This window comes from Hyaena hyaena, unplaced genomic scaffold (assembly GCF_003009895.1).
Source record: "Hyaena hyaena isolate Hyena2069 unplaced genomic scaffold, ASM300989v1 scaffold_549, whole genome shotgun sequence".
Lineage (NCBI taxonomy): Eukaryota > Metazoa > Chordata > Mammalia > Carnivora > Hyaenidae > Hyaena > Hyaena hyaena.
The window spans coordinates 531,452-655,805 of record NW_024081180.1 but is presented as its reverse complement, the minus strand read 5'-3'; the positions used below and the strand labels follow the sequence as shown (position 1 = coordinate 655,805).

The window sequence follows — 124,354 nt, the reverse complement described above, 5'->3', positions numbered from 1 at the left end:
TTTCTTTAGTTGGGGAGAGGTTTTGTGAGTTGTTTTTTTTTTTTTTTTTTTTTGGTAAGAGTTTTTGAAGTAATAAATTAGGAAAATTTCAGAGACCATATCTTCAATATAACAAGGGATTTGACAGAGTTTCTCTGGATATTTTTGTGTATAAGATTTACAGAAGCAGCTACAATTAGATGGCTGAGCCACTCTGTAAGAAATAGTGATAAAATTATCTATGTAACCTGCAGGTTCTATATTGGTGCACCAAAGTCTTTGCCCTTTATCCTTTACCATTCCTTCATCTCAATAAACTTAGATGAAGCTAAAGAAAGCATACTTATCTAAATTTAAAAAAAAAATAAGACAGTGCTGAAATAAATAACTGATGCTTTGGATATGAAGATTAAAATTATAAAACTAGAACAATAGACTGAGACCAAAATTATAAAATCAATAAGAAAAGAAATCCTAGGTCCACATGAAAGTACAAGGAACCACGCAGGAACAAGGGAGTTAATGGCTATTGGCATAGGAAAAAAATCAACTCTTCAAGGTTTTACTTGATCACAAGCTTAGGAGTGAAGGATCTGATAATGGTGCCTAAAGGAGCTAGTGAGGGAGCAGGGCTGTGGACAGCTTGCCATCCCCCGGGGATGCTGCTATTTTCACCTTAGGGTCAGGTCGTGAGAACTAGATCATGAGTCCTGAGCGTTTCCTCAGAGGTCCATAATAAAATCCCTTTAACAGTTAGTTTGGCATCTTGAAAACAGACAATTTCCTTGTATTCTCATGCCACTGTCTGCTCAAGTTCACCCTGGGCTTTACTGGGATATGTGAGGCCAGGGAATCTCAGCACATGAGGATTAAACACCAGCTACCCTCTCCAGTCCACCCCTGTCTTGAGAGAATCATTCAAGTGGCAGCTAAAGCAAGGACATGGAGGTCTCAGTTTACAAAGAATTTGGTCATATGTTGGATTCTAGGAATGGGGTTGGAGAGATGAAGTGAGGAGTAGAGGAGATTCAATTCAGACATGAAGCAACACAGATGAAAGAGGGAAAGGATCAAATGTTGGTGGGTGACTGAGGATGAGAGGGATGTGCATGGAAGAAGAGGAACCAGAAGAATGAAATTTCCGTCTGCTGTTTTTAAAGCTTAACTTCTCCTTGAAACTCAGGACATCTAGCATAGTCATGCTTTACAGTTATGTGCAACTGCCATTTTCTGACTTCCTACTTGCTGGCTACACATTTATCAAAGCCTTGAGCAGACTAATCACCAGCCCAGATTTTCACCCCTATTTCTACTGCATCTTGGATGACTGTCTCTTCTGTGCAGCTAATATGTTACAATGCCTCAAGCTCATTGTCTATATACCTCTGTATGGATACCCTGTACCATACCACATTTGGAATTCTTCCAGTTTGGGATTTATAATTTCTGAACTACCACTCTGTGTCCACAGTCTCCTAAATTTTCTGCTTCCTCAGAAAGAATATGTCCTGGTCCACAAATAATATTCTTCAATCTCATTAAGGACTATAATCCTTGGTCCTTTAATTTCTCTTAATTTCTCATCCTCCTTCTGATTTCATTCAGCTATTCAGCTCAGCTCAGCTTTGCTTTTCTCATTTGTAAATGACAGGAGTCACATTCATCTCACAAAGTTGATGTGAGGATTAAGAAATAACTGATGTAAAACACACAGCATTGCTGCTTGCTAAGGGTGGGCATTAAATGCTCATTATCAATGCTGGTCCACCTAAAACTCATGATTTATTACCTAAGAAATTCTCTTGCCATTACTGCCAATGTCCTTGCTCTTAACCCTTCTTCTGCATCTAATTAGTAAAACTCTGGCCCATGATCAGCCAGTCAGTCCTCTTCCAGTTTCATATCTGGTTGCCAAACACTACTGAAAACAAATGCCACAACCACGAGGACTGATACCACTATAAATTCATGGTTTGTCCCACCAGCTGAGCTATTAACATTACACAGTAAAACTTCCAGTCCACTTCTCTCATTCCCCACAATAATATCTTCAAACATTCACTCTGATTTTCTCCATCACACTCAGAAAATGAATTCTACTTTAGAAAGAAAATAGTGACCATCATGCAAGAACATTCTCTACCTACCATCTCTCCCTATAACACAAATGTAAATACAATTAGAGCCAGACTTACCCCTTCTCTTTCTGTGTTAGCTAAGTGGCTGTCCTGCATTTTGAATGTCAACTCTTCCATCTGTTCTTTGAATGACATCTTTCCATCTCTTTGGGAACCTTACTTAAATCAGTATCATTTCCTCTCTTCTGTAGCTTTAATGTCTATTTTTCTTTCAGTATCTCCTATCTTGTCTCTGATCCTAGTGATCACTTTATTTTTCCTTTTCTTCTTACGACCATATTGTTCCAAAGACCAAAATGTTCTAACCTCCATTTCCCCATTTCCTAAGACTATTTCCACCACTCTTTCTGTGCTGCTTCATGTCCATTAAATCCAATCTTACAAACTCATTGAATGTTAATACTCCAACATCTAAATCTCCAACCCTGGTCCACTCCAGATTCATGTAGCCAATGGATAGTTCAAGAAAAACAAACAAAGCTTCTTGATTTGGATGCCATATAACATTTCAAACCGATTACATCCTAAATTGAACTCCCCATCTTCCTTCTACCTTGAAATTTGCTTATCTTCTTTTTTTCCTATCTTGGCAAACTACCACATCCCAAACATTTTGTCAATCATAGACTGCATCCAACCTTCACATTTATCTAGTGATTGAACTGTCAATTTTTTCCATAATATCCCTCAAATCCATAATTTTGTTATTATTATCCTGTGATCACTGTTGTACACTGGCCTTCTCCATGTAGTTTTCTACAAGACATCCCTCATTGTGTCTGCCCAAAGTCACTGGTGTCATACTCATCAACCACACTGCTGTCAGGTATCCTCCCAATTGAAATATCTGCCCCAAAGCTCTCCATTGCTTTTCAAAAATTAGTAACAACCACCATTTATTAAAAACTGACTATGTAAGTAAGTAGTTAAGGGCTTCTTTGCTCAGAAGCCTCATAATGTGACAGTCTCATACTGTGAAAGACTTCCCCTCTCATGCAGCCCTGTCCAAGCACTGCCCAATAAAGCTTGCTGTGTATTACTGCTCCTCATGGGCATATTTTTTTGTTGATGAACCCCAAGTCTCTTGAACCCTAGCAATAACCATACTATACTCATTTCAGTATAAAATCCAAAGTTTATAGCAGAGCATATTAGAGAATTCATCGTCTGCTCTCTGTTTCTCCAGCCTCATTTCTTGCAAATACTTTTCTTTGTACCTGCAACATTCCAACAATAACCTATTAATTGCATTTCCTTAAATGGCCATAGTCTGTCTCATCTTTGTACTATGATAACTTCTTTGTTGGGATAATAAAAGAAGGCCCAAATATGAGTAGAAATATTTAACTCAACCAAGGTTAATAAAACGTCTGATAATTGTGTCTGCTGTATTCCTCAGACGAGGCTCAAGTCAATAATCATTCATTTATTTTTTGAATAAATATTCAATACATACTTCCTCTGTGCCTGGCATTCTTCTGGGTACTCAGAGTACATCAGTGAGTAAAATAAACATACGACAAAAAAAAAAAAAATCCCTGCACTGTGAAGCTTCATTCTGGAGGGAGATAGGGTGGCAGTTGGCAAATTTAAATATAGTGGATTTTAGATTTTAAAGTGGATTAAAGAAGATTTTAGGGAGGTAACATGTGAGTTTTGGGATTTTACTCTGAGATAAATGGGGAGCCATTTAAAGTTTTGAGTAAAGAACTACCATGATCTGACTAATATACAACAGAATCACCTGGCTTCTAGGCTGAGAATATAGATACCAAAGGAAAAGGAACAAAGGAAGCAGCTGAGAAAAAGATGGTGTCTTAGAATAGGGTGGTAGCTGCAGAGTTGGTATAGAACTGAAATTCAGATCCTGGAATTATTTTAAAAACAGAGCTACTAAATTTGCTCATAGGTTACAAGTGGGGTGTGGAGGAAATGAGGAGTTGAGGATGACTGCAATATTTTTTTGATGAGAGCAACTAAAAGGATTGAATGGCTATTGGCTGATGGGGACATTATGGGTAAGGTCTTAGCATTTATTCTCTCTCCAAGCATAACCTTTCTCCTCAATGCACTGTAAGCATTAGTGTATATCAATACTTTCCAAAAAATCTGGATACCTGGAGAAAAAAAATGATTTGAACCAAGTAATCTCATCTCAAATTCTACAATAAAATAATGACAAGTTGGATGGATCAGTGTGTTCTAGATACTCTGATAGTCCATATGGTCTAAAGCATAGTACAAATCAAATTGCATCCATAATAAATGAGTCACAAACAGGAACTGTTCAAGACTTGCAAAAATACAATATAAATACAACTGGATTTTAAGGTTTATTGTGAAAAAAAGTATTTTTCTTTACTTTGTTTTATAACCCTTCTCTCTTCTATTACCTAATTTGTCATTCTTTTCTCCTTTCTATAATCGTATCTTGTCCTGGTTTCTCTTTGGTCCATTACATTTTGAAGCATTGGTTTTTATCCTGAAGTTAAAATGTGATTTCCAGACCATATGTGGATTAAAGTTCATCCAAATCCATCCTGTTTTATTTTAATCAGCTTCCTACTAGCAAAGCAAAAAGAGCCAAACCTACTACAAAGTCTAATTGGTAACAGAAGGGTGCTGGTGACTCTCATTGAGAGTTGATGGAATGCGTACTTGACTCATGATTTGCCCAGGAAAAATACACATTGCTTTAAAAATGGAAAAATCCTAGAATGAGGACAATCAAATATTTATGTCAGCCTGAAAAAAAAAAAAGAATAATGCATATTGTAAAGCCAGAAGACTTAGGAACTCCATATTATATCTAAAAACTGACTTTAGACAAGTCGTTTAATCTCAGTCATAGTTTCCTGAGGTACAAGGCATCTTTCTGTCTGTAGTTTTTGCCTTTTCTTCCTACTTCTTTCTTCCTTTCATCTTCCTACTCTTTCTTCCTTTCATCTCTATTTTCTTTCAGTCCCTCTCCCCACCTCCCTTCACTCTCTCTTTTTCTTCCTTCCTCCTTTCCTTTCTTCCTTTCTTTTCTGCTTCCTTTCTGTCTATTCTATCTCATGCCATACAGGGTTGAGAGATATTTCAATAAAAAACATATCCAATGAAATAATGGGAAAATGGGAATAGGAATAGAAAGCCAAGAGTACAAATAAATTCAGAACTGTCACCATAAAAAGCACGGACAGAGCTGTAATAGTTGATCTGTAAGCAAATAAATGTTGAAAAGTTTCAGCTTAGGTTATTATACCTTGATTGGAATGAGATACTTGATCACTACAATCAACTGGCTAGGAATAATCACACCCCCTTGTTCCCAGTTAGCTCTAGTGTTTGCACACATGAGATGGGTTATTTCTGCTCCTATCAGGGCCTTTCTAAAATTCTCCCTATTCTATGCACTTCTAGGTAGATAAACCTCTACCTAAGGTGTTTAACCTCTCTGAAGTAAGTTTCATTGTCTTTAGACACTGAAATAAACATAAATCTGTGTATTGCTTAAAAATAATATATGTGAAAGCCTTTGTATTGATTTTCTACTGCTGTATGACAATATTGCCACAACCTTAGAGGCCTAAAACAACACAAATTTATTATCTCAAATTCTCCATGGGACAGAAGTCTGGGCATGGTTTAGCGAGATCTTCAGCTCAGAGTCTCATGAACTTGCATTCAAGGTGCTGGCCATGATGCTATTATCATTTGGAGTTCAGAGTTCTCTTCCAAGCTTATTGAGATTGTAGGAAGAAGTCTGCTCCTTGCAAGTGTAAGACTGAGGCACCGATTTATTTTGTTCAGCCCGTTGGTTGGTGACCAGAGGCCACCTGCATTTCTTTGCCATGTGGTTTCCATAGTCAAGCCACAACACAGATGTTTGCTTTCTTCCAGGCCAGGTGGAGTGAATCTGCTGACATTTGTTTTGTTTTGTTTTGGTTTTTTATCTCTTTTAAGAGTTCATTCAGGGGCCCCTGGGTGATTCAGTTGGTTAAGCATCTGACCCTCCATTTTAGTTCAGGTCACAACCTCACTGCTCATGGGATTGAGCCCCGTGATGGGCTCTGCTTGGGATTCTCTCTCTTCTTTGGCCCTCCCCCACTCACACACTCTCTCTCAAAATAAACAGACTTTAAGAAAAAGAGTTTATTCAGTTAGGTCAAGCTCGCTAAGAATAATTTCCATTTTGAGATTTATCAGTCAACAGGTTAGTGACCTAAATCATAAGAGTGAAATCCCATCATATTCACACTTAGACCCACTCATTGGATGCCAGTTATACTAGGTCATGGGTGACTGGGTGCCTCTTTGAATTCTGCCTGTTGAATGTAGCATTACATGACACCCATTCTCTGCAGATAGGACACTTAAAACAAGATTTTATCAAAAGTGCTGCCTGGTTTAATCTTTTTTGACACACTGGAATCTAAAGACTTTATTGAATAATCAGTTCAGTCTAGGTACTATTATAGTAAAGTGTTACCTCCAGGATTTCTCAAATTCAAACATTTTTGCATCCTTCATCTATCTCTATGATACACTTAAATATCTGACTCTCTTTTGTATGCTGCGCACAGTGCTGTGCACTGGGGACAATAAAATAGACGTGGCTTTAGCCTTCACAGAGCTTATCAATAGTACTGGGAGAATAAAACAAACAAACAGCCCCCCAAAAATAAGAGGGATACAATCCTTTCTAAAAATTGTTAGAGCTTTCAGTCATTGAAAGGCTTTTAGCAGGGTAGTTACATTATTCAGATAGCAATTTTAGAAGAGGGCACTGAACATTATTAAGAAATTAATGTTAGTTGAGAATGACTGGACCCATTTATGAAACTGAGTATTTGGTATTCTTTAACACACATAAACATATAACTATGTGGACTTAATGAGAACTCAAGCATCTTTCATCAGCCTACTTTAAATTCTTACAATGAAGAAGAAGAAGTCTAGTGTAATTTTGTTCAAGGCTTGAAACACTGTATTGGACCACAATCCTAGCAGGTGCCCCTAAGATGTATCTGTGGCAGTCTAGTCACTAAGACCCCTTCTCTTTAAGGGAACTTCTTGCCAGTAGATGTGATCACAACTGGAATTTTCTCCAACTGGAATGGCTCATCACTTAGAGTTAGTTTGGCTATATATAAAATAATAATAATGACTTAAATGAGATGCTTTATTTCTATGTCATGTTAAAAAAAAAAAAAAGCCTGAGGATATGTGTTCCATGGCTGGTCTTGGGCTCCATGATGCCATAAACACAGTTTGCATGGACCTCAGCTCATGCCTTCTACATCATGGTCAAGTTCCAGCTGGACTACATCACAGCCAGCTGAGAAGAAAGAGACCTGAAAAAGAAAGGGGACAAAGAACGTTTGCCAACTGCCCATTAAGAAAAGTTTTCAGAATCTGTAAAAACAAACAAACAAAAAACCTTTTGCTCCTCACTCACCGCAATTGCATGCAATATCTAGCGACAAGGAAAATTGGAAAATGAAGGCTTTTTTCCAGACAGCTTATTTCCAACTAAAATCCAGAGTTTCCATTACAAGGAAGAATAGGAAAATGGAAACTGAAGTAGGCAACCAGCAGTCTCTGCCACGTGATATATGCCAGGAAATGAATTTGAGCAGAGTAGGCAACGCCCACAACTCTAGGCCAGTTTTGTTCTAGGCCACTCAGGCTAACCCAGTCTAGACAAAAGGAGTCCTTTATGTGTGCCAGCCTCATCAACTAGAGTTCCCAGTACAGAATTTGAAGTTCGAGCCCCAGTTAGAACTAGTATAGCAGTTCTTTATAATAAAAATTAAAAAAAATAGAACAAATGAAAGTTTTGATGTAATAATCTGGACCCTATCAGATATATGTGACAGAAGCCCACATTGATGGGCTTAAGCAAAAGGGGAAGTTTTATTGTAAAAATATTCATCTAATGCTCAGAACTTAGAAAAATATCAAACAACCAAGACTGTGGAAAGACAGGTGTTGAACTAGCCTCAGGGATAAACCAGACACTGAAAGGATCTTCTATTTATAGTAATACTCTCAAGACATTCACCTCTATTATGAGGGGTTGGGGAGGTCAGCTTTATCTTCTTGGATTTCTCACTATGGTGAATATGTGGAATGTCTTCCAGCTGCTCAAAAATGCCTAACAGTTTCTGACTAGAGATGAGATAGAAAGAGATTCAATTCCTGGAAAGGGACTCTGATTGGCCCAGTTTGGGGAATATTTCCATCCGTGGACCAATCACTGTTGGTCGCCAAGTGAGCCAGGTGGATGAAGGCAGAGGAGCTGTGCATGAGGAAGGAGGAAAGCTACTGAGCAAATAAACTCAACAGTGGTCCGCTAGACTTGGAGCTGACATACTAAAGCTTTGGAAGTCCAGAACATCAGTTCTAATAGCAGAATCAGAGGCAAAAAAGAGAATAGATGGTTCTGTATATGTTTTAGAATTTTAATATTTCTTCAAGAATAATTTGAGAGTAAGATCCATTTAAGAAATTTTTCATTTCTCTGTGGAAACAAAGGATGTTCTTGATTAAGAGAAAAGATTCAATTTGTTTAGTTTTAAGGAAAGAAAACAATTTTCAGACACTTTATGTTTCTGGCCTCATATAACTGAGCTGGGCTTTTATCTGATGGATGTTGCATAACCCCGGTTAGGTCTTCCACCCAGCTGCATACGAGCAAGAGAGCTCCCTTGAGTTCCTCTCCCAGCCAACTCACAAAACACAGAGGAAGGGAATCCAACCAGTTCTGCCCTATGTCTTGGGCCAAAGACACTTTCTTGATTTTCTCTGCTTTCTCCCACTGTTTGTTGCTAGATGGTGTGCTTTCCTTGACTCAAAGAGTGCTGACATCCAGACTTCAGACTTAAACTTTGAAGTAGAAGCAAAGAAAGCAAGTAGGTCTTCCACTGGAGTTTGATCCTAGGCTACGTAGGCCCAGTTAGCCAAATCAAAAGAATCAGCATATGGTTGAGGCTAGCCCAGCCACTGGAGGTCTCCAAGGGAGTTTGCAGCCAAACCCCACATAGCAATAAAGTGTTCTTTGGTTTTGTTTTCTGTGCATGGTTTTGTTTTATTTGTGGGTATAGGTACCTGATAGCACAAAATTAAGGTGCTTGTGATTCTGTGTCCTAGTTAGCCATATCACTTTCCATAGAATGTTTTGCAGTTCACATATACATATATACACACACTCGCTTTCATATACTTTATCACAACTGAATATGTGCATATATATGTGGGGTACTGATATCTTAGTATAGTGGAGTTCTAAAATCTACTTTTAATTCCTTTTTTCCTAAGGAGCTTAGAGACCCCCCTTAGACAGTGTAAATGAGAATATATAGTATCTGCATTGCTTCAATCTAAAATCCTCTTATATTCTCTTCTATGACTGTGATAGATTTTAGCAGGCCACCTGCATTGGGATTTATGTCTTATTTAAAAGCCCTCATTACTATTTTCAGAGTAGTCTTTTTCTTTTATATCTACATGCTCAAATTTCACTATCAGTTGATTTCTATAGAGAATTGACTCCTCTGATTTGTTCTACAAAATACTTTCAGCCTGCTTTACTTCTTAACCTTGAAATGATCTCTCTCTCTCCCTACCTCTCTCTCTCTCACTCTCTCTCCCTCTCCCTCTCTCTTTCTTGGAAGGATGTTGGATGGATAGGAAAGAAGAGAGGGAGTGAGGGAAGGAGAAAGAAAAATAAAGGAAGAAAATGAAAGAAAAGCAAAAGGGGAGGAGACGAGAGGAAAGTTAGTTTTCAGAGAGCATTGGTATTATATTCCACAAACATTGGCAAGAAGTGTTATCTCTAGCTTGATCACCACTTTCGTATTGGCTAAAATATGAGTAAGATAAATGACATAAATTGAGAAAGTATCTATTTAACAGTTTCACCCACAATACCAAGAAGTTAAACATAGTTAAAATTCAGTTTCCTTCTCTTTGGTAGAGGATAGCCACAAAGGCAATAGATACACAGGTGTAGCAAAAAGAGGCTCAGAAAAGAGATTGAGGCTGCCAAAGACAAACCTCTTTCTCACTTCTTGCCTTTTCTGTGCCTTAAGAATCAGTAGAGGAGAAGCTTTGAAAGGCCTGGGGAGTGTCCCTAGGTATGTATTTATCCACTCACAACTCTGAGCTGGAGACTATTATTATCTTCATATTTCAGATGAGTTTAAACTATGTGTGCAAATTTTTTACAATACAGTATTATAAATGTATTTTTCTCTTATGAGTTTCTTAATACCATTTTCTTTTCTATAGCTTACTTTATTGTAAGAATACAGTGTATGATACATGTACCATACAGAATATGTGTTAATTGACTGTTTATGTTATTAGTAAGGCTTCCCATCAACAGTAGACTCAAGGGGCGCCTGGGTGGCTCAGTCGGTTGAGCATCCGACTTCAGCTCAGGTCATGATCTCATGGTTAGTGGGTTCAAGCCTCATGTCGGGCTCTGTGCTGACAGCCAACTCAGAGCCTGGAGCCTGTTTCAGATTCTGTATCTTCCTCGCTCTCTGACCCTCCCCTGCTCCCGCTGTTTCTCTCTCTCTCTCTCTCTCAGAAATAAATAAAAACATTAAAAACTTAAAACAGTAGACTTAGTAGTTAAGTTTCATGGGGGGGGGTCAAAACTTATCTGTGGATTATTGACTCCATGAGGGTTGGTTATTTAAGGGTGAACTGTACATATATCTACATATAGATATAGATATGGTGTGTGTAGGTATGTATTTATCCACCTACAACTCTTTGGGTTGGGAACTATTATTATCTTCATATCTCAGTTGGGAAAGCAGTAACACTGAGATGCTAAGTTTGTCCAAGTTTGTCACATAGTGTGCAGCATAGCTAAGATCTGGTCCCAGGAAATCCAAATCCAGTGTCTCTGTGCTACCTGTCCACTTCACTGTGCTACTTGTCCTAAGAGAGTGTGAGAGAAATAAGTAGAAATAGACAGAGATTGGGGTGTCTGGGTGGCTCAGTCAGTTAAGCATCTGACTTGATTTCAGCTCAGGTCATGATCTCAAGGTCGTGAGATCGAGCTCTGCATCAGGCTCTGCGCTGGGCATGGAGCCTGCTTGAGATTCTCTCTCCTTTTCTCTCTCCTTCTTCCTCTGCCTCTCCTGAAAGAAAGAAAGAAAGAAAGAAAGAAAGAAAGAAAGAAAGAAAGAAAGAAAGGAAGGAAGGAAGGAAGGAAGGAAGGAAGGAAGGAAGGAAGGAAGGAAGGAAGGAAGGAAGGAAACAGAGACTGAAAAGGAAAAATGGAAAGTTAATTAAATATGTCACAACTGACCATACATAAAGATTAAACCTCAGGCAGAAAGGTATCAACAGAGAAACACACACATGTTGCACAGAGGCAATGTGAAACTGATATATAAAGACTCAGAATGATACACATACACAAAAATAAGACATGCAAACTTTATAAAGACAGACCAATAGACAAACCAAAGTGGAAGAGGATGTACATATAAATAAACAGGACTCAAGAAGAATGGGATGTGCCAACGAAAGGATTCTGGGAACCAGAATTCATGTAGAAAGGTCTTTACCCATTGCAGGAATGGCTTTGTTGGTGTGATTTGAAGGGAACTATCCAACTTCAGAGACAGAGAAGAGGGAAACTCACATGAACCATCCCATAAGGGAAGTTAAGTCTAAGACTCAGAATATCCACTTGTTTCCATTATCTTTGGCTGTATAAAAATGACCCCAAAACTTAATGGCATGAAACAATAACCATTTTATTATGTGTCATTATTTTGTGAATCAGGAATTTGGCATACTTATCTGAGCAAGGGTTCTGTTCTTTGATTCCAGACCAATGTTCTTTTCACTTTAACCCCCTCCCTAAAAATATCATTTTCTCTTTTGAAAAAATGGCTTTAAATTAATACTGGGTACAATTTGAATTAATGCTGGGTGAAATTTGGGATCTAAACTATAGCCGCTAGTTATAAATTGTTAAGTTAACCAAAAGTTATTAAATAAAAAGAAGCATGGAGAAGTTGCATTCTTTTGGCTGCTGGGAAGGAATTATGCAGTGTATGAGCATTATGTTTGTCCTATCACTGAGTAATAACCACACAAGCACTTGCATGTATACACATAGTTATATACAGGAAATTTCACTCCAGATTTGCAACACCATCACAAAGAAGCCATTCCTCCCCCAGTGATGCAGTTAGAAAGATCAGACATCTATGTATGTCATGTTTCTTACCTTAGTTAGAGGGAAAATACTTGTTCTTTTACCATTAAGTAATATGTTAGCTGTAGGTTATTATAGATTTCCTTTTGCAAGTTAAGGGAGTATTCTTGTGTCCTTTCTTTGCTGAATATTTTATGAGGAATAGATGTAGAATTTTGTTAAGTGCTTTTTTTCTGCATTTGTTGAGACAGGTTTTTAGCTTGTACTGCAGTGAATATATTGATATAGTTTCTGTTAAGCCAGCCTTATATTCCTGGGATAAAGCCCATTTGGTTATGATGAATTATCCATTTAATGTATTGGGGGGCTCACTTTGTCAAAATTTTGTTTGGAACTCTTATAAAAATACTTATAAGGAATATTGATCAGTACTTCTTATTTGTTTACTTTATTTTGTCTCTTGGAATCCCTTTGCCTGATTTTGGAATCAATTTAATAGTATCTTCATAGAATAAGTTGGGAAGTTTTCCTTACTCATTAATTTTTGGAACAGTGTATATGTGGTATTAATGTTTCCCCCCCTTAAATATTGAGTTCACCAGCTAAGCAATCTGAGCCTAGCAATCTGTGGGAAGTTTCATAACTTTAATAGATATTAGGGTATTTTAGATTATTTATTTGTTCATTAATGAGCTTTGGTAATTAATGTCTTTCAAGAAATTTGACAATTTCCTCCCTCGTTCATGACCTGGAAACTCTCTCAAAGCATTGTGATAAGGATATCATAGTACTTACCTCATTTGTTTCTCATCTTTCAGAAATCATTCTCCTTGTAATTGTATGTGCAGTGTTTTGAAATTATTGCTTCAAATTATTTATACTATTTTTTATTTGTTCCTTATGTGTGGTTAAACTCTATCCCTGTTTCTTTACCTTGGCCAGAAGTAAAAGTCTTCCACCATTCTTTTGATTTGCCTTTACCTGGTATTTATTTTTCCATGCATGATGTCTTTTCCTATGCTTTTACGTTTAACTTATCTACTCTTTTCTATTAAATTCCAATCTAATAGATAGCATATAGTTGGGCCCTTCCATTAAAAAAAAAATCCAGTCTTACTATCTCCACATTTTAATTGGTGGATTAGACCATTTATATTAAATACAATTATTACTACTTAGGGGTTTAAATCTCTTATCTTGGTATTTGTTTCTTATTTTCCCATCTGCAATTTGATCCCTTTTTCCTGCCTTCTTTTGGATTGAGTATTATTCTTACTCTATTTTATACCTACTCCTAACTAATTACCTCCTCCTTTTTATTTAATTGTTTAGTGATTACTTTTGGGTTTACAATATACATCAACATGACAGTTTACCTTCAAATAACTACTTTAAACTCATGTATAGTCTAAGAGGCATAAAACTGTATACTTCTATTTTCCCCACCTATCCTTTGTGTTACTTTGTCATACATTTTATTTTATGAATGCTTTAAACTGCATAGCACATTGTTTTTATTTTCGCTCTAATTTTTTTAATGTTTGCTTATTTTTGAGAGAGAGAGAAAGAGTGTGTGTGTGTGTATGTGTGAGCAGGGAAGGGACAGAGAGAGAGGGAGACACTGAATCCAAAGCAGGCTCCAGGCTCCGAACTGTCAGCACAGAGTCCAATGCAGGGTCCAAACCTACAAACTGTGAGATCGTGAACTGAGCCGAAGTCGGACGCCTAACAGACTGAGCCATCCAGGTGCCCCTATTTTTAACAGTAATTATACTTAAAGAAGATTAATAAATGAGTTAAGAACAAAATATTCATCTTCCACCTACGTATTATCTCAGCTGTTTTTCATCCCTTAACTTAAATCCAAATTTCCTACTGATATAATCCTCCATCTGCCCAAAGAGGGTTTTTTGTTTTTTGTTTTTTAAATTTCTTGTTCTACATATCTGGTGGCAATGAATTCATTCAACTTTATTAATCTAAAATAAGGTTTTATTTTGCTTTTGTATTTGAAACGTTTTCACTAGCTAAAAATTCTACATTGGACATATTGTCTTTCAGTGCTTGGAAGATGGTACTCCTTTACTGTTTTCTGGCTTCCATGGTTCCAGCTGTTATTATTAGATCTGTTCCATTGTAATGTGACTTCTTCTCTGGCTGCTGCTAAGGTGTTTTTTGTTTTTTTTTTTTCTGGTTTTCTATAATTTGATTATATGATTTGACATGACTTTCTGTGTAATTTCCATTGAACTTCCTGGATCATTGGGTTTATAGTTTCATCAAATTTAGAAAATGTTTACCCATTATTTTGCTTTTCTGAACACCGTCTTTCACTCCATCCCTTTCCTCTGGGATTTCAATTACACATATATTAAAATGCTAGATATTATTCTACTAGACATTGATTCTTTGTTATTTCAATCTATTTTTACCTCCCCGTGCTTCATTATGGATAGTTTATATTGTCATGTCTTCAAGTTCACTGATCTTTTCTTCTACTGTATCTAATTGTTCTTAAATGCATTATTCAATCTGATATTATATTTTTCCCTTCTAGAAGTTCCATGTTAGCCATTTTTATACCCTCTCTATAAAAGTTTTTCACATCATCACTTCATGTTTTCTTCTACCTTCTTAACATGTGGGTTATACTTCTAGCAGTTGTTTACATGTCATTGCTAATTTCATTATCTCTGCTATTTCTAGATCAAATTTCTATTCATTGATTTTTCTAATAGTTATAGGTCACAATTTTTTACTCAATTGCAGAAAATTTTTCATTTTGATTTTGATTGGTAATGGACATTGTGGATTTTATACAGCATCAGTTGCTGTGTTATACTCCTTTAAATTGTATTAAATTTTGTTCTGGCATGTTACTTATAATACATAAGGTACAGGTAATTTACATAACAGGAACATAAGTTACATATAATCAGTTAGATCATTATGAGTTTTCTTTTAAACTTTATTATAGTGTGGCCATAGTGTAAAAACTACAATTTCAAGTGCTGGGGCATCTGGACAGCTGAGTCAGTAAAGTGTCCAAGTCTTGATTTTGGCTCAGGTCATGATCTCATGGTCATGGGATCAAGCCCTGCATGGGAGCCCACTTAAGATTCTCTCTCTCCTTCTCCCTCTGCCACTCCCCTGCCTCTCTCAAAAACAAATAAGCAAACAAACAAACAAGATTTCAAGTGCTACCTTGCTGTCTCTGAGCCTCGCAGGTCCCTACAGGCCTAGCTATGTGTTCTGCTCTCATCAGAAATGTCCTTTACCCATTGGGAAAGGCTGTGCATCTGGTTAGTTCCCCTATCATCTGGACCAGCTCCACTGTACTTGGTCCTCAACTTAACGCGTCTCATCTCATTAACAAATTTATTCGAACAAGCCAGTCACAAGATCTCATAAGAACCAAGGGACACCTCTTATAACTACAAAGCCTGCTTCCTATACACCTATTGGAGTTACTTTGCTCCAAAGAGCAGCCCCCATGTGGCCTTGCATGGAATTTGGTGTCCATTCTTGAGCTGTGCGTATACGTGGCCAATAAAACACTGCCAATCTCTTCTGTGCATTGTTGGGTACCATGTGAGTGGCAATCTTACACTATTTAGGGTGGGGAACACCTCCATCACCAACATGGTGAATAAGAGTTCATCAGAACAGTGTCCAGAGGAGCCCTCAGTCTAGGGCTAACGTAGTCCCACTTTAGTAATATTCTTGAGTGTTCTATCAGATAAGCTTTGTATTATATGATTTTCACACGTTTTTAGGTAGGAACATGGACAATTCCAAAATATGCAGGATTTCTAGGAATTCTTCTTCTTACTCCTTCATGGATCCTCAAGTAGTTTTCCTCTTACTTTTTATATGTAGATAACTGTTCAGTTAAAGACCCAAGAGATCCCCCTAAAAATCTCTGAAACTCTTTCTGTGCAGTTTTTTTTTTTCTTCTACAGTATTCTCACCAGCAAATTTCAGCCAACTCAGTCTCCTTTAGCTTTGATTTTTCACTCACCAGCTTAGCAAGACTCTTGGCCTCTGTTTGGGTTCCTATAACTACTATAGCATATAAGCTCCTAGTAAAATCATCGGGCTCATACTATTTCCTTTTCTTCTCTCAGGAGTCACAGGCCTATGCTGTTTGCTACCCGTTATCTGAAAACTTTAATTTCTTTTTTTTTTTTTTTAACTTTTCTTATGTGTCTCTTTTTTAAGTTAAGGTGATGGATGTGAGTAAAATCTGATCCATACTAGTTCATCTTGACTGGAAGAGAAAGTTCTCATCTAAAATTTTAAAGTGTATTTTTAAACAAATAATTATGTGCTCAATGGAAAAAATATTTATTTTTTAAATAGAAGTAGAAACTAATTTCCCCTTTAAAAATACTGAGAATTTACAGATGTGTGAAGGACTTTGTTTTTACAGATTTACTTTGAAACCCTAGAAACTGTTATTTTCACCAAGATATATGTTATTCCTTGGCAAGTTTCCTATTTTTTCTCAATTCTGTTTCTCAGATCTCTTGTCATCATATATCTCTAGATTAAAATAAACTCCTCCTATCTAATCTTTCTGGCTCCATTCTCAACCCCATGTCAGATCGCTTGCCCATCAGTGCAGAATACATTGTTCTCTACCACTATCTTCACCATATTATCCTGCTCAAAATTGAAAAATATTTTTCTAATGCTTACATAATTAAATCAAAACTTTCAAAATTTGAACTACTTTAGAATCTAAACCACAAAACAAATGTTATTCATTAATAGAATTATACTCTGCCTAAATTAAAAAAAAAAAGATAAAAAACCCTCTAACTTCTTTCCACTAACAATGTGAGTCACAGACTCAATGGTATTAAACTGGGATATGTTCAGCTTCCTGGGGTTTTTAAAGTTTATTTGTCAGTATTTGAATGATGCTTTAAGGATAATTCTCTTCATTTTTTGATCTAACATTTATCGAATGTTCACTATTTTCCAAGTGCTCTATACATATTTTATATACATAGATGATAGATACTACAGGGTTATATATAATGGTTAAGCACTTTACACATAATAATACATATAACAAATGTAACATTTAATTTTAATACAATCTTACAAAATAAACCCCATACCTAGTTTCATTTTACAGTTGAAATATTCAATTAGAGAGATACACAGTGATTATATCACAGATATGAGATGTGTATATGATCTTCCTGTTTCCAGAACTGGTTGTCTTAACCATGATATATAAATGGGCAATGTAGAACACAAATGATGCAGTTATTTATTTATTCATGGAATCTTGAAATAACAAATTATAGTTCATGGAGCAACTGGATGGCTCAGTCAGTTAAGCATCCGACTTCTGCTCAGGTCATAATCTCATAGTTTGTGGGTTCAAGCCCAGTATCGGGCTCTGTGCTGACAGCTCGGAGCCTGGAGCCTGCTTCAGATTCTGTCTCCCTCTCTCTGCCCCTCCCCCATTCATGCTCTGTTTCTCTCTGTCTCAATAATAAATAAACATTTAAAAAAATTAAAACAAAAACAAAAACAAATTATGGTTCAAACAAAAAAAAACTATAGAAAAGGGCTGATATATCGTGATAAAGTATAAAAGCCAGAATGACTATTTAACAGTCATGTAGACTCTTGAATGCTGACAAAAACTGAGGACTGATGGATGTGGGGGGGAGGGGGGGATGGGCATGGAGGAGGGCACTTTGGGGATGAGCACTGAGTGTTATGTAGAAACTAATTTGACAATAAACTATTTGTAAAAAAAAAATTAAAAAATTTAAAAAAATTAAAAAAAAATTAAAAAAAAAAGATCCAAAAAAAAAATAAAATAAAATGTTATAAAAACAAAAAAAAAATAACAGTCATGTAACTTTATATTCCATTGTATCTCTTATAAATCACACCACTTTTTAAACCAATTTGTTTAACTACCATCTGAATAAATACCATTAAAAAGAAAACAAAATAGGGTACCTTGGTGGCTCAGTCGGCTAAGCACCCAACTTCGGCGCAGGTCATGATCTCACGGTTTGTGGGTTCGAGCTCCACGTCGTGCTCTGTGCCGACAGTTCAGAGCTTGGAGCCTGCTTCAGATTTTATATCTCCCTCTCTCTGACCTTCCCGTGCTCATGCTGTCTCTCTCTCTCTCTCAGAAATAAATAAAACATAAAAAAATTTTTTTAAATGTAACAAAATATTTAAAGGAAAAAATTTTAGAAGCACAAAAGGAGTGAATAAATGTACTGTGTCATTCTCAGTTCATTATGGTCAATTAAAAGAAAAATTGCACATATAGGGTATAAATTAATATTCTCATTAATAAGATTTATATAATAGTATGTGTTGACTATATTCTACAGAAGTGACATGGTCTTTTCAAGCATACTTCCAAAGAGGAAAATTCCTTGATTGCCTAATTTTGCAGAAGCAAAACTTCAGTGAGTTTTTAAAAAGACAGAGAAGAAAAAAAGAGCAATTCCACAAATGTAAACTAAGAAAATTATACTCAAAACATATATCTCTCCTTAAAAAATTCTTTACAGAGAAGTCAAGTCTTAAATGTTCTTATAAAATTAAGTACAAAATAACAACAAGAAAATGAGGAGTGAACCCAAGAGATTAGAACAAAATAGTAAATGAAAACTAAGATATAGTAGAAAAGAATCAATGAAGCTACAAGTTGGAATTTTGATCTGAGTAAAAAGAAATTAATGTTAGAAGGGGAAAGAAGAAGAGCACACACCAACAGCAAGCAAAGCTGGTACAAATTGCTTTCCACAGACCAGAATGAAAATTCTGGATGAAATATTTTTTAAATGGCTCAGTACATTTCTTAGCTTGAAAGAAAGACAAGAAAACTCCAGGAGCCATAAACGTAGAAGTAAAGCAATTAATAGAGACAGTAGGTGAAGCCGATATCCTGGCCTGCAAGTATTCAACCATATATAAGCGGGTGCTGGGGTTCTAGGCAAACAGGAAGATTGAGGTATAACAAAGTATTTTCATAGTGGAGAATCTTAACACACTTCTTTCAGAAACTGGTAGTTAGTTCAAGCACAGTAACTGATAGTTAATATTAAAGAGACCATTTTTAAAGATATGAGCCACAAAATTAATAATTTAGAGAACAATTAGGGAATGCACCTTCTTTTCAAGCTCAAATGAGATATTTTCAAAGGCTGATCAGGTTCTGGACCACAAAGTATTCTCAATAAATGCCAAACTATTAATAACATATACCACATTCCATAACTACTCGGGTACAAAATGAAAAACCAATAATTGATAGCCTAAAACATAAATAAATCAAAATTACTGTAACAGATATCTGGACATATAAAATATACCCACAGTTCTAGATAAGTCATGAGTCAAAGAAATCATATTATGATATGGGGACGATATCATAAAATGGGGAGGGGAGGATGGGGAGAGAAAAAGTGTTGTGGTAAATAAGCTCTCTCTGGTATGGGAGTATGCCCGTTTGTGAGATTTCTGATTTCCATAGTGTAAATATTGCCACCATTGCTGACTTTAACCTACCAACACAACGTCACTGTACACAGTTTGGAAAAGATGGACAGAGTTGGCTCTGAGGCACTAGTACAAGCCAGCTCTAGCACACCACTAGAGAGAAGTCACAAACAAATAATATTAGGACTGGAAAATAACACACAATGCAGTAAAATTTTTAAATATTATAAGAGAATGTCTTGAAAAATTCTGCCAACATTAATGAAAATTTGGAAAAAGTAGACAATTTCTTAAAGAGCTATAATTTACCAAATAGACCCAAAAGCAAACTAGACTAGAACTAGGTCATGAAGATAGTGAATTAATAGTTTAAAACTTATCCATTAGATAAGAAAACAAAAGAAACAACTTGGCTTATCAGGCTTTATAAATGAGATTTACCAAATATTTAAAGCAGTGGTCCTTAAATTCTATCTCTCAGTACAAAATCATCAGCATCATCTTGAAACTGATCAGAAATGCAAATATTCTTTTTTTTTAATGTTTTTATTATTTATTTCTGAGAGAGAGAGAGAGAGAGACAGTGTGAGCAGGGGAGGGTCAGAGAGAGAGGGAGACACAGAATCTGAAGCAGGCTCCAGCCTTTGAGCTGTCAGCACAGAGCCTGATCCGGGGCTCAAACACACAAACTGTGAGATCATGACCTGAGCCAAAGTTAGACGCCCAACCGACTGAGTCACCCAGGCGCCCCTAGAAATGCAAATTTTCAAGTTGCACTTCATACCTACTAAATTAGAAATTCTGGGTGTGAGGTCACTGAGTCTGTATAGTGACACAGCTTGAGAGTGATTGTTTTAGGGAAAAGACCAACCTAAAGTAATACAAACTATTTCAGAGGATAGAAAAAGAAGAAATTCCTCTTTCTATCTGATATAGCCTACAGTCCAGGATCAGACATAAATACTGTAAGAAAAATTATGAACTGATGTCACAGGGGTATAAACCTTCTAGCCAAGGTATTAACAGTGGAATCCACTAACACTTTTGTGTGCTTGTCTCTGTCTGTGTGGGCCATGACTAAGTTGGGAGTATCCCAAGAAGCAAAAGATGTTTTTGTATCTGGAAATCAGTTACTATATTTGCCACATTAATAAATTAAGTATGAAAAGCCATATGATGATCTATATAGGTACAGAAAGTATTTGGGGTAAGTTTAAATACACACTCATGATAATATTTTGTTGTTATTAACCTGGTCAAAACTATCATTAAAACCTTTAAAAACCATAGTATTTTGATAAAATAATAGATCTATTTCTTTTAAATTAGGAACAAGACAAAGATACCTGCTATTACCACTTCTAATCAGCATTATATTGAAACCCCCAGTCTGTGCAGTAAAACAGAAAAGAAATAAAAAGATATCAGTCAGAAGAAAGTTCATTCTTTTTCAGTGATACTACTGTGAATACAAAAATTCAAGACACTTTAGACAAATAAAGTTTAAGATTGTTCAATATGAGATCACTGTATAAACAGGATCCTCTGCAATAACAGTAGATCTCATTTACAATAACCTTAAAAATTTTAAGTCACTTAGGAATAAATCTAACAAAATAACCAGGATATACAACTCTAAGTATTTAGTGATATAAACGCTAAATAGATGGAGAGCATAGAGTGTGAAAAGGATGACTCAATATTTTAAACATATTATTTTTCCCATAATCAGGGGTGCCAGATTTAGCAAATAAAACATAGAGAATACTTAGAAAAAAATTTTTGTACAGGTTCTCTCAAATATTGCATGGGGCATACTTAATATTAAAAAACTATTGCATGAGGTACCTGGTGTCAGTCAAGTGGCTGACTCTGGATTTAGCCTCAGGTTATGACTGCACGGTTTGTGAGATCCAGCCCCGCATCCATCTCTGCACTGACAGCACAGAACTTGCTTGAGATTCTCTCTCCCCTCTCTCCCTGCCTCTCCCCAACTCACACACATTCCTACACCATTATCCCCTTCAGTTTCAATTAATTTGCTAGAGCAGCTCACAGAACACAGGAAAACAGTTTAACTGTTTATCAATTTATTATAAAAGGACATGATAAAGAATACAGATGAACATCCAGATGTAAGAGATGCATAAGGAAAGTTATGTGGGAGAGGGCACCGGGAATCTATGCCCTCTCCAGGTACACTACTTTCCCAACACTTCCATGTGTTCAATGGCCTGGAAACTCTCTGAACCTGATACCTTTGGGACTCTTATAGAGGCTTCATCATGTAGGCATGATCATAATTTACTCAATTTCCAGCTTCTTCCCCACTTCCTGAAGGATAGGTGATGGAGCTGAAAGTTCCAGGCTTCCAATCATGTCTTGGTCTTTCTGGTGACCAGTCCCCATCCTGGAGTCCACTGAGAAGCACTTCATTACAACAAAAGACAGTGCTATCACTTAAGAAATTCCAAGGGATTTAGAAACTCTGTATCAGGAACAAGGGTCAAGCATCAAATATTAAAACAGAAGATGTTCCTAGTGTTCTTATCACTTAGGAGATTACAAGAATTTTAGGAGCTTTTTACCAAATTTACAGGTAAGATTTTGCCTTAGATCTGTATGATTAAAGAGACATTTTTAAGAAGTCTAATACAATGCAAGGGAATGTCTTCCTCAAAGATAAATCCAATCTTTTTACCCCAGAACTCAGAAACCTCAGCCCCGATTATACCTGCATTGGCCTATTCACTCCTCCCAGGTGGCAACAAGAGGAGGAAGGATAACCCCCATATCACTGTCATTGCTTTCATTTATTTTCTTCTCTTCCCATCAGGATTCAAACACTGCTTTTGATTTGTAGCAATACAAAGCAAAAATGAAGGTATTATAGTTAGAGAATGAGTCATGACAGCCATTTGACCTCAATAACCATATTCCAGGCGTGATCTGATCTTAGCCCCATTTTGTGAATAGATCCAGCATCTCAAGAGAAAAGTAGACCAGATGGAAGAATGGTATAAGGTCACTTTGGAATTCTCCTCATAGATGGCCACATCAACTAACAGGAAATTTGGAGAAAAATCATACTTACATAAAAATGTAACCATGAATAGAACTTGTATCATTTGGGATTCTTTAAGTACAAGAAACAAAAATCAACTCAGCCTAAGAAGCACAGGGGAATATATTGGAGGATTGAAGAATATGGGACATCTTTACACAGTCTTAGAGTCAGTCTTGGAAAAGTGAAGAGTAAAAGTATCTATGGGGAAATGGAAAGGAAACGTCACAGCCAGATGGGATTGATCATCTCTGACTGCTTTTCCCACCTTTCTCCACATTCCATGTGAGTGAGCTTCAAATTCCAAGGAGAGGAAAGAACCTGATTGGTGTCACATGTTGACGGGGGGGGGGGGGGACGGGGACATCTTGATTGATAGCTCCATGGTTGTATCTAATAGTGAAGGAATAGTTTTCCCAATGTAAATTCAGGGCACCATATCAAAAGAGGAAATGGATTTTTGGCAGTCATAAACAACAGATGTCCACTGCATGACCAAATAACACAAGTTTTGGGAAATGTACCAATGTAAAACAATGACATTGTGATTGTCAGTTGAAACTTGGTGCAAGACTGTGGTTATACACACACACACACACACACACACACACACACACACATAAGAGGAAAGATTTTTCTCAAGGTTACCCATTCTAGGAAGTGGTTAATACAAGGGTAGAAAATGAGTAGGACCCCTGTCTGGGAAAGGAAGGGAACTTCTTCACTCTCCAGGGCTGCAGGCATTATGCTGACCCCAAGCGTTATTTCAGAATGACAGCACCTATGGTGGCTGCTGGGAATCTGTTTGCTGTGTGAGATGCAACAGCAACAATGAAGAAAGGTAAACAACCAGTATCCATGACGGTAGTTGTAGAACCCTCCCATGTTAAGGAAGGTACCTCTGAGTGAGTGGTGGACAACTGGTGCATGGTGAAAACAAAACAAAAACAAACAAAAAAATGCCCTCTCCAACAACAAAACAAAATACTCCAGTTATTTGGACTGCATGAGGTTTCTTTGCCTAAGATCAGGATGGAGTTTCCTCAGTGGTGATCAGTAGACGGTCTGTGGCCAGCAGAGAAACTCTCGAGAGATTCAGCAGCAGCAGCATAGCATAGAAGCAAGATGAAAGGAGTGAAAGAAACTGCTTCCTGCAGAGCAAGTATATGTATCTACCCATCTAGTGAAAATCCATGTAACCATTTTTGCATAATAAGGTAACATATAAAAAGAGAAGAGAAAGGAAACACGTGCACCCATATATAAATGTGTACAGTATGTACATGTGTATATATAATAAACATAATGTATATTTCACTGTGGAAATAATTGCTACTAATAATTCCAACAGTTTTTCATTCCTTATTGATTTTGTTTAAGGTATTTTTGCTGTACAGAAGCTTTCCATTTTTATGGCATCAAATACTGTTCTTTTCCTCTATAATTTCTTCTATTTCTTTCATGCTTGGAAAGTTCTTCCCTGCAAAAGACCAATATTGTGTGTCTATAGGGTGCCTGGGTGGCTCAGTCAGTTGAGCCACTGACCCTTCATTAAAATTCAGGTCATAGGGGCGCCTGGGTGGCTTAGTCGGTTAAGCATCTGACTTTCGTTTAGGTCATGATCTCGCGGTTCGTGGGTTCGAGACCCGTGTTGGGCTCCGTGCTGACTGCCAGCTCAGAGCCTGGAGCCTATTTCGGAGTCTGTATCTCCCTCTCTCTCTGACCCTCCCCTGCTCATGCTGTCTCTCTCTCCTAGAAATAAATAAAAATATTAAAAAATAAAATAAAATAAATAATAAAATAAAATTCAGGTCATAATCCCAGGGTCATAGGATCAAGCCCTGAGTCAGGCTCTGCAGTGAGTGGGGAGCCTGCTTAACAGTCTCTCAGATTGATGATAGACAGAGAGAGAGAGAGAGAGAGAGAGATAAACAAATGAATAAATAAATCTGACATGGACAGCGTGCTATCAGGTATGTGCTAACTTGGTTTAGGCTATACATTATGTGTAGTCATTTGCTGAAATCAGGATTTCCCATCTAAAGAGTGATCAGCTAGCATTCAGTCAGAAAGGCTACTCCCCTAAGACTATGTAGGAGTGCTTCAGCTAGTTTCTGATCACCACCAGGAATTTTGCTAATTTATATATGAATGATAGACAAGGGTTTCTGTTGGTGAGATGGATTCTTATTGATTAAATTAATGGCATTTGATGTAGATACATGAGATAAAATTTTCAGACACACCTTCTGCTCTTGGTTAAGCAGTATACAAAAATCAAGGGAACCGTATATCCTGTTTACTCAGGGATGGCACCAAGACTTGACCCCTAATGAGGTGTTTTGCCTACTGATAATAATTTGATCAATGGCTGCATGTGTGGAATAATCTGGACTGAAAATTGCTGTCTTTTAACCTGATAAAGAGGTTGTAAGGAAGTAAGTAATCTTCACCCACCTCCCACCCTTGGAGACTACTATTAGCTAACACAAAGAACCAAAGAGTTATACAAAATCAAATTGGCCATAGGGCAGTTCACAGGAACCAGTTCAATACCCACCTGTATTTTCTTCTAATTTATTTCAAGATGTTATCTTTTATATCTAACTCTTGACACATCTGGAGAGTTTAATTTCAAATGCCTGTAGGAATGGAGCCATTCATATAAATTCATGAGACAAACTGGCATAAAACAGGAGGTAGAGAGAATTATGCCAAATGCAGAGCACAAGGGAGCCACGACTCTGTTCATGCCAATTGCCACCATCTGGGGTTGTGGGTCCAGTATTCCTGTATTTTCTGATTTACTGTTTCTTCACAGCTTTTTTTTAAACATTCATATTTTCTTGAAAAATTTTCTGGCTTTTAAAATACCATTTAACAAACAGTATAATTTGTGGTCCAGTTACAGTACAAGGGTAGCCAGTTTGCAATACTTACTTTATCGTATAAGAGGTGGATGTAACATATTTTTTTTCTCCAGATAGGCAATTATCCCCTAAAACTGTTGAAAACACAGCCTTCCTTATTGAGTTCTTATTCTTCCTTTATCAAACGCTATACACTCGTATACTAACAGCTGTCTATTATTTCCCACATACTTGGCTAAATTTAAGAATAACGTCCACCTCCAAAAACATTCAGATTTTGATTTAGAATTTTAACTGCAAATTGAGTCCTTTTTACTTCAAATAATTTTAAACCAATATTAATACTTAATAAAATATTTAATATTTTAATAAAAATATTTAAATTTTTATATATTTGTTTTGTCTCTAAATATCTGACTTAAGTTTTTTCTAGCTCTAAGTATTTTAAAATTTACACTTCTGGGTGTTTTAAATATGTAGCTGAATAATTGGTCATCACTTTCTGGGCTAGCAAACATTTTATGAAGAGTTTTTATTTACTGAAAGCTTGAAAGGACTCGACAGTAAAACTGTCACACTTTGACCTATTTTTTGAAGTAATTTCATGATTATTGGATGTCTTGTAATTCTAGTCATTTTTATTTCCTAAAAAATTACTTTTTTTATTAAATGTTTTTCAATAGAGCTAGTTTTACTCTTCTAGAAATTCACTTTTGATTTTTATTCAGGTAGTTCATAATACTAAGTTTTCTGTATGGAATAAATAAGACTTTTATTGATATCAACTATGTACCTCTGTTCTAAGAGCCCTGGGCAGTAAACACATTCAAGGCCCATATTTTCAAGAAACTTACATTTTCAGAAGCAAAGACAGATAATAAACCAAGAAATAAAATTTTACATTATTAAGTAATGAAATAATTCTGGTGGCATTAAGAGTATGATATGGTAGGGAGTAACAGGCTGAGGGATGTTGAGGAATTATCGACAGTGAGGAAAAAATCTGAGGAAGCAACCTTTAAGTTGAAACATCATTGACAGGAAGGAGCCAACATAGATCCAGGACGACTTGTCTTAGTCCCTGGGGGCTGCTCTAAATACCACAGATGGGTAGCTCAGAAATTTAATACTTAACAGTTCTGGAGCTGTAAGGCAACATCAGGATAAGTACCAGCATGGTTCAGTGAGAGCCCTCTTCCAAGTCTCAGACCTCTCCACAAGCAGAAGGGCTGGGGAGTCCTGTGGGGTGTCTTCTACCAGAGCACTTTCACCAGAGCACTAATCCCATTCATGAGGGTTCTCCCCTCATGACCTAATTTTCTCCTGAAGTCCCTACCTCCTAATACCGTCACCTTTGGGAATTAAAGATTTCAACTTGAATCTTGCAGGGGAACAAACAATAGCAGGATTCCATGTAGAAGGCACAGTTAGTCCAAAGTATTCAAAATTTTTCTTTATGCACAAAGATTAGTATGTTTCAGGTTACACCATGTCAATGGAATTTTTTAAATTTATTATTACAGTGTTACTTAGTAATGTTATCTTCCTCTACATTTATGGCTATTTTCTTTCTCATTCTTAATATATATCTGTAGTTTATATCGTTTGTTAAAATTTGCTTATGATTTATGTTAGATTGTGTATTTATTTTTAAATCAAACCGAACTTTTGGATTATCAATTCTTACTTTGACTTTTATATTTAGGATTTTATTCCTCTACTCTTGTATCCTTTTTAAAGATTCTGTATTATTAGTAATAGAAAATTATAAAGACTATGAAATTTTCTCTGGTAAGTTTTGCCCACATTCAGAAAAAATGCTGATACATCATATTCTTTTTATTTTTGTTTTAAGATCATCTCAAGCTAGGGGCACCTGGGTGGCTCAGTTGGTTAAGCGTCCTACTTCAGTTCAGGTCATGATCTTGCAGTTTGTGAGTTTGAGCCCCACATTGGGCTCTGTGCTGATAGCTGAGAGCCTGGAGCCTGCTTTGAATTTTGTGTCTCCCTCTCTCTCTCTGCCCCTCCCCCGCTCATGCCCTGTCTTTCTCTCTCTCTCTCTCTCTCTCTCAGAAATAATAAACTTAAAAAGACTGTCTCAAATTATAATATTGGTTTTTTTGTTGGCCCAAGATTTAGAGACAACATCAAATGGTAGGACAGAGAGCAAGCTATGTATCAGCTCTTGGAGCAAAATCTTCAATTGAGATGGAAAAGTCTGTGTTCCAAAACTTCCCCTTAGCTTTATTTGTATTCATCTGCTAGCTATAATGACTGGTGCATTTCTGAATCTGGTTTGTCCTGTTTCCAGACATAGGAAAGTTGCATCCACAGTTATCAGATGATTGCTGGCATGTAGGAAGAAGTCTAGCTTAGACTGAGGACATGAAATTGCGTGAGACCAGTATTCTCAAGCTTTCTGTTCTTAGGATCCCTTTATACTCTTAAAAATTAAAGAAGACTCAAAATTAACTGTTGTTTCTATGCGTTCATTAGAATCTAAAACTGAGATCTAAGATATTTATTGATTCATTTAAAAATAAAAACCTTCTCAAGTGTAAATGTTATGCCCAGATCGCGAGACCTCAAAGACCACCGAGGAGCCGATTCCCATGCAAGCACACGAGGGTCTTTATTCAAGCTCGAGCAGGGACTCCAACACACTCCGACGCAGCGGTGATGGTGTGGAGCCCTGAACTCAGGGTGGCAGGGCTTTTTATTGCGGTTACAGTGGGATTCAGGGGCTTTCCAGCTTGGCAGTCTCCTGATAGGTTGACTTTTAGTACATGCTGTCTTGTCAGTACCAGATTGGCTCGGCCCATCTGGTCTGACCGCAAACTGCCAACAGGAACGTCTTGGGACACAGGCGCCTCTTTTAAACTGATTGGCTGTTTTTGCTAGGGAAGTAACTAAGTGCAGGCTGCCTGAGTACTTCCTGCGGTTTTTCCTGGAACTGGGTTCGGGCCTAGTTCACCCTCAAGATGAAGGCTTTTTCTAAAATGCAGTTAGGTTTAGGTCTCACATTCCCCCCTTTTCTTGAGACTTCTGTGGACCCAATCATGGGTCCTCTAGGAGCTCGAGGTCACCAGGCCTATCCATGTTTTGGGGATGTTGGTATTGTGTTTGGAGGACCATTAATTGGATGGCTTTCAAGCGTTCTTTCATAAATGTAACCAGTCTATTAAGAATGCAAGGTCCAAAGGTTAGTAAAAGCAATAAAATCAGTAGGGGGCCTAATAAAGTAGAAATAAGGGTAGTAAGCCAAGGGGAGCTGTTAAACCATTTCTCGGACCAACTCTGGCTCAGCTCATACTCTTGTTTTCTTCCGGCCAGGGCTGGTAGTATTAAGAACTTCAAAAGTGTGGATCATCAGGTCCTGTAAGGGCTCTGGCTCTGTCTCCTTGAGGATGGTGGTTTCCACGGACTTAGGTGACAGGGTACTGTTAATAGTAATGGGAATAGTGTGGGGTTGCCTGGGGGTCGGGCGGATTGGAATTAGGGCCTCATTAGGGCCTATGGTCTCTCTTGATTCTGATTGAAAGGGGGCAAGGACCCACTTGACCATAAACAGTACTTCTGTATCATACCCTGATTTATATAGTCTTAATCTCCAGGTTAGTCCTTTGTCCCAGTCCTTAGTTCTTTTACCCTTGTCGGTGAGTGTTAATTGTAAAGGATTACATCTAGAGCCTGGCTTACAGGGGGCGGCTGAGTGTTTGCGCCGGAGGGAAATGAGAGATTGAGAGTCCTGGATCCAACTGCAAGATCCCGTGGTCTCACAGCCCCATTCCCAGCAATAATAATCTGACCAGCCTCCACACTGAGCCGCCTTATCACTAGAAATTGGAGCTAGACATACATAAAAACAGGTTCCGTGTAACTCCTGCAGGGCAGTATGGGCGAAGGAGTTTTGGGTTTGAGCACACCCAGGGACTTCTGGCCATCCTGTCCCTGGTTTAGGTAATGGGGCTTGTTCAAATAAGCTGCAAAGGTCAAATTCAAATGTAGGCCACCATGTATCTGGCAGATGGGGCTCAACCTTAGTATCTATGGCTTTATTTGAACTAGGCGTGATGACTTGCCATGTTACTTGGAGGGGTTGGTGAGGGTTTTGGTTTTGGTTAGCCCGACAAGGCAGAATACATAAGGTCACTAGTTCCAATATTAAAGGCCAGTTCATGTTTTCTGCTGTAGTTTGAACTTTAGTGGATTCCCTAGGTCCTTGACGGCCTTCCAATCTGGATTCGGAGCCAGGTAGTCGTCCTTGTCGGAAAATGGGTCAGCTGGTTTGGCGTGGGTGTAGTGGACCCAGGTAACAAGGCCCTACCTTTAGGGTTGTTGGGGTGGTCAGTAGCACAACATAAGGTCCCTTCCAGCATGATTCTAAGTTGCTCTGGTGGTGTCTCTTCACGTAGACCCAATACTGGGGTGGCACCTGTGTGGCTCCGGTGGACTTGTTTCATAGAGGGCACGCAGTTTAGGCCAAACACGTTTATGAACCCATTGAAGGCCTCTGAGGTCTTGGAGGAGACGGGCTTCTTCGAACTCCTCAGTGGCCTCATCCTGTAGGCGGAGTATGCTTTACCAAACATGATCTCAAACGGAGTCAATTCCATTTGATATGGGGAATTACGTACCCTATATAGGGCAAAGGGGAGGAGGACCACCCAGTCACCACCAGTCTCAAGGGCCAATTTGGTAAGGGTCTCTTTTAAGGTTCTATGCATCCTTTCTACCTATCCTGAACTCTGGGATCTATAAGCACAGTGTAATTTCCAATCAATCCCCAGGGTCGTGGCTAGGCTCTGACTTACCTCGGACACAAAAGCCAGTCCATTATCTGACCCTATCATCTGAGGAAATCCATACCTTGGTAGGATGTCTTCTAGCAGCTTCTTTGGCACCACCTCTGCAGTTTCATGTTGGGATATGCCTCAGTCCATCCTGAAACGGTGTCTACAAAGACTAGTAAGTACCTGTAGCCATACCTGCCAGGTTTTACCTAAGTGAAGTCAGTTTCCCAGTAAGCCCCTGGGCGTCTTCCTCTTAGATGTGTTCCAGGATTATGGGGGTCCTGGGTAGCGTTGGTCAAGCGTTGGCCTTGCATTTGCTGACGATTTGTTCAATTTTGGCGTTGACATCTTTAATTTTAATGTGTGACTGTCTAACCAGGTCTTGTAGTTTTCTCTGTCCCATGTAGGATGCTCGGTGTATTTTGACAGAACCCTTATTCCCATTTCTTCGGGGAGGATGATTTTATTATCCACGGACCTCCACCAGCCCTTAAGACACTGAATCATAGGTAGTCCTTTAATCCATTGTAGGTCCTTGAGTGAATAACGAGGAGTCTCTGGTAGGTTGGGGTCCCCAGGATCTATGAGTTTGACTGCCAGGACCAGGGTGCCTTTGAGGGCCACTTCTTTAGCGGTCCAGTCGGCCATATTGTTGCCTCTGGCTGTCTCAGTTATGTCCTTTTGATGGCCTGGACAATGGATGATAGCTAGTTTTCTTGGGAGCCATAAAGCTTTGAGGAGAGCTAGGATCTCCTTTTTATTTTTTATAGTCTTTCCCTCGGCCATGAGGAGCCTCCTTTCTTTATAAATTGCCCCATCAACTGTCTGTGTAAACATTTAGTTTTCTGCCCTGCCCCAGAATTAAAGCTTTAGTAAGGTCAATTAGCTAGCCTTCTGTGCTGAGGTCCCGGCTGGCAGGGGCTCTGCCCAAATGACTTTTTCGGTGGATACCACTGCGGCTCCGGCATACCTCAGTCCTTATTGTATGAAGCTACTGCCATCTGTGTACCAGGTGACCTCTGCATCTGGCAGCAGGACGTCCTGCAGGTCCGGACGGGTGGCATGAATATGGGCCAGGATCTCGGCAAAATCATGGAGGGGAGCCTCTAAGTCTGAGTCAAGCAGCAATGTAGCTGGGTTCAGGGCAGCCGGGGCCTGGAAAATAATTCTGGTACGGTTGAGTGGCAGAGTCTGATAATGGGTCATGTGGGCATTTCTGAGCCATCGATCAGGTGGTTGTTTTATAACTCCCTCTATTGCATGAGGGGTAGTGATGGCCAGCTCTTGCCCCATAGACAATTTATCTGCATCCTTAACCAGCAGGGCCACAGCCGCAATCATGCGGAGACATGGCGGCCAAGCGGATGCCACTGGGTCCAGTTTCTTGGAGAGGGAGGCCACATGCCGGTGCCAGGGGCCCAACGCTTTTGCTCCCTCAGGGGAGAGATGGATTTGTGCCTCCAGTTTTGTCTATAAATTACAGCCCAGAAGGGGATAGGGGCATTCTGGGATGACCATAAATGAGTGGGATACCCGACCCATGCCCAAATCCACAGTTCTTTGGGTAGTCCATGGGTAGTCCATGGATATTGCTTGACTTCAGTTGCTCCCTGGACCCATGACCTTTTGGCTGACAATGGACCCCCGGGCTGTAGGAGCACAGAATGCTGGGCCCCCATATTGACCAGGAAGTCTGGAGATTTCCCATCCATTTGTAAGGTTACTCTGGGCTCGGGGAGGGGCACCAAACCCCGTCCCCTCTAGTCACTGTCTTCCCCTATAACCAGGATGGGGGTCTTAGGTCTCGGTTTCTTGTTGGGACAATCCTTGACCTAATGCCTCTCTTCTCTGCAATAGGCATACTGATTGCGGCCCACGCGGGGTCTTTTCTCATCCCGTTTGGTTTCTTCCTTACCGTGTTCTTGGGAGGCCAGTTGCTTGAGACGGTGTCTTCGGTCGTCTGGATCTGCTGTGGCAGGCAGGAGTATCTTTGCCAGGTCCCGGTTCTGCCTCTTTTCAGCCCTAATTTGTCTATCTTCTGCACTTTCCCTGTTATTATATACCCTCTCTGCCACGACCACTAAATCTTGGAGACTCTTTTCTCTAGGTCTTTCTAATTTCTGAAGCTTGCAGCAGATATCGGGAGCTGCTTGGTTAACAAAAGCCATGGCCACTGCCGATTTACTGGATTTGGCTTCCGGATTCATGGGAATGTACTGACAAAAGGCTTCCATTATCCTTTCGAGGAAGGCTCTGGGGCTTTCCTCGGAACCCTGACTGACATTATAAACCTTGGCCATATTAGTAGGCTTGCGAGCTGCAGCCCTGAGACCTGCCAATAGAGCCTGGCGGTACCCTAGGAGGTGCTCCTTACCCTTTGCTGTGTTGTAGACCCGCTGTGCTGGGTGGGTGAGGGGGAAGTGCGCGTCAATACGTGCCTGGTCCATTGTGGGGACCCCAGTGGGGCCGGGAATCAATTTCCTGGCCTCACTCTGGATGCGTTCTCATTCCTCAGTGGTGAAGAGAACCTGCAACAATTGCTAACAATCATCCCAGGTGGGCTGATGAGTAAAAAGGACAGTTTCTAACAGATTAATAAGGGATCTAGGATTCTCAGAAAAGGGATCATGCCATGTGTGCTGCCACGCCAATGCGCAAAGTAGTCCCCCCGCGGAAGGGAAAGTAGTCCCCACACGGCGACCTCCCGGTGACCCCGTCCAACGGTGGGGCCATGAGTAGAGCGGCGAGCCGCGCCTCTTTCTCCTCCGTCTCAGGGGCGCCACGAGGGGAACCTGGAGGCTGGGTGAAGGCCCGGGCCCAGGCGGGCAGGCGGGTGGGGCTGGGGAGCGCCCGTGGCTGGGATCCCTGCGCGTGGTGAGTTGGGCCCCCGCCATTGTGAGGTGGCGGCACGGCTGCCTGCCAGGCTCGTGGCGGGGTGGGCACAGGGGGGGAGGTGGGGAGGTGTGCCGGGGCGGGGGCTGGCCTGGGGGCGCAGTCAGCTGGTGGCTCCGCTGGTAGCTGTGGCGGGACTGCTGCTGCTGCCTCGTTGACAGGGACCTGTAAGGGAGGGTTGGTATGGGGTGGAAAAGTCAACTCTTCCTCCGTTTCGCCCTGCAAAACGGGATAAAGAGGAGGAGCCGAGGGTTTAGACTCAGGTTGTCAGGAGTCAGCCTTTCAGAAGTAACTAAAACAAGGGCCGATGCAGAGGAGGGTGGCACCTAGTGAGGTAAAAAAATGTTTAAGCCATGGAGGGGGATCATCCACCAAGTCGGCCCAGACAACGATATATGGAGCCTGGTCCGGGTAGCCCATGCAGGGCCGAGAGACCTGCTGTTCTACTTGGTGCAAAGAGTCTGAAATCTTCTCCTTTTAACTTTCACAGAGAGATTGTGCGCTGGAGCTCTGATATCCTTGAGGTGAGTGAGCAACAGATCTAGGGGTTTAGATGGTGTCTGTCCCATTTCGTCAGTCTCAGTCGCCCAGTAATAAAGTCCAACAGACACAACCGACAGTCACAGGCGCACACACAGAAAGAGATAACAAAGTCCGCCACAGAAAAAAAAATGAAGCTGGGACGATAGCCTTCGGCCGATTCCCAGGAGTGACCCACCTCGTCTTCCTGGATCAATATAGACTAGGGACACTCTGTCCCCTCCGAATACAGACTAGGGGCACTCTGTCCCCTCCAAAGAAGCCCTGATCTTCAAGGTAGGTCACTACCGTGGCCCCCAGCATGTCCGCTTTGACCACCTTCGGTCGCCTAATACAGATTTGTCTCGAGACCAGAGTTACACAGATGAACACAACAGAAAGAGATTCTTACCAGCTGGTCGACCCTCTGGTTCAGGGGTCTGAGGGGTCTTGGGGATCCCAGACGAGCCCCCAAATGTTATGCCCAGATCGCGAGACCCCAAAGACCACCAAGGAGCTGATTCCGATGGAAACACATGAGGGTCTTTATTCAAGCTCGAGCAGGGACTCCAAAGCACCCCGACGCAGCGGTGATGGTATGGAGCCCCGAACTCAGGGTCGCAGGGCTTTTTATTGCGGTTGTAGTGAGATTTGGAGGCTTTCCAGCTTGGCAGTCTCCTGATAGGTTGACTTTTAGTACATACGGTCTTGTCAGTACCCGATTGGCTACGCCCATCTGGCCTGACTGCAAACTGCCAACAGGAACGTCTTGGGACACAGGCGCCTCTTTTAAACTGATTGGCTATTGCTATTGCTAGGGAAGTAACTAAGTGCAGGCTGCCTAAGTACTTTCTGCAGTTTTTCCTGGAACTGGGTTCGGGCCTAGTTCACCCTCAAGATGAAGGCTTTTTCTAAAATGCAGTCAGTTAGGTTTAGGTCTCACATAAACACAGCACATAAATATTTTCTGGGGAAAAAAAAAAAACAAGCAACCTCTATTCTCCCAGAAAAAGCTTACTTAGTGAAAAGAATGGCATTATCTTATGGTTTGCAAATCTCTTTTACCTTGGCTTAATTGTTATAGTCAAATTCTAATATTTCCTTCTATATTTAATCTGTTGCTATATCACAGATCATGTAACCTCTGGAAAACTTCACTGTACTAGGGCCCAGGGGTAGGGGTGGGGGGCGACTGAGTGAACCAGGCAGCTAGAGTCTTAGTATTATTATCAAAATAATTTTCACCTCTAAACCCTCTGAGATCTCAAGGGACCCAAGAGAATACTAGAAAACACTCTGAAAACCACTAGTTACATCAATGGTTTCCAACAAATTTTTCACTGGAACACATAATTTTCTTATGTGTGTTTTCATGGATGTCTTCAGATATTAACTAAACAAAATGAGTATTTTTATTATTTAAAAAATAAGTAATATCAAATAACTGAGTGTTGGGGCAATAATATGGGAAAGTAGAGGTGCCTGGTACTTATGAAAGTATTTTCTGCACTCCTGGGAAAGAGACAATGCATTGGGAATAATGAGCACATCCTGGCAGTCTGTTGCAACTCCTTTATCTCTGATTCAATGAAGCAAAATAGAATGGGAGTGACAGTATCATTATTACAGAGATACCCTGTATCTGTTAGTCTCTGATTTATTTCTTTTTTAAAAAATTTTTTTAAGTTTTAATGTTTTATTTATTTGAGAGAGAGAGAGAGAGAGAGAGAGAGAGACAGCGTGAGCACAGGAGGGTCAGAGAGAGAGGGAGACACAGAACCCGAAGACAGGCTCCAGGCTCTGAGCTGTCAGCACAGAGCCCGATGCAGGGCTCAAACCCACGAACCATGAGATTATGACCTGAGCCTAAGTTGGACGCTTAACCGACTGAGCCACCCAGGCGCCCCTGATTTATTTCTTTAAATCACTTGAAAGTTTGGGTATTTTAACAAATACTGGAAACCAATCACTTTCAAAACCCTTCTGACCACAATAAGAGGTGCTGTACCATATTATTCATAGAAACTCATCACTATCTTTCAGGTGGCTGGTAGAAACTGGGTGCATAGTATTGTGCACATCCAAATCTCTTTATATGCATTTGCTGATAAATAACATGTTTTTATTCATTTATATATTATTTGGAATATCAATGTGTGTGTACATATCCATTCTTTCAATATGTATTTATAGAGGGTTTCTCTAATATGTCAGGCACGATTTTTGGCAGTTAGGATACAACAGAAAACAGAAATTCCTACCCTGGAGAGATTTATGTTCTAGTGTGCAGAGACACACAATAAAGATGAATAAGCCAACTAAATCATACCTTACTTTGTGATAAGTACTAGAGGGGGAAAAAAGTAAAGGAGGAGAATAAGAAATACTGGGAATATGCGATGCCATGATTTAAAATAGGGCAAATAAGAGGGAAGCAAACCATAAGAAACTCTTAAATACAGAGAACAAACTAAGGGTTGATGGGGGTAGGGGTAGGTTAAATAGGTGATAGGCATTAAGGAGGCACTTGTTGGCATGAGCACTGGATGTTATACATAAGTGACGAATCACTGGGTTCTACTCCTGAAGCCAAGACTACACTGTATGTTAAGTAACTTGAGAATAATGAAATGAAATGAAATAGGTGGCACATAGAAGAGAGACTGAAAGGATGGTTTTTGGGAAGAGGGAGAGAGGAAGGAAACTATTATGGGGAAGAATATTCTAACAGAGAAAACAGCAACTCCAAAGTTGGAGGTTGACACCTTATGTAGGGTCTTCCTGGAACACAGAGTTGAGTGTACAGTCTGTGAGGTCAGAGAGGTAATTAAGGAAGAAACTTAGAGCCATGGTTAAGGACTTTGGTGTTTACTTTGTTTTGGAAGGCCATGGGAGACTGTACAGAGGGGTGGTATGATCTGATTTTCTTTTAATAAGTTGACTTTATTCTCAACTCTGTGTTGAGAATAGACTCAAAGGAAAGCAAAGACAAAAGCAAGAAAACCAGTCCCTGGGCCACTGCAATAATCCAAACAGGAGATGATGTAGGTTGTAGTATAAGTGATAAGTAGCCATTTTCTGAATGTGTTTTGAAGGAAAAGCCAACAGTTCATTTGCAAAGTGAATGTGGGACTTAAGAGAAAGAGCTATTAAAGACGGGTTTGGGCACAGAAAGATGGAGCCATTCACTGAAATGACTGAAGACTGTAGGTGTGGCTGAGAGACAATTTGAAGTCTGAAAGGGTATTTTAATGAGATCCCTGTTAACTCCTTTGGGGTTGTGTGCAGAAAGACACATAGATAGAATATCAATTATAATATTCATTTAGAGAACCTGTTGTAAATATATGTGTAGAGCATCAGAATTGTGAATAACTTTTTTTTAATTAAAAGTATTTATAGATCAGGAAACATACCTGTGTTCTGATCCCTGTTGTATCTTGAACAAGAAAGTCTTTAAGCAAGTCATTTAACCTTGCTGTATCTATTTCTTAATTGATAAAATAAGCATTGGATTAGGTGAACTCCTGCCTGGATTCAAATCCCAGCTGTGTCTGTAAAATGGGAATAACAATAATACCCATTACATAGTTTATTGTGAGCTAATATGTGTAAAACACTTAGAACAATGCCATGCACACCTGGCGTTGTTAATATTAGTATTTTATCTTAAAGCTGGAATCTTCAAGTATTGCTATTATTTGTTCATGGGCGGTGTAGCATAGAAAGGCAAAACTGGATGGCTAAGGTGAACATAAAGACAAAGGATTAAGGTTAAAGCTGGAGAACATATACTTCAACATTATTATGTTTACATAAGTTATAATAAAAAATATTGCTTTTGTTTACATTAGTAAGCATCATTGAGCTAGATGGCACTCTTCAAGAATTGGTTATGTATTGATATATATGAATAAAAACCTTGAAAAATAATGATTTCAGAAAAATAATAGAAAATGTACATATTTTTATATATATAAGGACACTAAAAATTCCCAACCTTAAACAAACAGTAACATCTCAAAATGTAACAATACAAGTAAGATATTTGCAAGGAATGTTGAATTATGCTCGTAAAGACAAAATGCATGCTATTCCACCTTTCTCGTTTTAGTACAAATTGAAAAAATATAGTCCTGAGAAAGTCAGTGTATATGCTAAAATAAAATGGAGGATACTGCCAAAGTTCTGACGTTTAAAACCACACGAATGCAACAAGATAAGCCTTTTCTTTAGTTTTAGATTCTTCTGCTGCTTAAACTCTCCCTCTAGTTCCCTATGCTCTAGTGTAAGAAAAATGGGTCCAAAAGGAAATTAAGATCTATTTTTTCCGATTAAATTGCTCAACCCTTCAGACAGTGAAAAAACTTGAACGTCTTAGAAGCCTCCTTTTGTTGTTGTTGTTGTTGTTGTTGTTGTTGTTAAGAGAAAAAACAGTACTTTGCCACGGACTCTGTACCCCCAGACCCAGCTAGACGCTCACCGGCTTTTCCTGGGGCTCGCAGCGGAGTTTCTGCCACCTGCCGGTCCCACATGCATCTTACTTCCTCGGCGCCAGACCTCTGGTGGATCCGCATTCTTTCAATCTTCCGCACTACACGTAAAGTACAATACAAAGCAGTTAGAACGACCAAGGCAGTGAAACTGCAGGTCTCCAAAGGCAAGAAAAAGCAGGTACCCAACCGCTCGCTCCGGACTTGAGTCGTGGGGAAGCACGGCGCAGCGAGAGGGGAACGAGCTCCCCGGAGCCAGGCGCTACTTCCGCCCTGCGCGGCCCCGCCCCCGCGACGCGACGGGCGGTCACGTGACGGCCGCGCGCGTTCCCGGCCGCTGCGGGCTCCGAGGCCGAAGAGAAAAGACTGCGAGACGGCCGCGGCTGTGGCTAGAGAGGTGGGAGTCGGGGTGAAGTCCTGGCGGGGAAGGGTGAAAGTCAGCCACTGCGGGATCCTAACCCGAGGAGGCGTAAAGGCTTGCGGCGTCACCTCCAGCCGCGTCGTGCTCCGGGTCGGCCCTGCGCTCAGGGCCTGAGAGGGGCGGCGGCGCTGGGGTCAGGGGCCGGTACGTAGGTGGACGCCCTTGGGCCGGCGCGGTCGCGGGTCTGCACCCAGGCGGGATGGAGCCGTTTAGCCCTTCCCGCCGCCCCCAGCTAGGCTGCTGTCGCAGGCAAGAAGACTGTGACGGGCGCTGCGTTGTCCGCGGCCGCCGCAGTCTCTGCTCAGGACGACGGCCCAGAGCTGGTCACGGTCCGGGTGCGAGAGGCGGAGCAGCGGCCATTACTGCGCAGCCTCTTCCGCCGGGGTCCTCGTCTCGGCCTTCGGTGGCAGCCAGGTCGCTGTCCTCTCCCCTTGGCGGCGGTGTCAGGCCTCTACGCAGGGACCTTCTGGCCTCGGGATTTGGGGGCGGCGATGTTGTTTGGAGGGTTTACTGCTCCCTGTTTCCCGTGTGGAGGCCTCTTTCCTGGCCCTGGGTCAAATCGCAGCTGGGGCGTAGAGTCCCTGCATTTTGTCTTTTTCCGGAGTGTCTTTTGCTGCTTCCTTTTCCCTCTCTCCTCCTGCTCAGCGTCTGGGTCTTGCCTAATAGGAAGAGCATTCCCTCCACCTTTCCCTGGTTCAACCCAGCGCTGCATAGGCGTCATTGTTTTGATGATTGTTAAAGCATCAGAACAATGAAGAGATCTCTTGATACCCGTGAAGTCAAAAACAAAAACAAACAAACAAAACCCAGAAAACCTCCAGGCATCTTAAAACGGAGGCTGTTGCTTTGTTCTACTGGTTGCTGGGTGCGAGTTCTCTCTCTACCCCCTAACCCGTCTAAAAGAGTAGGGGTCTTCCATTGTCGCTATTTTATTTTCCGTAGGCGTCTAGAGAAGGCTGCAGAATTGTTTTCAGTTTACACATAACATTTTGGCAACGGGAGCTTTCTCTTGTTAACCATTTCGTATGTTTTTTTAATTTTTCCTTACCTGAGTGCCATTTTAGTGACACTTTTAAAGTTTCGAAAGTACTTACATTTTGTTTAAGTAATGTTTTTGTAATATTGGAACAGGGTGGAAATGACGGAAGAAGAAAGCCAAGAAATGATAGAAAATGCGTTGTCTTTGAGCTTGACATTTCAGGTGCATCGGCTCACTCCCTCCCTGCCAGTGTGTGTACTTTTTAAATAGGATGTGAAAGTATAACATTGGCATTGAAAGCGGTGTGTAATTACAGAAATTGGAGGACTTAAGATTTTTTATCTTTAAGCAAATGAATCTATATTTAGAGTCTTAAAAAGACGTGGAACATAGGACACGTGAAGAAAACGACCCACAGAAATAACAGGACTTGTAATGTTGGCTTTGCTGTTTTCGTGACCAGGAAATACGGTCTTGAGTGTCCGAGTTTCTAAAAACACATGAAAATAGGTCAAGTAACTCTCTTTTTAAAGAGAAAACCAGAAAAGTGAAAGCCTTGTTTATTTTAGCCTTGTGTATCTTAAATTGGAGCATTTTGTTACGCCTGCTCTTTGATTTAGAATTTATGTTTAAAATGGCCAATGTTAGTTGTGGGCAAAATGAAAATAGTAGTAAATATTTGAAGGTTTTTGTTACTTACTGGTTGTTAAAAATTTGGTAGAATTATAATAACCAAGGAAACTATTTTTCCAAATAGCTAGTCATTAGGAGGAAGAAAAAGGAAATGGCGTTTTTTCTTTTTAGGAGACAAGTATCCACTGGTAAAGTATTTGTTTCAGTTTCCACCAATGTGAAATGTTAAAATAGGAAAGATTTGCTTTTAAAGATCCGGAAATGATTTTTTGACAGAATAAAAGAAGAAGGTTGTATTCAGTTATTTTCTTTACACAGTATTAATGTATTTAGAGAATATTATTTTATGTATTAACCATTTACTATCATGAAATGCCTTGACACATTGTCAGCTGGATATTTGATTTTATTTTCCAGTGTGTGTAACAGAGGGTGCTGACCATTTTTTCCATCCCCCCTGCTTGGTACCTGGTTGTGTCTAAGGAGCCTGCATTTGTTAAACAGGCTGGATTAGGAATAATCTTTGTGGGTATGAAAACCACTTTATTAACCTCCTGCTGCAGCCACTTGTGCTTCTTTATGGGCTGTTGAGTGTTTGTGGCTTATTACCTTCTGGATTAATTAAAATAAAGCCTGTTGTTAAATGTCTGTTAATTAAAGTATTTAGAATTACAGAAATAATAGCGTAGGGTGAAATGACTTGACCAAGGTCACACATATAATTAGCAACACTGCCTTTTTCACTTACAAAATGGCTGCAGGCTATGAAGCTTTTGCTTGGTAAGATTAAAATAACATTTGTTCACATTCACATTTTATGTTTTGTTTAAGTTAAAATACAAAGCCTACATTTGATTGGGGAGGGATATAAAAATTGAATACTTGAATGTGAAGATTGTGAAGGTCATGGATTGTCCTTCAGTAATGTTTAAAGGGAAGTGCTTAACAATAAGAGAAATAAATCTTTAAAATAGTGTAGTGTCAAGTATTAGCCCCCATTTAGATGAAATGGGTTTTGACAGAAGACTTTTGTTTCCCTGTATGACCTGTGCTTTCTGTAAGCTCAGTTTTAGCAGGCGATGAGAGGGAAAGCTAAAAATGGAAACATTAGGGCATTTAGTTACCTCTCTCAATTTGAGACTCTTTCTTAAAAAATATGAAGATGTAGCTACTAAATTTTCACTTTATTTCTTCTTTTACTGGTTTTTGCTGTTTTTTCCTTTTTTTGTAAATTTGTATACCGAAAATTGGAAGGTTTTAAGTGTTTTTTTCTGTCACTGTTAGCTTTTATATAGAAAATTTCCTGTTTTGTGTATTTTGCATAAAAAAGAGTAAAAACTTTTATTAAACATTACCTGTTAGTAATTGGAAAAATACAGGAAGCCTTTAAATCTTTATAATTTGGTTAAAATACCAAATACAGTTAATGTGCTTATCTTTTTCTTTGATTAGTTATTTAAAAAGATAATCATTTATTTGAATCTATCATGTGGGGAAAATGATTTTTTTTTTTTTTTTTTTACTTTGTGACTGACTTGACACAGTGGAATTGTAATTAATCCTAAAATATTTTCAGAGAAGATCACAGCATATGTAAATAAGGAGTGTGAATTTGTGGAGTGGTCACAAATTATAAATAGTATGGTATTACTTCATTTTCAGTTATACTTATTCACTTGTTGTTTGAGTAGGTAAATAATTTAAATTCACACAATTTCTAAATTCATATATTTTTGAATTTAGTGTCACTTTTTTTTCCAGAATTGTTAAGAGGTGAGAATATGTAACATAGTTCCAAATCTTTTCTCCTTTATGTTTTCTTCCTAATAGTTCTTTTCTGTATAAATTTTCACCTAAAGAAAGAACTTTAACCCATTAACTAATTGATATTTGCATATCAAAATATTGTTGTAAGTTTTACTATAGTAATTCATAAATTATATTGAGTTTGGCATATAATTTACAAATCATTCATTGCAGTAGGAATTCTGTATGTTTGAATTATTTATGTTTACCAAGTTAATTCTGGCATATAGTTAGAATTCCACTATTCAATCTTACATCTTTAATTGAAAGTAAAAGCCTCCCCGCCCCTCATTTTAAAACCCTACATTTGGTTTCAAATGTGGTTTTCTCAGGACTACTACACATATTCTGAATATTACATGCTATGCCCTATGTTGTGCCCGCTTGGCATTGTAATTCTCAGAGGTTAATAGTGGATGGATCAGTTTGGATCAGAATTGGTATCACTGAAACCAGTCCATTTTGATGACAACAAAATATGTAATTTTTCTTTTTATCTCTATCACCAAAGGTGTATATAAACTAACATGGAGTTCATTTACTTTATTCACCAATTCTGGTAGTAAATTTCCAGCTTTGTAGTTTTAAAAATTGTTAATATGCAAAACATTCTAAATAGGCATTGCCTAATTATGGTAATCACTAGCCCCATGGAGCTTTTGGGCACTTGATACATGGCTAGTTTGAGCTGTGCTAGAAGTTTAAAATATGCACCAAATTAAAAAGAGTATATACACACATAAGAATGTAAAAAACACATTAATAATTTCTTTATATTGAATACATGTGGAAATGGTAATGTTTTAAATACATTGGGTTAAATCAAACATTTAAATGAATTCTGCGTTTCCTTTTATTCTTAATTTAGCTAATAGAAAATTTGAAATTATACAAATACAGCTTGCATCATATTCTGTTAACTAACAGTGTTATCTATGCTATTCTAGACCTTTTCTCTGAGATACAGTACACTGAAGAAAATGTTTTTTTAAAGGTACACTTGGGTATGAATTGCATCTCTCCAGTATTGATAGCTTTGTGACTTGGTATTAAGTTCTAACGGCCTTGGGTCTCACTTATAAAATGGGTATAGTCATATCTCAGAGGATTGTTTTGAGGATATCTAGAGCTTCATGAACCTTAGTATGCATATGAACCACCTGGAGATCTGATTCTTTAGGTATGGAATGGGGCTCCAGATTTTTCATTTGTAAAAGACTCCCAGTTAAATGCTAGTGTAGTTGGTTGGAGATACAGTTTGCATGGCTAGGATCTAGAATACTACATAGATTTTAATACTACATAGATTTTATTTTATTTTCCTTCCCGCAACCATTATTCATTTAGAGTCCACTTGGAAAATTATCCATGGAATATAGGAATTGGAAAAGTCACTGTAGCTTGAAAGATTTACTGAAACTGGTTTTATTCTTGGGTTTTTATCTTCATTCTGGAGATTGACAGTGAACAAAGCCTAGGTAAATGATGTGTTTGGCAAAAGATAAAGATGGCTTGAATCTTAAATTTATAAATGTGACTCCTGTCTGTTATATTTTATTTTAAGTCCTTGAAAGAAATGATTAGAACTTGGGTATCTTTATATTGTTTTGTGGCTGGGTGCATTGTCCACATAAGTCAAATGTTGTGTTACATGAATTTAGTTTTTCAATATTTTATTTCTCTCAACAGTTATTTTAGGAAGTTTTTCCTTCATCCAAGAAATAATCACTTCAAGTCAACAAAAACTGATTGGCAGATTATTAGCCACTCAGAGATAGAAAACAGTCTTTATCATTAGGAGATTCATGGTTTAATAGAACAGCCAAAAGCAAACAAGTAATTTCAGTGTACTTATTGATAAGTTCAGTAATAGAAGAATGTACAAAATATTGTGGAGGGAACAATTTTTGGGAGGTAGTCAGGAAAGTGGTATAGTAGCATTCATAAGCTATAAAGTAGATAGATTATACCAGAGGAGGAAGTACAGAACTACAAAGGGAGGTTTAGAGAAGTATGAATAATTTGGTGTAACTATTAATCTGTGAGAGTGGTGGTGAGATCTAAGTAAGATCTCTCTGTAGAGAGATTTAGGTTTCCAGTCATTAAAGCCTTTGAATGCTGTCTTAGGACCTTTGCCTTTATGGGATTGGCGGGAGAGCCAGTATGGGAGCCCATTTTGCCTTTTTAGTATATCACTCAAAGGCTTAGTGAATACATTTGAGGGGCGTTACTGAAGCAAGATAATCAGGCTAACGGTCGTTCAAGTGAGAGATAATACAGATTTAAACCAGGGCACTAGCAATGGCAAGAGAGTAGATAATTCTGAAGGTGTTTAGGATAAAAGTTGACAGAATTTGGTGTGGTTGCTTGGATAGAGGATGAGAAAAAAGAATTTTCTGTTTTTCTCCATCAGCATTTGTTGGTTAAAGCATGGAAGCTGAGATGTCATTTTAAGATTCATGCAGAAAAGGGGTTTGTGGAGAATGGGTAGTTGAGAGACAGATGTGAGAGAGCCAAGGATTCTGTTAATAAAGAAGCAAAAATGGTTGGGCTCCAGAATGGCAGGAAAGAAAATGAGACTGGAACCTGGATAAAGAAAAAGAGGCTGGCAAGAAATTAGAGGTCCTTGTGAAATTAAAAAACAGGTGTGGGGCACCTGGTTGGCTCAGTTGGTTAAGTGTCCGATTTCAGCTCAGGTCATGATCTCACGATTCCTGGGTTTGAGCCCCGCGTCAGGCTCTGTGCTGACAGCCAACTCAGAGAGTGGAGCCTGTCTTTGGATTCTGTATCTCCCTCTCTCTTTGACCCTCCCCTGCTCACACTGCCTTCTCTCTCTCTCTCTCTCTCTCAAAAATAAATCATTAAAAAAACAAACAGGTGTGGGAATGAGTGCATAAGTTAGCTGGGAGGACCCGAGTTTGTGACCTGAGAGTGACATTAAGGTTTTAGAGAGGCAGCAGTTTAGATGGCCTCCAATTCCAAATGTATACATCATATTTTGTTGCTGGAGGTACAGGGAAGTGAAGTTAATTGAATCTAGGATTTTAGGATTTGAAAACAGAACAGTGTTTCTCAAATTGTATTTGATGAACTACCTGCATCACTGTCACTTGAGCTGAAATTCCTGATGCCATCCATGTCTACTGTCAAAGAGGATGATGAACAGTGAAAATTAAGTCAGTGCCTTAAAGGTTAAGGAGAACAGCTGTTAGCGGATTATATAGTCAATGGTAAAGCCTTAAAAGAGATAATGTTTTCGTTAAGGGTAATGATGTTAGAATGTTTCCTCCTGTCCTGTGCATGAAAATGGGCAGTTTCTGTTTTGAGTAGCCTTCAAGAGACATGGAGTCTCCTGCAGTGTCATGAAAGTTGTAGGCATCTGGAAAGTAAAGTGAAAGGGCTGGGGGGTGGCAGTGGTGATCAAGGAAATGGGAGTCCATTTAATGTAAAGACCCAAGTTTTCCAAAGTCTCTAAAACAAAAAGTCAGGAAATTTAAGAACTCTTTTTTTTTTTTAGTCAGTTGAAAATCTTCTGGTTCTGAAACAGATTATTGTTTGTTCTGTTAAATATTTGGTGAGATAAGGTGGCTTGTAATAACATAAAGGCTATGTATTAAAAATGTTTATCTTTAAACACTTAAACCCCTCTATACTGTGAAAGGCACATGGAACTGAAAGAATTCAGTTCTTTGCTGTGAGGCTTACATAACTCTTTAGTCATCATGTATACTTGATTCTGAGTTCTGTGTAGTACGATGTGCCTCCTGCACTGGGTATTGTGAAGTGGAATGAGTGCATACTAAATGAGAAGAAAGAGGATATAGCTGAGATGATGTTTTGTTTCTCCTGGATTTCCTGGATAAGAGTCATGTTGAGAGAAGTTTGGCTTAATGTTTGTAAAGTTGGATATACATAGAAGCAGCAGGAGGTCCTGGTTAATGTGATGGTCTAGTCTCTTCACACACTACTTCCCTGGAGAAAGGTAGTGGCTATGGAAAAATTCCATATGAACTTTTTTGTCTGTATAGAACTTGTTTCCCTTGAAAAAAAATTAAAAAAGTCATTGTGGTAAAATAACATAAAATTCCTCATCTTAACCACTATTCAGTGTACAAGTCAGTGTCATTAATTACATTTACAGTGTTGTACAGCCATCACCACTATATATTTCCACAACTTTTTCATCTTTTCAAACAAATTCTATATCTGTTAAGCAATAACTCTCCATTTTCCCCTCTTTGTAGTCCTTGGTAATTGCTTCTCTACTTTCTCTGTCTGAATTTGCCTAATTTCTGTATTTCATATTAGTGGAATCATAATATTTGTTCTTTTGTGTCTGGCTTATTTCACTTAACATAATATTTTCAAGGCTTATCCATGTTATAGTATGTATGAGAACTTTATTTCTTTCTGTGGCTGAATAATATCCTACTGTATTTATGTACCACATTTTGTTAATCCATTCTTCTGTTATTGGGCACTTGGATTGTGTCCAGCTTTTGACTTTTGTGAATAATTCTGCAGTGAGCATTGGTGTACAGGTACGTGTTTCAGTCCCTGTTTTCAATTCTTTGGGGTATATACCTGAGAGTGGAATTGCCGAATTATATGGTGATTCTGCTTAACTTTTTTGAGGAACTACCAGACTTCCCGGTGGCTGCGCTATTTTCCATTCCCATCAATAGTGTACAAGGGTTCCAGTTTCTTCACAGTCTCACCAATGTTTATTATTTTCCTTTTTTAAAAAATGTATAGCCATCCTAATACCTATGAAGTGGTAATACGTGTGGTTTTGATTTACATTTCCCTAATAACTACTAATGTTGAGCATCTTTTCATGTATTTATTGGCCATTTCCATATTCTTTGATGAAATGTCTATTCAAGTCTTTTGTCCATTAAAAAATTTTTGTCTTTGTTGAGTCGTAGGCATTCTTTTATATATTGTGGATATTATCAGTATATGATTTGTAAAGATTCTCTCCCATTCTGTGGGTTGAATTTTAACTTGTTTGACAATGTACTTGGATGCCCAGAAGTTTTAATTTTGATGAAGTCCACAATTTATCTTTTATTTATTTAATTTTTTTTCTCATGCTTTTGGTGTCATTCATATATCCAGGAACCTATTATCAAACCCAAGGTCATAGAGATATACCTCTCTATTTTTTTCTAAGGGTTATATGGTTTTACCTCTTATATTTAGGTGGTTGGTCCATTTTGAGTCAGTTTTTGTATATGGTGTGAAGTAGGGTCTAACTTCCTTCTTTTGTGTATGGTAAATCACTTGTCCTAGCATTTGTTGAAGAGACTGTTCTTTCCCCCATTGAATGGACTTGGCACCTCATTTTAAAAATCTGTTAGCCATAGTGGTGCCTGGGTAGCTCCATCAGTTAAGCATATGACTTTGGCTCAGGTCGTGATCTTGGGGTCTGTGAGTTTGAACCCCGCATCGGGCTCTGTGCTGACAGCTCAGAGCCTTGAGTCTGCTTCAGATTCTGTGTTTCCCCATCTCTCTGCACCTCACCTGTTCACACTCTGTCTGTCTCTCTCTCAAAAAGAAACATTAACATTTTTTAAAAAAATAGCCATAGAAGTATGGGTTTATTTTTGGACTGCCTCTTCTACTAGTATATTTGCCTGTTCTTATGCCAATACCACATTGACTTGGTTACTGTTAGCTTTGTAATAAGTTTTGAAATTGGCATATGTGAGTTCTCCAGCTTTGTTCTTTTTTAAGATTGTTTTGGGTTTATTTTAGGCCCCTCACAATTTCATAGAAATTTGAGGATAGTCTTTTCCATTTCTGCAAAAAAGACTGTTGGAATTTCCATAAGAATTATGTTGAATCTCTGGATGCCTGGGTGGCTCAGTCAGTTAAGTGTCTGACTTTGGCTCGGGTCATGATCTCTCAGTCCATTAATTCGAGCCCCTCATTGGGCTCTGTACTGACAGCTCAGAAGATCCTGGAGCTTGCTTTGGATTCTGTGTCTCCATCTCTCTCTGCACCTCCCTGTTCGCTTTCTCTCTCAAAAATAAACAAACATTTAAAAATTTTTTTTTAATTATGTTGAATCTGTAGATCAGTTTGAGTAGTATTGTCATCTTCAGTCTTCCGATCCATTAATGGTTGTCTTTCCGTTTATTTAGCTCCTTTAATTTCTTTCTGCAGTGTTTATAGTCATCAGTGTATGTACACATCTTTCCCCTCCTTGGGTAAGTTGATGCTGAGGCATTTTATTCTTTTAGATGCTATTGTAAATGGAAGTCTTGAGCATTTTGTAAAATGCTTTCTTGATTTCCTTTTTGGAATGTTGACTGCTAGATACAGAAACACAGCTGACTTGTATATTGAAGTTGTAACCTGCAACTTTGCTGAATTTTTATTAACTCTACTAGTTTTCTTGAGGATTCTTTGGGATTTGGGACTTTCTATATAGAAAATAGAGATAGTTTTACTATCTGTGCAAATAGAAATAATTTTACTTCTTTCATACCAATATATTTGTGTTTCATATCTTTCTCTAGTCTTAATTGCTCTATCTAGCACTTTCAATGCTATGTTGAATAGCAGTGGTAAAAGCAAGGATACTTGTTTTGAATTTTTTAATTTTTAAGATAAAATTTGCCACTAAATTTTGTTAAAGGATCATACATAATTGACTAATTTTATTGATCTTAATTAGTCTGTATAGAAGTTGATGAAATAATTTCTCTTGCAGCACAGAATGAACCAGCAGTGGAAGAGAAAATACTACAAACTGTTTGACTGCTGGTGAAGATGGTCTTTTATTTTTGTGACAGACAACTGTGGGATCTGTAATAGAAATGTAAGTATGGCATTGTGGTTTTTCCCAAGGATGCAGGAAATTAAATGGACTAATAAAATGCAATAAGCCAGGTATATGTCATATTTAGTTCTAATTATACAAAAGGAGCATTCTGTATTGACTTTACAGACTTTATTGAGTTCATTTCTCATTAAATTATTGCTGATGTAGATATCCAGAAATCTCATCAGGAAAAATTTCTATAAAAGTGAATGAAACTGAAGACAAATTAATTTGCTTATAGAATGCTAAAAAATTTGGAAAGATCTCCAGGTCTTTTAGCTTCTACTTTTTCTTTACATAGTACAGTATAAAACCTTGGTGTGTGAGCATAATTCGTTCTGGAAACATGTTTGTAATCCAAAGCACTTGTATATCAAAGCGAATTTCCCGACAAGATATAATGGAAACTCAAGATGATTGGTTCCACAACCTAAAATATTCATATAAAAATGATCACATACTGTAATATAATACAAAATAATAAAGAAAATACAAAATATAAAGAAAAATAAATTAACCCAACTTTTGTGGCTGGTGTGAGGGAGATAAGAGAGAAGGATTATTGTATAGGAAGACTTTCACTGTCACTAATGGAATCACTGCTATCTATTTGCTCAGTGGAAACTTTTTTATAGGACAGTATTAATATACTCTTGTCATATACTGTATTTAATGTAACTGGCAATTGGGCAGCAGAGGAGAGGGTTTATATCTGCAGGCAGCCTGACCTACAATGAGGCAGAGCATTCCTAAGCTTACTTGTGTATGGAAAAGCAAAGGACTGCCCGTAGATGCTTTAAGTGACAAAAAAAAAATACACTAGTGCTAGTTGTGGGCACCTTCTAATGCTCTGAAAAGTCACTTATTTCTGCCAAACACTGCATCCTGAGACCAAGCATGAGAGATGATCACCCACAATCCTGCAGCGAGAGAGTAAGAGAGAACTTTTGACTCAGTTGTGATCCTCTGACATTCGGCGTCACATGCTAATATTGCAAGACATTATTTGTTTATAAAGATGTATTAGAAATGTTTGCTCATCTTTTATATCTTTCTTTATCTCTTACTTCTGTTCATGTTATGTGTATATATACATATATATTTTTTAATATTGTAGGTCAAATATTGTAGGTGCTGGCCATCAAGGAACTAGACTATGGTCTAGTAAGTGAGACACATTTATAATTATTAATTAAACAGTGGGGAAAATGCCATATTGAGGTAACACTGAAATGCTTGTGGAACTAAGTGGATTTAGTCCACCTGAAGGGCTCAGAGTGAGCAAAAGAACTTTTGTCTTGCTCTTAAGAACTAAATAGAGAGGCACCTGGGTGTTTCAGTCGGTTAAACATCCAACTTCTGCTCAGGACATGATCTTGCGGTTCGTGGGTTCGAGCCCCACATTGGGTCCTGTGCTGGCAGCTCAGAACCTGGAGCCTGTTTTCGATTCTGTGTCTCCCTCTCTCTCTGCCCCTCCCCTGCTCATGTTCTGTCTCTCTCTGTCTCAAAAATTATAAAAAATGTTTAAAAAATAAATAAATAGAATTTTAACAAACTGAGAAAATTAGGAAGTATTTTTCAAGCCAAGGAAATGAGGGAGAGGCACAGTTGCCCAAATATCAGGACATCTTAGGAGAGTCAGGAAGCAATCCTATGTAGCAAAGTGGGGTGGGGAGAAAGAAACTTCAAAGTTAGTAATAGGAGTGACTGTTTATTTAGTACCTACTGTATTGCTAGGCACTTAGCAATACCCAGTGCTGGGTATTTTACTTGGATTATTGAATTTAATCATTGTGAAAAATGGTAGTAGCTCATTTATTGGTGAAGACACAGAATTAGAGAGATGAAGTCCTTTACCCAGTGTTTTCCAAATTTCTCTGAGACTTATCTCCTGGAGTCCTTGTTAAACACACAAATTTTTGGACTTTAACTCAGATATACACAAACTCACCAGCTAATTCTTACTTTTGTGGAAAAGTTTGGGAAATGCTCTTCTAGATTAGTGTAGTGAGAATAGATGATGGAGCCAGGATTTTAACTAAGTCTGTTTTACTCTAAAGGCTATGTCAGTGTACTTGAAAGCCAGTGCTTAGGAATTTGTATTCGATTATGTAGGCAGTAGACAATTATTGAAGATTGGAGAGAAGACTAATTTGACATGATTGAGAAAAGATGAGGAGAAAGGACTGAAGTCAGAGAGGCCACTTGAGAGGTTAGTATTTTGTACAAAAGCGTGTCCAACAGGCCAGAATTAGGGTTACAAGCTTTGGGAATGAAAGGGACACATTTTTTTAAGTATATAATTTTAGTTAATACACAGTGCACTGTTGGTTTCAGGAAGAGATTGATCACTTACATACAACACCCAGTGCTCATCACAACAAGGGCCCTCCTTAATACCCATCACCCATATAGTTCATCTCCTACTTACCTACCTCAGTTTGTTCTCTATCGTTAAGAGTCTCTTGTGGTTTGTTTCCCTCTCTTCTCTCTCCCCCAACTTTCCCATATGTTCATATGTTTTGTTTACTTAAATTCCACACAGGAGTGAAATCACATGGCATGTCTTTCTCTGATTGACTTACGTTGCTTAGCATAATACATTCTAGCTCCAACCATGTCATTACAAATGGCAAGATGTCATTCTTTTTGATGGCTGAGTAATATTTTGTTGTACGTATATGTACAACACACCTTCCTTATCTTTTCATCACTTGATGGACATAGTGATGGCTTTTAGTAGTTTAGCTACTGATGATAATGCTGCTATGCTACTATAAACATTGTAGGGCATGTAACCCTTCAAATAGGTATTTTTGTATACTTTGTGTAAACCCCTAATAGTGCGGTTGCTGGAGTGTAGGACAGTTCTATTTTTAGTTTTTGAGAAGCCTCCATACTGTTCTCCAGAGTGGTTGCACCAGTTTGCATTTGAACAGGACACATTCTAAAGAAGTTTCAGTCATGGAGAAGAGAAGTGGCCAAGCAATAAGGGAGCATTAAGGATGGCTCTTAAGTTTTGTCCAAGATAAAAAGATGCAGGTATAGGTGAGCAGATAACTTTAGTTTTAGCCATGTTTGATATCAGGTCCTTGGAGAAGATTGAAGTAGATTTTTTTTAATACAGATTGGAAATATAATTGGAATGGTTCTGGATATTAGATTTCGAGGATCATGGTGGTATATATATATTTAATTTTGAAATATTAAGTAGATGGTTTAGACACACAATGTAGTGGGAAAATGGAGCCATCCACCTAGATTCTGGTACTTAAAGGCATCTAGAGAAGATAGAATAACAATGAAACAGAAAGGAGTATTGGGAGAGACTACCATCATGGAAATGAATAGTTTATAAAGTTTTAGAAAAATAGTTGGTCATATCATTCCATGCAGTGGAATCAAACACATTGAAACTAGAAGAGACCATTAAACTAAGCATGTAGTTGATTTTGAAGTTTAAGGATAGAAAATATTAACCAAAACTTTGAGGGAATTGGGATGGTACTAACAGCAGAAGTTGAGGAGTTAACTTTGAACACAACTAATCATACCTCATCCTGAGCCAAGAAGAATGATGATAAGGTAGAGTGAAGATAAAAATAAACTGAAAGGATTCACTCTTACCTAATTTCTTTTTTTTTTTTAATGCTTTTATTTCTGAGAGAGAGAGCGAGACACAGAATCCAAAACAGTCTCCATGCTCTGAGGTGGCTGTCAGCACAGAGCCCAGTGTAGCGCTTGAACCCATGAACTGTGAGATCATGACCTGAGCCGAAGTCGGACGCCTAACCGACTGAGCCACTCAAGCACCCCCCCTAATTTCTTAATAAAGGAATCTAGGACATTTCTTAAGAGATTGGAGAAAGTTGTTTAACAGTCTTTGGGGGAATAGGGGAAAGAAATTTGTCTTGACTGAGTAAAAAGTAGTTGATAGGAGGCTTGATAGTCTTTGGGAAATCAAAATAGCTAATTGTGTGTTGTGCTCACAACTTTTGCACCATACATTTCACTATAAAAGTAGAAATATATCGTGAGTTTAATAGTTAACTTTTTTTTAAGTCCTCTCCTTGCTTAACCCTTGTGTTTTGCAAATGTCTCCCTTGTGGCTTTTGTGGTAGTGGTGTCTTTTTATTCTCCATCTCTCTCTCTGACCATTTCTTAACATCTTTTGTAGATTCTTTTTCCTCACTTGTAAATATTGGAATACTCCAACGTTCTGTGGTTGGCCCTTCTGTCTGCTTTTCCTACAGGTTTAATTTGGGTGTTTATTCATTTCATGTCTCCAAGAATATGTACTTTTTTTCCCTGAGTAGTGATGAGTATTTGCCCATTTCTCCATTTTTTGGTTGTTTTGAGAGAAAGCCTGCATGTGCATGAGCAGGGGAGAAGGAGAGAGAATCTTACAGACCCGAGCCCGACACTGGACTTGTTCCCATAAACCATGAAATCATAACCTGAGCCAAAATCAAGAATTGGATGCTCAACAGACTGAGCCATCCAGACACCCCTATTTTCTCTTTCTTAATTGGAGCTTTAAATAAATAATGGAAATTTTTAAAAATTTCAAGAATTTCACTGACAACTGGGGCGCCTGGGTAGCTTAGTTAAGTGTCTGGCTTTGGCTCAGGTTATGATCTCACAGTTTGTGAGTTCAAGCCCCACATTGGGCTCTGTGCTGACGGCTCAGAGCCTGGATCCTGCTTAGGATTCTTAGTCTCCCTCTATCTCTGTCCCTACTCCACTCATTCTGTCTTTCTTTCTCTCTCTCTCTGCCTCTCTCAAAAATAAACATTAAAAAATTTTGAAAAAGAATTTCACTGACAATTTTTTTAACCTAAATTGAAAGGGAATAAGAATATACATATTAATTGTTCTCCCATTCTATAGCTAATTTTAATTCTTTTTGTTACCAAAAAATTATACTGATATTTAAATGTAGCAATAGGACCTGATGAATTAAAGAAGAGGCTTTCAAATATGGTTTGACATTTTCATTTAATGTATTTACCATAATTTTGGGTTGAACATGAATTATCCCCATTTTACTAATGAGAAAGCTGAAGACCCAGAAGCATGGTGTGAGTGTGTGATTTTTTAAAAAACCTCTTATAGTTACATTAGGTGCAGCTTATATTTGGCAGAATTGAAACTAATGTATGTAGACTCTTAACCAAAATGTAAAGTTACCTGGAGCAGATAAAAGTATTCTCATTCTTTTGCCAAATGTAAATTGAAATATGTGGTACCCTGTCTCTCACTACTTTGGGAAGTACTAAGATATTTTGTATTTAAGAAACACATGAGTTGTGGAGAGCCTAATAAAGAACAGCTAGTTCTTTTTAGGGGAAATGGGTGAGGAGCATTAATTGACCAGTTAAGCAGGTGCTTTCACTTAAAACTTAGATTCTTCAGTTACAAGGTCTTTGAAGGTGAGAGTTTATCTCAAAATACTTTGAAGCTTCTATAAGTGCCTAATACATATGAAAAGTTCATATTTGGTAGAATTTACCATAGGTTGGGAAAAAGTTGTACTTAATAGTTTATGTAAACTAGAGTTTCTGGTAAAGGAGTTGATTGGAAATGCAATTAAAGGTTGAAAAAAAGTTTGGAAATCAAATATTTCATAGTGATCACTTTTTTCCATTACGTTTGTATGTTGCGTCCTTTTCTATTTAAGTACAGTCCTTTCAACAACTTGCTATCATTTTGAACCTTGCCTATTGAGGAACCAAGGATGCAGAAAAAGAATGGATTGTTGGACAGATAGGCTGTGATAAAAGTCTAAGAGCATTGTTTTTTCAGGTTTTGATGAGCATAAACATTTTTACTGACTACCCCTTTTGCAACTGCTGTGCCCATTTTTGAATGCTTGATCTCGGAAAAAAACAGATCCTTAATGGTGATTAAATTTGAAATATTCCTTGTTTAAAACACAATCAAATGGTAGAGAGAGATTGTCACTCATTTTAAGCAGCAGTTAATTAATAGTTGCCAATCTCTGAGATCTTTTATCTCTATTTCTCTTTTTACGTATTACTGGTCTACTCCCTCTGTCATTTTCTCCCCTCTTTGAAATATCTGGTTTCCTCGTACTGTGGGGTAAAATCAAATCAGAAGTTTCCTTAGCAGAGCACAAAAAGATTTTCATGTTTGGCTTCTGATTACTTTTACAGCTTCATCTCTTACTCTTCGATGGTTAGACTCAGTACTATGCACATGTCTCTGCCTTTAATCTCTTCTACTCCTCTGCACTCCAAACTTTCTAGACTATGTCCATCTTCTTATCTGTCTCTCATTACCTTTAATATGTATCTAACACTTTACTGCAAGAATTAGGCCATATTGTGATTACTGCTTGCTTGCATGAATGTTTCCTTATTTAACAAAGTAGGTGTGTTTCTTTAGATCCATCAATATTCAGCATTACATATGGGCTATAATAGTTTTTAAATAGATGTTCATCTGAATAAAGCAGAAATTAACAAATCTTATGTCATTATTTAAGCCCAATACATCCAGTCTGACAAATCTTGTCCCTTTTTTTTCCATCTTCTGCTTCAGGGTAACAATATTCGTGTCATTTTCTCAAATCTTGGCTTTACATGTTTGTAACGTTTATGGAGCTTTAGTGAATGAAGCTTTAGTGAACACTTACTAAAGTGTTTTGTGAGGTGTTTTTGTTTTTTTAAGCTATTCTTATCTAATTTTTATAAACTGATTTGTAGGTTAGGAAATTTAGACTACAGGTTTAACTGAGTGCTGAAGAGTACAAAATAAGGGAGAGAGAGAGACTTTGGTTTTTAGAGTTCTTATGTAGGATTGGTTTCATTGTATAACAGCTGCCTTAATTCAAGTTATCCTTTTTCCTTGGCCATCTGCAATTTTTCATTATAGTTTTCAGTATGCTGCTTCAGCACTGATTTTTAAGTTCACTAACAGAATTTTTATACATTCCCAAGGTATATACAAGTAAATGCTTTAAAAAAAGTTTATCAATTCCAATGGTTTAATTTAATATTATTTAAAGTAAAATAAAACTCAAGAACATGTTTTATAATATGGTATTATATTCTTTCCAAAACATATTCATTTTCTTAGCTAATAGTTGAGTGTTCTCTATCTGCCAGGTCTTTTATGAGAATACAGAGATGAACCAAAAGTGACTTGCTTCCTGCCTTTAAAAAGCTTACCTACTTACGGGGGAAGGGTGACATTAACAAAATAATCACACACATAAACGTAACATTGCAATTCTGGTAAGTGCTAGGAATGAGAAATACATGGCAGTAAGAAGTTAAAAAAATAGGATGATTTGACCTAGTCATGGAGGGTTTCTCAAGAGGGGTATAAGATGGGTAGTAATTTGTCCATGGGGGATATGGGAGGCAGGAAATGAAGAAACGTTCATATAAAGAAAAATCCTTTTATTGGAGGTAGTAGCCTGATCAGGGAGAAGTTTAATAGATGAGGCTGGTGGGGTGGTGGGGTCAGGACCATTGCACATAGATTCTGGTCTTTATCCTAAAAATCACCTTTTTAAGCAAAAGAGGTAAGCCTGGACCAATTAAAAGGCATACTCAATAATTCAGTAAAGTGTTTACCTGATGGTTAGGGAAGGGTAGAAATGGATAGTAGATGGATTCGGGAGAGTAGGATGTTTTGGATGAGAAGAGTTGGATAAGGGTAGTTTCAGTGATGGATTTCTGGCCTAACAAAGCAGGTGAATAATGGTGTCATCAGGAGTGGGGAGCTTTTAGGGAGTAAATAAGGAAGAAACAGATTATGTGTTCAGGTTTTTTTTTGCCCTCAAAACATCCAGGAAGAATTCTAAAATAGACAATTAGAAATCTAGATCTAGGGCTGAAAGTAGAGACCTGGACTGTGATACCAATTTCTGAGTCATTTGTTTATAAGTAGCACTTGAAGCCATGGGTGTAGATGAGATCATCTTTAAAGAGTAAGCAAGAAGAAAATAACGGTTTAGAAAAAGGCAACAAGGAAAGGCCATCACAAGAAGAGTGTTTCATGGAAGAGGAATGAAATGACTGGTTTAACCAGTGTTTTTAAAATATACAGGAGTAGAGAATTTGTAGGATTTCAGGTTTAATCTTAATTTCATATGGTCTACTTGTCAGGTACCAAAACTATAACCTATGGCAGCATTTCCAAAATTATCAGTAATATTGTAAAGGACTACAAAATTGTCACATTCTGTAATTGTAATCTAAATTACTTTTAGCCATTTTCTGTGTCTGTTTTCTACACTGATTGGAAAAGTCAGTCTAGAATGGAATGTACATTTTTAAGTTTTTGCATTTACTTATATCTCATAAGTTTTGTGATTGAATAGAAATGGTATATTTATTTAAAATCTATACTTCAGTTGTATTTTTTTTTAATTTTTGGCTTAACATTTATTTGTGTGCCTCATGCCTCCCCCAGAGTAAAAATTAATGTAATAAAATCAAAAAGATTTTTCTACACAGATTTTTTTCTCTTTCAATTTTGTTCCTTATTGTCTAGTACGTAGTACACATATACAATAGTTGCTTAATAAGTGTTTTTCTGAGTTGAATTACAATAGGAAGAGTTGAAACACAATTTTAATATTACATGTATTTTCTCTCATTTTCTTAGGATGGCTGGCTGTGGTGAGATTGATCACTCAATAAACATGCTTCCTACGAACAGGAAAGCAAATGAATCCTGTTCTAATACTGCACCTTCTCTAACTGTCCCTGAATGTGCCATTTGCCTGCAAACATGTGTTCATCCAGTCAGTCTGCCTTGTAAGCATGTTTTCTGCTATCTGTGCGTAAAGGGAGCTTCATGGCTTGGAAAGCGATGTGCCCTCTGTCGACAAGAAATTCCCGAAGATTTCCTTGACAAGCCAACCTTATTGTCACCAGAAGAACTCAAGGCGGCAAGCAGAGGAAACGGTGAATATGCATGGTATTATGAAGGAAGAAATGGGTGGTGGCAATATGATGAGCGCACTAGTAGAGAGTTGGAAGATGCATTTTCCAAAGGTAAAAAGAGCACTGAAATGTTAATTGCTGGGTTTCTGTATGTTGCTGATCTTGAAAATATGGTTCAATACAGGAGAAATGAACATGGACGTCGCAGGAAGATTAAGCGGGATATAATAGATATACCAAAGAAGGGAGTAGCCGGACTTAGGCTGGACTGTGACACTAATACTGTAAACCTAGCGAGAGAGAGCTCTGCAGATGGAGCGGACAGTATATCAGCACAGAGTGGAGCTTCTGTTCAGCCTCTAGTGTCTTCTGTAAGGCCCCTAACATCAGTAGATGGTCAGTTAACAAGCCCTACAACTCCATCCCCTGATGCAAGCACTTCTCTGGAAGACTCTTTTGCTCATTTACAACTCAGTGGAGACGGCATAGCTGAAAGGAGTCATAGGGGGGAAGGAGAAGAAGATCATGAATCACCATCTTCAGGCAGGGTACCAGCACCAGACACCTCCATTGAAGAAACCGAATCAGATGCCAGTAGCGATAGTGAGGATGTATCTGCGCTTGTTGCACAACACTCCTTGACCCAACAGAGACTTTTGGTTCCTAATGCAAATCAGACAGTATCTGATCGATCAGGAACTGATCTATCAGTAGCAGGGGGTGGAACAGTGAGTGCTGGTGTCAGATCTAGAAGGCCCGATGGACAGTGCACAGTAACTGAAGTTTAAACAAAAACATCTTCAGCTCCATGCTCAAGGTTAAGATGGTTATTTGTAAATTTCTGCCCACATAACATTATACGCATCCCTAGTAGTGTATTTTGGGAGTTGGGGTGGGAAGGGGTATGGGGAGGACAGACCTGTAATAAAAATGTCTAACATGTCTCTGTTGAGGAATTTATTTAATATAAGGAACTCGGGCGTTAATAGTTGAGAGTTGTTTAGTAATAACCCAGTTTTCTTGAGGTCTGTTTATTTTATAGTTTTTTAAAATTTCTTCAGTTCTTTGGCCAGTGTGTGTGTATTATCTGTGCATTAACAGTCCTCATCTTACTCTTGCACTGTGTCTTATTTTCCTGCATGGATTGACGTAAAACCATTACTAAAATTTGGCACCTATGAGATGTCTGTTTATCAGTATGAACGGGAAGCGTAATAATGAGAATAGAAGTGAATTTGGGATTTTAAAATAGATGAATAACAACTATGAAATAGTAAAGTTACTGAAATGGAAATGTAAAGAAAACAGTTAATAATTTATGTTTCAGAATCTTGTCTGTAACATACTTCATGGTGTTTCCCATAGGCTTTGCTGTCTAGTCCTTGTAGTTTGAGGTTTCTCTTGATCTGCATTTTTCTTTTTGATTACAGAATTTATAATTTAATAAATACTAGAGTTTATCAAAAATAATTTGTTGTTTGAGTCTGGAAAGAGGATGGAAACATTTTGACATTTGTGGCCTAAGGTTAATAAACAGGTGATGGTTTGAAGTGGTGGTTATTCAGCTTAGTCATCTGCTCAGAGAAGTTTAATTTATTCATAAGGAATATTCAGAAAAGTTTGATTTATTCATAAGGAATATTTAAACAGAATCTACAAGCAATTACATGGAACAAGTATGTATGGGAATAAACCAAAAGCCCAAGAACTTAAATTTCTTACATGACTGGTAGTAGAGACCATACATGTTTTGGATTTTCCTTGCCAGCCTTCATTAGTGGCCTGACACTAATAGGTTAAATGAGAGGCTTATTTGTAAACAGCATTAGTAGACACAAATTCACTTCACACAAAAAGCAGAACCTATGGCAAGACAGCAAGTCCTGGGTTAACTTGGTAATCCAGAATTGGGTTCTGAAAGGGAGTGTGAGTTTGTCTTAATATATTTTAACTCAAAACAGTAGGATCATGTTGAAGCCTATGCAAGTTATTTTTAATATATTTTTCAAGTGTGAATTGAATGTTAAAATAGCAAATAAAAAGTGTCACTACTTTGAAACTATCTTATCTCTTGTGATAGGTTAGAACTGGGACTTCATTCTTTGACTTCTATGTTTTTTAAAGCCTATGTCACTGAGATCATAAAAGTGTGAGTTGTGCTTTTTTATCAAATGTACTTTCAGAATACAGCTAGTTCAAAGAAAGGTTAGCTACTTTTCAGAAAAAACTAGAAACCTGATATAAAATGCAAATGTATGTTACATAATGCATGAATCCTTTTGATGTCAGGAAATTTGATGCAAAGTTAAATTTTACTACCGTGTAAACTAAACAGTAGTACTTACTACTAGTTCAGAAATCCCATGGCATACAAATGAATGGCCAGTTTTGTAGAGTCAGTAGACTTTCCACATGATAGTTACGGTTGTTTAGTAGATTATTTAAAATAGAAAACTAATTACTGAACTATCAAAGAAGGCTCCAAACTTTATAGGGTAGTAAGATGCATTTTTATTTAAAAGAAGAACTTTTTTTAAGTTTGTTTATTTTGAGAGAGTGAGAAAGAATCCCAAGCAGGGTATGTGTGGACAGCCCCTGATGTGGGGCTCAATCTCAAGAACTATGAGATCATGACCTGAGCTGAAATCAAGAGTCGGATGCTCAACCACCAGGCACCCCTCCAGTTCTTTCTAAACATTATTTTATTTTTTTAAGTAATGTCTACACCCAACGTGGGGCTCAAACTCACAATTCCAAGATCAACAGTAGCATGCTTCACTAACTGAGTCACCCAAGTACCTCTCCCCAATTCTTTACCTATTATTACCACTGCTTAAAGCAGAAGAAAATGATACTCCTTGTTAGCCTGTTCCCTGATCCCTCTTCCACTTTTGTTCTTTAGTGCATATTTCATTAAGTTATTTTTGTAAATTATCTCCAGGTAAGACAGAACAGAGACCATGAAAAATAACCCAGGAATAGGTTCTGTGGAGAGGTTTTTCCTTTTAAAAACTGGTCTTTTGTTACAAGCTAAAACTATGGTAATTGATCATTTTAAGCCAAAAGTGTTGTATATTTTAGGCAAATATTCTAGATTACTAGATAATTACCCAAATATGCTGAAAACTATTTTCAGGTCAGTGAGTTCAAATATTCAAAAAATTATTAAATGCTAAGTGCAGCCTGGTATTCCTATTTAATAATTCTACAAATATTTATTGGAGTTCTTATAGTACATCATATTCTTAAAAATCATTTATTAAATTTTCCTCTCCTAGCAATAGCCTCTTTATTTGCAGTTCCACCCCAAACTGTCCCTAAGAGATCTCTTTCATTCTGTAATGCCTCCTCGAAACAAAGCTCTTTGCCTGAAGAAACAGATTTTTTCAAAGCTCTAATTACTTCTGGTGGCCCTTTGATAAACTGCTTTAGCCACTCTTGTGCCTCTTCTAGACATTCAGTTTCATCTGAAGACTGCAAGACCTCATCAACCATTCCTATGTTTAAAGCTTTTTTTGGATCCAGTTTGAGGGCCCCACTTAACACTTTGAGAGCCTGTCTACTGCCGATTATTTCAACTAGGCGGGTACTACCGCCCCAGCTTGGTATTATACCCATCTCCTTGTGGACAAATCTGATCTCACTCACTGGTGTCATTAATCTGCAAAAGAGAAAAGAAAAAACTTCATTGTAACTCAGTATATGTAACTAAGTATATATAATTGTAACTAAGTATATGTGCTTTAGTCATAAAGTAGTATTCCTTACCTGATCTGAAATGTCCGTGGTTCTTTATAGGTAGGTCTGTTATATTAAAACCAAAGTTCAAACTATCTAAGTATACATACGATTCAATTTACTATATAGTACTGAATATTTCCCTTTGAAAACAGTATCTGCATTTTCTTTGTGCTTATCCTTTACTTTGCAAAATAAGAATTTAGTTTTTATTTTGTTTCTAAAATCCCAGATTATCTTTTTAAAGTGAATAGTGGCCTAATGAAAAAACCTGGATTAAGTGGAAATATAGGAGTAGGAAATGTTAGGGTCATGCCATGGGGGGGTTGGGGGGGGGTGCAGAGTAAAGTTAAGGTCAGTAGTTGTCAGGAAAAAGTTGGTTCTTAATCCAGCATCTATACAGCCTTTGAGCAGGTATTTACTAACCACCACCTATGTCAGGTTGTCTAGGTGTGGGACTACAACAATGACCAAAAGAAAACTGTGCTGAGTTTACACTCCTGTTAGGAGAGAAAGATACTGAACAATATAGAACCAGTGGTGATAAGTGCTATAAAGAAAAATAAAACGGGGCAAAGGACTAGACAATGAGGATATGTATGGTGGAGGTTTTAACTAATGTTAATTAGTCCTCAGAACAAGCATAGAGGTACAGTAGTATCCCCATTTTACAGAGGGAAACTGAAGCCCCAGACAGAGATTGAATAAATAGCTCACTCAAGGCCATGCCACTGTAACAGCCAAAATTTAAACACAGGAAGGTTAGCTTACTATGTGTGCTCCTAACCTCAGTACACAGAAAAGCGAGTCTAGGATGGAAACGGATGCAATTAAGTTGACAGTAGCTTGGGTTAGACTAAGAAAGAGTAGTGATTTCCTATAGCAGAGATGCATTCTCCCAAATGGCGTTTTTATGAATTGGGTGACTAAGAAACAAAGTGGAACAAGAAAGGGAAGTGTTAACACAAACAAATTAGTGGACACAGCAAAAGGCTTCATATTTCCCAGTTAAATATGTGTACATTAGCAGAATGTACAAAGCTATAGTATATAGGAAATGGTGTTAATGTGAGTTTTAGTTTGACTGCAACTTCAATGAGCTTTCACTCTTCAAGCCTCTAATTTGGGACAAAGGTCATGTCTGAATTTTAAATTTTTAAGAAAAATCATTGCTTTCAAACTACTGCCTCCATGAAAGAAGACCTTACATTAGTTCTGCTTTCCCAAGTGTAAATGCTCGGCTGCAGGTGTTCTGGTTCCATGAGCACCAAGAACAACAGACTCTTAGTCTTTGACTCTTTCATCAGGAAAAATATTCCAGTAAATTCTCACAAAAGCCTATTTATTAACCCACTGGGAAAGATAACTTTCTCTTCACAGCTGTGAATTCCTACAAGGGAAAATCTGCCTCAATTATGAACAATTGCTTTTGGAGGCAAATAGCCATGAAAATAGTAGTTTTCAATGAATTTAAATGGGAAGGAAGAAGGAACAAACTGCCTAAGAATCTGAATCTAACCCCAAAACTGTGAGAGGAGTACTTGCCTTGTTGTAATAAACAGAAAACCATGTCAAAAATGAAAAAAGTGAAACAAATAATGTCTTACAGTCTTAGAGATAGGAATACTGTTAATACTGAACACAACTCCATAAAACTTTTCACAGCATAAATTGAGTATGTCATGGTTCTAAATTATATCCTAGAATTGACACAGATGTTGACTCAGAACTGGCTTACACAATACAGAGAAGGATTATGTTGGAAATAAATTCATTTTGATTCAACTGAACTTACAAAAGTTGGTTAAAGCCTAAGATGTTGGAAAAATGTAGATGAGCTTATGACAACAAAAGTTATTATGTATGTAAGCCTGCTTATATTTGGAATTCTCTGCTTCTAAAGAAGAATCTCTTTATACCATGTACTTTTTTCTTTTCCATATTTTTCTTTTTCCTTTTTGAATCATATTTTACAACTCTTAATAAATCTTGAGGTAATCTTTGTAAAAACTACCTGTTGTGATCAAACTCTGACATCCATTTTTTAAAAATTTTAATGGTTATTTTTTGAGAAGAGAGAGAGAGAGCTGGGGAGGGGTGGGGGGAGGAGGACACAGAATCCAAAAACAGGCTCCAGCCTCTGAGCTGTCAGCACAGAGCCCAACCTGGGACCCAAACTCACAAACATGAGATAATGACCTGAGCCAAAGTCGAACACTAACCACTAAGCCACCCAGTAGCCCTGACATCCATTCTTTATATATGCCTGGGATGTGTTTGTTTACTGATATACATTTAAAGTTTATTTATTCAGAGAAAGAGCACAAGAGCCCATGCAAGCAGAGGAGGGGCAGAGAAAGGGAGAGAGAGCATTCCAATCAGGCTCTAATAGCACAGAGCTCAAGGTGTGGCTCCAATTCATGAGCTGTGAGATCATGACCAGAGCAAAGATCAGAGTTGTATGCCTAACCAATTGAGCCACTCAGGTGCCCTAACATTTAATATATATTAGTAAATATTACCAAGAAACTTTATTAATGACAAAAGAACACAAGATAATTTACTCTAACAGAGAAATACAGAACATTTAGATGATAACCTTTCACAAAACCATTAATCCAAAAAATTAACATTTAAATACAAAATTTTAAATGGTGATATCCATAACCCACAAAGAAAATGTCCAATCAACAAGATATATCCGAATGCCTATAGAATTTAGATGCAGTTATACTACCTGTTCTGTAATTTACTGCAGGGGATAATCTACATGGAAAGCTGTAAGAACTAAATCTTAAAATTCTGATGATGTACAGCAGACTCAATTTATACAATGATATTGAACGCCTTTATTTTGACAATTAAAAGTATCTTCTATTAGTATAATTATTATTGGCAATGTTTAAAATCTCCCATGACACCTTAGTAGAGAGGAGATGAGGAAATTAATCAAATGTGGATACACACCTCTTTACTGTTCGGATGCAACAGTAAACTACCCATAATGAGAAAAACTAACACCCGTGACAGGTGTTTTAAAGTCAATGTTGATACCTGGAAGGACTTGTTCAGTGTGCTAGAACTTTCTAATAAGTTACCTATAAGTTCCAGCCTTTGAGCAAATGTATTCAAGAAAAACAATTTTAAAACAATTAACAGGGGCGCCTGGGTGGCTCAGTCAATCAAGCATCCGACTTTGGCTCAGGTCATGATCTCTTGGTTCTTGAGTTCAAGCCCCACATCATGCTCTATGCTGACATCTCAGAGCCTGGAGCCTGCTTCCAATTCTGTGTCTCCCTCTCTCTCTCTTAAAAATAAATAAACATGAAAAAAACCCACACATTTAAAAATAAAACAACAAATTTTACTTAAAAAGGAAGTTTTTGGGTAAAATTTATAAAACATTTTAAGAACTTTATTTCTAAACAACAGTACTTTTAGTGAACTATGCAATAAAGAATTGAGAAACAAATAATTGTGTTTGGAGACAGTAAGGCCTTGATGTGAAGCACACAGACTTGAACCAGAGTGCAGGCTCTCCCACTAAACTGGGTGCACAGCTACACCCTATAAAATACAGCACAAAAAAAGACATGCAGTATAAAGAGGATGAGTAAGATTAAACTATTTAAAATCCCTGGGCTTCAGTATGCTTGCTTAAAAGACAAATATAATAATAGTACTTATGCCATAAAATTATTATGAATATTAAATAAGTTAATATATGAAAGGTGTTTAGAATATATATGCCACAATTTGTTTTAAAAAACCTTAGAGGAGAGATTGTGTTTGTGTTTTTTTTAAGTTTATCCATTTTCTGAGAGTGTATACAAGCAGGGGAGGGGCGGAGAGAGAGGAGGAGAGAAAGGCTTGATACCACAAATCACAAGATCATGACGTGAGCCAAAATCAAGAGTCAAAAGCTCAATCGACTGAACCACCTAGACACCCTGAATTTGTTTAAAAAAAAAAAAAAAAAAAGTGTGAAATCTGCTTCAGTCACATGCATAGTAGAGAACAGTATTATTTATACTTTTATTTGGAATATAAAAGTTGTATATATTTTGTAGCCTCACAGTGCCTGACATATATTAAACTCTATGTGTACTGGCTTTTATTAAGTTGGTTGCATTGATAGGTCACTACAAATGATAGCAGTGTTTCTGCCAGACAAATAGTATAAAGTTGTTTCCTGGATGAAAATGACTTAACCCCTAAAGTCCCAAAAGTAAAAAAAACTATACTTATACCGTGAAGCCCAGCAAATGATGGTATACTATCCTTTCTCATATCTGTTAACAAGACTACAAAATATATACAATTATTTTATTTTTTCAAGTAATCTCCACACCCAATATGGTGCTCAAACTTACAACCCCGAGATCAACAGTCACACACTCCACTGACTGAGCCAGCCAGGCACCCCTATATACAATTTATTTCCAGACAGTGAGAAATAATACTGTATCTTACTATAGATAAGGCTGAAGCAAATGATTCCAAGTTGATTTTTTTTAAAAAACAGATATATCTAGGATTAACTTAAAGAATACTGTGTAATCTAAGTAAAAGCATAAATATTTCAAAATTTTAAAGCATTCATGCTACAAATGAATACGATGTCAGATAGTTAAACTTTGGAATTACCAATGTAAATAAACTTTTGTCTAGGCTAGAAACTGCTAGTCCTTTTAGAGTGCATATTAAGAGCCAAAGACAACAAAGCAATTTGTGGTGACATGAGGAATTGCAGCATGTAAACAGTACATAATTAGCAACAGCACCTCTGATCACAAACAATACTTTAAAGTCACACCTTGAACATAAGCCCTTATTTGTTTGCACATGTACTTATTTTCCTGGCACCTTCTCCCTTCTCCTTTCTACCTGACATCACATCTCCTGACATATTATGAAAAAGAGAAGGCAAGAACCCAGAGATTCTTCCCTACCCTCAGGTGATCGGCCTCATGAGGCTCCGCTTATTTTATGCAGAGACAGCCTATGTAAGAAAGTGTACGGGTGAATGAGTGCATTTTTGTATTCATGGGTGTGTTTGGGATGATGGTAGAGTGAGGGAGAAGCAGACAGGAAAAATGTTTTGGGATATCAACTGTGATTTTAACATTCAGTCAGTAATCCTGGCCTGGTCAGAGGTGAATTTTCTTGTTATTACAGGATCTAAAGTAAGAATTCCCACATAAACAAGTCAACATAGATAATGTGACTGCTTCCTGAGGTGGACATCTCCTATTCAGGGAAAAGGCATTCCAATCAAAAATGAAATTCACTTTTTAATTATTCTGAGATCTGGGATATGTGTGTGTCTCTGTCTATATGTGCATACACATTTGTCTCTGTGCAAGTGGGTGTATGTTATATATAGATATTTTGCATTTTATTTAAGAAAAGGGCTACTACCTACCTAGCTCCCTTGGGACAAGCATGCTTACAGCTCCCATTTTTTGTAATACACCTTGAACTAATGGGTAGCAGCTAGTCATGCTAATACTTTGGGCTAAAGGTTATTTACATTCATGAAAACAATGTTAAAGAATGGAAACAAATTAGGCAAGCTCTAAATTGCATAGTTGAGAATTTTATTTTATTAGGGAGATGTAGGAATAAAAATGTGTTTTTCATCCTGTATAAACAACTAAATCCTAGATCTTCCAAAGAAAAATGGGAAAAGAAAATGCAGACAATTCACACACACACACACACACACACACCAATGAACGTGAAAATTTATGCATTACCAAAAAACTTAAAAACTGCAAATTCAAATTCAAATTTAATTTTTCATTATCAAAATTAGAAAAGCTGTTTTAAAAGATTATATTCATGGGGCACCTGGGTGGCTCAGTCAGATAAATGTCTGACTCTTGATTTCGGCTCAGGTCATGATCTCCCAGTTCTGGAATCAAGCCCTGCATCGTGCTCTGTGCTGACAGCATGGAGCCTGCTTACAATTCTCTCTCTCCTTCTCTCTTTGCCCCTCCGCTGCTCACTCTCTCTCAAAATAAATAAATAAACTTTAAAAAAGTTTTAAATGAAAACTTAAAGATTATACTCCTATAAGACAGGATCCTCTCAAAGAGACACACATACACCACTGGTATTAATATAAATTGGTAGCATCTTTCCTGAAGGATAACTTGGCACTATGCACTATGAAAGTTAGAACATCTTCATATCTCTAAGTACTTGAATTACTTGCAGGATTTATTCTAAGAAAATCATCTGAAATGTGGGAAAGCATTATGTGTAAGGTAGTTATCATAGCATTAATCATAATGGAGAAAGGTTGGAAACAACCAAAGGAGGATATTTTAGTATATCCACATTGATGGAATATTTTGTACTTATTAAATTCATGTTTTCAAGTATATTTAATGATATGGGAACACTACCATTTTATAAACTATATACCATGTGATCCTAATTTTTTTAAATAGAAAATTATGTCTATTTTAAAAAGACATGAAGAAATCACACCACAACACTAATGCTAGTTATCTTTAGATGGTAACAACTTTACTCTTTTACTCTACACATTATATTTTAATCTGGAACCTTGTTATTCAATGTGTGGTGTGTGGGCCAGCAACATCAGCACCATCTCAGGCTTAACCTCAGATCTATGAAATCAGAACTGCATAGTTTTTAGTAAAATCCCCATGTGATTCATATTTACTAGAACGAGCACATATCATTTTATAATCAGAAAACAAACATTTTTAAAATATCATCACCTGTATTATTTACTATTGATGCTATAACACAAATTCAGTGGTTTAAACAACGCTCATTATCTCAATTCTATAGGTCAGAAGTCTGGGTAACCATGGCTCAACGAGGATCCACTGCTTAGGCTGACAAGGCTGAATCAACGTGTGGGAAAGACTGCTTTCCTTTCTGGGGTTTCTAGGGACTAATACACTCCCAAACTTTGTCGGACTGTTGGCCAAATTAAGTTCCATGCAATTTTAGAACTGAGGCCCCTATTTCTGTGCTGGCTTTCAGTGGGGGGTTGTTATTTTCTAAACACCACCTGCATTTCCTTAGTTTCAGGTCCCCTTTCTCCATCTTCAAAGACTTTTCATGCCTCTAATCTCTCTGACTTCCCATTCTGCCTCATGTCTTTATTTTTTAAAAGTTCATGTGATTAGATTGGGCCCACCCAGATAATCCAGAATAATCTCCTTGTTTTAGAGTCCAGAACCTTAATTACAGCAACAAGTTCCCTTTTGTCAAATGTTAATATATGAACAACATGGGTGTTAGGGGTGCTGATCTCACGCAGTCAAAACTCCATGTATAACTTTTGACTCCCTCAAAACTTAACTCCTAATAGCCCACTGTTGACCAAAATCCTTACCAATACCATAAACAGTCAATTAACACGTATTTTATATATGTATTATATATTTTTACAATAAAGTAAGCTAGAGAAAAGAAAATATTAAGAACACCAAAAGGAAGAGTCCATACATTTAACAGTATTGTGACAAATCCAGGTATAAGTGGACCCATGTGATACAAACCCATGTTGTTTAAGGGTCAACTTGTAACAAATCTTAGGGGGGGGCGCTGCTATTCTGTCTACCTTATCACCTCAACGCATAATGGAAGTACTTAAGCCTGACTTTCCATCATTCCACTGTGCTATTCATTTTCCAGCCCTAACACATTTTTCTTACAGCGCTACAACAGGTAGCTCCCACCACCACCATCACCCACTTCTCACCTTTCACCTTCTAGATAACTTTTCCCTAACTATCCAAGGATTTTTTTTTTTGTTGTTGTTCCATTGTTTTACTCATTAGTAAGTAAAAACTCTATGGGGAAAACAATCTCCATTAGGAAGAAATAATGAGGGGCCCCTAGGTAGCTAAGTTGATTAAGCTTCCAACTTTGGCTCAGGTCATGATCTTGTGGTTTGGGAGCTTGAGCCCCACATGGGGCTCTGTTCTGATTGCTCAGAGCCTAGAGCCTGCTTCGGATTCTGTTTCTCCACTCCTGGCCCCGCCTCTCCCCCAATCGTACTCTGTCTCTCAAAAATAAACGTTAAAAATTTTTTTTAAAAGGGAAGAAATAATGAGGATTTGCTGGAACTATAGCGTTATTACTTTTAGGTGAATGTTAAAAGCATTCTAACACCTGTTGAGGAATCCAGATTTCATAAGTGAAGACACTATACCAACATAGTTCCAAAACCCCAAACAAGATTTTCTTCCTCCAAAATTAACTGAGTGAAAACAGAATATAAAGGCATGATTGGTTCTCTGCTGTCACTTTAAAGAACAACATGGTACAGAAATAAGGGAAAAAAAGGTATATATCATAGTGGAATTAATGTATTCTGTTAAGAACTTTTTCTAATTACAAAATATTTCAAATACACAGAAAATAACATACTCATGCACCCACCACTCAGATTTTACAGATGTTCACATTTTGCCACACTTATTTCTGAACTCTATTCTCATCCCTTTGCCTTCTCTTCCTGACTTCTTTCTGTCCCCAGTGGCAGCTAATATCCTGAAATTGGTGAGAATCATTCCCTGCACAATTTAACTTTTCTTTTTAATTTGAGAAAGAGAGAAAGCATGCATGTGAGGGAGAGGTGCTGAGAAAGTGGGAGAGAGAGAGAATCCCAATGTGGGCATGAACCCACAAACCATGAGATCATGACCTGAGCTGAAACCAAGAGTGGGCACTTAACCAACTGAGCCACCCAGGTGCCCCACGATTTAAATCTTAATAAATATTCTATATATTAATCAAATGGTAAACTTTTGCATGAAGTAATAATATTTCAGCATTATGTCTAGTATCTCAAAATACAGTGTACTCTTACTAACCAACACTGGTTTGAAATTGGTCAATATTACTTTGGCAGGTAATTTCTATATTGGGAAGGAATTCATCAGACTATATCATAGTGTGATAACATGAACCATTAAGATAATTCAATTAACTCTGTCTATTCTGATTTATCCCTTCCAATCTTTAGGACTGTTTCCTATTTTTAGCTATTATGAATGGTACTGCTATGAACATTCTAGTATGTGTCTGTAGGTGTCTGTACACATTTCTACTGCATTTATACAACAGTTTTATATTGCAGTTTTGTAGGTTTAAAGTCCAACAAAAGACTCACTCGTTTAAAATCAAGATTTCAGTAGGACTACATTCCTCTCTAGAGACTCTAGAGGAGAAGTCCATTTCATTTCCTTGCCTTTTCTAGCTTCTAGGGCCTGATCACAATTCTTGGCTCATGGCCATACTCCTCCATCTTCAAAGCTTGTGTTATGGGTTAAATCCTTCTCACAGTGCATCAACTCTGATCTTGCTTCTGTCGGTATACCTCCTTTTCTGACTCTGAACTTTTCAGCTTCCCTATAGCATTTTTAGGAACTTTGTGGTTGTACTGGGCCCACTCTCCCAAAATAATCCCCCTATTTTAAAGTCAGTGGAGTAGCAACCTTACATCCATAATCCATCTGCAACTTAACTCCCCTTTGCTATACAAGGTTCCAAGGGTTAGGATATAAACATTTAGGGAAGGCCATAATTCAATCAACCACATACAGAAACAGAATTACTGTGCCATAGGGTATGTGACATTCAACTTTAATAGATACTGGGCATTTTCCATTCTATCAACTTACACTCCCATCAGTATTTCTGAGAGTTGCAATTGATATAGACCATCTTTTTTATTTTAGCTTTTCTTGTGGGACTATAGTAAAAAGGAATGGTTTTAATTCACAGTTCTTTAATGACTAATGGAGTTCATTGCTTTTTAACCTATTTTTTTGGCCAGTGGCCAGATATCCTCTGAGAAGTCAGTTCAAGTTTTCTGCCCATTTATTTTAACTGGGTTATCTTTTTTTTTTTTTAATGTTTATTTATATGGGGGGAGGGGTGTCAGAGACAGAAACAGAATCAGAAGCACAGAGCCAGACACAGGGCTCAAAACTCATGAGCTGTGAGATCATGACTGAGCTGAAACCAGACACTTAACCAACTGAGCAACCCAGGTGCCCCAGGTTTTCTGTCTTAATGCTTTGAAGGAGTTCTTTATATATTCTAGCTATGTCTTTTTTAAGATACAAATATTGAGATAATCTTCTCTTACTCTGAAAGTTCATTTTCATCCTTTTAGATATGTTTTTGATAGAAGTTATGTTTTTGATTATTAACTTTAATAGTCTAGTTTATCAATCTTTGTCTTTATGGTGATTATTGTGTCCTGTTTTAGAAATCTTCAACTACTTCAAGACCACAAAGATATTCTCCTGTTTTCTTTCAAACAGCTTCACTGTTTTACCTTTCACTTTTCTACCTGCAATTCATTTTGAATTGATTTTACACATATATATATACACTCACTAAAGGGACCATTATTTCCTAATGCACTAAAGGTGTCACATTCGTTTCAATTAAATAACCATATATTTTGGATCTGTTTCTGAACCCTACTAGTCAATTTTTCTACCCTTGTATGTACAAGTAGCAGACTGTTTAAATTACTTTAGTTTTATAATAGGTGTGCTCTCTGGTAGTTTAAACCTTCCAACTTTGTTCTTCATGACTACCTTAGTTCTTCTTGGTACTCTGCATTTCCATATGCATTTTAGAGGCTGTTGATTCACACATACACACACACACACACACACACACACACGCACACACAATTTGCTGGAATTTTTATTGGAACTACATTGATTACGTGGATTATGCTGGAGGAGAAGTGAATCTTTACAACATTGAGTCTTATTCCATGAACATGGTATATTTCTGTTTTACCATTTATTTAGGTCTTCTTTAATTTCTCTCAGTAATGTTTTCTAGCTCTTGATGTAGAAGTCTGACATACAGTTTGTCTGAATTGTTCCTAGGCGTTAGGCTTTTTTTTCCCCTAATGCTACTATGAATGGTATTATTTTTTAAATTTTGTTGTTTATTTGTTTGCTACTTGGCATATAGAAATGCTTTGATTTTTATTGACCTTGTAGCCAACAAACTTACAAATTCTGACTTACTAATTCTAATAGATTAGCTATATATTCATTTGGATCACAATGATGTCATATGTGAATAAGCTTTTATTTCTTGTAATCCAATCCTTACTTCTTTAATCTTGCCTTACTGAACTGTCTCACATATGTAGTATAATGATGACCAGAAGTGGTGACAGTACTCTCCTTGTTTCTGATATCAGAGGGAAAGCTTTCAATATTTTTATCATTATTAGATGTTTGCTGTAGGATTTTTGTAAATGTCCTTTATTAGACTAAGAAAGTTCCTGCCTAGGGTGCTAAGAGTTTCTACCATGAATAGATGTTGAAATTTGTGAAATGCTTTTTCTGCATCTGTCAGGTTGGTCAGGTTGTAATGATCTGTCTCCCCCCACTTTTTATTGTTATTATGGTATATTATACTAATTGGTTTTCTAATATTAAACTAACCTTGCATTTTGGGAATAAGCCCCTTGTAGTCATGACGCATTACCATTTATATCATTTGATTAAATTTGTTAAGATTTTGTTAAGGATTTTTACATTTATGTTTATGAGATTGATCCATAATTTGCTTTCTTATAATGTCACTTCTAGCTTTGGGAATAAATATTATACTCATTAAAAGAGCTGGGAAATATAACTTCTTTTTCTATTCAGTGAAAGAATGTATGTAAGACTGATGTTATTTCCTAAATGTTTGGAAAACTTTACGATAAATCTGATAAATTTTAAAAACTAAAATGTCAGGAGTTGGTCTGGAAGATATACGGCTGCCAACTGATTCCTAATCTCTCCACACATCCTCCCCCAAATTACAAAATTAGCAAGGAGTGAAAGAAAACCACACCAACAGGATTACTCAGAGACAGAGAATACTACACCCTTGAAATTACCAAGTACAGAAATAAACACCAAATTTTAAAAAATGATTTCCTGCTGCTGTTGAAAGCCAATGGGCAAAAAGTGATAAAGAGGAGGCTTAAGAAATCCATGTAAAACAGGAGAGGGACATGGAAGACTTTGAGGAAGTATAGTCAAAATCAACCCTAGAATGAGAAAATCTAACACTATGTTCTAAAATATTGAGTACAACTTGGGGATTTGCTGGTTCACAGGACTGGCTATAGAAAAGGAACCTGAAAGTGAGAAAGGCTAAAATTGATAGTTTGAATAAGCACAGCTTCCAAAGAAGACCCAGATAAGTAGAGGAGTGGTGATATCCTCAGAGAAATAAAAGAAAAAAATTAGAGGGAAAAATTAAGATTCTGTAAAAACAAGAGATACAAGTCATGCCAACTCCTCTCCCATTTCCACTGTAACACTAATGCATCCATTCAAAAACTAAACTGTGAAAAGCTGGCACTCTCAAATTAGGAATCCTAGCCACAGAGTATTCAGAAATAGAAAATATCAACCTAATTCTATAAAAAGCTACTGTAAGAATAAAGCAGAACATATAAATCCAAACATTTCACCTGATGAAAAGCACCTCTCTCCCCAAGAAAATACATAAAGCAGAAGAAAAAGAGTCACTCCAAACTGAATTCAGTATCTTCAAATAGCACAATTCCATGAAAAAATGAAAATTTTGAATCAGAAATTTAAAAAACATAATAGAAATGGACCCACACACATACCAAAAAAAAAAAAAAAAAAAAAAGCAAAGGGGCTGAGAGATAAAATGAATGAAAGTGGACTGAACTCAAAAAAGACATTTAAAAAAGACAATAGGATTGAATAAAAATTTAATATAGGACATTGAAGAAAAGCAGGAAAACAACCAAGAGAATGAAATTTATTTTTTTAAAAAAGGAAGTCAGAGAAATAGGCAAAGAAGATGCAATATACGAATAAGTGGAATTCAAACAACAAATATTTACCCATTGAAAGGGTTCATTCAATACCTGGGGAAACTGACTCTAAAGAATCAATTCTGAGACTTATCCTAATAAGTTACTAGGCTTCACAGACAGAAAACACAGGGCCTCCAGGCAAAAAACAAAAATAAAAAACATATAAATAGGGCAAAAAAAATTATAATGCCACTGCACTCATCAAAAGCAAAAAAGTACCAAACCCAGATGGTTTCACAGGGAGATTTTAACAAATCTTTACAAACCATGTAGTTCTGATGCCATGTACATTGTTTTTGAGATAGGAAATGAAGGAAACACCCCAATTTTTTATGGAAGTAAAACACTGATACCTAAATCTGATATATATATCACAAAAAATAAAATTTGGCCAATACTATTTAGGTATATTATAGTAGGCAGTCTCCATGATGATCCCTAATGATCACTGCCCCCTGGTGTTTACACCCTTGTGTATGTAATCTCTACTTGCTGTGGACTGGACCTAGTGACTCTCATCTAATAACAAAACAGTAAAAGACCTGAGATGTTCCTTTCCAAGATTAGGTTACAAAGATTGTGGGTTTTATTTTGTCTATTCTCTTTCTCTAGGAACCCTCAGCTTGAGGGAAGCAAACTTCCCCCCGGTACATGGCAAGTCCAGGCAAGCCCAAGAAACTGATATCCCCAGCTAATAGTCAATGAGGACCTGAGGCCCACCAATAGCGACTTGAGTGAGCTTCAAATCAATCTTCCCTCAGTTGATTCTTGGCTGTCTTGATTATAGCTGCATGAGAGACCCTGAGCCAGAGGCACCCAGCCATACCATATATATTCCTGATCCCTGGAAATAATAAATGTCTATGTGTTAAGCTGTAAGGTTTAAGGTGATTAATTACTCAAAAATAGATAACTAATACAAATATCAAAGCAAAAATCCTAAATATTATCAAATACATTTGAACACCATATGAAGAAAATCATACACTCTGACTAAAAGGGGTTTATACTTTAATTGGTTAGAAATCAACTACTATAATTAATCATATTAATAGGTCTAAGAAGAACAACAATTTATTTTCATAGATATGAAAAAGTCCATGAATGAAATTCAGTACCTCAGAACTCTTGAAAAATTAGAAATGGAAGGAAAATTCCTCAGCATGAATCTAGATACATATGTAAACCTCAATCATAAAGCTAGCATCTTTAAAACACTAGAGGTATGTCCACAAAGGCCATGAACAAAGCAAGGATTGGCAAATCTCTCACTACTGTTTATATTGTACTATAGGTATTAACTGTAACAGTAAGAATAAAAACCTATCAGAGAAATAATAATTGGGACAAAGTAAAGCTATCTCTATAGTACAATTAGAAAATTAAAGAATCAATGATAAAACCAACTCAAACAACAGAAAAATTCAGGAAAATTCAAGCAACAGCATATAATATTAGCACAAAAATAACCTTTATCCAATAAACAAATAAGAAAAGTTAGATGACATAAATGAAGAGAAAACTCAGTTTGCGAAGGCAACAAGGGCAAAATACTTTGAAATACACTTACAATTAATTATTTTTAAAAGTCTATTAATAAAATTATGAAATTCCCCTGAGAGACATAAAAATGGACTTAAACATTAAGACATCTCCTGTTCTTAGTGTGTGTCTCAACATTATCAAGATGTCAGTTCTCCCTAAATTAATTTATAAGTGTAATGTTAGTCAAATAAAAATATCAACACCTGTTTTTATTCTGGAGGTAGACAAATTGATATGAAATCTCCTATAGAAAAAATAAACATTTAAGAAAAGCTAGGAAAATAATGAAAAATAAAGCTATGGGCAGGGACCAGCCCTATCAGATATTAAAACATATTAAAAATAATTAAACATATTTAAAAATATATTTAATTTAAAAATTTATAAAAATAGCACATGAATCCTGGTACATGAATAGGCAAACAGACCAATGGAACAAATGTATCAACAGATGCAACGTCAAGTAGAAATCTAGTATATGATAATGTCTAGTATGTAGTATAAGATAAATGTAGTATATGATAATATATGATATGACAGTGATATCTACAGAAGAAGGCCTTGTTAAAGAAATAGTATTGAGACAAATGGATAGCTATTTGGAAAAAATAGAAAATAAACTAAGAAATGGATCAGATAAACTAAGAAATAAACTAAGAAATGGATCAGATATATAAATATAAAACACAAAACTATACAAGTACTAGAAGAAAACATGAGTGAATTCCTCTATAGCCTTAACATACAGAAAGGCTTTTTAAAAAGTACTCAAGGGGCGCCTGGGTGGCTTAGTCGGTTAAGCGTCCGACTTTCGCTTAGGTCATGATCTCGCAGTTCGTGGGTTCGAGCCCCACGTCGGGATCTGTGCTGACTGCCAGCTCAAGAGCCTGGAGCCTATTTCAGAGCCTGTGTCTCCCTCTCTCTCTGACCCTCCCCTGCTCACGCTGTCTCTCTCTCTCTCCTAAATAAAAATATTTAAAAAAAAAGTACTCAAATTGAAATGGAAAAAAAAGAAACAATGGATAAACACGATGACAATAAATGCTTACATAGTAAAAACAAACAATAAAACATAAGCAAAGTCAAATGACACAATGACAACTTGGACAAATATATAAAATTATATATCATCAAAAATAACAAATATCCCTCATATTTAAAGAACTTAGGAGTGCCTGGGTGGCTCAACTGGTTAAGTGGCTTGGCTTGGTCTTGGCTCAGGTGACAATCTCACAGTTTGTGAGTTCGAGCCCCAAGCTGGGCTCTGCACTGATGGTGTAGAGCCTGCTCAGGATTGTCTTTCCCTTTCTCTGTCCCTCCTCAGCTTGCTCTCTCTCAAAAATAAATAAATAAACTTTAAAAAAATAATAAAGAACTAATAAAATTAAGGGGGGAAAAGTCAAATATCCTGTAGAGAAATAAGAAAAACATTAATAATTCACAAAAAAGATATAAAAAATGGTCCTTAACCATATGAAATTATGACCAACTTAAAGATAAATACACATTACAACTATGCTGAAATACTATCCTCGCCCATTAGACTAGCAAAAATTCAAAAACTTAACAGCAGCCTTTGTTGACAAAGCTAAGTCAAACAGACTACAGAAAATGTAAGGATGGTCTAGTCTCTGTGGAAGTGAATTTGGCAATATCTAATAAACTAAACATTCATTTAACCTTTTATTCAACAGTACTTCTAGAATTTATACTTAAGATATACCATTAGTAACACCAAAAAACTACACACGGTTATTCATTACAACACAGTATATATTAAAAATACAAAATTCAACCAACAAGGATAGGAAGAAAAAAACTCACTTGAAACTGAAAACAAAAACTAAATGAACTAATAGTTCAAATGAGTAACATAACCATATGGAAGAAGGAAAAACATCAGGGAACTAATTTAAGTAGCTTTTGAACACAGTGCAATGCTTTATTTATCCATAGTCTAGGGGAACAAACAAACAAACACAAACAGGCAAATCTTGAACTCTTTTTGGGAGTTTCAGTTTTCATAGTGGTATAGACGCAACAATTCTAAAACTACCTCATATAAGATCAAGTAAATGAATAAATATGGTGATGTTACTGGGTACCAGGAGACCAGTGGTGCAGGAGATACAATATGGAAGGGAAGAAGAACAAACTTTATGAGAATAGACTGCATTGGGATATATCAAGGATAAACTCATGGTCTCTAATAAATAAATGGGTTAATTAATTAACGTATGTCCTAGCTTTGTTTGCTAAAAGAGTCCAGAAACAAAGATGACAGCAGCAGTGAGAATACCAGGCATCCAGATCTTGGTTTTTAAAAATACTATTCCCTATTTTAAAGAATCAGTGCTGGGGTGCCCAGGTGGCTCAGTCAGTTAAGCGACTGACTCTTGATTTCGGCTCAGGTCCATGAGATCAAGCCCCACATCAGGCTCCATGCTGATAGTGTAGAGCCTGCTTAGGATTCTCTCTCCTCCCTCTGTCCTCCCACCTCTCAAAATAAATAAATGAACACCTTTTAAAATGTTTTTTAAAAGTCATTTTCTCTAAGAATGTTTCATATGAAAATTATGACTCAGCTGAGTGCAATTTAATATAAGGGTCTACATATGCCAAGTACACCTGAATGTTTCCAAACTATTCTGAAATATTAATTCGTTATAAGTACCGTCAATGGGTGCCTACAGGGTTTAGGAACAGAGGGCAGGATAATGCTAGAATGCTGCATGAGCTCATTTCTTTAGAATATTCACATTCAGTGTATCTCTCGTCTTCTGAAATATTTTCCATGGGTAATAAGAGCAGCAGGGATGAAAATCTTAGCCGAGTGAATTCCAGGCAATTCTCCAAGGTAAGAAAGTTAAACAAGCTAAAAAGGGCCAACATATAACCCTAAGGAAGGAACTTATCTTTTAACAGAATTCTATGAAAGCTTTTGGTGTTCTTTTGAAACACGAAGATATTTTTAGAATAATAATTAAAGCAATTTGTCATAAAGGATAACCGACAAGGGACTGATAAAGCTGGGAGGAAAATCAGCTAGCGTCACTTATACTGACTGATCACTTCCTTGTAACTGTGGCTAGTAAGGTAGTTCAGTATTGCATATTGGAGAGAGGTTAGCTTATAACCTTGAAGAACTTTTGTTCTTCATGTGTAGGTTAAAAAGGGCTGAACAGCTGATGACAGTGCTTTTCAAACTTCTATTGGGAAGTTTCTACCATTTGTTTTTTAACTTCTCATCAATTGTGAATCAACAATTTTGTAAAATGTAGTAAAACTATATTACTAGAAAAATGAAACAAAATCCCAAGACATTCAAGTTTCTTGAAATGCAGTGTCTAGTATATATGGGTGCTAAACATATGTTTAATGAATGACTCAACTGAATGCAATTTAAGATGAGAGCCTGTATATACAAAGTAGTTGGTCCACAAATGAACATGTCTTCATTGGCAAGGTGGATAGAGCTGGTATATTACTAGATAAGACCCCAGAACACAGGATACTTCCTTCATTTACAGGACAGCAAACAAGCCAAACTAGCAGTACTAAAGTACTAAGTAGTCTCTGATTATTTTCCCTGTGATTTTGCATTTTGTCCTAAATCCAGATCAGGAATGACTCTGAAAGATAAAGCAAAAGTCTAACAAATGCTTAAAGATAAACACCAGGCTCTACATGAAAGGGTGCACAATTTCCAGAGGATATCTCTGGAAATATAAAGTTTAATTTGTACTTACTTTTATGTAAAGGACTTTCAAGTATAATAATGCATATTCACATATAGCTTAAAATTCCTCAAACATATTAAATTATATATTTAAACATATACCTTTAAATATATTACATATATAATTATATATTTGAATTACGTACCACATAAATACTTATATTTCAGGACAAAGTGAGTAAAGTACTTAATTCTTTCACACACAGAACATTTTAAATTAATCTCACGTGTTTTTTATAAAGCCAAAGACCACTTCTTCCTACAGAATCAAATGTAGTATCCTAATGCAATCAGCACTGATGACAGCAGAGGGCACTGTCATACAAAATGGCCATTTGTCACCGTACAGAAGATTCCTCCCCAATTAAGTGCTAGTATTCAAAGAGGCTAAGATCTTTATAAATTGTCTTATATACCAGAAATAGTTTAATATATATTTATGTGAACACAAAGTAATATATTTCAACTGATAAATTGGAACCTGAGTCATAAATTATAAAAAAGAAAAATTAAATAATTATATACTTCACATAAATTAACTTACTGACTCTTTCCTAATACAATTTCTATTATCATATGATACAGTTTATACTAAGTTCAAAAAGAAAATAAAACAGAACATATCAGCTACAGAAGAGTTGACTTCCTTAGTAAACAAGGAAGGTATGAAGTAATTTCATAAAAGAAGAAAATAATTACTATAAAACTTAGGGTAACAGTTTTCCCTACATGGAAAGGAGCGAGCTATAACCTAGAAGGGGCTTGTAGGAGACTTCAGGAGTACTGACAATGTTCTCCTTCTTTTTTTTTTTTTTTTTTAAATGTTTTATTTATTTCTAGGAGAGAGAGAGAGACAGCATGAGCAGGGGAGGGTCAGAGAGAGAGGGAGTCACAGACTGAAACAGGCTCCAGGCTCTGAGCTGGCAGTCAGCACAGAGCCCGACGCGGGGCTCGAACCCACGAACTGTGGGATCATGACCCAAGGGAAAGTCGGACGCTTAACCGACTAAGCCACCCAGGCGCCCCGACAACGTTCTCCTTCTTGATCTAATCATGGTTACATAGTTTTCCATTTTGGAACAGGTCATTAATCTCAATATTATGTTTTATATACACAAAATCAAAATATGTGAAGGCCTTCCCAAAATTACATCAATAGTCAGAGGAAATATACAAAAAAAGTAATGATAAAATGAATAGTATACCTATAGAAATACTTCAAAAACAGGGGTTCTAAATCAAGGGTCCATGGATGAGATTTTATGCAAAATTTCTCCAAGACAGGGTTCCTGGCTTTCATTACATTCTCAAAATCTAGAACAATATGCGTTGTGGAAATATCATCTGGGTATGAATACAGGTCCAGCTATTTTATACGCAATTAAGTTCCAAAACTATTCAAATGACACAGAATAAAATATATCTAATATAGGAGAATTTCTGATTAAGGAAACCATTTTCTTTATTAATGAAGTTAAAAATTCAAATATGCTTAAATGCATAATAATTTGTGAAGTTATAACACGTGGAAGCAAAATGTATGACAACAGCATGAGGACAGGAGAAGGAAATAGGAGTATATTAGTGTTCTTGTATTTTATGTAAAGTAGCAAAATATTATTTGAAGGTGGGCTATAGTAAGCTCAAAATGCATTATATTAATTTTAAACCAACGAGCAAAAAAAAATCAATATATGTATGCACATGTATTTGTGTGCATATATAAAAAAATAGAGAAAGTATGTTTCAGTATTTTAGAAATACATATATTCCTATATATGCCAGACACTACAATTCAAGAAATCTTTATGTCTTGGTTTGCTGTTTCATTTTTCTAATAATATATTTTTACCACATATATATATTTATATAGGTATATATTTTTATATAGGCATACCTCATTTTATTGTGCTTTAACTGTACTTTGCAGATATCGCGACCTTTACAAATTGTAGCTTTATAGCAAACCTGCCATCCAGCAAGCCTATCAACTCTTTTTCCAACAGCTTTGCTGACTTTACATCTCTGTGTTGCATTTTGGTAATTCTTGAAGTATTTCATCTTTTTCGTCATTTTTGTATTTGTTATGGTGGTCTGTGATCAGTGATTTGTGTTGCTATCGTAATTATCCTGGGGTGCCAGGAACCATGCCTATATAAGACTGCAAACTAAGTGATAACTATTGTGTGATCTGACTTCTCTACCTACTGGTCATTCCCCTATCTCTCTCCCTCTCCTTGGACCTCCCTATTCCCTCTGAGACAACAGCTAATTAATAATCCTGCAATGGCCTCTAAGTGTTCAAGTGAAAGAAACGGTATTATGTCTCTCACTTTAAATCAAAAGTTAGAAATGATTAAGCTTACTGAGAAAGGCATGTCAAAAGCTGAGATAAGATGAAAGCCTTTTACACGAGTTAGGCAAGTTATGAATGCAAAGGAAAAGTTCTGCAAGGAAATTAAAAGTGCTGCTCACTGAAAACAAAACAATAAGAAAGCAAAACAGCTTCATTGTTGATATAGAGGAAGGGTTTTTAATTTTTAATTTTATTTGAGAGAGAGTCAGCCCAAGCAGGGGAGAGGGGCAGAAGGTAAGAGAGAGGGAAAGAGGGAGAAAGGCAGGCAGAAAGAGAGAGAGACAGAGAGAGAGAGAGAGAGAGAGAGAGAGAGAGAATCTTATGCAGGCTCCACACTCAGCACAGAGCCCAATACAGGGCTCAATCATGAGCTCAATGCTCAACCAACTGAGCCACCCAGACACCCCAATATAGATAAAGCTTTAGTTATCAGGATAAAGATCAAACCAAACACACCGTTTCCTTAATCCAAACCCTAACCCAGAGCAAGACCCTAATTCTCTTCTATGAGGGTTGACAGAGGGGAGAAAGCTGCAGAGTAAAAGTCTGAAACTAGCAGCAATTGGTTCATGAGGTTTGAGGAAAAGGCATCTCCATAGCATGAAAGTGTAAGATGAAGCATCAAGAGCTGATGGAGAAACTGAAGCAAGTTAGAAGACCTAGCTAAGATACTTAATGAAGGTGGCTACATTAAAGCAATTTTCAAGGTAGAAGATTGGAAGATGCCATATAGAACTTTCAAACCTAGAGAGCTTCAGAACTTCAAAGTTTCAAAGGACAGGCTGACTCACTTGTTAGGCGCTAATGTAGGTGATGACTTTAAGTTGAAGCCGCTGCTCATTTACCATTCCACAAATCCTAAGGGCCCTTAAGAATTATGCTACTTCTGGGGCGCCTGTGTGGTTCAGTAGGTTGAGCATCCGACTTTGGCTCATGTCATGATCTAGCAGTCGGTGGGCTCAAGCCCCGTGTCGGGCTCTGTGCTGACAGCTCAGAGCCTGGAGCCTGCTTTGGATTCCGTCTCTCTCTGTCTCTCTCATTCTCTCTCTGCCCCTCCCCCACTCACACTCTGTCTCTCTCGGTCTCAAAAATAAATAAACTATTAAAAGAATTATGCTACTTCTACTCTGCCTGTGCTCCATAAATGGAGTAAGAAAGATTGGCTGATGGCACATCTGTTTACACCACAGTTTAATGAATATTTTAAACCCACTATTGAGACCCCTGGCTCAGGAAAGAAGATCCCTCTCAAAACATTACTGCTCATTGACAAATGCAGCTGGTCAGTCACACAAAGGCTCTGATGAAGATTATGGGATTAATGTCTTCATGCCTACTAACACCACATCCATTCTGCAGCCTGTGGATCAAGAAGTCATTTTGACTTTCAAGTCATTGTATTTAAGAAATACATTTCATACATAAGTGTAGCACTGCCATAGCCAATGATTCCTCTGATATCGTGGCAGAGTAAATTGAAAACCTAGAAAGCATTCGCCATTCTACATGCCATCAAGAACATTCATGGGAATGATTCATGGGAAGATGTCAAAATGCCAACATTAACAGGAGTTTGGAAGACACTGATTCCAAACTTCATGGATGACTTTGAGGGATTCAGGACTTCAGTGGAGGAAGTCACTGCAGATGTGGTGCAAACAGCAAGAAGACCAGAATTATAAGGGGAGCCTAAAGATGCAGTGCTGCAACGCATGATAAAACTTAAACAGATGAGGAGCGGATTCTTACAGGAGAGCAAAAGAATATGGTTTCTTGAGATGGAACCTATTCCTGGTGAAGATACTATGAAGACTGCTGAAATGGGATAGTGATTATTAGAGATAAAATGGGTATATAAAAAATAATCTAGAATGAGGCAGAAAAGTAAGAAACAATAAACAGACGGAGCAAACACCAAGATGACAGATTTAAACCCAATTATATTAATAACAATGAATATAAATGGTGTAAGCTTTCCAATTAAAAGACAGAAATTGTCAGACTGCACAAAAAAACAACACTCAAATATATATTGTCTACTAACTACAATTACCTTTAAAAAACACAGCATAGGTTAAAATAAAAGGAAGGTGGGAGTGGGAGGAGGTGTCTGGGTAGCTCAGTCAGTTAAGCGTCTAACTTCCGCTCAGGTCATGATCTTGGAGTCGGTGAGTCTGAGCCCTGTGTTGGGCTCTGTGCTGACAGCTCAGAGCCTAGAACCTGCTTCAGATTCTGTTTCCTTCTCTCTCTACCCCACCCCCATTTGTGCGTGCACTCTCTCTTAAAAATAAACATAAATAAAATAAAAAAATAAAATACAGGAAAGCCCAGATGGCTCAATTGGTTAAGTGTTAGACTCCTGGTTTCAGCCCAGGTCATGATCTCATGGTTCATGGCTTCGAGCCCCACACTGGTAGTGCAAAGCCTGCTTAAGATTCTGCCTCCCTCTCTCTCTGCCTCTCCCCTGCTTGCTCTCTCTCTCTCTCTCTTCCTCAAAATAAATAAACATTTAAAAATAAATGAATAAATAAAGTGAAAGGAAAGAAAAAGATATACCACAGAAATGTTAATCGTAAGAAAGCTGGATGACTATATTTATATCAAACAAAATAGATTCCTGATTAGATCATGGACTTGAAAAAATACATTCGTATGACAACTGAAAAACTTTGAATGAGGTCTGTAGATTAATTAAAAGTTTTGTAACAATATCAATTTCCTGGTTTAATAATTGTACTCCAGTTAACATCTGGAGAAACTGAGTGAAAGATATTTAAGAATTATCTGTGTAAATTTTGCAAGTTTTATATAGTCTGTAATTATTACAAATTGAGAAGTTAAAAATATTTAAAAAAATAAAATCTCTGTCCTTTGAAAGACACTAATAACAAAGTAAAAAGGCTGAGAGAATATTCACAATACTTATATTCGAGGAAATACGCTGATCTTATATATAACCTAATCAATATCATGTGTACACCAATGTGTACCTAGGTTAAGTTTATGCTAAACATCTACATATTCATTAAATCATTTATAAATATTTAGCAGAGACCATTTCTATTTTATAAAGAAACTGAGACTTAGATAAAATATTTATTTAAAGTCAAATACAGTTGAACAATGTGAGGGGTTAGGAGCATTTACCCCCTTTCAGTCAAAACTCTGTCTAGAACTTTGACTCTACCAAAACTTAACTACCAATATCCTACTATTGACCAAAAGCCTTATCAATAACATAAACAGTCAACTGACATATACTTTGTATGTTATATGCATGATATACTCTATTGTTACAATAAAGTGGGCCAGAGAATAGAAAACGTTATTAAGAAAACCATAAGGAAGAGAAAATACATTTTACAATACTGTTCTGTATTTATAGAAAAAAAAGCAGTGTATAAGTAGACCTGTGCAGTCAAACTCAGGTTATTCAAGGGTCAACTATAGATAAAAGTGACAAACTGGGATTGAACCTAAGTCTACCTGACTCCAGTGCTTGGGCTCTTTACTGTTTTGACATTTTATCTCCAGTTATGCTTTATATGCTATATATATAGCTTTCCATTATTTGTATAGATCAAAGAACACTATAATGGTTCTCCTTATAGCTGAGTTAGTAGGTCTTAGGTATGGTAACCGAGAACATAGTTGCAAGCACAAGTAAAGTATTAGACTCTACAGAATAGCATTCCTATAAAGTATAGCTATCCAATATTAAAAAGAATTCTGGGAACTGAGGGCTATTGGTCCCAAATAATTTACTCTAATTTCATTCCCTAATCAGTCCAAAAGCTCCACAGTTACTACAAATCACCAAAAGGAGAACCTCACTTTCTCTTTTTAGTTTTTTATTTTTCTCTGTACAATTCTTTTGACTCTTAAAGTTTCATACATTTCCTTGACTCCCTTCCCTAGGAATCTGCTAACATGGATTTCATTTCCTCAAAATCATTTTGTTAACTTTTTGAAATGTATAGTAATAAAGTAATGGTAGAATTGTTATTATACTAAATTGAGTAAAATTATCTACTTTAATAATTGACAAAAAGAAAATATTCACTAATTGACTATCTTGTTTAAGAATATATACAATATTTATATTTGAGCAAAATATTGATATTTGTGGAGGGAGTACAGCAATTTTCACCTTACCTGAAATCACATGCTGTAGTAAATTCGGCTCCTCCACCCAATGCCCGACCCTGAATCAGTGCAATACTTATTAAAGGGAGTCTGTTTATTGGAGGAAAAAGGAAAAATGGATGTTAATATTTTTCACTTCAATATTAATTTATAAATGTTATTTTTACAAAACCTGAACTACAGTAGAAACAAATTATTGAGCTATGTTTAATAACACACCTCAAAGGATAGTGGAACTGTGAGCCTGTATATCATGAGGAATAAAACAGTCTAATTCTTTTTTTTTTTTTTTTAATATTTTTATTTATTTCTAGGAGAGAGAGAGAGACAGCGTGAGCAGGGGAGGGTCAGAGAGAGAGGGAGTCACAGACTGAAACAGGCTCCAGGCTCCGAGCTGGCAGACAGCACAGAGCCCGACATGGGGCTCAAACCCACGAACCGCAAGATCATGACCCAAGCGAAAGTCGGACGCTTAACAGACTAAGCCACCCAGGCGCCCCAAAACAGTCTAATTCTTAAAAAATAATTATTCATACTAAATGCTATGTAAGTTTATCACACTACCTCCCTGAATATATTTTGAGATTTAACTATATTTTTATATATATTACATATATGTAATATAAATATAATTTATAAAGTATATGATATATACTATACATGATATATATACTTTATATTTTTTGTACATTATTATATTTTTTAACTATATATTGTGACTTTCTTCCAAATGAATTTTAAATGTAACATATAGCTCCCACAACTTCCCAGCAGCTGGCAGTCAGGAATAATTCAATGGGATCACATCTTACTGCATTTGAGTTGATGGCAAGTTTTACATGGCAAAATTGAGAGTATATCCAAAGGGAGAAAATATGGCAGAAAAGACTGAGCTCCAAAATTATATTATAAAGATTCTTATCAAAAGTCTTTTTATTACTCATTGAATGATCAATATCTAATCCTATGGAAACAAATGGGTCTGTGGTAAAAAGAAATCTCTTCACCTTTTCTGTTTGCAAAGAACCACTTCTGAGGAGTCTGTATTACAAGGTATATCTAAAATGCCTTGAAAGTATGGAATATGCTGTAGGTTGTAACCAAAATGCAAAGGTGTAGGCCTCAAGAAATGGGAAATTTATTAACACATTCTGCTTCCAAATAAAAAGGATTAAAAAAATTTTATGATTTCTCTAGGAAAAATTCAAATAATAGGGAAGGGAAGGTGAAGTAGAACAAAAACTAAGAAAAAAAGTATTTTAGAATAATATTTTGATTCTATTATTCTTTGTAGGCTCTTATATATGAAGAGCACCAAATACAGATTGATGCCCAACTAGTAAGTATGCTAAATGACATGAATTTCCTTAGTTTTTATAATTTTTAAATTATTTACATTTGGAATACAGAAGTAGAAAGCTAATTAGCCAAAATGTCATAGTTTGTAACCCCAAATGCAGTGATAAGCCAAGAAGAATTTTCTCCTTTTTTTCTTCATCTAGATGAAAAGTAAATCCATTTTCCTCAGAAATCTGTAAAAGCCTTCACCAATCATAGGTATTTTTCTCTCACCTCTGGATATAGACCACTTTATAATACATTCTACTAATTTTGAATATGAGGCAACATTTATGTGTCATTTCCTGCAGTGTCCTTATTCTCCTCTAATATCAGTGTTTAACTTTCCCATGGCAATGCCTACACGTAGCTAGTAATATAAGCTCTTCAGGAAAAGTGCTGTCTTAAATTCTTTTTATCTCTCCCTTCTCTTATCTTTTAAATGCCTGTGCATACTTCACCAACATTTAACTAAATGACTCTCCTTGATGGCACAAATAAATAGTTCATCACTAAAATGAACATAATTTGAAAATCAGGTATTTTTTAACTGGTGCAAACAGAACAAATAAGAGTTATTTTGTTTTTTTAAGAAATCATATCTTAAAGAGAAAGATACATTACCTCATAAATCTTGTTAAGGTGTTCTGCATGAACATACATAAAGCCATTCCATCCTTTAAATAAGAATAAGCATAAACACAAATGTATAATGTAAATGTATTATATAAGAAATATTTAAAAAAATTTTCAGGATTTAGAAAGCAACAAAGCCAAAAATATACCCAACTTTTTAAAATGAGGTTTTCATTTAACACTCTTTGATGTTGTCAGAAATGCAAATGATGTATTTGATTTTGTTGACCTTCTAGGACTCCTTGAGCTCTGCATGAGATATTAGCAAAGACTAGGGCATGAGTCATATTACACACCTCAGAAGAATGTGAAGGTCTACTGAGGGTAATTTGGGGGAAAGAAGTAGAAGATACTATAGGATACCTGTTATCCCAAATTCTGATCTCCTAAGAATATAAACATATAAAAAACAAATTTCTTAAATGTACAGTTGACCCTTGAACAACACAGGTTTGAATGGCATGGGTCCACTTACATGTGGATTTTTTATAGTCTAGTATTGTAAATATGCATTCTCTTCCTTATGATTTTCTTTTTCTCTTTTTATCCGAGAGAGAGAGAGAGAGAGAGAGAGAGAGAGAGCGCATGCCCAAGCGGGGTGAGGGGGAAAAGGCAGAGGGAAAGAGAGACAGAATCTGAAAGCAGAATCCACATTCAACTCAAGCAGGCTCCACACTCAGCACGGAGCCCAATCCCACAACCTTAGGATCATGACCTGAGCCAAAAACAAGAGTCAGATGCTCAACCAATTGAGCCACCACCCAGGTGCCCCATTATAATTTTCCCAATAACACTTTTCTTCTGTAACTTACTTTATTGTAAGAATACAGTATATAATAAATATAACACAGAAAATATGTGTTCATCTACTGCTTATGTTATCAGTAAGACTTCCCACTCAACATTAAGATATTAGAAGTTAAGTTAGGGAGTCAGAAGTTATATGCAGATTTTCAACTGCACAGAGGTTGGTTGCCCTAACCTCTCAAAAGGCATCCCTCAAAAGTTTATAATAATCTTCTGTTTGCTAAATGGCTTTTCCTTATCCTTATCTTCCTGTCTCCGTAACACATAGTAGCTTGCTTTGACCAATTTCTGTATTTTGAAATCTTCTTTTAGTTCCTAGCAATATTTCCCACTCCTGATTCTCTTCCTATTTCTTTGATTTTTCCTTTTCAGTTTTCTTACTCATTTAGCTAATCCAGTAAATGCATGTACTCCCCAAAATCAAATCCATAATTCTCTTTCTGTTCTTTATCTACTATTTCTTCCTTGGAAGTCTCATTTATCCTGAATGCTTCAGCTAGTGTCTTCAGGTAGACTCCTAAAACCTCCTAGAAAATCCACATTCTGCCAAGACCTCAAATTCAGCATGGCAAAACAAATTGGGAACGAAAGAGTGGAGTTTGAATCCTCGTGTTACTGCTTATTAATAACATGAACTCAAGTAAGTCTTAGCTGTGAAGTGAGTTTCCTCATCCATAAGGAAGGAAGGAAAAATTAAAAAAACCTGTTGTATTTAACTCAAAGGATGGTTGGAAAAATGACCTGGATACTCTGTAAAACATCACAAAAGTTTAAGTGAGGTCTAAGTTAAGAGAAAAAGATCTTCTAATCAATAAGGCTCAAATTTTTGTTGTTTTCTTTGATTCTTCCATTTCACAGTTCACCCACAATTAGTTACCAAGCACATCCTTTGAAACATTTACAATATAAATCCTTTCTTTTTCTATTTGCACTGCTGCTACACTAGCTCAGACTTGTTATTCATACTTAAATTATTGTTAACAGTCTTGTTTCCTAACTAGTCTCTCTGTATTTAATTTATTTCTCCTCTATAATATACCTTGCCTCATCATCCTTTCTACAGAATAATGATTTAGATCACCAACAGAATAAAGTCTAAATTCCTTGGGAAGAACTGACCTCACCTGACTCCAAAATATTTTTACTAAATTTACTGAGTACCATACCCCTCCATCCAAGCATCCTAATTTCAGCCATAACAAACTATCTGCCATTCTTTTAACATAAGTCTTTACTCACATCATTCCCACTATTTGGAATAGCCTCTCCTTGTCTCTACCTATTTCAAGTAATGCCCAGATCAACTAATTTTTCCATCAAGATATTCTAAATCCCACAGAAACAGTTTTCTCATTTGTGTTTCTGTGGTATTTTTATTTTTGTGACTTAACTGTAGTATAGATTGGCTTGTATTCATTGCAATTTGGACCCATTATTAGACACAATTAGGTATACAAGACAGAAGCTAGGGAACACAAGTGGAATCCACATGGTCCCAGTTCCTAGTCCTCAAAAATTTTATAAGAGATAGAGAAATGCAACATGCATCAAAGTACATTATATTACACAAAGTATTTTAAGAAATGTTTGAACTGAGAACAGTGCCAAATAAGAAGCAATTCATTTCAACTGGGTTAGGGTAATTGGGATGGATTTATACAGGAGAAAGGGAGATGGCATTTGCTACACCTACATAGTAAGTCTTTAGAGGTTGACAATATGCCTTCTTTAGGGGTACCTAGGTGGCTTGGTTAGTTCCAAGCATCCATCTCTTAATACTGGCCCGGGTCATGATCTCACAGTTCGTGAGTTTGTGTCCTGCGTCAGGCTCTGCACTGACAGCATAGAGCCTGCTTTGGATTCTCTCTTTCCTTTTCTCTCTCCTCCTCTCCTGCCTGCACATGCATGCCCTCTCTTTCTCTCTCCTCTCTCTCTCAAAATAAACTTTAAAAATAAAAATGCTTTCTTTATCCTCAGAAGCTAATACAATGTTTTGGGTATAATACTCTATTTGCTTTTGAAGTTAACTAAATCAGATGAATTTTGGGTGGAGAACTATGTTAATTTATAAAACATGCAGTCAATGAAAGGTAAAAACCAACATAAATTAGATATAAATTTCCTAACTGAAAGCTTTTCTCACAAAAGTCAATCTATTATTATAAAGTGATGAGAAAATTAACATAAGCACAAAGAATTAAGACAGTTTAAAACTAGACTAACTTTATATTCTATTAAAAACCTGTGGGGTGCCTGGGTGGCTCAGTCGGTTAAGCATCCCACTTTGGCTCAGGTCATGATCTCATAGTTCGTGGGTTCGAGCCTGGAGTCTCCTTCAGATTTTGTCTCTCCCTCTCTCTACCCTTTCCCTGCTAGCACTCTCTCTCTCTCAAAAATAAACATTAAAAATTTTTTAATAAAACATTTTTTTAAAAATCTGTGCCATAGGGCCTGTTAAATTATCTTTATAAAGTAACTTTAATAGGCCTATTTTCTTTTCTCTTTTTTTTTTTTTTCTTATTTTTGAGAGAGTGAGAGAGCATGCAAGTGAACAAGAAACTGGGGGGGGGGGGGGAGAGTGTGGAGCCCAAAGCAGGGACCAAGCTCATGGATGTAGGGCCTGAACTCACGAACCACAAGATCACAACTTGAGCCAAGGTCAGATGCTTAACCAACTGAGCCACCCAGGTGTCCCAATAGGTCTATTTTGTTATTACTAGACTTAGAGTATGAAAAATTCTGACAGAAGTAACTAGAATTGGTAAGAATGAAAATGAAACAAGTATTGGGGTGCCTGGGTGGCTCAGTCAGTTAAGCCTCCAACTTCGGCTCAGGTCACGATCTCATGATTTGTGGGTTCGAGCCCTGCGTCGGGCTCTGTGCTGACTGCCAGCTCAGAGCCTGGAGCCTGTTTCAGATTCTGTATATCCCTCTCTCTCTAGCTCTCCCCTGCTCATGCTGTCTCTCTCTTTCTCTCTCTCTCTCTCAGAAATAAAACATTAAAAAAAATTTTTTTAAAGAAACTGAAACAAATATTAAACTATGTACTGTTATAATTCTTTCAAAGATAAGTCACACTAAAAGTGCTTAAAAGCAACATAAGACAATGGTCAATAATACAGATTCTAGAGCTGAACTGCCTAGGTTGAATCTGGACTCTTCTGCTTACTAGCTAGGTTGACTGTGGGTGTGATACTTAACCTCCCTGTGCTTCAGTCTCTTTACCTTAATAATAGCACCTATCTCATTAGGGGAGTTAAGTAATTACTAAATAAGTTTCACATGTAAAGAGCTTAGTGACTGATATAGTAATAGAACAAAAATGTTATCTAGCACTGTTAATTTTTAAAAATTATTTTAGGGGCGCCAGGGTGGCTCAGTCGGTTAAGCGTCCGACTTCGGCTCAGGTCATGATCTCACGGTTCGTGGGTTCGAGCCCCGTGTTGGGCTCTGTGCTGACAGCTAGCTCAGAGCCTGGAGGCTGTTTCAGATTCTGTGTCTCCCTCTCTCTGACCCTCCCTTGCTCATGCTCTGTCTCTGTCTCAAAAAATAAAAGAACTATAAAAAAAATTTTTTTGAGAGACAGCATGAGCAGGGGAGAGGGGCAGAGGGATGGAAAGAGAAGGAGGGAGGGAGAGAGGGAGGAAGGGGGGGGAGAGAGGGAGAGAGAGAGGGAGAGGGAGAGAGAGAGAGAGAGAGAGAGAGAGAGGGAGAATCTCAAGCAGGCTCCACACTCAGCACAGAGCCCTACACAGGGGTTGATCCCACGACCCAAGGATCATGACCTAAGCCAAAACCAAGAGTAAGATGCTAAACCCACTGAGCAACCCCAGTGCCCCAGCACTGGTATTATTAATATCAGTAACAGCATTGGCAATCAGATAATGAGTATGTTCTGGCTTTAATGTATCATAAAGTAGTGATTATATTGTACTAGCCCACATGACATGACCTAGGGAGAAAGAAGATTAGATTTGTCCCCCAAAGCCACTGAGCCCAAAACGACATAATGCTCAGGCCCTTTCCTGGGCTGTGGGAAGAAAATGAGCCAATGAGAGATACACCCAGCATGTGACAGAATAAGCTGAGGAAAAGAAACCAATGAAAGGCTAGACCTGTTCTCATAAATGAAGGCCAGAACCAGGGAAGTAACCAAAGGAGGTTCTGAGACCTACTGCAGACTGATATTTTCATCCCAGCTAAATGATACCCTGAGTCCTAAACCCACTCCTCTAGCTCTTACTAGAACAACAAAGATGCAAAGCACAATGCTCAGCCAAGATGCCAACAGGAAATATTAATGTCATTTTACTCTAAGTCACATTTACCCTGAGTGGAAAAAGGCCCAGCCTGTAAAAGTATCTTATCCTAGAACCATAAATGAACCTCTCTCTTTTTTTCCCTGAGTGCTCGTTGTATGGATATATTAATTTCCTCAAAATACATAGGCAGGTTTAGAGAAAAATAGAATAACTGGTCTATAAATTAATGAGGCTAAAAGGCAACTCTACAATAGTAGTAGCAAAAGCAAAGAAGTCAGACAAGAACTTTGAGGTCTCCGTAGAAACTTAAGCAGCAGAAAAATAAGAGGTAACAGATTGACAGAAAAGTAAAAGAAAGGTCAAGGAGCAAAAAAGAATATTATCTTTCAGCTAAATTAAGAGTACAAAGGTTTCTAAAATACCAGACTTTTCCTCGAGGCACTAAACCCACTCACTGCAGAATAAGTAGGTTTATTTTTCAGTATCTTGAAGATTATAATTGGATTTTGATGATTTCTGCCTTTTGAAAAGAGACTTCTGGTAGTCGAGAGAACATCTGTGACAAAAGTTCAAGTCTTATAATGGGTTAATAGTTACATTAGATTTTTTTTTCCTATTTTATTCTTTTCTCTGTCCCTTAAGTTTTCAGGGCTAATGCTTGTGTTATGCTAATCCATCTCCCTGCCTCAACTTTCTCAATCAAGGACTGACTGACTAATAGGGACAGTTGAAGCTCTTTTTGTACCCATTAAACAAAAAAATACGAGAATGAAACCAACTTCTTAAGATACTACATTTTTTTAAAAGCAGGATGATAAACAAAATGTTAATGGTTATTGATGCCATTATGAGTACATGAAGGTTTTAGAGTATTAATCTACCTCTATTTATATTTGGTAAATTTCACAAATATTTTTTAAACCTTGAAAAAAATACACTGACAAAAACATCAACATATATATATATTAAAACCCATTCAATAATCACTTTCAAGTATCTCATTATAATCAGAAGGACTGTAATCCAATTACTAAAATCATCCTCTATTCTAGTTATCTCATCATCCTGAGAAAAGCACACACTAGTGATACATCTATAACAACAAAATGTTAAGTGTATTAGATTAAGAGAAAGGCTGTTAATGAATGAATGTTAAGAGCCTCAGATCTCAGCTCTAAGGGACATGCATTTATATGTGCAGCTGCAACTCATACAGATATATGAGCCTCAAAAGTCCTGAGGCCATTTTAAATCTCAGTTTTAAACATATTTATTCTTCTTTCTCAGGCATATAGAAACACAATCCATACAAGAAATGGAAACAGTTATCAAGTACTTTATACGTACTGTTTCTAGTTCTTGTTAGTTTTAAGAGGATCATGTGACTAATATACCCCATACTTTAAACATATTACTATTTCTTAAAATTAGCCATAAAGAGAATTTTACCCAAATTGCTTATTTGTATGCTATGTATATACTATGACTAGAGAGATTTCATAACAGTATAATAAAGAATCTCTCTACTCAGAAAAATGCTTTAAATAAAATAAGGCATTTTCAGTACAACCTGGGTTCTAAGCATACACACCATAAAGCAGAATCACAATGCCAGATTTTGAGGAGACTGGCAGATGTGCATAACTCACATGATGGATCCCTGCAGTGCTAGTTAAGCAATAAAGCCATACCACCCTAGTTCTCAGCTGGTGACCAAAAGCCAATTCTGCTTTACTGCCTGCATTCAAGACAGTAGACTACTTGTGGAATATCCAAATGGAAAGAATAAACCTTATTAAGTGATCCCTTATCTGAAGCCCAAAAAATATATATGAAACAATCTACTTTTAGCTTTTATGTGTATAGAACATAAGAACTCCTGGCCATGTGATTTAAAGAGACAGAAACAACATCTTAACTAGAAGAAAGCAAAATAACCTTTTACTCTTTGAGGAATGTTTTCCTACCCAACTTACATCAGACCCCAAATAATCTATTATCTCATTCTATCTTTATAATGTCTTTCATGAATAAATAAGGTACCTAGGAATTCAATCACTCCAGAGATGAAAAGTGATAATTAAAAGACTTGTAGGTCATATAGCTAATTATGAGATGACCTTGGGCAAGAATCCATATATTCAAATCTCCGGCTTAGTGCTCTAACCATATGAACGCATCACAAACTTAAGTCTAATAGTGCTACAAATTATGGATCATCTCATTGTGTCCTAATATCAAGATCTTTGAAATAAAAATAATAGCTACCTTTTTCAAACACCATCCTAATAGGCACTTTCTATATATGTCTTGAATCTTTACAATAGTTCTGCAAAATACAGAATTCTAATTTATAGATTAGGAAAATAAGATTTAGGAAGATTAAGTGATTTTCCCGAACACTTACCCAGAAGGTGTTGAAACCAGCATTCAAATCCAAGTCTTATCAAAATCACCAAAAGATAGCTTTTTCCTCACATTTTTATGTAAATACTGATCATATACTATACAGAGCAGTAGGAGTTGTAAAATATCATTAAAACATTATTACCTATATACAGCCCACATCTATAATTAAATGGCAATGAATACTTAAATTTTTCCTTTTCCTTCCTTTAACCCCCCCCCCTTTTTTTTTTTTTTTTTTGCCTAGAGGATATGGGTGGAAGTTCCTAGGTTCCTTGGAGGATAATGGAAAATAATTAATAATGGAAGATGATTAGGATTCGTTTTATTAGCATAGTTCAAAAGCAAATGTTTTAATTGTTACCATATGTTGAAGCCTAGTATGTGCCAAAGCTTTTCTGGGTCCTTTATATATGTCCCTCATATAAAATTCCTCATCATGAAATGCTAAGGGTCTTCCACTTAAAAGAATTCAAACTCTTGCTGGTTTTAATGGGCTTTAGTGATTGCTAACCTTCTTGCCCTTCCTTTTCTTCCCCTCCATTACTTCACAATATTCAACCTAATCTATAAGAAAACCAAAACCTCTGATCCTTGGAAGCCTCTTATTATGATGATTATTATTATGATAGCTATTATCATAATAACCATATGTAAGACATAAACATCTCAGCCATAAATATCTGACACACATGTGGAATTTAGGGCACAATTCATAGAATACTTGCCTCTGGAGATGCTAGTGCTTTCACAGCATTCAGATCAGATCCTGAGGAGAAAGTATTTTTTGCCCCTCGTACAATGAGACCTTTCCCCTCTGTCCAATTTTCCAATTCAATCACTTTTTCCAGAAGTTGTAGCATCATAACTCCTGCCACAGAGAAGAGGGGGAATCAAAGCACATTAAGATACCAGAAAAATAGAAATAATTTAGAAAGCATCAGGCGTCAAACAGGACTCTTAGATCCTACATTTTACAAATATTTACTGAATATCTATCAAATGTCTATTGTGCTGGTACCATGGGGTATACACAGAAGGGGTATACTTGATAACCCCTGCTTTTGAAGTTTACAGTATGTTAGTAATCTTTCTCTTTCTCTCTCTGTCTGAACTAAGAAATCACACAAATACATGGCTAGGTAGAAAATGAGAATACATCATACATGTCCTAGGAATAAAAAAATTAGAATAAATAAGGGGTATGGTGGTAAGAAAAAGTTATTCCTTAGGGTCAAAATCAAATATAGACCTGACTTCACAGTAGTAGGCACTGTCCTAGTCAACAAGCTCAACAAGCATTATAAAATTAACAAGCTCATAACAAGAGTTATGCCTGTATTCCTAACTCAATTATAGTTCTGCCCCAGAAGACTGAGATCTTACAATCTATTGCGTATATGGTATACAAAACAAAGTATGGTATTCCTACTCTACTCACATGAGAACTACTATAATAGATGTTAGTTCAGGAAAGGGACAGTACATATCATCTTGTTCCACAGATGACAGACTATGCTCTGAGGAGCCCAAGGCATACTATGAACGTACTTCATGGGCTGCCAATAAGATGCCTACCATCAATACTATGATTTATAGATTAAATTTTTACCTTGATATCATTCCAAAATTCTATTGGAGTTTCTTTATAAGGAACAAATTTAAAATGGAAATAGGAGGGACTATAATTCTTATCTGTAGTGGTCTTCCAAGTTCTAAAGTTCATAATGCTGTCAACATGATTAAGTTTACTCTTTGTAAGAAAATATTTTAGATGCCAATATAAAAATCATAACAGAAGGTTAAAACTGGCAAAGAATCTGTATCACAAGGCTCGAAAACTTACTTTATGGGCTCCATTAAACTATGTATACTATTTTGGAATACAAACCCCACGATGTCAAAAACTTACTTTCTTTGCCACTTTCTGAAATAACCAGTAATAAAGTAGTTCCACAATAAATTTTAATGTTATTGATTCACAAGTAGATTCCACATGTTTAGAAAGTTAGAATCCTTTCTAACTGCTAATTATGACCTGACTAATATAGTAGCCCTTCGCAAGGATGTCCTAGGTGTTTTATAAATATAGTTCTTGCTCTCAAAATGTATACAGTCCAGTAGCATTTTACAAAAATAAAATAAAATAAAATAAAAATAAGTAATTTTTTAAAAAGCAGTCATTTAGCACAAGAATCAATCTATATAGGTAAATATGGACCTTCAATCATCCCTAATATTTAAGCTTCTAAAAAAATAATGCTGGCCTTAAGTATGAGACATCCATACCAGTAGTTAACCTTGAACTCATCTTTTTGATTCTGGTAAACTAAGCATAAATGTTAGAAGGAACCTTAAAGAGTAGCTGGTTGGGTAATTTTCAAACCAGATTGAGGTTGTGTGGTGTGGGACTCACTCATCTTCTCCCAGATTAAGTCAACCAAACACCATTACTCAAATCAAAGCATCTCTGTTTGTATTTATTTTCAACATCAGCCATCAAATTAGTATTTGTTTCCATTTGAATAAAAATCTTTACTAATATAAATTATTTGTGGCTATTCAGTAGTAAATTAAATTATTAACCTAGTCTAATTTTCTAGAGCAGTCTTTTCTAATTTTACTTTTCCTAGGCTAATATTATAATTGGCTTTTATTCTCTGAACCAACTGAAGGTATGGAGTTGCATGGTCCAGTAACGTAGCCACCATCCGTATCTAACTACAAAGCACACGAAATGTAGCTAGTCTAAGCTGAGATGTGCATGTATGTGTAAAATACACACCAGATTTCAAAAACCTGGTATGGAAAAAAGGGAAAACAACATATAAATAATTTTTCATATGAGTCACATGTTGAAATATTTTTGAATATACTAGGACAATAAAGTACAGTATTAAAACTAATTTTACCTGTTTCCTTTTACTTTTTAAAAATATGGCTCCTAGAAGATTTTAATTTACATATGTGGTTCACATTTGTGTTTATATTATACTTCTACTGGATAACACTGAGAGAGAGAGAGAGACATCTCTGAATTATGCTAAGAGAAAAGTCATCTTGTGTTTTAAAGACCCACCATTAATCACTTACAAAGTTTACAGTCTACTGAAATAGGTATGAAAACTTATTGAGAAATTTTTAAGCTCCGTACTTCAAATGCTACAAAATATAATTTACCCTCCAGGAAGTGCATAACGAACAAACAGAAAGTGCCAAAGTCACCTTGACTGGGGAGTCAGCAAGATTATTTATCAGGTCTTGTAACCATCAGTAACCATCCACAAAGTACATCACTGACAAACTGCCAAAACTATGGTGAAATAGGGAGGAGTGCTAGACAGTCAGCAGTGTTACTCATTCAGCTCTTGCAGAACATTATAACATTATAATAGCATAATTCAAATTTGAGCTTTGGCACAAAATTACAAATTATCACCTCCTAGACTTTCAGCTCCCTTCAATAGGAAATTCTTAAATGCACAAGAATGCTGCCTGGCAAATAGAAGGTATTTACCAGTATCTAAGAGTCAAGAAAGAGGCAACACATTGGCAAGTGTAAGATTAATTTCAAAGTTTCCTTTTTAACAACATCTGTATTCATTTATTTTTTTTTAAAGATTAAAATATTCACAGTTAGTAAAACATGTTCCTGGTTCAAGTGATGGTTTTGGGTTTTCTGTGTGAGTGTGTATGTTCCAAGAGTACTACAACTTTCAAGAATTCTGTCACTGGAGATAAAAGTCACGTGATAGCAGCTAAGATTTACTGTCATTCTTTAGCAAAAGAAAGATCTCTATACCTGAGAAGGCATTCATTTTACTTGGATTGTTCAGGGTAAGAATGCCAATGCCACTATCTTCCTTCTGAAGGTCAACGGATCCACCAGGAAACTGCTCAAGTATTTTTTTTACTTCTTCCTCATGGAAGCCATGGGATGTACTGTAAAGTGACAAGCCCGTTTGATGTAGTAATTTTGTCCTCACATTTAAAGATGGTGTCATCAAAAGATTTCTTGCCATTTCTGGAAAACAGAGAAGCATGCAGTAGGCCAGATGAATACTTTTCCAATATTATTATGTTAATAGGTTTTAGGGACAGACCTTTCTATTTAATTGGGAGAACTTTCCCACTTCTAAAAGCACTCTGAGGAGATGGTCGATATGGAAATCCTTCCATTTAGCCTCCTTCTCAAACCAAATAATTCACAAAGTCTATCATTTCAGTATATCATTGAGAGATAATGATATCATTGTAGTGCATATACTGGGACCCAATAATCTAGGAAGATTTAGAAAAATGTTGCTATTCTTTGTTTAGTACCATCTCCTGCCTTCTAATAAGTCTTTTTCATGATAGTAATTCTTCTTCCTCCAACTCTTTAACTTTGCAAAATCTAAGAATAAATTGTCCAATGTCTCCTTGGAAACAGTCTCTACACAGAAATGCTACAAGAGGAATCCCATTCTCTAAGAGAAGTTTCATTCTTAGCATTATCCTTACCTTTTGCAATGCTTTCACAGGAAAAACTGAGGAAAATGGGGAAAGAAATGGGAATGTGTGCTTGGTTTCTGTGTTCCTCAGCATTCTGTCACTCTTCTCACTTTATATATACATCCTGGGCAATCTCACCTCAGCCCATAGGTTTTTTTTGCCCTATTTAAGCATTTTTGTTGATCTAAGACATACATTCAGAATATAAGATACAGCTCAAATCATTAAGTGTCATAAGGTAAAAACACTTAATAATACCCAGACCAAGAAACAGAACATGAAGCTCAGAAGGTCTGTTATGTCCTCTCTCAGTTAGAACTCCAAATAAAGATAACAACTATCCTGACTTCTAATACCCTAGATTCGTTTGCCTATTTTTGAATTTTATATATATTAAACAGTATATATTCTTTTGTGCCTGGTTTCAACTCTGTTTGTGACATCCAATATTATTATGTGTATTTAGAGTCTCAATAGTCCATTCCTCTCTTTGTATTTTATATGAATACACCACAATTTATCTATTCTAATGTATATGTTCTGTTGGCTAGAAATAAAAATGGAATTATTTGGTTGGGCTGCAGCTGACTTATACTGATATAAGTATATATACACTGCAATAAAATTATTGGGCAGATAGCCTGGGTGGCTAAGTCGGTTAAGCCTCCAACTTCAGCTCAGGTCATGATCTTGATCGGGTCATGATCTTGCACTGTGGGTTTGAGCCTCACATCAGACTCTGTGCTGTCAGCTCAGAGCCTGAAGCCTGCTTCGGATCCTGTGTCCCTCTCTCTTCCCCTCCCTGACTTGCACTCTGTCTCTCTCTAACATAAATAAACATTAAAAAATTTTTTTTAATTATTGGGCAGATAGAATTACATGCAATGAGACAGTCTCTAAATGTTGATAATTAGTACCACAGACATGAACAATAAATCATTTAATTATAAACAAATGATTCATTTGAAATAAATAATTTTCCTGCAAATATTAACTGAAAGGTATTCGGCATATTTATCTTATTCCTTTCCCTTGCATAGCGCCATTCTCAAAATTTAAACCTGGTTCAAAGGCATAGTTCCCTGCTTTTCCAGAGAAGAGTAAAACTTCTATCCATGGAAAAGAGGTGCCTCTAAAATTATGGTCCCTGATTATCTAGTATCACTAGAAAATGAGCTATTCTGGTCAAATAAACTATCCCTTTAACTGATAGCAAAAATGTCCCGGGCAAGGAGAAATCCGTCTGTTGAAAGAATTCTTGATCTCAAGTACACAGAACTGTAATGTTAAATATTTCAATTACTTTTAAGATATTTCCATTTGTTTTTAGGGATTTCACATTCCTAATCATATATCTCAAATATACACCCCTAGAAGTACAAATCCATGTACACATTTTCAAAGATATTGATAAAACTTTAAATAAGGTGGCTTTTCATAACTTGAGCATGAAACTGAAAGGGAAATAAAGAAGTAAAGGTGGAAAATTTAGGTCTATGGGATGTGGAAGTGGGGGGGAGAAGCTTCAAAAATAAAATGTCATTACTGAGAAGTATAAAGTAGTTATGAAGAAATGCAAGAATTTTAGAGGCTTCCTAGGTTATCACCCAATGTAAATGTCAATTTGCCTCAAGATCTCTTGAACTGGCAAAAAAAAAACCCTACATTAAAAATCTCAGAAGTGGCAAACCATGAGAGACTCTTGAATGCTGACAAAAACTGAGGACTGATGGATGTGGGGGGGAGGGGGGGATGGGCATGAAGGAGGGCACTTTGGGGATGAGCACTGAGTGTTATGTAGAACCTAATTTGACAATAAACTATTTGTAAAAAAAAAAATAAATAAATAAAAATAAAAAAATAAAAAAATAAAAAAAAAAATAAAAATCTCAGAAGTTATTAAGAATGACAAGCAATGAGGCTTGAAAGTAATTAGGTAATGGAACCAGTATTTTCAGGACAAGTTGTACTTCTGTTCATAAGCTCCAGCCATGTGAATAACCTTCTCATCCCCAAATGATAAGGGACAGAAACAGAAAAATGCTCACCTTTAGCCCAGAAGGCTTACCTATAGCCTGCATAGTTCTGATAAAGATCAAATATGCACGAATTGCTATATTCTTCTGGAGTCTCATAACTGCCTGTATGTCTCACCCACAGTTAGTAACAAACTGAATGATAAGCAACAGAGAACTCTTGTTAACGTAGTTTTGAATAGAAATCAGACATTTATGACCTCATACTCCCTATATGCCCCCTCCTTCTTGAGCATTAAGCATATAACTACACCAGCTTCATACAGCAAAAGTGTAACACTTTCTGCCTATGGGTCTTGCCCTCATGGTATTTAAATATAAGTTGCACCATTACAACATCTCAAGAATTCTTTCTTGATCATTATGCTAGATGACTCTGCAACACCTACCACTGTTATTTCTCACCTCCCCTCACCTCTTTCTCACCTCACTACCCTTAGACTTAAGTTCAGGGGCAAAGTCCATAGGAAAAATTAGGAAAATATACCAAAACGCATCATTCAAAGTGAGTTGCAAGGAGAAGAGCTATCTTCCAGCAATTCACTCAAAGGACCAAGACACAAGGAAAATGGTAAGGCCCTGGCTATATGTTCTCTAGCACTACATGTTCTCTAGCACTACATGTTCTCTAGGCATTTTAGAAAACATGGAGTTGTTCCTTTGGCCACACACACACAAATCTACAGGAAAGGTGATGTTGTACGCATCAAGATACTGGGTGCTATGCAAAAAGAACACCCCATAAATGTTACCATGGCAAAACTGGAAGTCTACAATGTTACCCAGCATGCTGTTGGCATTACTGTAAACAAACAAGTTAAGGGCAAGATTCTTGCCAAAAGGATTTATGTACTGAGCACACTAACCACTCAAAACCCAAAATAGCATGTAAAGAAAAATAATCAGAAAAAGAAAGACACCAAAGAGAAAGGTAATTGGGTTCAACTCAAGGGCCAGCCTGCTCCACCAGGGAAGCACATTTTGTGAGAACCAGTGGAAAGGAGCCTGAGCTGCTGGAAGCTATTCTCTATGAATTCATGGCATGGTAAGTGTGGGGGGCGGGAAAAAATCTCAAGAATGCAAAAGAAAACAAGAGTTGTTAAGCGTTCTTTGCTTTTCTAAAGACAAGTTTTGACAAGATTAGCAATGAAGATATTTGAAAACAGGATAGTATTCTTTATTAGATTATTTAAAGTAGATAAGTGCATTCTAAGAAATTAAAAAAAGGTTGAGGGGCGCATAAAGCATGTGACTCTCAATCTTAGGGTCATGAGGTCAAGCCCCACAATGGGTATGGAGCCTACTCCTAAAAAAAAAAAAAAAAAAGTGGTGGAGGGTAATTGAATAGTTTCTTTGCATAAGGGCCATTAAGGAAAGCACACTCATGTGCAGGTTTTTATGGCCAAGAAATTCCCAGACTGGGGATGCCTGGCTGACTTGGTCGGAAGAGCATGCAACTCTTGATCTCGGGTTTCAGGTTGTGAGTTCAAGCCCCAATGTTGGTTGGAGAGATTACTTAAATAAAAACCTAAGGGACACCTGGGTGGCTTAGTCAGTTGAATATCCAGCTCTTGGTTTCAGCTCAGGTCATGATCTCAGTTCATGGGATAGAGCCCCACGCCATGCACTGCAATGACAGCATGGAGCCTGCTTGAGATTCTCTCTCTCCCTCCCTCTTTCTCTGTCCCTCCCCTGCACATGGACAGGACTCTGTTTCTCTCTCAAAATAAATAAGTAAACTCAAAAAGAAAAGTTAATAACCATCTTTTGAATATATTTGGCATATCTATACAAGAGAATACATTTCAGCAATAAAAAAAAGAACAATGTATATGATACACACAGCAACATGGATGAATTTCAAAATATTATTCTAATGTTTTGAAGGATATTTTTCCTCCCGGATATTTTTTCACTACATTCTAAGTTTTAAAATTCTAAGCAGAAGCACAGCAAAAATCAGGCAATATCTCAATTCTGCTCAGGAGTAACCAAAAGAAAACATTAAAACAGCTTTTCTTTGTAGTGCCTTATGGCCAAAATATTGGCAAAGAGAGCCACCTTTAAAATACTCTCACCTTATGTATTTTCAGAATATCATTTCTTCCAAAGATTATGTTGCTGCTAAACAATTAGCATAAAAATTGTCTAGTTCAACTTCTCTCCAGAAAACAAATCCAGAAAAAAAACAAAAAAGGGCTCACATTTCATAGTTAAAGCTTACCTTTTTTCAAATTCTGAAACACAAAAGTTCTCAACCAAAGTTGTCACTCTCTACTTTTGCTCCAAATACATATACATTTTTAAATGAATTATCAGCTTATAAAAACCTTTAAAACTTGAGACATTATTTCATGAAACTCCATAGATAGAAACACAAGCCTTCTGAATGGGCAAGAACATATTTTATATACAGACTATCTGATTAAATCAAGTATTTATGAGATGGTTATGAAATTGTGCAGCACTTCTGTTCATCTATTACTTCCATAAAAGATTGCTTTTTGTTTCCTGATTTGAAATTCAAGTTGTATTACAGTTGGCGAGAGTAAAACTAAATGAAAACATTAAAAATGAAGAAAGCTACTGCCTGAGTCACCTAATACACACTAAAAAAGTTAGGTCTCAGAACATGGGTTTTTTCTTAACCTAAGTAATGGATACACAGGTATCCATCTTCTGTTGTGGTTCTTTAAACCCTTTTTTAGCATTTTTCACTATATGTATGTATGCTACATTTCTCAATAAACTTTATTAACTAAAGGATATCATTCCAAACTTTGGGGGCTGTCTCTGCCTTCACCAGTAATCTCTCCCAATCTTCTAAATTGCCAATTTCAAAACTAGTTTCTTAAATATTTTATTTCTTTACATAGAAGGTATTCAACAAAGAACACAAGTATTGCATCAGTGGCCACATAGATGTATCTGGTCTCTGGCAGGTTCGGCAACTAAGAAAGAGTCCTTATTAAAGGTGGTGATATTTCTTAAAAGTCAATGTATAACCAGAAACTATGTGATAAAGAATTAGAAATGCAGCACCTGCCTCCAGTAAGTCAAAAAAATTCTTATGGGCAAGACTGCATCTTATTCATAGCTTTTAGCACACAGAGTTTTACATTCAATATTTGTGGAACTAAATGACCCCTAATGTGGTTATTACTGTGTAGGGATGACAGCATCTAACCAACATTTCCTAAACTAAATATAAGATCTGTATCTGCAAAATAGAAAAAGTTTATTTTACTGTTGGGTTTCTAGGAAATGCAAGTCCAGGATATGCAGCTACACCTGTGGGTATGATTTTCTTTTCATGTTTACAAAATGGGTTTGCATACAACACAATTTCTATTGTTTCATTAATAAAAATATTAATACTTTTTAATAAATGAAGGTAGGTAATAAATAATAAGACATCATTCTATCAATAGTATGTGCAGTTGGTAATACATATCTTACAAGGAGCTGGTAATAGTCTCCTTTCTTTAACTATAGAACAAGATTTCTCGCACAAGAGGATTCTTAAGGCAGGCTTAGCCTGTTACATTCTCTAACTTTCTCAGGATGAGAGGCAATTTACCCAGTGACACTGAGGTTAATAATACCTAGTAACTGTTAGTGGCAAAACTTAAATAGGGAACCCGAGATTTGATCTATTTTGCCTCACCTTCCCTTTTTCACCTTCCAAAGGAGGACATTGGTTTTCAGTGTACTATAGCCCTGTGTACTAGGCAACAAAGTGATACTATTTGCCCTGGGACTGCTATTTTGGATTTGGTTACTTCTAGTCTCCCTTCTTTCACTTGAGCTCCCCCTCTCGCTTGCTCTCTCTCTCTCTCCCCCTAAATGGCTTGTGTGATAAAAGGAACCTGGGGCTGCCTTTATCTTGTCTCACTTGAAGAAGATCCAATACAGAAAGGCTCAGGGTTCTTTGGGCCTGCCTCCAGTCTAGGGAAAATAAGCAGGTAAGATCACCTGTCAGGTCAGTTCACAAAACTGAAAGACCTACCTAAGAGAATCAAACACAAGGTACCCAGTTTGCTGTATGCATGTTTTGCCCCTGGAAATGTCAGACACACAATAGAAACCCAACAGCAAATTCAACTGAGGCAGAGGTCCTGATCTTTTCCCTATTTACCATGACTTCGGAATTTAAAAAAGTGCCCCAGAAACTTGATAAGGACTTCAAATGGCTATTTTCAAAAACTAAATTTGCCTGTGTTTTCCACAATATTCTGTTTACGGAAAAGAACAAAGAGTTAAACTAGAAAATCATTTTTACAAAATCATCAGCATTTTAATTATTCTTGTGGGATAATAAAATCAATAAACAATGTATCTTCTCTTGTAAGCAGCCTGTTCTATCCTCATACATTACCTCTCCAATATTCAAAACATAAAGGCAATTATTATAGATGCCATCATATCTATTATCTCCTTATCTTTAAATCATTACAAAATTAAGTATACATATTCCTGTCCCTCTTCCACTCCTAACTCTCCCTTCTTTTCTCTCCTCTCTTCACATTCCCTTGTCTGGGCCACAGAAGAGGACCACAAAAACTCAAGGGCACTTCCTTAAGTCTACTAGGTTTGCTGACCTCAAGTTTAGAAATTCTATTTTAGAAATTTGGTAATAGCCTATTATGTATACGTCATCCCAATTCTAAATTCTACGAACAAATCAGACAAGAGTTCAGTGCTAAGGAGATGATAAAGTATCAGCCACTATTAAACTACTACAATGTCTGAAAGCATGTTAACAAACAAGGGTTGCAATTTAGGTTCTGTGTAAAGTACATAGTTAAACAGTCAGAATTTTAGATCTATTCCAGAATCATAGGCAAGGAAAAAGTTCTGAGGAATTTACAATTTTATAAACTTTGGTATGACAAAACATGTTTAAAATTTGTGGTACAGGATACTTTACTGTCCTTCCAAGTTAGACCAGCTGAATGAGCTCATAACCAAGCCACCGGAAAAGGGAAAGAGAAGAAAGCTCTCTGACACCTGAGATCAAACCTGTCATTCTCTCCAATTTTTTTTTTAAGTTCTGCAAAGGATCAAATAGTTCCCCTCCCTGCACAGGAAATAAGCTAGCTTTTCTCTTAAAAGCCGTACGTAACCCGTTTGACCATATACTAGATTTACTAAATACACAAAATTAACACAGATGCATACTTAAGAAGACAATTAGCCTGATGCAGGTGGTAAACAACAAAAGAGTCAGAAAGATTCTATTTTAGACTGTCCAAATAGGATTTGTTTTTCAAGTTTTGGTTTTGCTTTAGACTATTATTATATAACCTACCTTTTGAGCTTTATTACATTCCACCATACACACCCCTCTTCCTCATACAGTCAAAATGAACTTTTTAGTTTCTCAAATCCTTCAGGTTTTTTCTCTTCATTCATCATCTCTGTATATGGGATCCCTCACCTGTTATACTTTTCTCTTCCTCAGAGTAACTCCCAAGTCATCTCCTTTAATACTTTAGGCTACATAAAATTCCCTTACTTTTTCCTTGCACAGCATTTATATTCTTTATTTACCCCCACGTAATTACTTGTTTGCCTGAATCTTGCCACGGGATTTTGAAAAGGAAGAAGGCTTTGCAATGCCTAGAACAGTGTTTGACAAATAATATAAAACAATAATAATCTGGCATACAAGTATTAAGAATCCATAATGCCTTAGGAGGCTTAAGAATTTGTCAGCAAAAGAACTCTCCATTTTGTTCATTACTTCCGTCACTCACCCTGTTTCAATTCCATTACTCTTTGCAAGCTGGTTTCTCTTCCTGGAATGCAACTGACTACTAACTACTACTCTTAAAGGTCAGGCAATGAAATGCCTAGAAAGAATCAGTTTTATTGCTATGCTCCTCCCTCTCCCAGTAGATTTCACAACTACATCTTCCCCCAAAGCTTATTTCCTCCAATAGAGTGCAAGGTCTTCACAGAAGGGATCCTCTGTTATTCTCGCCCGTGTCCAGTTTATCTCTGTATCTCTAGCACCTAGAGCAACAGTTGGTAAACAGGAGGTTCTCAAAAGCAGGGAAAAGAAAGGGGTGTGGGTGGGGAGTCGATACACTTTTTTTTCCTCAGGGTCCCATAAGCCCTTTAAACACGTAATTTAAGTAATCGGTAGTTTTAATCCCCTATATTTGCGATCCTTGTGTGTGGTGTAGCATTAAAAGGATCATCGAAGCTCGAAGTATTTAATTCTATTTAATTACAATTAAAGAACCCTTCCCAAAAATGATGTGGACATTTTTCTGTTGTTATTGAAAAGTCGGCTGCACGAAACAATGTCTTAACTAAGCAAAATAATTTACTGCACAGACAGGACAAATTCAGAAGTCCTAGAGAACATCACCTACCCAGCACATGGCCTGAAAAGTACTTAGAATTTAAACTAGTGCTTTGAACTCCCGTCTCCCTATTCTTTTGAAAACGCTAATGCTACTTCGCCACATCCCTTAGAAAAGTTTCAGTCTTCTCCCAGTGCCCTCCTTCACCTCGCAAAGGCCGTCAATGGCGCTCGGCACTGCGTCCCCACGCCCAGCAGGGACCTCCGCGATGGGAAGGCAATGGACCTCCGCGATGGCGTCACTAGGAACGCGCCGCTGAGCCCGGGCGGGTCCCCGCTTGTAATTCGTATGGAGAAGCTTTAACGTTAAAGTCTATTACAGAGCGACAAGCTAGAGTCCTCTCCTAGATGACACTTAAAAGCGCAGCCCCGACAGCCACGCCGTCAAACACTGCGCGAGTTTGACACAACTTCCCCTTCCGCTATCCCCGAGACCCTCTTCCGCTTTCCGGTCCCTTCATCCGCACCCCCTCGACCCTTTTCCTCTTGCCGGAGCCTCCTTTTGGTTCCGCCTCAGGCACTCCCCTTCCCGCAGTCCTCCGACCTCGTCTCGTCCCCTCTTCCGCATCCCTTCTCTCTCACGCGCGCCTTTTTGCATTCTCCTGCGGGAGAATCGCGGGAGAATCCCGGAAGTCCCGCCCCGCCAGGAGCGCCCCATTTTCCCCGCGCCGCGGCGGGCCTGAGCGCCCCTCAGATCCTGTGCGAGCCGGAGGCTAATGGAACTGCGGCGCGTTTTCTGTTCCGAGACACGGCGTTAAGGGTTGATGCAGCCAAGCCTGCAAACTCCACTTATTTTCAGTTTGTGTAGACGTGGGAAGAGTGGAGGGGGAAGAAAACCAGTTTAGGGAATTTGGAAAGAGAAGGGAAGACGGAGGAAGGTACCAAAAGGTGTTAATTCTTAAACATCTTTTATGCGTTATTGAGCGGGAAAGTATTTCCGTTCTTTCTTTCTTTTTTTTTTTTTTTTTACAAGTCCTCAACATATGCCCTGCTCGTGACATGGTTTTCATAAAGCTCAACAAGCTTAGAATTCTGTGCCATTACCTGTCCTATGGCGCAGACAGGATGTGCTTTGGAGGACAGCTGAAAAGGAATGTCATTTTTCACCAAAATAAGGATCATTTTGTCAAAGAGGAGGAACTGAAGGTAGATCTTAGTAAACAAGGGAACAGTCTGCTGAAAGGAGTAGAATAGGCCAAGAAGCAGAGAAGATAAGTTTTAAGGTATGGAGATATGGAAGTAAGGATGAAGTGGGAACCCAGGTTTGGGCCGATGGGAGGAAGTCCAAATATTGAAAGTATTTAATTCCAGTTTAATATGAAATGAGCGAGTTAAGCCATTACACTTTGTTGAACAGGAAATTTGTTTGATTAAATGGTGATTTGGAAGAAATAGTTTGTAGAGCGGGAATTATTAGATAATATACTGTTTATGCCATAAATGTGTATGTGGTACTGTATATGGGTCTACGGTAGGGCAGCCTTCCAAGGCCAGCAGCTGTGGCCAAGAGGTTTGGCCTTTGGACGTTTTTGTATAGATTCGCTGATGGTATCTTTGTTAAGTTAGAACAAGTGTGCTTTGAGGGATGATACCATCTCATGCCTTCTCTTTTTGCCAAGCATTTACTCACTTGCCATTTCTCAGAATTTACCAGGTTGAGATAGAATGATTTAAAGTTTTGTTTTAATTATTTTTTACATTTATTTATTTCTGAGAGACAGAGTGTGAGTAGGGGAGAGGCAGAGAGAGAAGGAGACACAGAATCCCACGCAGGCTCCAGTCTCTGAGCAAGCGCTCAGCACAGAGCCAGACATGGGCTTGAACCCACGAACCATGAGATTATGACCTGAGCTGAAGTTAGACACTCAACTGACTGAAACAACCAGGCACCCCAATGATTTAAAGTTTTTAAACTTTGGGAATTTGGAGGCGGGAGAAAAGGTTGGCAACTAGTGAAGATTCAAGTAAGTTGACATAAAAAGATGACATTTATGCATTTTCAGTACCTATGACTAATATGCTAACAAATAAACCAATAGGGGGAAAACCTGTCATGAGATGACTGATAGGATGGGATAGAATTCTAACCCCTGCCTGAAGACTCCCTTTTGGGTTTTTTCCCCACCCCACTTGTCCCTGCCAACAGACTATAAATTGTCTCCTTTGCTTATGCTCCCGTCTCAGACCTCTGGAATCTCCTCCGAGCTCACCGGTGTAAAATAAGCCTCCTGCCTTCCAAGATCTCCGAGTGCCACTTGGTTCTTCTGCTGAGTGATTCAGACCAGGCTCTGTAACATTTGGTTCCCTGACCAGGAAACCCAAACACACTGTCCCATTGTTGCCACTGGTTTGGGAAAAGGGCCAGGCGGTAACGAAATGAGGAAACGCAAAGGAGATGCATGCCCTGCCTGATTGTAGGCAGTCTCCCACTGGTCACCTTAGGCTGGCCCTGCTCCACCATTCCCACCGGACTTTAGGAGACTTGGCAGGTGAGGACCTGGACCCAACTTTGGATACCAAGAAAGCCTAGGACCCCAATTCAGTCCGGCCCACCCATAGTGGTGGAAGGGGGACCTGATCACTCCCCAGAGATTTCAGAGGTCTCTCTGTTAGGGACCCCCATCTGTCTGGCCCACCGATAGTGGTGGAAATTGGACCCCGTCACTCCCCGGAGACCGCAGTCGTCTCACAGGTGGAAATTCCGTGAGAGGAAATGTAATAATCTCTGCTGTAAGTGTGAATGTGCGTCTCCGTCTGGCTTGCCTGCTGAGTTCGATTCTGTGGCTCCACAGGCAGGCACGCTTAAAGTCCCCAAAAGCCCATGGCATCTGAGTGGGCCCATCTGCGATTCTGTGGTGAGCAGCATACAGTCTATAGCAGCATCAGAATAGTTTCCAATTGTAAGTCGCAAAGCTGAGACAGCTACAGCTAAGCGTCACCTAAGTTCCTTTGAGACATGGCCAGACAGGCACCTGACTGGTCTCCTCATCAGAGGGGGCACCCCTACTCCTCTCTGTCTTTGTGACTCCATCTCACGGGAACTTTATGGGATTGGGAAATGAGCAAAAAAGGGGTTTTCAGAAGACTATGGAATTAAAATGACCTCCGGCAAATTGGTGTAGGATAGCCCTCAGAGGGAACCTTAGGTGTCCCAACCATCTGCTGCATCTGGCATGTTGTTGCCAGAGACCCAGATTACCCTGATCAGTTACTGTATATCAGCTCCTGGTTAGCAGTTGCCCAAACCCTTCCCCCTTGGGTGCAATTTACCTGCAACAAACAGACAGGCTAGGGTCTTAGTTGCCTTGACATAGTGGCCCAAGGAAGATCAACAGAAGTCCCAACCTCTACAGATTTCTTGCTGGTGATCTGGAGAAAGAACCAATCTTGCCCCCACTGTTGCACATGAATTTAGCCTCAGTCCTTCCATCTTACCCAGAGTTTACCTTCTGGGCCTGCACTCAGAGGGCTACATTAACTATCCTCAGGTGCAAGGAAAAAAACCACGTAAGAAGACAAGGGTTAATGTTCCCTGTTAATGATTATTTATGACACAGTTTGTGTACTTTGTCCTTGAGATAATGGCTATTCCCTTAAAACTCCCCAAAACCCTAAACCTTGCCTTCAAAATAACAAAATAACCCTTCCTACATACCAGGGTAAGGGCCGCTCTCTTTATCACTTTGTAGGCTTTTTTACAATAACCACTCAATTCTGCTTCTGTACTGCCCCCTTGCCTGCTTGCTCGTTAGAAAAAGCCCTAAGTCCTTGGACTCAGCCGTACATTTAGAGTTCTGTGTTAACTCGGTGCGGTCCTGGCCTTTAATAAAGACTCCCTTAATTTGACTTCAGTGGTCTCAGTTGGTCTCTCTGTCTTTTGGCATAACACCACCATATGAACCCCCCAGTTCCCGATACTCCACTACCTTTGGTCTCCCCAACACCTCTTGCCTGGGCAGATCCTCTCTTTCCTGAACCAGCAGCCAGATTGCCCCCTCAGCCAGACACAGGCGCTCTATAGATGTCGGTTCACAGCCTCCAGTAGCAAGAGGCTCTCCTCCAGGTATCCAACCAGGGGCTAAGAAGCCCATAAATAGGCCCAGCAGCAAGGGGAATCCCCCTGGGATTATTATGTGAGGCTATGCAAAGCTATGTGAGCCTTACACACCATTTAACGCCGAGACAAGAGAGCCATGACAAAAGGACGAGGAAGGTCCAGCTCCCCGAAGAGGGAAGGCCCAGAACCTCCCTCGCAAGGGGTCAATGAGCCTACTGCAAGGAGAAAAGTTATTAAAAGAATAAATGTTCCAACTGGGGAAAATCCCAGAAACCCAGAAATAAGAGCAAAAACCCTGCAAAAAAGACCTCATAGACCTAGCAGGAACAGATTCAGATTGAGGGGGACCAGGCTCACTTCTTCCTAGCCCCCATGAGCCCACAGTCAAAATAAAAGTAGGGGGCCAAACTCTGACTTTTATGTAAACTTGGGGGCCACACAGTACGGCATGAGTTCTACCCACCTGAGTGCTCTATCCCTGTACTTGGCTGGGATGTACTCTCAAAGCTGGGGGCCCAAATAACCTTTGAGCAAATGGGAGGCACCAGTCTCCAATTACTTCTTTTTAATTTTTAAAAATGTTTTATTTATTTCTGAGGGAGAGAGAGACAGCGTGAGCAGGGGAGGGTCAAAGAGAGAATGAGACAAGGAATCTGAAACAGGCTCCAGGCTCTGAGCCTGATGGGGGACTTGAACCCACGAACCGCGAGATCATGACCTGAGCCGAAGTCAGAAGCTTAGCCAACTGAGCCACCTAGGTGCCCCTCCCACTAGCCTCCAATGAAATTAAAAAATGGAGGCTATTCTGCACCCAAGCCCAACTGAGTGGCCCACCTGAATTCAGGACTGCCTTCCCCACTGTATGGGCCAAGCACAGCCCCTGAGGACTTGCCCACAACTGGGCCCCTGTCATTGTAGAGTTAATCCCAGGGGCTCAACTGCAGAGATAGCACCTCCCAAAAGAGGCAAGAGCAGGCATCCAAGAAAGCAAACATTCTGGTTGAATGCCAATCACCCTGGAACACCCTGCTCTTGCCAATCAAGAAGCCGGTAGGAGGGTATCCACCAGTTCAAGTTCCTTGCATCCAGGGGTCCCAAACCCATATACCCTCCTCAGCCAGATTCCAGGCTTTGCTAGATGGTATAACTGCCTAGACTTAAAGGATGTCTTCTGCTTCCTTCTCCCCCTCCCCCGATGCAACCCTTGTTTGCCTTCAAATGGATGGAACCAGACACAGGGCATCAAAAAAAATTTGCCTGGCCACTTTGGGGAGTCACTGGTGAGAGACCTCGTTGGCTTTCCACACACTTTACCACACACTTTACCCTTTGCCAGCATGTGGATGACCTCCTTGCCAGCAATACCAGAGAGAATTGTACAGAGGGCACAACCCCATCCCCCCAACTCCTGTCAGATTCAGGGTATCAGGTCTCATGGAAAAATGCACAGATCTGCCAACAGCAAGTCCAATACTTAGGCTTCTTCCTTACCCAAGGAAAAAGAGCACTAAGGACGAGAAAAAGAAGGTCATCAACTCCCTACCTCGGCCCCAAACTAAGGTGGGGTGGGTGGGCTACAGGAATTCCTCAGGGCTGCAGGATTCTGCTGAATCTGGATTCTCAGATTCTCAGCAATAGCAAGACTCCTCTATAATCCCTTGGTAGGGCTGGATTGAGAACCCCCTGTCTGGACAGAGGAGGCCAAAGCCTCCTTCCTAGAGATAAAGAATTCTTTGGTGCAGGCACCAACACTTGGCCTGCAGAATCCAGAAAAGCCTTTTAATTTCTCTGTGTTTGAGAATGAAAAGGTCGCCTTCGGGGTTCTCACACAACGGCAAGTAGCATACCTGTCCAAATGGTGGCAGGATGGCCACCGTGCCTTAGGACACTAGCAGTCACAGTTTTGTAATTAAAGAGGCAGATAAACTCACCCTGGGACAAGAGCACAATACCAGGGACTCCTCTGTGAGAATCCACTGGTCACTCTTAAAACAGCACGGATGTTGATCTCTACAACGTTCTTACCTTCTGAAGAAGGAAAACCAGATCATGACTGTTCTGAGGTGACCGGTAAAGTACTCACAAGCCACCCAGGTCTGCGTGACCAGGCCCTACAGAACCCAGACCTCACCTTGTTCAGTGATGGTAGCAGTTCAATCACAGAGGACATTCAAAAGGCAGGGTATGCAGTGACACACCTTAGTCTGAGCCCTCACCATTAGCAAGGACAAGTGATTTAGCCGACTCCCGGTACTCCTTTGCTACTATACAGATACATAGGGCAGTCTACAAAGAGAGGCGCCGCCTCACCGTGGTGGGGAAGACCATCAAAAACAAGGAGGAAATACTAAAACTCCTTGATGCTGTCTGGCTTCCAAAAGAAGTTACAGTTCTACACTGCAAAGGACACCAGAAGGGGGCAAACCCTACAGCATGAGGAAATTGTCTAGAAGACAAAGCAGCCAAGATAGCAGCTAATAAGGAGGTAGACATAGCTCCCTCCCTTATCCAAGCCATGACCCCCATCAGGAGTTCAAAAAAGAAATTGTCCCCCATTTTGGCTTAGCAGCCTCGAAGCTCAGGAAAAGTAGAGCGAATAAATCACACCCTTAAGGGAACCTTAGCCAAGTTCTGTCAGGAAACAAATCTCTCATGTCTGGACCTGTTGCCCCTGGCTCTCCTGTGTGTCCTTTGCACACCAGGAACTCAAGGTCTCTTCCCTTTTGAGAGGGCCCTCTTTAGGATCCCCCCTCTCACTAGGGGTCTTGGTCTAGGACAAAGACTGGAAAAAGACCCTCTCAAACTACAGTAAACTGGGCCTCATTCAGGTATCACCCCATGGGTCCACCACTCCAGAGTCAAGAGGGCCAATCCTGAGGAGCCCCAGACTTGGAAGACTGACCCAAATCTTATCTTCAGCCCTGCTCCAGCCACACCATGGAAGCTGGCTGGTCTACACATGGCAGGAGGTTAATGAACCATTAAACATCAATTTTAGAATATTTACCAATGTGAAGTAATCTTTATGTATTTTATTTTGCTAAATATTGCATAGATTATATATGTGTATATATACATATATGCATGTGGATATATATAACTAGATACAGATATTCCTATAGATAGAATATATCAATATTTTAAAAATATTCTCAAACATTAGTAGTTATCTCTGTGTGCCGGTTTTATAAATTAGTTTTGATTTGGCTATCACTGGAAATAAGGGTAAATTTAGAGGAAAGTGTTTCAATAACACATCCTTATGAATGATAGATTCTAGTTTTGATTAATTATCTAGCTTAGGCTAGACAACTTGAGGTAAACTTCAGAGAGATTGCCAAAATAGATATATGGATAGTTTTCATGCTTGTTACTCTGTGGTAATAATAAAAGAGACCCCATGGGCATGTGATTATTTAAATACCTGGAAAATGAGATGGGCTCCCCCATGATTGTGTAACTCAGCTGTCACCTTGATTAGTTCTATGTGGCTGGGATAACAAAATTGCTCCTTAAAAGCCAGAACATACCCCACTCCATTGGGTTAACTATGGACTTATGGAAATAGTAGATGGCCTCACCCTCCTTATAATTGGATTGGATAATACACTTGAGGATGCCCTTATCTCCTGGAACAAACCATCTCTCACTTGCCAGTGATTCCTCATAATTAAGATATTGTTAAGATTAGACATCAGGAAAGAAGACTTCTTACCGGTTTTATCCTTTAACCATGTCTGTCCTGGGGGCCACCTCTATTGATGTAAAACTACAAATAGAGGCTTTAGCCCAAACCCAAAATGGTTTTCAAAAAGTGACCCTCCAAAACTTAATGGCCTTTAATATCCTAACTGCAAGTTAAAGAAAAAGTTGTTATGCTAATATTGAGACTAAATGTGTATATATCCCAGATGACTCTGCTAATGTATCCAAAGTTTTAGCACACATGCATAGCATACATAAATGATAACTCTTTCTACAGTGGACACAACATCATGCTAAGCTACAAAATCAATCTTCATGCTAGATTTGTGGCTTACTGTCCACATCAAGCACTTCAGACCTCCCTTGGTGGGTTTCTCCATTACAAGATACAGATTGGCATTATTTATATCAATACATAGCCAATATGATAGATCACCCCAATAGGCATACCAGCACATAAAGGGATATTTCTATTACTTAAAAAAAAATATTTCTTGCTGACCTATGGTAAATGTTACACGGGACTCTCCAGGCCATAAGAGGCCTTTTTCTTATCCTCAAACTATCAGAATTTTAACTGAAAATGCCAACCCACAGATGGGCTCAGAACAACGCTGGACAAGATCCATGTTCCATTGGTATGACCACCTGACATCTATTTTTCTTCCATCAGTCCATTTAGGAGATATCATGTGGCATATGGAGGCCCTTGATAAATATAGATTAAGGCCTTAAGTGACTCCCAAAATACCAGCATATTATTAAACACAAAAGTAACTCTAATGCGTAAAGTAATTCTACAAAATAGAATGATATTAGATGTCTTAACAGCAAGACATGGAGGAACATGTGTCATTATTAAAGCTGAATGTTGTGTCTATATTCTACATTATAACTAAAATATAACAGGATTACTTACTGATAGAAACAATCAAATTGGTGCTCTTAAAGATTGCATTGTCACTTAATGGTCATTTGCATTCCTGGTCAGGAGGTGTGCAATGGTCCACCTCATTGCTCCTCTTATTTTTCATTATAATAATAATTCTAATATATTGTCTCTTTTGCTTTGTTCTCTCCTGTTGCCAAGCAAGCAGTTCCTGACTCCTTCATCCAGCTGACAGATGATCCTACTCAAAACAAATTCACCCTGATGTCCTCTCCGAGCTCTAGAGTAATGGCCCACCATAACAGTTCCTTGTAGGGTCAGAGAGTGACTAATTTTGGTCCATAGGTAGGGACATCTCTATGATGACCCCTATCAGGTTCAAGAAGTTACAGAAGATGAGCCCTTTGCCCTTAAACAAGATTAAAGATTTAAGGACTGAAAAGTTGGTCAGGGAGAAAATGGTGAGGAACAGAAGCAGAAAAGTGTTCACCTTTAGCGTAGAAGACTGACCTATAGCCTGAATAGTTCCGATAAGAATCATATATGTACTGGTTGTTACATTCTCTCATGTACATCTCACCCATAGTTAATATCGAGCTGAATGATAAAGCACCAGAGAAATCTTGCAGAAGTAGTTTTAGGAGTAGAAATTCGAAGAAGATATTTATTATCTAATACTCCCTGAGCATGGTCCCTGCTCCTTGAGCACTACATATATAACCATCAGATTCAGACAGCAAAAATGCAGCATTTTCTGCTCATGGGTCCTGTCTCCATGCTATAATAAAAGCACCTTTTTATTTTGCACCAAAAATGTTTCAATAATTCTGTCTTGACTGTTTGCTCATGGTGCTACATCAGCACAGATATTCAGATTTGGTTCAAAGATAGCAGTTTGATGGGAAGATGCTGAGTGTAGTTCCCAGGGAAAGAACTTGGTGGTGCCACTCTCACTTCTCAGAATACATTCTTCCTTACTGTAAAACCAATGCTGAATGCCATTTTCACTCTTCATCCTTTTTTGTAAAAAGCAAAAATCCCTCTAAGATTTCTTTTGGTTAGCAGGGGCACCTTCTTGGTCAATCATTTAAGCATCTGACTTCAGCTCAGGTCATGATCTCATGGTTCAAGAGTTCGAGCCTCACTTTGAGGGGGCTCAAGCCCTGCTCCTCTCTCTCTCTCTCTTTCTCTCTCTGTGCCTCATGGGATCCTCTCTCTCTGCTCCTCGCTCACTCATGCCCTCTCTTGGTTAGGGAAAACAGGTACTAATGAAGGGTCTTTTATTAAAACAAAGTGGTGTGATGCAACGTTTCCAAAAGCGGGGGATACCTGTATCTACTATTCCTGAGAGATGGTTCAAAACAGCTTTCAGTCTTGAGGCACATAAAATGTTCTTTCCTATACCATATTTAATTACTTTTTTTTCACTTATATAACAATTAGAAAAGACATTATGGGCCTTTAAAAAGTATTTTAACCCCCCCCCCCGAAAAGTATTTTAACCCAACTATGTATCTGCATAGGTAAACCAGTCATCCCTTTCTAAGGAGTTGAATGTCCTAAAACACCATTAAGAGGTGAAAGTGGATGCTTTTATTAAATACTAAAGGCATCAAGTGGCTATGCTCCTTTACTTTATGACATCCTGCCCTCTATTCCCTTCCCTCCCTCTATTCCATGGCCTCTTCCCCCATCTCTTTCAGACATTTCCTCACTTCCTAAATAGCAAGAGATAATCCCTGGTATCCTCCTAGTTATTTTTTTAAAATATGGTTGGCATTAGGGGAAAAAAACAGCACACAGAGATAAATGCTAATGTTTGAGAATATTTTGTAAATATTGATTGATATATTCTATCTATAGGGATATCTGTATCTAGTTATATATATCCACATGCATATAATCTATGCAATATTTAGCAAGATAAAATACATAAAGATTACTTCACATTGGTAAATATTCTAAAATTGATGTTTAATGGTTCATTAATATTATGTAATTTTATAAGCAGCATTTTGCTTAATCCAATCTAAGAGTCTGCCTTTTAGGGGAGTTTAAACCATTTACATTCATATAATTGATTTGTCACCTCCCCAATCCTTGTTGCCTTAGTGACAGGTTGCTTCCTATATATGTGACTTATCTTAGTCATTCTCCTTTGACCTCTTTAGTCTGCCTCCTAAGGTACTCAAGATAGACAGCACGGATTTAGGAAGACTCCTGATTTTGGCTTCCATGTGCCATTCCAGTTGTTCCAAAAACAGGATGATTGGTTTTGCTCACTTCAGTATATCACTTAGTTTGGAGAGCTGCCTTTCTCCTCTTAATCTGAGCACTAAAGTTATAGTGTTCTTTCTTGGCATTTCCCAGAATCTCTGCTAGGCTCACATTGTAAATGGCTACTAAATATTGTGTGTATTGTTATACATAGCATTTAATTGTATTGAAAATAGGGTTTGTATATATCCTTTTATTTTGCTTATTGCTATTATTTGATTCCAGATTGGTGAAAGATAAAATTTCCATCTTTACTCTGACATTTTAATATGAAAATCTGATTTTCAATTTTTATTGAGTTCAAATTTTGTCCCTTGATTTTTTAAAAATTGGGAAATACATAATTATTTTTAAAAGTTCTGCAGGAAGAAGATTGACCATATGCACTTCAATCTCCATTCTTTTCTCTCTATTTGAGGCAATAGGAGGAAAAATAGAACCTGTTCAGAAGCAGGTACTGAGTCTTTACATATGGAAGACTTCATTTCCACATCTATATTAGGAATATGGAGATCCTAGCTTCTAGGTAAACAGGGTAGGCTGCTGAAAGGGAAGGGGGACGTGTGTGAGCCCACCGTGTGTGAGGGAGCTACACAGAAAATGTACAAATTTGATCACACTGTCAGCAAGATGCAGGGGAAACAGGCATTCTGGGACATTGCTGGTGGGAGTTAAACATCTCCTTAAAAAAATTTTTTTTAATGTTTTATTTATTTCTAGGAGAGAGAGAGAGAGCGTGAGCAGGGGAGGGTCAGAGAGAAAGGGAGTCACAGACTGAAACAGGCTCCAGACTCTGAGCTGGCAGTCAGCACAGAGCCCAACGCGAGGCCCGAACCCACAAACCGCGAGATCATGACCTAAGTGAAGTCGGACGCTTACCCGACTAAGCCACCCGGGCGCCCCTAAACATCCCCTTTTAAACCATACAATTGGTTGGCACTCACCCTGAGCCTCAACTCTGGTTCTACACTGCATGTGATGAAGGCATTTATTGTCCTGACCCCAGAATTCCTCTCCCATGACCTGGACCAGCTCATCCAGTAGCTGCAGCAGCATGTGGAGTCAGTGACAGCCCCATGTAAGTACCCAAGGAAGGTTCTCTCCTCTCCCTTGCTGACATTTGGAGGGCGCCAGGTCTGGGTTTGGGGGACAGTCTGGCTGCTGACCCTGGTGAGAGAGGATTCTCCTGGTTTGAGGGTGGAGGAGAGACAGATTGTGGAAGGGTTACAAGCGCCAGAGCAGGGAGGAGGAGGCCCGGTAAGCACTCGAGGATATGAAGGGCGACCTCAGGGTGCCTGGGTGGCTCAGTTGGTTGGATGGCCGACTTTGGCTCAGGTCATGATCTTACAGTTTGTGGGTTCCAGCCCCGCATTGGGCTCTGTGCTGACAGCTAGATCAGAGCCTGGAGCCTGTTTTGAATTCTGTGTCTCCCTCTCTCTCTAACCCTCCCCTGCTCACGCTGTCTCTCTTTCGCTCAAAAATAAATAAAACATTAAAATTTTTTTAAAAACTGAAGGGCTACCTCAAGAAACAAGCCAAAGTACACAGGTGGAGAGTCCCAAATACCACTAAGAGTAAGGAAATAAAATAACAAAGTCTCAACGAGAGAGACCAAGAGACACCATTCAAAGAACACTTGCTGAATGGACAGGCCCTGGATAGTCAAAGAGCCTTCTTTAATACAGCAGTACTTGCTGGTGCAGAGTGTATTCCAAGCTTTTAAAACTAAAAAGAGATAGAAAGCTAACCAAAATGACAAAACGGAAGAACTCTCCTCTAAAGAAATTCCAGGAAGAAATGACAGCTAAAGAACTGTTCAAAACATATATAAGCAACATAACTGAACAAGAATTTAGAACAATAGTCATAAAATTAATCACTGGGCTTGAAAAAGACATGGAAGACATCAGAGAAACTATTGCTACAAAGACTATGGAGCTTAAAAATAGTTGTAATGAATTAAAAAAATGCTATAAATGAGATGCATAATAAAATGGAAGCATCCAATGCATGGATTGAAGAGGCAGAGAGGAGAATAGGTGAATTAGAAGACACAATTATAGAAAAAGATGAAGCTGAGAACAAGAGAGATAAACTGATCCGGGAACATGAAAAGAGACTTCAAGAGCTCAGGGATACAATCAAATGGAACAATATCCATATCATAGGAATCCCAGAAGAGAAGAGAGAGGGAAAAGCCCTGAAGGAGTCCTTGAACAAATTAGAGCTGAGAACTTCCCCAATCTGGGGAAGGAAACAGACATTGAAATCCAAGAGGCACAGAGAACTCCCCTCAGATGTTAACTTGAATCAATCTTCTGCACGACATATCATAGTGAAACTGGCAAAATATAAGGACAAAGAGAGAATTCTGAAAGCAGCTAGAGATAAAAAGGCCCTAACATACAAAGAAAAACCTATCAGAGTCATTACACACCTATTTACTGAAACTTGGCAGGCCAGGAATGGCAGGAATCTTCAATGTGATGAACAGAAAAAATAAGCAGCCAAGAACCCTCTATCCAGCAAGCCTGTCATTCAGAATAGAAGGAGAAATAAAAGTCTTTCCAAATAAACAAAAATTGAAAGAATTAGTCACCACTAAACCAGCCCTTCAAGAAATCCTAAGGGAGACCCTATGAGGGAAAGGTTCCAAGGAATGCAAGGAATCAGAGACACCACAACAAACATGAATCCTACAAAGAACACAATGACTCTAAATCCATATATTTCAATAATAACACTGAATGTAAATGGGCTAAATGTCCCAATCAAAAGACATAGGGTAGCAGAATGGATAAAGAAAACAAAATCCATCTATTTGCTGTCTACAAGAAACTCATTTTAGACCTGAGAACACCTTTAGATTGAAAGTAAGGGGATGGAGAAATATATATCAGGCTACTGGAAGTCAAAAGAAAGCTAGAGTAGCTATACTTATATCAGACGAACTGGACTTTAAAGTAAAGACAGTAACAAGGGATGAAGATCCTATAATAATTACAGGATCTATCCATTAGGAAGAGCTAACAATTATAAATGTCTATGCACTGAATACAGGAGTATATAAACACATAAAACAATTAATCACAAACAGAAACAATTTTATGGATAAGAATGTGCTAATAGCAGAGGACTTTAATATTCCACTTACAGTAATGGATAGATCAACTAGACAGAAAATCACTAAAGAAACAATGGACTTGAATGACACATTGGACCAGATGGATTTGACAGATATATTTTGAACTCTACATCCTGAGGCTATAGTATTCACTTTTTTCTCAAGTGCACATGGTACATTCTCCAAGATAGATCACATACTGGGACATAAAGCAGCCCTCAATAAATATAAAAGAATTGAGATCATACCATGCACACTTTCAGATCACAATGCTATGAAACTTGAAATCAATCACAGGAAGAAGTCTGGAAAACCTCCAAAAACATGGAGATTAAAGAACACCCTACTAATGAACAAATGGACCAATCAGCCAACTAGAGAAGAAATTTAAAAATATTTGGAAACAGATGAAAATGAAAATACAATAATCCAAACTCTATGGGATGTGGCAAAGGCAGTCCTAAGAGGAAAGTACATTGCACTCCAGGCCTATTTCAAGAAATTAGAAAAAGTGCAAGTGCAAAATCTCTAACAGTGCACCAAAGGAACTAGAAGGAGAGCAACAAGAGCACCCCAAACCCAGTAGGAGAAGAGAAACAATAAAAATCACGGCAGAAATAAACAATATAGAAATTAAAAAAAAAACAAAACAGTTGAACGGATCAATGAAACCAAGAGTTGATTTTTTGAAAAAATAAAAAAATTGACAAACCTCTATCCAGGTTTAAAAAGAAAAGAGAGATCACTCAAATAGACAAAATCATGAATGAAAATGGACTTATTACAACCAAGCCCTCAGAAATACAAGCAATTATCAGGGAATACTATGACAAATACTATATGCCAACAAATTGGACAGCTGAGAAGAAATGGACAAATTCCTAAACACACACACACTACCAAAATTCACACAGGAAAAGATAGAAAATCTGAACAGACCCATAATTAGTGAAGAAATTGCATCAGTTATCAAAAATCTCCCAATAAGAGCCCTGGGCCAGATGGCTTCCCTGGGGAATTCTACCAGACATTTAAAACAGAATTTATACCCATTCTTCTCGAGCTATTCCAAAAAATAGAAATCAAAGGAAAACTTCTGGACTCATTTACGAAGCCAGCATCACTTTGATTCCCAAGCCAGACAGAGACCCAGCAAAAAAAGAGAACTACAGGCCAATATCCTTGATGAATATGGATGCAAAAATCCTCAACAAGATCCTTGCAAATCAAATCCAACAGCACATAAAAAGAATTATCCACCATGATCAAATGGGATTCATTCCTGGGTTACAGGGCTGGTTCAATATTCGCAAATCAATCAATGTGATACATCATATTAACAAAAGAAAATATAAAAACCATATGATCCTGTACAGATAGATGTAGAAAACGCATTTGACAAAATACAGCATCCTTTCTTAATAAAGACCCTCGAGAAAGTCGGGATAGAAGGAACTTATTTAAACATCATAAAAGCCATCTATGAGAAGCCCTCAGCTAACATCAACCTCAATGGGGAAAAACTGAGAGCTTTC

The 124,354-nt window shown here is 37.8% G+C and overlaps 2 protein-coding genes across 5 annotated transcripts; one reads left to right on the top strand and one right to left on the bottom strand.

Annotated features, from left to right (window-relative positions):
- Positions 1-38,724: 38,724 nt before the first annotated feature.
- RNF146 (ring finger protein 146) lies at positions 38,725-59,475 on the top strand. Of its 3 annotated transcripts, none has more exons than XM_039255849.1 (3): positions 38,725-38,810; positions 48,974-49,081; positions 57,725-59,475. In XM_039255849.1, coding segments are annotated over exons 2-3 (1,071 nt in total). In that variant the 5' UTR covers positions 38,725-38,810; positions 48,974-49,079; the 3' UTR covers positions 58,794-59,475. The 3 variants fall into 3 exon arrangements, with proteins under 3 accessions (XP_039111780.1, XP_039111783.1, XP_039111782.1); XM_039255852.1 differs by having other exon boundaries at positions 38,751-38,810; positions 48,979-49,081; XM_039255851.1 differs by lacking the exon at positions 38,725-38,810 and adding an exon at positions 38,831-38,978.
- Positions 59,476-60,684: 1,209 nt separating this feature from the next.
- On the bottom strand, positions 60,685-109,165 carry ECHDC1 (ethylmalonyl-CoA decarboxylase 1). Of its 2 annotated transcripts, none has more exons than XM_039255845.1 (6): positions 108,916-109,165; positions 99,667-99,888; positions 96,593-96,735; positions 88,378-88,430; positions 86,425-86,505; positions 60,685-61,666 (listed from the first exon to the last, which is right to left on the bottom strand). In XM_039255845.1, the coding sequence occupies exons 2-6, from the start codon at positions 99,884-99,886 to the stop codon at positions 61,258-61,260; spliced, it is 906 nt and encodes a 301-aa protein (XP_039111776.1). In that variant the 5' UTR covers positions 99,887-99,888; positions 108,916-109,165; the 3' UTR covers positions 60,685-61,257. The 2 variants fall into 2 exon arrangements, with proteins under 2 accessions (XP_039111776.1, XP_039111775.1); XM_039255844.1 differs by lacking the exon at positions 108,916-109,165 and adding an exon at positions 108,154-108,271.
- Positions 109,166-124,354: the final 15,189 nt, after the last annotated feature.

Bases quoted from the DNA above. Each gene is read 5' to 3' on its own strand.
- ECHDC1 (XM_039255844.1), bottom strand. The intron at 96,736-99,666 runs GTATAGAGATCT...TCTCTGTGGCAG, and splicing joins TAAAATGAATGCCTTCTCAG to GAGTTATGATGCTACAACTT. The intron at 88,431-96,592 runs GCAAGTATTCTA...TCTTATTTAAAG, and splicing joins AAGCACTAGCATCTCCAGAG to GATGGAATGGCTTTATGTAT.